Source organism: Oryzias latipes, chromosome 17, assembly GCF_053564925.1.
Source record: "Oryzias latipes strain Hd-rR chromosome 17, Olatipes_Hd-rR_3.1".
Lineage (NCBI taxonomy): Eukaryota > Metazoa > Chordata > Actinopteri > Beloniformes > Adrianichthyidae > Oryzias > Oryzias latipes.
This window is the reverse complement of record NC_136253.1, coordinates 22616268-22717972: the sequence shown is the minus strand read 5'-3', so window position 1 is coordinate 22717972 and position 101705 is coordinate 22616268. Positions and strand designations below refer to the sequence as shown.

Here is a 101705-nt window from a genome sequence, read left to right as displayed (position 1 = left end):
CAGGCACGGACCTCGAGTGCAGCAGCCAAAGGAAAGCGATCTATGCTGATCGTCATGATAGGTTAAATAAAGCATCAGTTCCCCTCTTACCGCTTGTTTTTGTCAAGATGATGAAGCTAAAGTTTGTTTTAAAGATGTCAGCGCAGTGATATAGAACATTTCAGCTAGAAATGTGCGCTGGGGTTGCTGGGAGATGTAGTGTGTTCGAACTCTGGAGATGGTTTTCCGCCGATGACCGATGATTAACACTGAATTTAAACTACAATTAAAAAAAGAAAACAACACAAAAGGTCATTTTAAGGAATTTAATGATTAAAAGATTTTCAACATTAAAAAATCCAAGCATTTAAGTTCATTTATTAACTTTGACAACTTCCCTCAAAAAGTACTACATAACGTTTAATTTATGCTGCAACATACTTCATCGTCCTATTCTTTTCTAACGATTTGCCAATAAAATGTTCCTTATAAATTCTCATTGCATTATTCACCTTAGTCTTTGATCAGGCACAATGTGTCTGCATGGCACAGCTAAAACACAGTTTTATTGTTAAAAAACTATAATTTCTTAACATAAGTGGATAACTTGAAATTTACAGAAAAAATATCAAATAATAAAATTAGTATAAAAATAACATTGCTTTTTAATAATAATAATAATAATGGATTGGATTCATCTGCGGCTTTTCAGACGCTCACTCCTCATTCATTCTTGCTGATGGTAACTGCTGATGTAACCACAGCCGCTCTGGGGCAGACTGACAGAGGCGTGGCTGCCAGCTCGCACCTACTCGCACATCCGGGACATTCATACACATCCACACACCAGTGGAGCCACACTGGAAGCAGGGAGGGTGAAGTGTCTTGCCCAAGGACACAACGACAGTTGGGGGGGGGGGGGGGGGGGGGGGGGGGGCGGAGATCAAACCGCCGACCCTTCAATCATTGGACAACCTGCTCAACCGCCTTAGCCACTGATCCCCCATGCTTTGTTTAACAAAGTCTTGAAAAAAACAAATATCTAAAACACAGTTGCAGCAAGAAATGTGTTATTTTTTGCGTTTGTTTATGTAAGAAAATGGAATCATATGTACATGCATCCAATGTCCCTTTTTTATGTAAAATAGTTAACCCTGTAAAGCCCACTACATCATAAAATTGAAAGGAAATTTTATGATGTTTTTTAAACCTTTTCATAAAACCTGCAATCAATTTTGCTAAATCATTATGATACATTTAAGTGATTTGTTTTTACCCATAACGATGTTAAGTTTAAGATGTAAAAATATTGACATAAGTGTTCAGAAACACAGTACCGTATTTACCCACTGACTCAAATTTGATCCACACATTTTTAACATTTATAAAGAATTAATAACAAATTAATTTTGAACTCTTTTAACATAGCAAATATTGAATAACTACAGATGAGTTGTTCTCACCATAAAGTTTTTAAAACGAGCTGAACTTTTCCCGCCAAAAGATTTACGGAAGCAGCCATTTTGAAATGAGCAGGAAATGCTTCTACTACCCCAGTGGAATGATGATGAACTACAGGACAGGAACAGAAACAATCTGTTTTCAACTGCAGTTTTGATCATGAGATAGGGGTCTCAGAAATGGATGAATCAAATATGATACAAATATAAAGTTAATTTGTAAAAATGTCACACAGCCGCTACCCACATTTTGCGCATATTGCTCGGATGAAAATTGGTCATTCGTGAAATTTTGTGGAAAAAGTAAGAAAATTTGTGTTCTTTACTTGAAATGACGATTTATCGTATTTCGGGCAGATACTCGCTGCAGTGTTTTTCAGGTAAATACCCTAGGGCGGTTCAGTTAATTAACTCACCTGCTCAGCGTCCTATTTAAGCCAGGCGCGCAGTTGTTCATTCTTTCTTACCTTCAGCGCTCATTCTTCGCCCCACCCTCCTCCCCGGCTTCCACCTGTGGGCTCCGTAAAGGGGGGTTTTGTTACCCGAAAGTTTTATGGAAATTTTATGGAAGTTTTATGGAATTGAACGGAGCCTTATGCCAAACGAAAATATGTGAATGCCAATTTAAAGAATGTGGAAAAATGTCAAATAAATATTTCTTACTGCAAGAGTTGTCTGACTGAAATTTTCATAGATTTATCTTGAATGGACCACATTAAAACCACAGAAGAAGTACGAATAAACCATGCAACGAACACGCAGATCAACGAAGAACATGAATCGTGCAAGATTCCATCGCTTTATATGCAAATCAATAGGGATGCGTGTGCTGTATGCGCTATATTAACATCAGTGGCATATGCATAAAAAGTTTGTTCTCTATATCTATCTCTCTATCTCTATCTATGGTTACTGGGTGAGAATCTGCGGCTAATGGGTGTGGACGAGGCCTTGGTCTCCTGGATCATTGAATACCGGTACTTGTTGAACAGGCCACAGTTTGTCCGGTTGGGTAGTGTCCTGTCTGACGTGGTGACGAGTAGTGTGGGGGGCCTCACAGGGCACTGTGCTCTCTCCCTTCCTGTTCACTTTGTACACCAGTGACTTCCAGTATAACTCAGTGACATGCCATTTTCAGAAATTCTCTGACGACTCTGCGGTTGTCGACTGCATTAATGGTGGGCAGGAGGCGGAGTACAAGCAACTTGTGGATAAATTCGTGAGGTGGGCTGGAGTAAATCACCTGCTGCTCCATGTGGAAAAGACCAGAGAGATGATTATGGACTTCAGGAAGAAACCACCAGCTTCCCAGCCTCTTAGCATTTTGGGCAGGGATGTGGCAGAGGTTAGAGGAGTACAAGTACTTGGGAGTGATCACCAACAACAGCCTGAGATGGAAGAGCAACAACAGTGCTGCAGCAAATGACGAACGCAAGAAACACTTAAGAATTACGTATGTCACGCACATATCATGAAACACCAACACTTTACGCAGGGAAAATGCACAAAATGTACTTAGTGGCTGTTTGACATTTGCAGTGCTCGAACAAAACATGTACAAAAGAAAAGATGTGTCAACAGATTGAAACCTGAAAGTGATCAGAAGGAAGTGAAGTCAGTGTAAAAGCACTTCCTCTGAATTCTTGTTGAGGAAAACAACAGCAACGCTTTCCAAGTCATCCACATCCCCCGAGTATCCCTTTAAAAAGAAAGAGAAGAAAACTGTAATGGGATGGTTGTTTTTTAACAGCTTCAAACAAATCAGACAAACGTTCCAAAGTTCACTCACGTTATATTTAGCTTTCATCTTTGCAACCTCTTTTAATACAGAATCTTTTCCTAGAAATGAGTATTTAGGATATTTAGTACAAAATCACAATTATTCATGAATTACGTTGGAATCATCTTACTGTGAAAGTTCCATAACTTCCTGGCCACCACGACCACAACCCCAAGTACGATGATACATAAACACACCACCATTATCGCCAACAAGTGACTGAAAGTATGGAGGGGGAAAATGGATCGTTAGGGTGAATTATTCTCTTCCCTTCTCTACCTCTGCCGGTTCCAAGCCCGGTTTGAGAGGGTTGCGTCAGGAAGGGCATCCGGCGTAAAACATTGCCAAATTTACCATGCGACTCGTTCGCTGTGGCGACCCCTGATGGGAGAAGCCGAAAGTGGAAGAAGAAGGGTGAATTATTCTCACTGGAGAATGACTGTAAAGTCAGACTTACGTGTGACCGTGCCAGGTCTCCTTAGACTCAAGTTGAGGTGGAGCCAAGTGTGTAGGGGGCTTGTTTGTCATGGGTGGGGTTGATTTAGAAGTGGATGCTGCAGGTGAAGAACACAGAGTGGCAGGTAAAAAAAAAGTTTTTTTTTGTGAAAATCAAACATGACTTTCCAACAACCATGTGCACAGTTCCTAAAATCATTATCTGGCAGGCCCGGATTTAGTCAGCCACACTATGAGGGGCAAAGTTGACTATCAGGGGGGCAGATCTGGGTGTGCTGAGAGTTTATCCCCCAAAGCCCTCAAATGTTTCAAACAAAAAACTCCATATTACATCATATATCCATGACTTTTAAGTTTTGTGTCCCGGCTTGGGACAGGCACAGCCCGGACAATGGTTTTTGCCCTTTTGAGGCAGAATTTATTTTTTTCTAGGTGTGTCTGTTCATCCACCCTTGTGTTTTTCTGTCTTTTATTTTATTTATTTTTCTATGTGTTTTTCTGTAGATCTTTTGTTGGTCAGGGTGGCTTTCATCACAAACCCAGTAAAAGGGGGAAATTGGGACATTAAATGCTGCTAGATCTTCATCCTCCATGACAAATAGGATGCACAGACACTACCATGTGTTGCCGATCAAATCACAATTCGCGTTGCATTTACATTCATGGAAAATAAAAATGTTGACACAGAATCATAACATCATATCTTGTGGCTGCAAAATCTGATGTCCACAATTGCTGAATAGAGAAGAAGACAAAAAACCAAGGAGAACAGGAGGAGAGAAGTGAAACTAACCACTTCTAAAGTACACTAAATGAAACTAAAGTTTATTTTTGGAAATGTGTGGAGCCACCAAAGTGACAAAGTGCAAGTTATTTTTTTTCTTTCGATGTCCTTTCAGGGGCTCCATAAAAAGAAACCACTGGAACTTTTGTTTCTTTTACTTTTTTTTATTTCAACATAAGATTCAAAGCTTTGATGCTTTTGTTTTCTCTGGCAACCATTCTAGATCTGGTCATAATATTTTGGCTTCTTATAAACACAAATGTCCCTAGGTGTGAGTGTGAGAGTTAATGTGTGTGTGATTGTGGCCCTGTGTCAGACTGGCGAACAGTCCAGGGTGTACCCTGCCGTCGTCCACAATTGGCTGGGATAGGCTCCAGCAGCCCCGTCATCCCGAAAGGGATAAAACGGTAGAAAATGAACGAATGAATGAAAACACAAAAAAGTAATTTGATATTTTATACCATAAAATCAGGATTTAAAAAGGAGAAAAATGATAACTACTCAAGAACACTAATAATTAGTCATTGATAACAATAATAAGTCAAGAAATATATTGCACGTTTAGAATTTTTTAAATTTGCAAATTACATATTTTAGAGTCACAACACAGTTTCCCATATTTATTTTTTCTATTAAACAAATACAAAACTTTATTCTTAGCAGCTATTGAAACATTTTTCTTTGACTCTTTTGTTCAAAACCTTAAGAAGAACGAATTTATTATTAAAGTTTTGTTTGGAAGTGGAACAACGACAAGGTCACAGCGCCCTTTAAATGAGCTTGTCTAAAATGAAACCACATACTTGTAGTGTCTGCTTTTAAATAAACAATAACAGTCTACAAAATAGGATGAAATTGGAAGGACAGATGAGAAAAATGCTTATTAACCGACTTATTGATCACTAACAAAGCATAGAAACTACTAGTAACAGTTGCCTAACAGTGCAAACTCAATTCATTTTGTATCCTAAAGCAGAGATATTGAACAAAATTGGTAGAAAATATAAAAATTAGTGTTTAGCAACTTGCAGCTCCAGAATGACATGCGGCTCATTAACCCCTTCTTTGGTTAAGAAAGAAGTTTTAATTTTAAAAAGTAAGTAAAGTTATTAATAAGAAAGCTTTCAAGCAAAAAAAAAAAAAAAAAAAAAAAAGGATCAAACTTTGTTCAGCTAATTCACATACAGCTCCAGGGCAGTACCAATCACAAGTCGAAATCAAACACTTCGACAGATTTTGTTCGCCGAATACCACAGATAATCAGTTGGGGACTAAAAAGTACAACCAGAATCAAGGGGTACCAAATTTTGAAGGATTTTAAATCCAATTTATGCAGCATTTATTCAAACTGTGAATCAATCGTCAAATTCGCTTCTCCAAATATGTGTTCATAATTGGTTAATATTCAACTTGGTGCTCCAGACATGTGTGGGAGGAGCTACCACTATGCCTCATCGCAACATGAAAGCATTGAATGTATTTTTCATTTACAATGCATGGAAGGCACAGATGATGACGGGAGATTCATTTATTTTTAAGAGCTCTGCTAAAACACCGCTAATCACGTCTCCATGTCAATGGACGGGCAACTCCAGGTCTCGAGGGCCGCATGCCTGCATGGTTTCTAATTCACCCTGCTCTGGCATGTTCTAATTGGCTGGACACACCTGAACCAGGTAATCAGTCATAAGCAGGGCATGGATATGTGGAAATCATTCAGACACAGCGGCCCTCGAGGCCTGGAGTTGCCCATCCTTGATTCAGAGACTCTCCAAATCGTGCTACAACGCCCAAATCGCACCAACATGCCTCCCCTGACGCTCAAATCACGCCACAGGACCTCCGGTAGCATCTGTACTGGACACTCCTGTCACCAATGTTAAGCTTGTGGTTGGTTAAATTAACAAATCTCTTGCTCAGATGCACCACAAACAGTAAAATAAATCATGTATATTTTTTCTTTTAACCTTTATATTGTGTTCGGGTCGAAACGGACCCATTTTCAAGTGTGAACATCTTGACCCGGACACAATGTATGGCTTAAATCACTGTTAATATCACATTACTTCTATTACATTTGCTACACTGAGATGATCCTGTGCTACACAGGGTGTCTTTTGTTTACAAAAGAAGTTGTATGAGCATTTGTCAAAAGTCATAAACTATTTCATGTTTTTAATTATTTTTTTCTCCATGCTTAAGTTTTAATTATGCCAAAAAACAACATAATTATAAATCATTATAGAATCAATGTCTTGTTTTTCTAAAGTAAGACTTTTTAGTGACTTATTAGTGAGAAATCGACCCGAATGGCTATGTGTGTGCTGTATTAATGGTCAACAAGTCAGCTAGCAGCACCATAAATTTGATGTTTGAAAAAATAAATCTTACTGGTTGTGGGTAGTGGAGTGACCAGGATGTAAACTGGCGTCTTTTGCTGCCCTGCAGAACACCAGTACCAAGCAGTATCTCCTTTCTCCAGCTTTTTGTAGGTGATGGTGAACGACCCAATTCTGTCATCTCTGATGACCACGGAGGAGTCTTCGTAGATCCCCTCAGACCCCGTTGATCGGCAGGATCTCGGGTCTCCACTCCGACACCACATCTTCACGCTGTCTCTGTTGGCAGGCAGTCCCGGGGGGGGGGCGAGTCGGTTAGTGCTCACCATCCTCTGGTGGTGCTCGAAACTTTTGAAAAGATGCGCCTGTTTGTAAATCTGCCTGTGTCGGAACAGAAAACTTGGGATGTGTTAGGGATGACAGGAATAAAAGAAAGGAAGTTCAGATGCCTTAATCTCTCACTGTAGACGCATTCAGCTGCGACACTGCTCCCCTCCTCCCCACTCACTTGGCTGTGTACAGCTGACAAACCTGGAGAAAACATGATGGGAAAGCAGAGTGAGAATGGTATGTGACGTTCGCACGCGCGTTCAATGGAAAGGCTAAGTAAAAGCACAAATTTCTACAATCGCACACATTGATGCCTATTTAGCTTCATGACACATTGCAGGAATCTAGTACATTACTGTAGCTTAACATATGGATAATAATGATGACTAAAGCATCAAGAACACACTAACAAGCCATCCATCCATCCATCCATCTTCCACCGCTTATCCGGGACCGGGTCGCGGGGGCAGCAGACTGAGCAGAGATGCCCAGACTTCCCTCACCCCAGCCACTTCCTCCAGCTCCTCTGGGGGGACCCCGAGGCGTTCCCAGGCCAGCCGAGAGACGTAGTCTCTCCAGCGTATCCTGGGTCTTCCCCGGGGCCTCCGTCCAGTGGGACATGCCCGGAACACCTCTCCAGGGAGGCGTCTAGGGGGCATCCGGACTAGATGCCCGAGCCACCTCAACTGGCTCCTTTCGATGTGGAGGAGAAGCGGTTCTACTCCGAGCTCCCCGCGGGTGACCGAGCTTCTCACCCTATCTCTAAGGGAGCGCCCAGCCACCCTACGGAGGAAGTTCATTTCAGCCGCTTGTATTCGGGACCTCGTTCTTTCGGTCATGACCCATAGCTCATGACCATAGGTGAGTACTGGAACGTAGATCGACCGGTAAATTGAGAGCTTTGCTTTTCGGCTCAGCTCTCTCTTCACCACGACGGACCGATAGAGCGACCGCATAACTACGGACGCCGCTCCGATCCGCCTGTCAATCTCACGCTCCGATCTTCCCTCACTCGTGAACAAGACCCCGAGGTATTTAAACTCCTCCACCTGGGGCAAGGACACTCCACCCACCGAGAGATGGCAAGCTACCTTTCGCCGGTGAAGGACCATGGCCTCAGATTTATTTAATCTGAGGCTAACAAGCCAACTAAACTTTAATGTCGCTAAATTCCCTCATCCTCTGTGTTGCTTGTGAACAACTCTGCCAATCCTGGCATAAAGCAAGCGGCCACTTTTGATGAAATGTCTAAGTAAACGTGTGTAAACATGCGTTTCTGCCTTCCACATTTAAAACTCTGGCGTTCACCCATGGCTGCCCACATTTTTAGAAGTGTTTTCACGCTGTACGTACAAAAACGCGCTACGACTGAACACACGTTGAAAGTTGAACCGAACCGAACTTGATTTAGTTGTGACCTATGACTTGCATCCCATTCAATTCATGGCAGTGCCAACTGTTTGTAAATGGATTGTGGAGGAGAAAAGGATAATTGCAGTTTGAGCCTGGCCCAGAATTAAAAGACACAAGTTTTCATTTATCAGAGTAGAGATGTGAAAGAAAAAGCCTGGAGCCGGATATGTTCCGCTTTGACATTTCGCTGCAAGACTCTTTCAACGGTGGCGGACATGCAATAGTATTGGGTAGCAAAAATTCAGTGAGAACACCATTAGCAGTGCCGCTTAGGTTGATATTCCCGACCTTACAATCCCCTCTTTCAGAAAAGCCCATCAGCCTGGAGAAAAATCCTAAATGGCAGCCATTAGTTACATAAATATTTATTGTCTGTTTGTCCCCCAGTGTAATTGTAAGTGTGGATCCGTCTAATTTCTGAAATACACACTTAAGCTGTAGAGTCAGAACTTATAGTTGACGCGTCTGTCGTTAATTAACTTACACAGTCCAAGTTCTTCGTTTGAATGTTTAATTCCCAAAAAAGGCTGTTACAAAAATGTAAATACAAAAAACATATAAACGAAGGAACTTTAAGTACGGTCAAAAACTAGTGTACTCTCTAGCTCTCCAGCTTCGCTCCTGGCCCAAAACGAACCTACTCACCTACGTCATACCTCTTCAGCCAATAGAACAGCTGGGCTCCTAAGTTGACCTACATATCAGTACCAACACCTTAGAATGTTTAAAATGGCTCTAACAGTAATATTATGGTCACTTATCCCATAATGTCCCCGCGTGGCCACCTAAATGCAAGTTTTTCAGCAAAGTCGGCAGGTGATCACACCTTAACAGGCCACGCAGTGGCCAGAGGAGGTTTTAAAAAATAAACAAAAATTTTTATGGCAATCAGACGATTTTCTTTCAAATTTGACATCTGTCAGTGGCCACCCCGGCCCATTTCGAGGTTACGTGGTGGCAGTCCAGTGACAGACTGAATGATGTACCTCAAGGCTACTGGCGGCTGGTGGCACTTGATATGGACGACCCGCTGTCTGGAGACATTTACACATGGGAGCTGCTGCCACGAATAGCTGTGCCCACCCAGCTATTGCCTGATTTCATAACCATTGTGCTATCCTAGGCACATTAACATTGGGAGTTGGGTCATCTAGACCCACTAGACAGTGCACTGAACTTTTTTCATCAATGATTTGTGATCTTCACTGGTGTCCATGGATTACATGAAATCCTCTCCACCTTTATCCACCTTTGTCATGGTAGGGAGAACACGTCAATGGTCATCTTGACCCCATAGGATAGCACAAAGGATAATGGCGTCATCTCCACCTGACTAATTGACGGCCACCATCTCCATTTATGGCCACGGCAACAATTTTCCAAAAATCAGGCGGCATTGGAAATCTTGAAGCCTCTGCTGATGCCTCCCCATTGCGTGGTGGTTTTTGTGACCATAGCATGCAGAAACTGCAGTCGTCATACAGTATGTATAATATATACATTATGTATGTTTCAAAATCTTGGATTTTGGCTAACACGCTTTTCTGAAAGAGAGGATCCTAAGGTATATCTATGCCAAATTTGCTGTTGGTATCATGAAATTCACCATTATTTGAAGAACATGTGCATCCTTTAACACGCGTCACATGACCCGTGTGAACGTAACCTTTCAAGTTGGGATAATTAGCTGAACGTGTGTCCCCATTTCTCACCATGAATAACTTTAATGTTCGTGTAGCCAACATCGTCAGCCTTCCACAAGTTGCCGATCTCCACGCCGCACATGTACCACCCGGAGTCTCCTTCCTTTAGGTTGTTCATGGTCACGGTGGACACCAGCTGGACCGGGTCGTCAAAGATGCTTACTTTCTCCACAGCTGGACCGATTCTGCGAGCGTCATCAGTCCGAGCTAAGGAGGTGCAGAACTCCCTGGTTTTCCCCTGACACCAGTATTTCACGTTGCTAACGTATTGAGGCCCGTAGTGACATGGGATGGTGAGGGATCCCCCCTCCAGCACCGAATACTCGCCGTCCATGGTGACCTTACAGTGGAACACTGACAAAAAGCAGAAAAGATGGGACTGTTGACACTTGGTTGAACTCTTTTCCCAGAGAACACATATTGGTCTTGAACAACTAGGTTAAAACCCGCAGAAAACAAATGGCTTTATTGACTTTATTTACTGAAAAATATAGCGAAAGTGGATTTTTGTGCTCCGACTCATCACACTTCCTACTTCCATTTCCCTTTCTGATTATTTTTTTCTCAAGAGTCTTTCATAACACTAAAAAGTAATAAGGCAAAATGTTGAAGAGAATTTGACCGTTGCCTTTAGGCAAAAAGTAGCAGAACTTGGAAGAAAACAAAAGAAAAATTCCTTCTAAGCTAAAAAAAAACAACCAAGAAGCAAGACTAACGTCATCATTTAAATTACATTTACCAAAACATCCTAATCAAGGGAGGAGGCCAAAGTAATCATCCTGTTTTTACTCAATTATCTGCAGCTTCAAAGGTTTCATAGCAGATGACCTTAGCAGTCATACCTGGCATCCATGGCAACAGGCTGAGGGTCAATAGGAAGAGCTGCAGCATGTTTCCACTTCAGTTTGGAGGTTTTTTGCCTTGTAACTCTCTGCCCAGCTCAAGCGCAGACGCTGGGTTCCGCAGTGTTGAATTTCCCCACAGTCACATGACCTCAAGTTCCATCCAGATGCTCCTTGATGTTAACCATGTCAGTGCTGGGAGACTTCTAGAAGGTGGAATCCTTTCAGTTAAAATGAATCCAGTTGAATTTGATGAAGTGAAAGACTATTTTGTGTGTTTTTTCTTTTAGTTTACGTGCAAACAGCTGAAAAACTTATTGTTTATTGTTTTTGGCACATTTTAGGTAAATAAAATAAGTTACTAACAGAAAATATCGGAAAATAAGTGGAGAAAAACAGTCTAAATGTCAATTTCTCAATTTTTATAGCTTGAAAACTTTTATTTTGAAAGGTCAGACAGATTTGGGAATCGAAACCTAACTCAGCTTTTATTTCCTCTGCCAGTTTACTGTTACACAACCGCTGAAATGTTTGTTTGGTTAAAATTCCTGTCTCATCCTGATTACACGCTGTGGGAAAAAAATATCTGCTTTTTCCTGTTCTTTCTAAGCACTTATAGGCAAGTTGTTCGCCGATTTTTCTTGCATTTCTAATTTATGGTGTTTTAACTTTTTTATTTAAAGACCCACTCTGACAAAAAAATTTGTTTTTATCATGTCTTTTTGCATCTTTTGGTTAATGGAGGACAAAAATAAAGAAAAATGAAGCTAAATTTATATTTATGAGTATTTTTTCTTTCAAACTGACGTCAATTTGCAGACAAATAGATCGGTGTATATCTTTGTTTTCCTTGCCTGAGCTAAAATCTGGCTCCAAAATGAACTCAAACTTTATTTAATTGTTAAGCGCCTTTCATTTCGATCGAAAACACAAATTGCTCTACATAAAAGAGAAATAAAATAGCCATAAAATATGAAAATTAGCTACAACAAAAAACACAGGACTGTGATACAAAATTGGCACCCCCCTCACCAGATTCCTCCCTCCACTCACCCAGTTCCCCCAATATAACCCTGAACAAAAATGAGGAACTGCAGATTAAAGAAACAGTCTGGCTTGGTTCTGCTGTGAGGAAACGGTATAACGGGGATCCATTCATTCCAAGGCCCAGCCCGACCACGAGGGTCATTACCACGGCGCCCGCCCAACACCGCAGCTCAGGGCCCACTCTACGGCTATTAGACCACAGAGCGGGACCCCAGCCGGCCCAATGAGAACGAGCACCGCAGCAACAGCACCCTCTACAGGCAAAGGCGGTAGTGCCCCAGAACAATGGATCAAGAATCACTGGCGTAACAGCATCAGAATATAAATGAAAGTTAAAAAATAAAATAAAACAAAATAAGAAGAAAAAATAACATATAACAGTAATAGTAATTATAAAAGTACAATCAATAAATACATTATTAAAAAGATATTAAAATTATTAAAACATTACCTTAAACATCATGAGTGCAATAATAAAAATAACAATAATAGTCCTTATGTACGTAAAGACTTTATGAAGTAAGGAAAATAGATAAATTAAAAAAAAATAGAAAAAAATAGATGATGTGTAAAATAATAAAGCAATTACAAAAGTCATGCAAAAGCCAGATTAAAAAGGAGGGTCTTTAGCCTCTTCTTAAAAACCTCTAGACTCTGTGGAGGTGGCGGGCTGTTCCACAGGCGAGGACCGTATTGGTGGAAGGAGGCATCACTGTGGGTTTTGGTCCTCACCTTAGGGACAACGAAGAGGCCGGTGCCAGACGACCGTGGGGTCGCACATGAAGCTAATGCAGCTATATTAAAATGGGTGAAAGGTTTTTCTGCCACCTGGTTCTTGTCAGAACTCGTGCCGCTGACAGCATAGTTGTAGATTTTTAGCTGATCCTTTAAAAAGTCATAGTCGACTGTTGAATTTGTTTTTTTGTTGTTTTTTTTCTAGCGCAGCGACAGTCTGGCGACCTGTCCCGAGTGTCCACTGCCTTTTCCAACAAGTGGCCGGGATAGGCTCCGGCAGCCCCATGACCCCGAAAGAGATAAAACGGTAGAAAATTAATGAATTAAATTTTCTCTTCGCTCTCCTTCAAATTAGCTTCAGATTTGAAATAGGTCCGTTCCTCCGAGGCATCTTTGGATTCAGTTTTTGCATTTTAGCGGAGCTGCTGAATTGATGGCAGACTTCAGTCTTTCATTAAAATTATCAATCAGAGAATGGCAGGACAAAAGTAAAATCTGAGCGGGGGTTTGTTTTAAAATGTCAATAAAGTTTTCTGCCACTTCTGGAGTTATATATCGTTTAAGTCAACAACAGAAGACACCCCAGCAGACAGGTGATGACCATCTAACAGAAGGAATGTGTGACTTTGAATGTGGACGTTTGAGATCTCTGCTAGTGATGTGTACTGGAATAAAGGGTATAGATAGAAGGAACGTGTGTGCTTTGGTTGAACCGTCAGCTGGAAGGAGAGGTGCAGCAGTTCTATGTTCTTCCCAAAAAGATGGGAGCCTGTATGGTTTGGATGTAAGCCGTCTGGTTTGAGAAGATTTGGTCTATGATCAAAGGATGCTAGGAAGCGGATGACCTCAGCTTTCGGTTCCAAAAACAGAGGTATGTTTCAGGGTATGCTTAGGTCCCATAGCAATTCATGCTCTGAACATAACCTGGTCTGGAGCAGGTTTAGTTGAGGGTCAGTTTGTTTTCAGAGAGGTGAAGCAGCATCTCCGTTTGAAGATGATTTAGTGGATGAAGAAGCTCAGTGATGCATTTTCCCCCGTGAGAGGGTGATAAGACCACATATGGATGTTGTAGAGAAACTTTTTTTTACATTAATCTAACTTAATTGTCTGCTTCAGTTAAGATAAATCTTTTTTTTTTTTTCCGTCAACTCATGTGCTCCACGCAAACACCCCTGACTAACGTTGGACTCCTGCCAGAGTCGGCTGCATTGTTTAACCCGCGTGTGCTGAACTCTCTCCTATTCACAATCATCTCCTGCTTGACTGATCTCTTCCTTCAATGTCCTCACGCTCAGGTTAAGTTCCGACTTCAGTTGGTGGCCTTCCTGGTGTCCAACCTCCATGTCCCTTTTGAAGACTGCAGAGTCCAAAATACTTGCCCGTAAGCTTGTCACTGTCTTCAGTTAGTTGGGGTAATCAAATGGGTACGACTTTACGAGCTTCATCTCCTACTTTTACCAGGTATTCAGAAAAATTTATGGGCCCGGTTTGTGAAGCTCCCGAATCATGACCGAATATGGACTTTGACTCTCACCAACAAGACCATGGGTCTGAAACCTGGACGGCCTGAGCCGGTCGAGGCCCGTCCATGCCTTCAACCTCCTGGGTTTCAGCAGGAGCTCCCGACTTCACTTCCCCTCGGACACCGCGAAGGCAGAGGAGCAGTTTGTGGACCTCCTATGCTATCCAGTATCCTTCAAGGTAACAAAGTAAATGAAAAAAAGAAAAAAAAAACAGCAAGCAAAACATACAAGAATAAATCTAAAAACAGTTACATATCAAGCAAATGTATTTAATGAGAATAGAAGAAACAAACATTATCAACAAAATGTCACAAAATTATCAAATGTATTTATTTTATGTGCATTCTTCCTTTAATAATAAAAAACAAACCCATAACAAACAAAATACACCAAAAAAGGTCCAAACCATAATACTTCTACCGCACCGTTGCATTCATTTGTAAGAAGAAAACTATTCTCTATATCTCCCAAGGCAAAAACTGCATTATATTTGAGTTGGTATTGGTAATAATAAACACATTTTTTTAAGTCAACTTTTTCAATAGTTTAGTAGCTCTTTTACGATCAGCTTTTCCTTGGCTCATACCATTATTTTCTTTTTTGAACAAAGGCTAAAAAAGTCCATGAATACAGTACTGCAGTTATCACTTGATGATCACATGATCCCTAAACTTTGTTATATACAATGTTATATGAGTTCTCCTCCTGGGGAGTGGGAGTGCTTCCAGATTCTAGTTGGCTCATCCGTGCTCCTGTACCTGACCATGTACCTCGTCTCTGGCTCGCCTCTACCACTGCTTCTACACCTGGCTGTGGATCCTGTCTCCGGCTCGACTCGCGCCCCTGACTGTCCCCCCAAATCCGTCTGGATGAAGCTCGTCTGCTGGACTTTAAACATGTAGTTGTAGATTAAGATAAGTTAATTCTTTTCTAGGAGTTCTGGTAAATCGCCTGTCCATCCTGGGGGAGGATCCCTGTTTCATGTGAGCCCCCCTGAGGTTTCTTTGTTTTTTCCGGAAACGTTTTTTCAGGAGTTTTTCCTTACCGTCAAGGAGGGTCTAAGGGCAGGGATGTCCAGTTTGGCTTAGTCAGTTTGTTAGTTCAATTTAGTACTTTCCTATTGAATATTATGTATTTATGATACTTTTGATTTTATGTTTTACTTTTTCAATTACCGATGTGAAGCCCATCGAGACGACTGTTGTTGTGAATTTGGGCTTTATAAATAAAATTGAATCGAATTGAATTGAATAGTTGGGCGGGGGATCGACTTATTTGTAACGTTTTTTTCTTTTTTATCGAGAAATAAACTTATGCGTTTGTTATTTTCCCACTAACAACCTCTAGAGGGCGCTGTGGGTGCATTTGTCAGTAATTTCTACTGAGAGCAACGCAGAAGAAGATGCATTGTCCCTTTAGCTGTTGTTCCAAATCGACACAAATGAGGAAGAATTCAACAGATTTAGGGATTTAAAGTCATTTAGAGAGTTTAGATTACCTGTTAGCGATGTTATCTGAATATATGTTCGTATGTTGCGTTTACATACTAGATTCGTCTGATGTTTCACGAAGCTAAATACGGTTGTGCACCCATAACAGTCTCCCATTAAATACGAAATGTTTTGCAACTTCTGATGCAAATTCAAAATTTGGAGTTTTCAGGTTTGTTAAAGGCCTCAAAAAGGCGACTCTTTTGTCGGAAGAATGAAAATAATAATAAAAATTAAACACTAAAAGTTCAGTGGGATCCTTGCACTACGTGCTAGAGCCCTTATAATAGATTGGATTCATCTGCGGCTTTCCAGACGCTCATTCCTCATTTATTCTTGGTGATGGTAACCACTTATGTAGTCACAGCTGCCCTGGGGCAGATTTACAGAGGCGTGGCTGCCAGCCCCTCCTGACCATCACCGGGACATTCACACATATTCTCACACCAGTGGAGCCACACTGGAGGCAGAGAGGGTGACGTGTCTTGCCCAAGGACAGAACGACAGTTGACTGGGGGCAAGTGGGGATCAAACTGCCGACCCTTGGATCATTGGACGACCTGCTCAACCACCTGAGCCAGTGCCCCCCTTGCTTTGTTTAACAAAGTCTTGAAAAAATGAGTATCTAAAACATAGTTGCAGCAAGAAATGTTTTTTTATTGATATATTTTTTTATGTTATTTAAAAATTGGAATATGTGCATGCATCCAATGTCCCTTTTTTGGGTAAATAGTTAAAATAGTTAACCCTCTAAAGCCCACTACATCATAAAATTGAAAGGAAATTTTATGATTTTTTTTCAAACCTTTTCATAAAACCTGCAAACAATTTTGCTAAATCATTATGTTACATTTAAATGATTTGATTTTACCCAAAACGATGTTAAGTTTAAGATGTAAAAATATTGACATAAGTGTTCAGAAACACAGCACCGTATTTACCCACTGACTCAAATTTGATCCACACATTTTTAACATTTATAAAGAATTAATTACCAATTAATTTTGAACTCAACATAGTAAATATTGAATAACTACAGATGGGTTATTCTCACCATAGTTTTTTAAATGAGCTGAACTTTTCCCGCCAAAAGCTTTATGGAAGCAGCCATTTTGAAATGAGCAGGAAACGTTTCTACTGCCCCCAATGGAATGATGATGAACTACAGGACAGGAACAGAAAAAATGGGTTTCCAACTGCAGTTTTGATCATGAGATAGGGGTCTCAGAAATGAGTGAATCAAATATGACACAAATATAGGTAATTTTAATATATTGTTACACAGCCGCTACATATCTTTTGCATATATTGCTTGGATAAAAATTGGTCATACGTGAACATATATGGAAAAAGTGAGAAAAGTTTTGTTCTTTACATGAAATTTTCATAGATTTACCTTGAACGAACCACATTAAAACCACAGAAGAAATACGAATAAACCATGCAACGAACATGGAGATGAACGAAGAACATGAAGCATGCAAGATTCTATTGCTTTATATGCAATTCAATAGGGATCTGTGTGCTGTATGCGCTATATAAACATCTGTGGTATATGCGTTGGACATATGTCCATACGTGGAATAGTCGTAGAAAATGTTGAATCTCCTGCAGCGGTCTGCTCCCGAGCTGGGTGGCGGATGTGATCTCCCGGGGGGCAGTTGTTCTCTGCCTGCTGCCATGTGGCGTTGGGGGGTTCTGGCTGCCACTGCTGCTGCGGCGGGGGTCTTGGTGTGGGGATGGGTGGGCACTCTCCCTCCTTCTTTTCACATTCCACCATCCATTTTAGAAGAACATAAACACTCAATTGAGCACAGGTGTTAGCTCACCTTTGCACTAACAGTTTGCGTGATTGAATGAAGTATTTCACACTAGTTGGTTTGAAGGCATAAGTATGCATGTGTGAACACTACCTGTTTTGTGTACATGTTGACATGTGGAAATTTTTGCAGCTAGCAGGTATGTTTGTAAAATTTGAATGTGTGTGTGTGGACAGGCCCCGCCCTTTGAGATTTTTATTACATCTGTATCTTACCGTAATGATAAACATTCAGCAACTTGTTGATTTATGCTACTTCATGGTTTTATCCCCCCCCCTCCTATCCCCCCTCTCTAACATTTCTCTCTCTTCTTCCCTCCTTTCCTTTTCCGTCCGGTCCAACACAAAAGATTTTCAAATATGATTAGAATGAATAAAGTTTGGCCTCAATTACAAAAGGGGTTTATTCAGGCAACCTCTGGTCTGTCTGAAGATTCATAACCCCTGTTGTTAAAGTAAAATATGTCCAATACAAGAGGCGTTCAGCTCTCATCTGTCTGCCCAGCTGTTGGACAGGACAAGTTTAAAAAAAGAAAAAAGAAAACTTGCCTTGAAGGAATGGCATCATTGGCTGGAGGGGGCGGTTCAACCTTTCATCGTCTGGACGGATCATAAGAACCTGGCATACCTACGTTCAGCTAAAAGACTAAACTCACGACAAGCCCGTTGGTGCCTCTTTTTTGACAGATTCAACTTCACTATCAACTACAGACCTGGCTGTCGTATCGTTCAACCGAATGCTCTTTCTCACCAATTTACCTCTACTGATGGACCTACCGATTCCACCATCCTACCTTTCACTTGGGAGATTGAGACCAGGGTACTTCAAGCCCAAGGTGAGGAACCAAATCACGCACCTTGCCCCAATGGAACTTTGTTCCCTCTTCTCTAAGGTCTGATGTCCAAATCTGGGGACATACTGTGCGTCTCAAGTTTCCTGCCATGCCGGTGTCCACAGGACACTTCACTTGCTCCCGAAGTATTTTTTATGGCTATCTATGGAGAAGGACGTCCGTGAATACGTCGCAGCTTGCTCCTCTTGTGCTTCATTCAAGTCCTCCAACTCTCCTCCCTCTGGCTTGTCGATGGTCTGCCTCCATCCCATGGCAGCACGGTCATTCTTACTGTTATTGATTGGTTCTCCAGATCTGCTCACTTTATTCCTCTGCCCCAGCTACCCACTGCTTTGGAAATGGCCAACGTTCTTGTACGTCATGTATTTCACTACTGTTGTATGCTTGTAAAAGTTCCTCAGGTTTAACAGAAATCAGGACGTGACTCAGAATGCTTTCCCGCTCTCTTCTTCACAACATAACATACAGAAATCCCAGTCAGTCATGCAATGCGCCCTCTAGTGTCGTGGTGCAGCAATTGAATATACAACATATTTCCCCCCTTGTTTAAGAGCTTAAAAGACCTGTAATAGAAACACTGAAACTTTGAAATGAAATAAGATTTTTTTGTGTCCCCACATTACTTCTCTAACTCAGATATTCTCAAACAAACATTTTAATAACAATAACTCAAGAAATCTGCATGTAACAGATTTAAGTTACAGGTGTAACTTCAAGTAACACTTCTCCTCCTCTTCTGTCTCCAATATAGGGGAAAGCATAGATCTTTCCAAAGTACCTCCTTGTTACCATGATCTTAAGACTGTGTTTTGTAAGGCTAAAGCCAGTGCTTTACCTCCCCATAGGCCCTATGACTGTTCTATTGAACTCCTTAGTGGCGCTACTCTTCCTAAGGGTAAATTATTTTATCTGTCCGGTCCCGAAAAAACTGCCATGGAGAACTACATACAGGAAGCTCTCTCCTCAGGTCACATCCGTCCCTCATCCTCCCCAGTCGGTGCAGGATTTTTCTTCGTTGAAAAGAAAGACATGTCCTTAAGACCCTGCATTGATTATCGTGAATTGAACCAAATTACCGTTAAGGACAAGTATTCTCTTCCACTCATGAATTCTGTTTTTGGTTCTGTCCAAGAGGCTCAAATTTTTCTAAGCTTTATCTCCGCAACGCCTATCACCTGGTTCGTATCCGAGAAGGCAATGAGTGGAAAACGGTTTTCAACACACCTTTGGTTCCCTATGAGTACCTCGTTATGCCCTTCCGACTCACTAACACTCCTGCGGTATTCCAAAGACTTGTTAATTAGCTCCTCCGTGATTTACTCAACCGCTTCGTCTTTGTTTATCTAGACCAGGGGTCGGGAACCTTTTTGGCCGAGAGAGCCATAAACGCCACATATTTTTAAATGTAATTTCGAAAGAGCCATACAATAATGTAGTGTCTCTTTCCCACACTGATGCACGGAGACTTAACCTCTTTTAAAGTCCTTTATTCTGGTTACTGTAGACCGCAACAAACGCCATACAACTAATTCATCAACTCCTGAATCTCTCCTGCCGAGCCGAGAGAGAGCGTTTCTCCCAACTTTATATTCCCCTGCTCCCGCTCCAGCCCTCCCATTTTCCTTTTTCGGCCCATAACTGAACCCCATTGGTCCAAATTACCTAACAACAGGCTGAGCGACAGAACTGAGAGCCAATCAGATCTCTGCTTGATGCGTTCAATGAACCCCAGAACTTTTAACGCGGCCCAACAGCCAAGTTAAACTCAGTCTGCGACAATATTTTTAAAACTAAATATACAAGTGAATGTGTGCATTTGATGTAATTTCAACATTTTTAAAGTACAATAAGTCTGTGGATTCTTTTTAATAACATTGTTATTCTGTTGCTAATAAATGATGAGTATTTCTCGTGGTAGTTTTGCTGATTGTCTAGTCTGGTTGATACGTGGTGAGTTTCTGCTTCATGCAGGCGTTGAGACTTTAAACGTGATCTTAGGTTGGTCTGAATGTTCTGTAGATGTGACAAAGACTGCTCACATGCAGACGCGGAGCCAAACACACACTCACACACTGCAGTGAGTGACGGGCATTGGGTTTTACGTTTTTACAATCCCTGCGCGATTCACCTGCTGCCTGTCCCCACATGCAGACGCGGAGCCAAACACACACTCACACACTGCAGTGAGTGACGGGCATTGGGTTTTACGTTTTTACAATCCCTGCGCGATTCACCTGCTGCCTGTCCCCACAACCCCTCACCCCCACCCTATGCCTTCTTCCTCACACATCCCGTCCCCGCAACTGCGCGCTCTTTCTCAGAGACGAGAGCGTGCCGTTTTAGGCACGACAATTCACAGGTTTCTGGGTGGTACAAACTCTGTGAAATAATAGATAATAGTAAACTGATAGTTTTTTCTCCAAGCACCGCTACTACTGCGCGCCTCTGGCATCGCATCGCGCCCGAAAAGGACTGGTCTAATGAAAAAAAAAGTAAATTAAAGATTTGTCTGCGAGCCACATGTGACCATCAAAAGAGCCATATATGGCTCGCGAGCCATAGGTTCCCGACCCCTGATTTAGACGATATCCTCGTCTACTCTAATATCCTTGCTCAACACGAACACTCAACTCGAAAATTAGTTATTTGTCATGTCCGAAAAATGTGAATTCCATGTGTCTACCGTCCCCTTTCTGGGGTATATCATTGAGGCAGGTAGCATCCGACCTGACCCGTCAAAGATAGAAGCTGTCACTACTTGGGAGATCCCGGAGACGTGCAAAAAACAACAACAATTCCTGGGTTTCGCCAATTTTTATAGACGCTCCTTCCGCAATTACAGAAGTATAGCCGCACCCCTCACTCAACTCATCTCGATCAACAGAACCTATGCTTGGAATCCTGCAGCTAATAACGCTTTTGCTAAGCTCAAAGAACTTTTTGTCTCTGCCTCAATACTCATCCAACCTGATGTTCAAAAACAATTCATTGTTGAAGTTGACGCCTCCGACCCTGGAGTAGGGGCCGTTCTCTCCCAACCTGAAGAAACCTGTGGAAAACTCAAGCCATGTGTCTTTTTCTCCCGCAAACTCTCCTTCGCAGAGAAAAATTATGATGTCGGGAATCAGAACTTCTTGCTATAAAACTCGCATTAGAAGAATGGCTTCACTGTTTTAATCCAATTTAATGAGTTTTTAAATAGAAATAACATTTGAAAAATATCAATCTGGTTTTAGGACAAACCACAGCAATGAGACGGTCCTTGTTAAAATAGTAAATGAAATTAGATGTAATCTGGATTGTCAGAAACTCTTAGTTCTGGTACTACTGGTTCTCAGTGCTGCATTTGACACTGTAGATCACAGTATTTTACTCAACAGGCTGAGAGGTTTGGGCATCTCTGGTACCGTACTAAAGTGGTTTTATTCCTATCTCACAGATCGAAGTTTTTACATAATTATGGATACTTGCTCCTCCAAGGTCTTTGACATCAACTGTGGGGTCCCCCAAGGTTCAATTTTAGGCCCACTACTTTTTAATCTATATATGCTGCCACTGGGGTACGTCATCAGGAGGCATGGCGTTTGTTTTCATAGCTACGCTGATGACACTCAACTCTACATCGCTATGTCTCTTGATGATGAAGAGTCGGTCAACACACTCTTAAAATGCATTTTAGACATTAAGTGTTAGTGTTAGTGATCGGTTCTGAAGACAAGAGAGAGATAGTTTTATCTAAACTAAAGAATTACAAAACTTCTCAGTGTGTGAGTAACCTAGGTGTCATTTTTGACTCCGAGATGAATTTTATCCCACAAATTGAAAATCACAAAAACAGGATTTTATCATCTAAAAAATATAGCCAGAGTCCGCTCATTTCTCTCTCTTGCCAGTACAGAGGTACTGCTGCATGATTTTATTACCAGCAGATTAGATTACTGTAATGCCCTGGTCTCTGGTCTTCCCAGAACAACAATAGCAAATCTTCAACTGCTGCAAAATTCAGCGGCACGCGTGTTGACGAGGACCAGGGAGCGGGAACACATTACACCGGTTTTAAGATTGCTGCATTGCCTCCCTGTGCATTTTAGAATTGATTTTAAAGTTCTTTTATTGGTTTACAAATGTTTTTATGGTCTCGGGCCTTCATATTTATCTGACATGATTTTAAAGTATGAGCCCTCGCGGACCCTCAGGTCCTCTGATACAGGCCTTTTGGTTATTCCAAAAGTTAGAAGTAAAAAATAAGGCGAGGCCTCATTCAGTTTTTACGGACTTCGCCTGTGGAACAGCCTCCCAGAGAGCCTCAGGGCCGCAGTGACTGTTCATGTTTTTAAAGGAAGGCTTAAGACCTACCTTTTTAATTTAGCTTTTAGTTGAATTTTACGGAGCCCATGTCCTGACATTAAGATATAAAAAGATATCTTGTTCCCACAGATTAATATCTTGTTCCCACAGGTTATTATGTCGTTCGCACGGAATACTATTCCGTTCCCACAAGATACTATTGCGTTCCCTCAAAATACTATTCCGTTCCCTCGAAATGATTAACTTGTGCGAACGCAATAATTATGTCGTTCGAACGCAATAATTAATCCGTTCGAACGCAATAATTATTCACGTCATAAGTCATTCACGCGGATATGCCCTCTGTACGCCGGCAAAACTAAGCCGCTTTCAGCGGTAACTTCCGTGTCTCTGTGACCCATATTCGTTCAAAAAAGGAACATGAAAAACAAAAAAGATCACTTTATTACTGTCTCAATGAATACCACCGTGTCCCTGTGACCAAGGTCTAACAACAAGACCAATGATTGGCCAATGATTTGCAGCAAAGCATGCTGGGAAACGTGACGTACTGCTGTTGTTGTTATGCTACGAGCTAAAGGTAAGTGCTTTAGGCGAAGCAGCCAGCTTAATATAATATTTTTCAGATTTTCATCGAAACAATAACAGATCGACCATTCTTGCTTTTATTTTTACCCCTATCGAATGCTCACAGAGACACGGAAGTAGCGGCAGGAAGCGGCTTTTGCAGCAAGATGACTGAGGGCGTACCAGATCATCATCATGTGAATGAACGTGAATACGATGGATGCTTTTGTGCTTTTTGAAATAAATAAATCTGTTCTCTAAACATCCTCCGTGTCTTCAATGCAATGTAATGAGACACACACAGGCAGAAATGTGAAGGTATCTGCTGTAAATCTATGACGTAAATTAATAACAGGATAAATGATCGGCTAGTCAGTTAGCATGTATCCTTATAGCCTTCGAATGTAAAGCAACTGACTGCTAAAGTTAATAAAAGACAAGTCCTGAATATTATTATTCCTATTCGACCCTAAACTACAATATCAGCTGTCTGTCAACAGACCAGCCAGTTGCCCAAATGCCGGCATACATCAAAGAGCTCTGCGGCGGAAGCCGTAACATCAAGCCCGATGTACTCTCCAGAAAATACAACACCTCTGAAACCACCACCAAATCCACCATTATTCCAGACTCCTGTTTTGTGGGTAACCTCACCTGGGACATTGAAACCAGGGTCCAACAGGCCCAATGTGAGGAACCTGATCAATTACAATGTCCCCCAGGAACTCTTTTTGTACCCACCTCTCTTAGGTTTGACGTCCACACTTGGGGGCATACGTCCCGAATTGCCTGCCATGGAGGGGTATGTAGAACTGTCGATCTCCTCAAGAGACTCTTTTTTTTTTTTTTTTTTTTTTTTTTTGGCCCACCATGGAAAAATATATTCGCGAATATTTTGCGACCTGTACCACCTGTGCTCGCTCCAAAGCATCCAATTCTCCACCCACTGGTCATCTGCTTCCTCTGCCCACTCCTGGTTGCCCTTGGTCTCACATAGCTGTGGACTTTGTGACGGGATTATCACCTTCTCCAGGCAATACCGTTATTTTTACCATCATAGATCGTTTCTCTAAATATGTCCAATTCATTCCCCTTCCCCAGCTACCCACCGCTAGTGAGACCGCCAATATTCTGGTCAATCAAGTATTCCGCCATCATGGCATTCCCTCGGACATTGTTTTGGACCGCGGTCCTCAATTCATCTCACAGATGTGGAAGACATTCTGCTCCGCCCTCGGAACCACGGTTAGTCTCTCATGAGGATACCACCCTCAGTCCAATGGCTAGTCGGAGAGGGACAACCAGGAGCTGGAAGCTACTCTCAGGTATCTGGCTGCCCAAAATAGTGCGGACTGGTCCAAGTTCCTGGTGTGGGTGGAGTATGCTCACAATACTCACCCCTCTACCGCCAGGTGGATGTCTCCCTTCGAAGATTCCCATGGGTACTCACCACCTCTGTTTCCGTCACAGGAACTCGATCTGGCAGTGCCCTTGGTCCAATTCCATTTCCAACGGTGCCAACAGATTAAACTACTACCTCTTACACTGATAGTTCATCTCTAACAGCAAAGTAAGGTTGGAGCATTGCAGGCTGTTTTAGCCCATCCTTGCTTCATCTGCTCTCTTAGGGCAGTCAGTTCTGGACATACCTGACACGCTGCAGTAAAGTCTTTCACTGTGAGGGCTGTTTGTTCTTTATCCATGAGAGCCAACTGCTCAGGCGCCACCACTGGTTCTGCTTTCTCCACTGAAGGAAGAGGCAATCTGGAGAGACAGTCAGCGGCATTATTTTTGTGCACTGGCTCGATATTCTACATCAGGGGTGTTCACACTTTTATATATATAAAAGTGTGAACACCCCTGATGTAGAATAGAGAGAGATTTTATTACAAAAACAGAAAGCAGCGACTATGTCATGCTCTCCTGCAAACTGTGCAATGGGGGGGGGGGGGGGGGGGGCATGGCTTTTAAGCCTGCTGACTCCATGAGGAGCATGTGCCAAGGAGGGGGGGGGGGACTACGGAGCAGGAGGAGACTCACGGGGTGAAACACTCCAGTCGTCCATAGTGATCTTCTGCCGGAGACTTAACGTGCTGCACGGCAAGCAGTGACTTTCTTATGACAGAATTTTCACTGTGTATTTAAGAAGGGAGGTATGTATCAGGCTCTGTACCTGGCTCCACCAGGGATGCATAATTTTTCACAAAATTTGAATACCATGCAGTAAGTCCCATGAATGAGTGTAGGGTAGTGGCGTTGCTTGGTGCTGGAGCTTCTGCAATAGCTTTCAGGTGATCCTCATTGGGGAGCAAATCTTGGGCTGAAAGTTAGATCGTCACAGATTCGGACTTCCGGCCTCAATAACTAATAAACGTTCCAATGTGTCACCAAGTATCTCTATCCTTTTGTATTAACACAAAGTTAACTACAAATGCGTTTCTAAAGAAAAAAGATAATTTTTTTGCCTTTTAATCAGAAGTGTTGGCTTCAAGCAATGAATGCAGAAAGAACAGCGAGCCGGCTGCCAAGGGACCGTCAAAGCACAAACTCTGTAAAACACCATTCTGTAAAAATCAATAAACTTTCAAAAAGTGAATAAATGTCTATATGTACGGAAGCTCTGAGCTGCCACTGCGAAAAATATTTTTTGGAACAGCTTCTCGTAATAACGAGAAAGTATCTCGTTATAACGTGATACGTTTCTCGTAATAACGAGAAACTTATCTCGTTATTACGAGAAACCTATCACGTTATAACGACATACTTTCTCGTAATAACGACATAGTTGTTTACAGTAAAACGTCATCTTCTCGCGGGACATTTCATTCTCGTCTTGATGACCTGTGGGAAAAGATGGAGAATCAGCGGGAGCCTCTTTATTCCTTTTTAAGGGATAGAAATGTGTCAGAAGACAGAATTTCCACCATGAGGAATGACAAAGTAAGTTATACTTATGAAAAACATAGTTTACGTGAGTTTCATATCGATTTAATTTATTTTTTTGTTACTGAATGAGCCTGCCGTGTACTGCGTAGACCTGAGACCAAGACCTCGTTAACTTAAGTATTGTAGTAGCTGCAAGGAAGCTCCTTAGGCGGGCGGTTGTCAAACAGCTCTTTATTAATGTTTCTGTATCTCAGAACGGTTACAGCACGAACCAACAGGCACAGCGAGCTTCTTCTAACTCCAGCGACAACGTTCAACGAACGCACACGCACACACACCCACACCCACAGGTAGACCCCGCCCCCTCTCTCCCACCAGTCAGCAGCCCACCGCTGATTGACACACACTGTGGTCTAGCATCTTGCAGAAAGAGGGGGGCGCCGGCCACCTGCAGCTCTGTCCAAACTCTGGGTCGTTACAGTATGTAATGTTTTAGAGTTGCAGGGTATAACTCTCTTCAGTATGGACGTGCTGTGTTAACGTCTTTTATTAACATAACTGGTAGCAATCGCTTTTAACAGAAGGCTTCGTGCTTCGTTCATATCCCATAATGCATTATTCTTATTGTCAATACATCTTTACCGTAACGGAGATGCATTCGAGTGCAGTAGGATAAACGTATATCAAGATATTACAAAGTACACCTCGATTAATGCTGTTATCCTAAGCTAATCATAGCGTATACTTTTATCCTGCAGAAATGACGAGTTGAGCATGATTATTTACAATTTATTAGGTGTCAACATCAAGCAGTTAATGTAGAACTTTATGTTGATAGCATTCATGAGCAAGTGAGTGAAAACTATTTTATTATTGGCTTCATCATGACATAAGAAGCCATGCCAACTAGTTATGTTTGATATTATGTGTAAAAACCACAACTGGAGCAAAAGCGCGTCCTGGTGGTGTGATGCACGTATACGTGCGCTTTTTTGACGCGCTGGAGAGGAACAGGATGATGGCTGTATCAATAATCCGTCAAAAGATGCAGAGAAAACAAGGTTCTATTTTACGTTTTGGAATGCATACTTATTTGAATTAATATTTAAACTCTTAAAATTCACAGTGCCTATTTTCAAGCAACTTTAAATTTTGAAGACTTGAACTTCTGACATTTCTTTCAAAAACAAAGGCAAACTTTGTGTGAAGCTTAACGTGTAGAAAAGTTCAGTAAAATCACTTATTTAAACTGTTATTTAAAAAAGAAAAAAACATAGCACCAATAATTTTGTTGTTTTTACAGATCGACATCTCTGAGGCTGGACGAAGAAACACTACCTGAAGATTTTGAGAGGATTAAGAAAACCTACTGACTGACTTCCTTCATGGATGCAGATAGAGGACATTTGCATTCTCTAATTAAAGTGTACTTTTCAATGGGGTTAAACCATAGAGAAATACTGCTTTCACTCAGCGCTGTTGATAGAATAATAATCAGCCTTCGGACTCTTCGAAGAATCTTGTCAACACTGAGACTTCACAGAAGAAAAAACCAAAGTGACGTTCTTGACATTGCATTATTTCTTATTGGACAACTGCAGACTTATGGTCAACTTAATGGATACAAACTGCAACATCTTAGATGTATACAGGAGGGATTTTTTGTCACCCAGAACACAGTGAGACAGTTAATCAAAATTCTGGATCCCAGAGGTGTTGAGTTGAGACAACGTAATCGTCTCCGTCGTCGACTGTATTGTAATCCTGGACCAAACTTTATTTGGCATGTGGACTCTTATGATAAACTGAAACCATATGGAATTTGTCTGAATGGGGCTGTGGATGGGTTTTCCAGAATGGTTATCTGGCTTCATGCATACTCTACAAACAGTAATCCTAAAATTATTGCTGGATATTTCATTTCAGAAGTTGAGAAAAGAGGTGGTACTGCAGCCAGAGTCCGTACAGACATGGGGACAGAGAACGGTACAATGGAAGACATTCAAAGATTTTTACGCCTTGATAATGATGACAGCTTTACCAGAAATTGCTTCATTTTAGGATCCAGTACCCACAATCAGCGAATAGAGAGCTGGTGGGCTTTCTTAAGGAAACACCATGCACAGTACTGGATTAACGTTTTTCAAAAACTGAAGGATTCAGATGATTTCACTGGGGACTTCTTGGACAAGCAGCTGATTCTTTTCAGCTGTTTGAAGATCATTGAGGTGTGTACATGTATTTGAGAGAGAAAATAATATATGATAAGGAAATGCTTTTAAATAAGGGATATGTAATGTATAAACATGTTTGTTTTTGCTTCCCTTTCAGGAAGAGCTTCAAAATGTTGTTCATTTATGGAACACTCACATCATTCGTCAGAGCAGAAATGCGATTGCTCCAAGTGGCCGACCATGCATGATGTATACCCTCCCGCAGCTTTTTGGTGGACAAGATTATTTGAAGCAAGTTTCCGAGCAAGCAGTGGCAACTTGCAAAGCATATTGTCTTCAGAGGGGACCAGACACATGTGATGAAACCGTCTTCTCACTATCCTGCCTCCTGATGGCAGAAAACTGTCTTCATGCACCGACCACACCAAATGAAGCAATTGAACTGTATCTATTTTTAAGAGCTTCCATACGTTCAAACCTGTCAGACGTGTAACACTGGTTCAAATCAACAGTTTCCTGCTTTCTTTACAATCAACTTCTGCGTACTCATAATTGGTGTCATATTGTCCTTTCATGCACCTTCATATATTTTGTTTACAGAACTTGAAACTTTTTGCTGTTGTGTATGACTGAAAAAATGCTATGACATAAGAGTAGTGGAATGTTAGTAAGATATGGATCTAGGTTTACTCAGTTTTCTCATAAATGTGTAAGATATTTAGATATGTAAATTCTACATAATATACATTTAAGTGTACATGTTGGAGAACAATTTAGAAAATGTCATTAAAAATGTTGAATCTATAATACAGTACACAACCTATTCAAATTTAATTTATAAACCACACCCCACCTCAGTAAATACATAAAATATACTTTTCATTATGTCTAACACAACAACTACCCTTAAAGTTCTCTGTACTTGGTGACTGAGGTCAGTTTTAAACTGATAACTAATCTGGAAATGCAGCTATGATAAAAAGTTGAAAAATCAAGGACTCATTATGTTGAATGTGTAATGTTTTAATCATCACAAAATAAACAATTTGGGTGATCAAACCAACAATTTTGTTCTTTTCCTCATAACTTTCAGAAATCTTGCTACATGTGCTTTGACATGGTAAACAAAATGTTCATTTAACAAGTGCTCTAAAATGTCCTATTGGGAGGAGGTTCTCTCCATCAAAGTGCAAAACTGTAGAGCAGATATGTTTTAAATCTGAAAAACCAAATCTCAAAAGTGAACATGAGAAACTTCACATACATTAAAAACGAGTACAAAAATAAATACTTTTGTTGTGAACCAGGACATCATTGTGCTTAATGCACATCAAACCAGAAAGGAATATAACATATAATACTGCCCTGTAAAAAGAAAAAAAGATATGTAGATGCATTCTTCAAGCTTAACCTGCTTAACTTGGAAATCTTTTTATGAACAGTGTTAATGTTACCTCAAATGCTCGTCTTTCACAGTATTCTTTTAACCAGTCTTCCTTCTCAATAAGTGATTCTTTTCCATTGGCATCAATAACAAAAACTGTTGAATATGAATTTTACAGTGGTACATCGCATTTGTACATTCTCCTGATATTGTCTCTATTCTTACTTCAAATAAAAAAAACTTCTTTTGGAATATGTTACATAGTAATAACCAAAACGTTACCAAAACACTTTAGATTTATTTGTGCACATTTCTGTTATTTCTGTGAAACATTTCAACATAAAAAAAAGATTTCAACAGGCACCTTATTTTTAATATTACGCAATGTTCATAACATAGCAGCTGTTGCTGCTCAGTATATAGTCGAGCTCCACACGCAGCTCTGGGAAGGACAAGTATGTCCAAGGTAGCTCCAGAACTGGACCACATGTATGTGCTACTAGCCGCCGTGCTACTCCATCTAAGGGTGTGAAGAGAACTTCGATTTTGGTAACACAAAGCACATCTGAGCCAGTTGTAAATCGCAGAAACCTTCTGAGACCTGCCTGATCAAGTCCTCTGATGTACTGCTGTAAGTACCTCAGACTCTGGCTCTCAGCTTGTGTAGTAGGATTAGCATCTAATAATTTCAGAACCTTTCTTGCTGTAGGTTTCATGTTTTCATACATTTCTTGAATTTTTAGTTGGCTCTTGAAGACATGTGCAAATGTTGTTCTTGCAACTTCTGACATTTTATCAAGAGCATATTTTGGCTGTTGAATGATCAGCTTATGTGCAACATTTAAAAGCACAGCTTTCAAGTTTTCTCTTGTTGGGATAAATTTAGCACCCACACGATCTAATAAATCAAGCAGTTCCTCATGCTCTTCACCAAGAAGATCCTCCAGCAAAGCCTTGTTCACAAGATCTCTCTCTTCTGGACTGATGTAAAAGAGGAGTGACTCAAATAGCAAGTCAGGTGACACCAAGTGCTCACCAAAAACCAGCGCCACTGTGAAAGCTGGTGCAAGGCGGCTTGGGAAATAGCCATGGTCTAGGAACCCCTTTACAAGGATCCGTCCAACAGATTTCCATTCTTCCTCCTGCCACTTTGGGGAAAGTAATGGAACTCTCATGTCTTGCCCTTCAGCAGCACTGTCTAAAAACTCTGTCCAGAAAGCAGAATAGACATCTCTAGAAACTCCATCTGCATCTGCTCCTATTTCATCGATAAAACTAAATTTTAAAGGACAGGTGAGCAAGCTGGGATCTTTGAACTGTGTTATCAGTTCATCCATAAGCATTGTCCTATGAAGTTTAATGTTAACATTAATCGTGTCATATCCGGACAGCTCAGTATTACTGTGTGCTTCATTATCTGATGAAGTCATACTAGGTATGTGGGACACAGAGGTAGATGCAGGCTGCTCAGTAACACTGGATGTAGATGGCACATCACTGGTTGTGATATTGCTTTGACTTGCCAGCTCAAGGGCAGAAGAAGGAATCAGAAGAACTGCCGAGTCTCCTTCATAACTTGACAAAATAGACACAGCAGATGGTGGGAGCATAAGAGCAGGTTCAGGCTCTTCAGTGGAGGTAGCTATCGTTGGTGCAGAGTTGTTTGAGACAAACTGGTTCACAGAACTTAAGTTCAGGGTGGCTGAAGTAAGATTAAGACTCACAGATTCCCCTTCATCACTTGATGAAATGGGCAGAGTGTCTTCCAGTTGCCATGCCAGAGGTTCACCAGTGTGAGGACCTATCAGGACCTCTGAGAAGTTAGATGAATATGAGGAGCTGTTTTCATCCTCTGGCTCATCGTGGTCCATGCGGTCATCTGGAATACTGATTTCTGGGATTCTTGATTCCTTCCGTTCTCTTGTGCAAAGATAAAATCTTAACGTTCCCATTTTTAGCAGGGAATAAAGTTCTCCTACTGTGGTGTTTTCATCTAATACTGCATCCTCTTGATAATCTAAAATATCAAAAGTAAAATCCTCCAGTTGTCCCTTTTTAGATCTTCCATTTGGAAAAAATAGTTCCTTTGCAATGCTTAAAATGTCAGCCTTTTTTGCTTCCTTTGGCAAATCTATTCTCCTTGTTCCACCTCCATTTTTCTTGCGTAGCTGCTTTCCTTCGTGTATCCATCCTAACTCAACCTTTCTGGTCTTTCTCACAGCCAGCTTGTTGTTCTTCAAATATGCCCTTGGATGTGTTTGAGTTGTATCATGTTCTCCATGGTCAGGGCCTTCTGGTTGTGTGTCAAATCCCATCTTTCTTTTTAGTTTTTGAAGCAATGACTGGCGTTGTGCATCTCTCTCACCTTTCTTTTTATATTCAGAGCAAAACCTTCGTGTGGCAATCCTGTCACCGTAGATTGGAACGTAGGTGGCCAAGCTGTCATCATCCATGCTTCCAATAACTGATATGTCAATCTACAGAAACAATTTATTATTAGTTATTCATGGTAAAAGTAATTGTTTTAAACTGGACTAAACAGTGGTTTACTGTACCTTAAAAAAAAGTAGGATTGTATACGCAACATATTCATCAAGAAGCATCAAGACAGTTTGTGACTATCTGGAGCTACACTACGTGCATCACACCACCAGGACGCGCTTTTGCTCCAGTTGTGGTTTTTACACATAATATCAAACATAACTAGTTGGCATGGCTTCTTATGTCATGATGAAGCCAATAATAAAATAGTTTTCACTCACTTGCTCATGAATGCTATCAACATAAAGTTCTACATTAACTGCTTGATGTTGACACCTAATAAATTGTAAATAATCATGCTCAACTCGTCATTTCTGCAGGATAAAAGTATACGCTATGATTAGCTTAGGATAACAGCATTAATCGAGGTGTACTTTGTAATATCTTGATATACGTTTATCCTACTGCACTCGAATGCATCTCCGTTACGGTAAAGATGTATTGACAATAAGAATAATGCATTATGGGATATGAACGAAGCACGAAGCCTTCTGTTAAAAGCGATTGCTACCAGTTATGTTAATAAAAGACGTTAACACAGCACGTCCATACTGAAGAGAGTTATACCCTGCAACTCTAAAACATTACATACTGTAACGACCCAGAGTTTGGACAGAGCTGCAGGTGGCCGGCGCCCCCCTCTTTCTGCAAGATGCTAGACCACAGTGTGTGTCAATCAGCGGTGGGCTGATGACTGGTGAGAGAGGGGGGGGCGGGGTCTACCTGTGGGTGTGTGTGCGTTCGGTGAACGTTGTCGCTGGAGTTAGAAGAAGCTCGCTGTGCCTCATTCAGTAACAAAAAAATAAATTAAATCGATATGAAACTCACGTAAACTATGTTTTTCATAAGTATAACTTACTTTGTCATTCCTCATGGTGGAAATTCTGTCCTCTGACACATTTCTATCCCTTAAAAAGGAATAAAGAGGCTCCCGCTGATTCTCCATCTTTTCCCACAGGTCATCAAGACGAGAATGAAATGTCCCGCGAGAAGATGACGTTTTACTGTAAACAACTATGTCGTTATTACGAGAAAGTATGTCGTTATAACGTGATAGGTTTCTCGTAATAACGAGATAAGTTTCTCGTTATTACGAGAAACGTATCACGTTATAACGAGATACTTTCTCGTTATTACGAGAAGCTGTTCCAAAAAATATTTTTCGCAGTGGCAGCTCAGAGCTTCCATATATATGTGACCGAATGCCCTCTTACATTTGCACACCAAATGGAGACTGGATTTCTTAGTGGTTAAAAATATACAATTTATTAAAAACTTGACACAAGTTCCATAAAAAAAGGTTAAAATAAACTCAGACAGTTGGACTGCACTCCAACACTGAATGAGGGCGGTTGCCTCCAGATCACCTCAGCCCCACTGCACCGGTGGGTAGCCCCAAACACCACCAAGGGAGATCTCTGATCCAAACCCTCACCAGGAGTACCTGCTCAGGGCCCAAATGCACACAAAAACACACCACAACCCAAACAGTGATTAAAAGAAAATACAAAACAGAAGAGGTGCACCTGAGCACGACACCACCAATTTATGGGCCGAACACAGGGGGGGGGGGGGGGGTCCCCCTTACACAACACCACGTATGGCACCCACCAGCTACCATAAGGATAAAAGGAGGAGGCAGCCACCTTCAGCCAGGTCCAGCCACCAAGTTACTAAAATGAGCACAAAACAGTTTAAAAATGGATAAAAGCAAGGGTGTCAAGGTTGGTTAAAAAAAACATTAAAAACAATGACTAAAAACATTGACTAAAAACACTACAAGCAAAACAGCAGTGGCAACTCTGCTGGAAAAAGAATAATAAGTTAGTTCTCCCCTGGGACACACATGTTTTACAAACCCTTATATTACCTCTCATGCCCCAGGGTCAGAACTCATGCCACCACCTGTTAATATAAATAGAATTTAAAATGTTGCAAACTCAAATGCTCAAAAACTTTAGTAAAAGGACTCAATGATTAAAAGCTTTAGTAAAAAAAAGGTCCACATGTCAAGATCACCCACCAAGGCCAAACCAGGAAACCAGCATCTAGATGGAACTCCCACTGCTGCTATTTATCGGCCTTGTGAGCCAATCGCAGCTCAACAGACAGGTGCTGGCCATGAATGTTAAACTATGGAATACCATGAGGGACAAACCACCACCCACAGCCCTGTCTGTCACATATATTTATATGAACTGGTAATGAAGACTCGTCAGCATAATCATGCTACATTATTATTATTATGCTGAATTTTGTGAGAAAGTCTATCTCTACTTTATTTTATTGCATATACTTTTTAAAATGTAATAGATAAATGAATCATAATGTGCACAATAGCTCTAAAGATACTAAAGCTTCTTTCACCAAACTTCCTGTTCTAACTAATGATGACCTTATTGTCCTACTGCAACAAAGATTATGTCGTTAATTCACTTTGTTTATCTTTAAGAATTTTTCATATTAAGAAATTGATCAGATATGTCAAAAATCCTCAATAGCTTTGAAGATGCTGTAGTTACTGACACAAACTTCCTGTTCTGACTAATTATGACCTTATTTTCCTACTACAATAAAAATTATGTTGAAAATTCTAGCATCTTCAGAGCTATTGAGGATTTTTGACCAAATCTGATCCATTTGTAAATATGAAAAATTCCTAAAAATAAACAAAGTGAACTATTGACATAATCTTTATTTATAGTATGATAATAAGGTCATGATTAGTCAGTACAGAAGGTTTGGTGACTGTTAGGTCAAACTGAAAGAAAATCTATATTTCAAGTATTTATTTTTGCAGTAAATAAAAAACAGAGAAAAGAAAATATAAAAAAACATAAAACAAAAAAGTAAAAATGGAGGCAGCCGGTAAGAATTAATGCTGTGATTTCACTGCGCGTTTCGGTGATGGCGTCGGTTACGTATTAGAGTGCCACATCAGCGCTAACATTTGATTCATTCATAGTACGGTCACTGCTGTTTGTAGAATATATTTGTGTATTTATTCCTTCTCCCGAACAAACACACCTGCACCGCGGGCTTCAAAAGAAGAAATCACTGCAGAGCGGAGTCAGGATGCAGCGGCTCAGTCTGAAGAGCAGTGAAATACACCTGAGTTACTATTTGTCTGACTGTACTTTGTATTTTTCTCATAATCATTTTAAATTTTCTCCCGTTTAATCCAAAACTAGGGTCGCGGTGGGCGGGGCTAATCTCTGCGATTTGAAGCCTTCTGTTCACATTGATGATTAAAATTATTATTTGACAGTACAGTACAGAAGTTATTTGTTTCTAAAGTACTTTTATTTGTGAAACAAATGCTTGAGCCTGTAAACTGGTTTGTTCTTTCTTTTCAATGTATAATAGAGTATTTAATTGTATAATAATTGTAAAAAAAACAGAGGTTTCTACTTCACGGATTTTGCCTATCCCGTGTTCTTTTTGGAATGTAACCCCCGCGAAAAACAAGGGTTTACTGTATGCAAAAAGATAAAATAAAGATTGACTTTCCTACAAAATATTTATTGTAACAAGAATATTCTGACAAGTCTTCATTAGACATTTATTCTTTTTTGTGAGATTATTGATTTTTACAGAATGGTGTTTCACAGAGTTTGCACTTCACAGCTTGAAGCAAACAATTCTAATGAAAAGGCAAAAAAATATCTTTTTTCTTCAGAAATGCATTTGTAGTTCACTCTTTTTGTTAAGAGGCGAGTTACTTTTGGTCTGTAGAACTTAACACGAGCATGCACGTTTTACTGATACGTTAAATACAGAAAAAAAAACACTCATAACTGAAGCTGCGCCGTTTAATCCAGTACTGTAGTATTGTAAATGAAGGAGTGTGTTGTTGGAAATAAAATGGCTTAAATTGCGTGTCTGTGTGTGTATGTCTGGCAGGTCAGTGCGTGGTGTTGCTCTTTGACTATCATAGTTAGAAATTTCGTCTCTTTGTGTCAAACTTGTTCGCCACCCCTGTTTGCGTTAGAGGCTTTAAAAGAAATATACGACAGATGTAACCTGGATTAAAATGTTAACCAACGACCCAAGACCAAGGAAATAAATGCAAACTTTATGTTGCCCGAGTTCTACTGTTCCAGTGATTACAGGACTCTTATCTAAAGTCTTGTACCAAGGAGTTAAACGAATAATCATCCATGTAGGTGCTGTTGATATCAAAAAAGAACAATCTGAACGTTTGAAAAAAGACTTCATGAAGTTATTTGGAGAGATTGACAAAGTAGAGGTTGAAGCATTCATCAGTGGACCTCTTCCTAACATTGATAGGGTGTCACTCAAGTTCAGCCATCTGTTTCAGCTGAACAATTGGCTCTCCAGAGTGTGCTTCCAGAGGATTCCATTACATTGAGAACTTCAATATATTCTGGCAGCGAAAGGACCTATTCATGGGAAGAGGCGCCCACACCTGAACAGAGGTGGAGCAAGAGAGTTAATGAAGAACCTCCTCCACGCTCTGGGGCATAGAGGCCAAGGCCCTGAAAAGGCAGTAAGGAAGGACCGAGCCAATGTCCCAGGAATCACAGCACAACGGCAACAAAAACTACCTCCACCACCACCGATCAAAGACTTGGATCCGGCAGCACCACCACCACAACCACCTCCATCTAAGGACTCAGCTGCACCAGCACCACAACAACTACCACAACAACTACCGCCAGCTAAGGACCCAGCTGCAGAACCACAAGAACAACCACCAGATTTGGCCCCAAAAATACCACCATCTGACCAGCTGTGGGCGCCCACCGCTACATCTACTCCCAGTGAAGACTCACTTTCCTTTTCGCCCCCCCACTTTCACCGATGACCCTACCTAGCCATTTTGATGGCCTCATTAAGTCAGGAATTAAGATGGCTCCCCTAACACCTGTGAGCCTCACACCACACAGGAGCTCTCCTACCCCTCCAGCGCCCCCTCCTTATCCTTAACCCAAAGTCCCTCCAACACGTCCCTCATCCAAACCTCCTCCAACACGCCCCCTCCATCGTTCACCCAAATCCCATCCAGCTCCCGCTCCTCCTGGTCCATCACCCAAACTACCCTCAACTCGACCTCCCCTGCGCGCCTCTAGAGGCTTGACAACATGGCTTGACAGAAACACAGGAAACATAGCTCTAGTCGAATCAACTCCCCCCAACTACAAACATGAATCGGAAATACGAGAAAATAAAAACGGTGGAGGCATTTCTGCACTGTTCAGAGATAATAGTGCAACCCACAGACTATCATTTGGTGTGTTTTCATCATTTGAGTATGTGTCCTTTAAGATTGAGTTAAAACAAACTCCTCCCTTACTCTGCATAGTAATGTACAAACCTCCTCAGCACAGCCAAAGTTTCTTTGATGATTTCACTAAAATGCTCTCAGTTGTGTGCACAGACTTTGATGGTCTAGTCATTACAGGTGATTTTAATGTGCATGTTGATAATGTCAATGACAGAAATGCAAAAGGGCTCAATGCTGTCCTTGAAACCTTTGATCTAATTCAGTGTGTCATGTGAGTTGCCCCACCCACAGCAGAGGGCACACTCTGGACCTGCTCATCACAAAGGGGGTTATTATTTACAATGTCAGTGTGGTTGATGTCGCCCTCTCTGATCATTTTTGTGCATTCTTTGACCTGTCTGTTGCTCCCAAACCACCGCCTGGCCCTGCAGTTGTCCAAATGAGACAAATAAATGAGAGCACTAGGGCACAGTTTGTAGAAATGATAAACCCTGAAAACGCATCTGGTGCCAATGTTGATGAAATGCTGAATTCTGTTACTTCTAGCATCTTGAATGTTCTGGATGCCATTGCCCCTATGAAGGTTAAATTGAGAAAACATAGACAGAAAGCTCCCTGGAGGAACAATGATCTAGTCAGGGCACAGAAACAACAGTGCCGCAGAGCTGAGCGAAAGTGGAGCAGGTCAAAACTCCAGGTTCATTATGGAATGTATAAGGGGGAGTTGTACGCTTACAACCAGATCTTATGCAGAACAAGGGAAAGGTACTTCTCTGAAATCATTGGAAGTTGCAGCAGGAACTCTCGTAACCTGTTCACAACAGTAAACAGATCAACTAACCCTCCAACCCAGCTACCAATAGAACTGGTTTGCACACCTAAATGTGATGAGTTTGCTGTATTTTAATGTAATGACAAGGTTCAGGGCATTAAAAAAGCCATCAACTCCAAAACACATAACTATCCAACGGCCACCTACTCACTCTAAGCTGACTCACTTTGTACCTGTCACTGACTAAACTGTCCAAGAGACCATCACCCGTCTGAGCTCGTCTACATGCTGCCTTGATGTGTTACCCACTAGATTTCCAAAGTCTGTCCTGAACAGTGTGTTGCCACCAATTACTCAAATAGTTAACATGTCTCTTCAATCTGGAATATTCCCAGAGGCCTTAAAAACTGCAGTCATTAAACCCCTCCTGAAGAAGAGCGGTCTTGATCCCACTGTACTGAATAATTACAGACCTATCTCTAATCTGCCATTTTTAGGAAAAGTCCTTGAAAAAGTTGTCTACCAACAGCTCACTGACTTTCTCCTATTAAACAATTCATTTGATGTTTTCCAGTCAGGTTTTAGACCCCATCATAGCACAGAAACTGCTCTTATCAAGGTAACCAACGACATCCGCCTGAACACTGATGATGGCAAACTCTCTGTCTTAATCCTGCTAGACCTGAGTGCTGCCTTTGATATTGTTGATCATGGGATCATTTTGCACAGACTCCAAGACTGGGTTGGCATCTCTGGATCTGCCCTAATTTGGCTCAAGTCTTATCTAGAAGACAGGAAATACTTTGTTGAAATTGGGAGTTGTGTCTCAGACTACATGGCCTTGACTTGTGGTCTGCCCCAGGGATCGATGCTGGGACCCCTTCTGTTCAACCTCTACATGCTGCCACTAGGGCGGTTAATACGCAGAAATAACATATCTTATCACAACTATGCAGATGATACTCAGATCTATGTGTCACTGACAACAGGTGAATATGGGCCAGTGGATTCACTCAGCCACTGCCTCCAACAGATCAGTGCGTGGATGCAGAACAACTTTCTCCAGCTACACTTAAACAAGACTGAAGTTATTATTTTTGGCCCACAGAAACAAAGAGAAAGTGTCTGCAGCTACCTTCATTATCTGTCTCTTAAACCCTCAAATCAAGTCAGAAATCTAGGGGTAATCATGGACTCTGACCTGAACTTTAACAGCCACATCAAGTCAGTAAAACCAACGGCATTTTACCATCTGAAAAACATTGCCAAAATCAAAAACATAGTGTCAAAGCCAGACCTGGAGATACTTATTCATGCATTTGTCTCCAGTAGGTTAGACTACTGTAACGGCCTGCTCACCGGCCTCTCCAAACGAGATGTAAAACAGCTTCAGTACATCCAGAATGCTGCTGCTCGAGTCCTGACCAGAACCAGGAAGTATGATCACATTAGTCCTGTGCTCAGGTCTCTGCACTGGCTCCCTGTACTTCAAAGAATAGACTTCAAAGCAGCTCTGCTTGTGTACAAGTCTCTCCATGGCCGAGCACCAAAGTACATCTCTGACATGTTAGTGCCGTATGAACCATCTCGTACTCTGAGGACCTCAGGGGCCGGCCTCCTGTTGATTCCCAGAGTCAGAACTAAACAAGGGGAATCAGCGTTTCAATATTCTGCAGCTAAAATCTGGAACAGCCTCCCTGAAGTCGTAAGACAGGCCTCTTCTGTGTTCATGTTCAAATCTAGACTTAAAACATTTCTGTTTAGCCGTGTATATGACTGAAAGGTCCTATCTGCACTTTTCTTTCCTTTCCTTTCTTTTTAAATCAATTTTCAATTTTTTTCTTTTCTTTTAAAGTAAATTTTACGTTGATTATTTGTATGATGTATTGTGATTTTAATGCATTTTTTCTGTTTTGTGAAGCACCTTGAATTACTTTGTCTATGAATTGTGCTATACAAATAAAGTTGCCTTGCCTTGCCTTGCCTTTGCAGGACTTGACATGCAAATTTCGGCCAATCAGATCAACCAGCAAGTTTACTGCCCCCAAGTGACAAATACACCCCTGAATACTGCCCCCATCTGACAAAAACGCCCCCTTAACACTTTATATCCAGGTGAGGGTGCAAAGAGGAATTGCCCGTGCAGGATCCCCGCTCATTTAGGATTGCAAGCCTGCAGTTATAAAATGCGGGGTCGCTCGGGTAGAATTGCGCCTGCGCGGTTGTGAGGTTCACTCACTCAGTTCCTGAATACACCCGCTCAGTTGTCTTTACGCTCTTTCACTTTATGGCAGCGATGAAACGACATATACGCATGGGGTCTTTTATTTTGAAAGGAAATTATATGAGCTTTTGACAACTATTTTTTGTCAACTATTTTATATTTTGAATTATTTTTTTCTTCATGTTTATGTTTAAATTATAGCAACAACAACAAAACAGTATAATTATAAATAATTATAATATATATGTCTTCTTTTTCTAAAGTCTGACTTTTTAGTGACATATTACTGAGAAATCACCCCATATGGCTCTGTGCTTTTGTGAGTGCTGGTTAGCAAGTCAGGTAGTAGCACCATAAATGTGATGTTTGAAAAGATAAATCTTACTGGTGGTGGGTGGTGGTTTGACCATGATGCGCACTGGCGTCCTTTGCTGCCCTGCAGAACACCAGTACCAAGCAGTATCTTCTTTCTCCAGCTTTTTGTAGGTGACGGTGAAAGCCCCAATTCTGTCATCTCTGATGACCAAGGAGGAGTCTTCGTAGATCCCCTCAGACCCCGTTGATCGGCAGGATCTCGGGTCTCCACTTCGACACCACATCTTCTCGCTGTCTCTGTTGGCAGGAAGACCCGTGGGTGTTAGTGCTCACAATCCTCTGGTGGTGCTAGAAACTTTAGAAAAGCTGCGCCTGTTTGTAAATCTGCATGTGTCGGAACAGAAAACTTAGGGATGACATGAATAAAAGAAAGGAAGTTCAGATGCCTTAATCTCTCACTGTAGACGCATTTAACTGTGACACTGCTCCCCTCCGCCCCACTCATTTGGCTGTGTACAGCTGACCAACCTGGAGAAAACATGATGGGAAAGCAGAGTGAGATCGGTATGCAACATTTGCACGCGCGTTCAATGGAAAGGCTACATAAAAGCGCAAATCTGCGAATTTAAGCTTCAGCATCAACCTATTTAGCTTCATGAAAATTGTAGGAATCTGGTAAATTAGCTCATCCAGCATCTACATTTTTGGCTACGGCAACAATTTTCCAAAAATCAGATGGCAGCGTGAAATTTTGAAGATTTTGCTGATGCCTCCTCATGGCGTGATGTCAGTTGTTTTTGTGACTGTAGCATACACATACTGAAACTGCAGCCTTTAAAGCCTTTTAAGGAGGTACTTATAGGTACCAAAATCATGCTACATATGTCAACTGGCAACTCTATATTGTCCACAGGTGTGAGCGTGAGAGTGAAATGGATGTGTAATATGTGGCCATGCGACAGACTGGCGACCAGACCAGGCAGTCCCCTGCCTTCGCCTGTAAGTGGCCAGGATAGGCTTCGTCAGCCCCGTGACCCCGTAGGGACGAAACAGAAAAAAATATATAAATGAGGTACTTACAGATTACTGTTATACAGTATTTACAATATATGCATTATTTATATTTCAAACACGTGGATTTTTCTATTGGCTAACACACTTTCCTGAAAGAGAGGATCCTAAGGTAAATCTATGCCGAATTTGGTGTTGTACTATAAAATGCACCAATATTTCAAAAACATGTGCATCCTTTAAAACGCGTCACATGACCTGTGTGAACGTAGCGTTTCGAGCTGTTTTAATGAGCTGAACGTGTGTCCCTATTTCTCACCATGAATGACTCTAATGTAGGTGTAGCCGATATCGTCAGCTTTCCATGTGTTGCCGATCTCCACGCCGCACATGTACCACCCGGAGTCTCCTTCCTTTAGGTTGTTCATGGTCACGGTGGACACCAGCTGGACCGGGTCGTCAAAGATGCTCACTTTCTCCATAGCTGGACCGATGCTGCGAGCGTCATCAGTCCGAGCTAAGATGGTGCAGGAATCCCTGGTTTTCCCCTGACACCAGTATTTCACGTTGCCGATGTATTGAGGCTCGTAGTGACATGGGATGGTGAGGGATCCCCCCTCAAGCACCGAATACTCGCCGTCCACGGTGACCTTACAGTGGAATGCTGACAAAACGCAGAAACAATTGGACTGTTGACACTTGGTTAAACTCTTTTCCCAGAGAACACGTATTGGTCTTGGATTAGACCAGCTTGGTGTCTGCCCTAAAACTGGTAGGTTGTGAGTTCAAATCCCCAGCTGAGCCATACCACTCTAAAAAAGGGTAACACTCAATATTAAGGGGGGGTAAACCAGGATTTAACTGTTCCCCTGGAATGGCTCTGTGCTTCTGAGAGTGCTTTGTTAATGGTCAACAAGTCAGCTAGCACCATAAATGTAATATTTGAAAAGATAAATCTTACTGGTGGTGGGTGGTGGTTTGACCATGATGCGCACTGGCGTCCTTTGCTCCCCTGCAGAACACCAGTACCAAGCAGTATCTCTTTTCTCCAGCTTTTTGTAGGTGACGGTGAAAGCCCCAATTCTGTCATCTCTGATGACCACGGAGGAGTCTTCGTAGATCCCCTCAGACCCCGTTGATCGGCAGGATCTCGGGTCTCCACTTCGACACCACATCTTCTCGCTGTCTCTGTTGGCAGGAAGTCCCGGGGGGAGTCGGTTAGTGCTCACAATCCTCTGGTGGTGCTAGAAATTTTAGAAAAGCTACGCCTGTTTGTAAATCTGCATGTGTCGGAACAGAAAACTTAGGGATGACATGAATAAAAGAAAGGAAGTTCAGTTGCCTTAATTTCTCACTGTAGACGCATTCAACTGTGACACTGCTCCCCTTCTCCCCACTCACTTGGCTGTGTACAGCTGACAAACCTGGAGAAAACATGATGGGAAAGCAGAGTGATAATGGTATGCGACATTCGCACGTGCGTTCAATGGAAAGGCTACATAAAAGCGCAAATCTGCGAATTTCATCTTCAACACACAGCTACGCAAGTTTCTACAATCGCACATATCAATGCCTATTTAGCATCAGACACTAACAAATCAACTAAACTCTTTATGTCGCTGAATTCTCTCATCTTCTGTGTCGCTTGAAAACAACTCTGCAAATCCTGGCGTAAAGCAAGCGGCCACTTTTGATGAAAAGTCTAAGTAAATGTGTGTAAAAATGCGTTTCTGCCTTCCACATTTAAAACTCTTGCATTTACCAATAGCTGTGCACATTTTTAAGAGTGTTTTCACGCTGTAAGTACAAATGGCAATACGATTGAACACATGTTGACAGCTAAACCAAATCAAACTTGATTTGGTTGTGATGTATGACTGGTATCCCATTCAATTCACGGAAGTCCTTACATTTGTAAACTGGTGTGAAGGAGAAATTAATAATTGTAGTTTGTGTCTGGCCAGAATTAAAAGACATGTTTTCGTTTATCAGAGTAGAGCTGGGAAAGAAAAAGTCTGGAGCCGGAAATGTTCCGATTTGACATTTCGCTGCAAGACTCTTCCGACTGTAGATGGCGGACATGCGCTAGTATTGGGTAGCAAAAATCCAGCATGAACACCATTAGCAGAGCCCGTTAGTTTGATATTTCAGACCTTAGAATCCCCTCTTTCAGAAAAGCCTGTTAGCCATGAGTAAATCCAAAATGGCAGCTATTTTTAAAGATGGTGTCCGAACACTCAATTTGTTACAAAAATATTTTTGTAACAATTGTTTTTCATCAAATTCGGGAAATGATCACACCTTAACAGGCCACGCAGTGGCCAGATGAGGTTCTGAGAAAAAATAAAACATTTTATGGAAATCGAACGATTTTCTTTCAAAGTTGACATCTGTCAGTGGCCTCCCCAACCCATTTCGAGGTCACATAGTGGCAGTCCAGTGACAGACTGAATGGCCAGCTTTTTTAATGTACCCCAAGGCTACTTACTGGCGGCTGATGGCACTTGATATGGACGGCTACCGAACACATGGGAGCTGCTGCCGGCAGGCGATTCAGTTGCCACAGCCCACCCAGCTATTGCCTGATTTCATAATCGCGTCAACCCCGCCTGACTGATTGACAGCCGCCATCTACATTTATGGCCACTGCAACAATTTTCCAAAAATCAGGCGGCAGCGTGAAATCTTGAAGATCCTGAGGATCCCTCCCCATGGCGTGGTGGCAGTTGTTTTTGTGAATATAGCATACACACGCAGAAACTGCAATCTTTAAACTTGAGGAGGTACTTATAGAATGCTGTTATACAGTATTTATAATATACACATTATATATATTTCAAACACGTGGATTTTTCTATTGGCTAACCCACTTTTCTGAAAGAGAGGATCCTAAGGTACATCTACTGTATGCCAAATTTGGTGTTGTACCACAAAATGCACCAATATTTCAATAACGTGCATTTTTAACACGCGTCACATGACGGGCGTTACATGACTTTTCAAGCTGGGATAATGAGCTGAATGTGTGTCCCCATTTCTCACCATGAATGACATTAATGTAGGTGTAGCCGATATCGTCACGATTCATCAAGTTGCCAATCTCCACGCCGCATATGTACCACCCGGAGTCTCCTTCCTTTAGGTTGTTCATGGTCACGGTGAAGACCAGCTGGACCGGGTCGTCAAAGATGCTCACTTTCTCCACAGCTGGACCGATGCTGCGAGCGTCATCAGTCCGAGCTAAGATGGTGCAAGACTCCCTGGTTCTCCCCTGACACCAGTATTTCACGTGGCTGACGTATTCAGGCTCGTAGTGACATGGGATGGTGAGGGATCGCCCCTCCAGCACCGAATACTCGCCGTCCATGGTGACCTTACAGTGGAATGCTGACAAAACGCAGAAACAATTGGACTGTTGAAACTTGGTTTAACTCTTTTCCCAGAGAACACGTATTGGTCTGTCACGAGACCAGCTTGGTGTTTGCCTTGAAACTGGAAGGCTGTAAGTTCAAATCCCCAGCTGAGCGATACCACTCTAAAAAAGGGTGACACTTAGTATTGGGGGGTTTAAACCAGAATTTAACCGTTCCCCTGGAATGGCTCTGTGCCTCTGTGAGTGCTGTATTAAAATAGAAACAGAAATAGAATGGCTTTATTGTCATTGTGCATAGTACGATGAGATTTAAGCATCTCCATCAGTGCAAGAACAGTAACGAAGGGAAAAGTAGTAAAGAAAACATCGTAATATAATAAAATCAAACATGCAAACAAACAGTATATACAAGTGTGCAATATAAGCTGTAAACTGTGCTGAAGAGTGCCGAGATAATTGTGCAAAATTGCGTATGAAAAACTGTGCGTAGACATGTCAAAGTGCAAGAGGTGGCAAAGAGGTAGATAGTTGACACTGTGGACAGAGTAAACAGGAATATTATTATTATTATTATTTTTTTATTATCTGTGCATTTGGTAATTGAGGATTGTTATTGCCTTTGGAAAGAAGCTGTTTTTTAGTCTGTTCGTTTTGCTTCTGATGCCTCTGTAGCGCCTCCCGGAGGGCATCAGGTTGAACAGGTCTGAGCCGGAAACAATTGGAATGTTGAAACTTGGTTTAACTCTTTTCCCAGAGAACACGTATTGGTCTGTCAAGTCAGCTAGCCATGTCAGCTTGTTGACCATTTAATGGTCAACAAGTCAGCTAGCACCATAAATGTAATATTTGAAAAGATAAATCTTACTGGTGGTGGGTGGTGGCTTGACCATGATGCGAACTGGCGTCTTTTGCTGCCCTGCAGAACACCAGTACCAAGCAGTATCTCCTTTCTCCAGCTTTTTGTAGGTGACGGTGAAAGCCCCAATTCTGTCATCTCTGATGACCACGGAGGAGTCTTCGTAGATCCCCTCAGACCCCGTTGATCGGCAGGATCTCAGGTCTCCACTTCGAAACCACATCTTCTCGCTGTCTCTGTTGGCAAGCAGTCCCGGGGGGAGTCTGTTAGTGCTCACCATCCTCTGGTGGTGCTAGAAATTTTAGAAAAGCTGCGCCTGTTTGTAAATCTGCCTGTGTCGGAACAGAAAACTTAGGGATGACAAGAATAAAAGAAAGGAAGTTCAGATGCCTTAATCTCTCACTGTAGACGCATTCAACTGTGACACTGCTCCCCTTCTCCCCACTCACTTGGCTGTGTACAGCTGACAAACCTGGAGAAAACATGATGGGAAAGCAGAGTGAGAACGGTATTGCTACGTTCGCACGTGCGTTCAATGGAAAGGCTACATAAAAGTGCAAATCTGCGAATTTCAGCTTCAGCATCAACCTATTTAGCTTCATGACACATTGGAGGAATCTAGTACATTAGCCCAACATACAGACAATAATAATGATAACTAAAGCATCAAGAAGACGCTAACAAATCAACTAAACTCTTTATGTCGCTGAATTCTCTCATCCTCTGTGTCGCTTGAAAACAACTCTGCAAATCCTGGCGTAAAGCAAGCGGCCACTTTTGATGAAAGGTCTAAGTAAACGTGTGTAAATATGCATTACTGGTTTCCGCATTTAAAACTCTGGCATTCACCCATAGCTGTGCACATTTTTAAGAGTGTTTTCACGCTCTACGTACAAAGGGCAATACGATTGAATACATGTTGACAGCTAAACTAAATCAAACTTGATTTGGTTGTGAATTATGACTTGCATCCCATTCAATTCACGGAACTGCCAACATTTGTAAACTGATGTGAAGGAGAAATTGATAATTGTAGTTTGTGCCCGGCCAGAATTAAAAGACACAAGTTTTCGTTTTTCAGAGTAGAGCTGTGAAAGAAAGTGCCTGGAGCCGGAAATGTTCCGATTTGACATTTCCCTGCAAGACTCCAACTGTACCTGGCGGACATGCACTAGTAATCCAGCATGAACACCATTACCAGAGCCGGTTAGGTTGATATTTCAGACCTTACAATCCCCTTTCAGAAAAGCCTGTTAGCCATGAGAAAAATCCAAAATGGCAGCAATTATTAAAGATGGCGTCCACACACACAATTGTTACAAAAATATTTTTGTAACAAATTCGGCAAGTGATCACACCTAAACAGCCCACGCAGTGGCCAGAGGAGGTTCTGAGAAAAAATAAAACATTTTATGGTAATCGAACGATTTTCTTTCAAAGTTGCGACATCTGTCAGTGGCCTCCCCAGCCCATTTCAAGGTCACATGGTGGCAGTCCAGTGACAGACTGAATGGCCAGCTTTTTTGATGTACCCCAAGGGTACTTACTGGCGGCTGATGGCACTTGATATGGACGGTAGCCGCCCACTGCAACAATTTTCCAAAAATCAGGTGGCAGGGTGAAATCTAGAAGATTCTGCCGATGCCTCCCCATGGCGTGGTGGCAGTTGTTTTTGTGACTGTAGCATACACATGCAGAAACTGCATTTTTTAAACTTGAGGAGGTACTTATAGAATGCTGTTCTACAGTATTTATAATATAGACATTATATATGTTTCAAACACGTGGATTTTTTTATTGGCTAACGCACTTTCCTGAAAGAGAGGATCCTAAGGTACATCTTTGCCAAATTTGGTGTTGTACCACAAAATGCACCAATATTTCAATAACATGTGCATCTTTAACACGCGTCACATGACCGGCGTGGACGAAGCGTTTCGAGGTGTTATAATGAGCTGAATGTGTGTCGCCATTTCTCACCATGAATGACAGCAATGTAGGTGTAGCCGATATCGTCACGATACCACCAGGTTTTGATCCCCACGCCACACATATACCACCCGGAGTCCTCTTCATTCAGGCCGTTCATGGTCACGGTAAACACCAGCTGGACCGGGTCGTCAAAGATGCTCACTTTCTCCACAGCTAAATTCATGCAGCGAGTGTTGTCAGTCCGAGCTAAGATGGTGCAGAACTCCCTGGTTTTCCCCTGACACCAGTATTTCTCGTTGCCAACGTATTTAGGCTCGTAGTGACATGGGATGGTGAGGGATCCCCCCTCCAGCACCGAATACTCGCCGTCCACGGTGACCTCACAGTGGAACGCTGACAAAAAGCAGAATAGATGGGACTGTTGACACTTGGTTGAACTCTTTTCCCAGAGAACACATATTGGTCTTGAACCACTAGGTTAAAACCTGCAGAGAACAAATAGCTTTATTGACTTTATTTACTGAAAAATATAGCGAAAGTGGATTTTTGTGCTCCGACTCATCACACTTCCTACTTCCATTTCCCTTTCTGATTCCTTTTTCTCAAAATTGTTTCATAACACTAAAAAGTAATAAGGCAAAATGTTGAAGAGAATTTTATCGTTGCAAAAAGTAGCAGAACTTGGAAGAAAACAAAAGAAAAATTCCTTCTAAGCTAAAAAAAACAACCAAGAAGCAAGACTAACGTCATCATTTAAATTACATTTACCAAAACATCCTAATCAAGGGAGGAGGCCAAAGTAATCATCCTGTTTTTACTCAATTATCTGCAGCTTCAAAGGTTTCATAGCAGATGACCTTAGCAGTCATACCTGGCATCCATGGCAACAGGCTGAGGGTCAATAGGAAGAGCTGCAGCATGTTTCCACTTCAGTTTGGAGGTTTTTTGCCTTGTAACTCTTTGCCCAGCTCAAGCGCAGACACTGGGTTGCGCAGTGTTGAATTTCCCCACAGTCACCTCAAGTTCCATCCAGATGCTCCTTGATGTTAACCACGTCAGTGCCGGGAGACTTCTAGACGCTGGAATCCTTTCAGTTAAAATGAATCCAGTTGAATTTGCTGAAGTGAAAGACTATTTTGTGTGTTTTTGAATACACAAGTTCTTTTAGTTTATGTGCAAACAGCTGAAAAACTGATGGTTTATTGTTTTTGGCACATTCTGGATAAACAAAATAAGTTACTAACAGCAAAAAATCTGAAAATAAGTGCAGAAAAACAGTCTAAATGTGCATTTCTCGATTGTTATAGCTGAAAAACTTTTATTCTGAAAGTTCAGACAGATTTGGGAATCGAAACCTAACTCAGCTTTTATTTCCTCTGCCAGTTTACTGTTACACAACCGCTGAAATGTCTTGTTTGGTTAAAATTCCTGTTTCCTCCTGATTACACACTATGGGAAAAAAATATCTGCTTTTTTCTGTTCTTTCTAAGCACTTATAGGCAAGTTGTTCACCGCTTTTCCTTGCATTTCTCATTTATGGTGTTTTAACTTTCTATTTAAAGACCCACTATGACAAAAAAAGTGTTTTTTATCACGTTTTTTTGTTACATTTTTTGGTTAATGGAGGACATAAATTAAGAAAAATGAAGCTCAAAATTACATTTTTTGAGTATTTCTTCTTTCAAACCGACATCCATTTGCAGACAAATAGATCCGTATATATCTTTGTTTTCCTTGCCTGAGCTGGAATCTACGGTGGCCCTGAAGTGCAAAGCATTCAACAAATCACTCTATACAAAAACATTTTTAAGATCACAACAATTAAAAAAAAAAAAATGTTAAAAAGCAGCATTACATTTTAGAAAACAAAACAAATATCAGAAACCAAAACTTAAAAAACAAAAAAGAAAAAAAAAACATTTCAGAAAACAAAATGAAATATTAAAAAATGAAAACATTTCAGAAAACAAAATTAATTTCCAGAAAACAAAATGAAATATTAAAAAATGAAAAACATTTTCAAACCGGAAGAGACAGGTACTATGGGAAAATGCTGATTGGATGATGATGTTTGTCAATCATTTGAATTGAAAAGTATTTTAAATGAAGCGATACCGGATTTTATCGTCCAAACAACAATGTACCATAATAATCCACGTATTTCCCATTTATATATCAAATAAAAAGTGCAGCAAACTGTTAATGAACTTTTAAATTCTTTCTTTTAAACATTTCGCCTGACACACGATCACCCGGAAGTAGTTTGTGAGCACTTTTACTATGAACGCTGTGCGCTAATGTCTACGGCTGCAAGGTTCATGCTGTCAATCATCTTCATTTTCCAGGTAAGAATCAATTCTGTGATCTTTTCTTTTGTCAGTCACATGTCTCTAAGGATGTTAATTTTAGGATGTTAAAGTGCTGCTTTGAAAAGATAATTTCTTTTTATCTTGCGCATGCGCAAAAGGAACCCGATGGAGACGAACCGTCTTCACATGATAGCCGTTCCCGTTTTCGTTGACATGAGAGAAAAAGCTCCGAGCCAGCCTGATTCTGTGATTTATACAGTAATTATATGGCATCAGTGTTGCTAAAAATCTACTTTAAGATTGAAATCAGTAAACAAGTTATTATGGGAAATAATATTAAAGTGCATTGTATATTTTTGAACCATGCATATACATATACTGACACTTAAAAATGAACTTTAAAAGTTTATAAAATACTTAATTGAATTAACATGTGATATTTCTGCAGGTGAAGTTTCTGCAGGTGAGCTCAGGGCCCACTCTACGGCTATTAGACCACAGAGCGGGACCCCAGCCGGCCCAATGAGAACGAGCACCGCAGCAACAGCACCCCCTACAGGTGAAGCCGGTAGTGCCCCAGAACAATGGATCCTGAAGAGGAAACACTGGAGTAAGAAACAGCATCAGAATATAAATGTTGTTTCCCTTTTGGCTTTTCCCATCAGGGGTTGCCACAGGGCTGAGTCGCATGGTAAACTTGGCAATGTTTTATGCCGGATGCCCTTCCTGACGCAACCCTCTCAAAGCAACCGGGCCTGGGATCGGCACAGAGGTAGAGAAGGGAACAGGGAGCAGCCCGAAGTCGAACCCTGGTTTCACGGACGGAAGGTGCCACAAACCAGCACGAGCTAAACCGGATCCCCCAGCATCAGAATATAAATGAAAGTTAAAAAATAAAATAAAACAAAATAAGAAGAAAAAATAACATATAACAGTAATAGTAATTATAAAAGTACAATCAATAAATACATTATTAAAAAGATATTAAAAATTATTAAAACATTATCTTAAACGTCATGAGTGCAATAATAATAATAACAATTAAAGCCGCAAGCGGCGTTGTATGGCCCGCAGACGCAACCCGCCTTCCACGCCCAACTCTACGCACCACCGCCGCCCTCACCGCCCTCACTGCCCTCACTGCCCTCACTGCCCACTTTGGATAAAGGTTAGTCAAAACGGCATTTGCTAATTATGCTAACTATGCTAGCCATTCTAATGTAGCTAAAAGTGCTAGCATTGTGATCAGCATCATCAACTGACTCTGGAAAACACATTATTAAAAATGCTAATTATGCTAACTATGCTAGCTACGCTAATGTGGCTAAAAGTGCTAACATTGCGATCAGCATCATCAACTGACTCAGAAAAACACATTACCTAAAATGCTAATTATTCTAACTATGCTAGCTAGGCTAATGTGGCTAAAAGTGCTAGCATTGCGATCATCATCATCAACTGACTCAGAAAAACACATTACCCAAAATGCTAATTATGCTTACTATGCTAGCTATGCTAATGTGGCTACAAGTGCTAGCATAGCGATCAGCTTCATCAACTCTCTCAGAAAGACACTTTGTTTAAGATGTTAATTATGCTAACTATGCTAGTTATGCTAACATAGCTAAAAGTGCTAGCATAACGATCAGCATCATCAACTGACACAGAAAAACACATTGCTCCATTGGTGAGAGCTATGTGTCATAAGTTGATAAAAAACCCACTTTTTTCAAAATGGCGGCTTTTCTGTTGATTTTATCTCCATAGCAACCATTTTATTTTTTAATCGCCTTGGGATTACGAACAGATTGACATCAGTTTCAGATGAATCAGTCTAAGCAAACTTTTTGTTGCCCTTAGCAACATTGGTTTCATGCTAACCACGCACACATTCCTTATATGTCCATGTCCAGTGTTTTTCATTATGTTCAGTTCCTGACATGGATGCATGCATTCAATTTTCACTGTATTGTATTGAAAGGCATGGGAGTTATAACAGTGCGCCAATTTGCTAGCTCGCCACGCGGACGCCGTTTAAAATCTACAACTTGTGATTGCAACATTTTTTCCAGAGTAGCTTGCCATTGATGCCCAAAAAGTTTTGAGACGATCGCTGAAAATTCCAATGACAAGTTTACGATTGAATCCAGTGGTAAAAGTGTTTTTTATAGAAAATTCAAGATGGCGGCCTTTCCCCGAGTTCCAGGGTCGACGAAACTCCAGAGTTTATTGTAGACTTAGGCTAGGGACACGCAAATTTCATGAAAATCGCTTGAAAAAAAGTTCCTTTTTCCATATTGTGTAAAAACGCGAAAATCTCAAAATGGCAGATTTTGGCACAAAATGGCCGCCAAACCATAGGTCGTGTCACCTACACGTAATGATTTCAAAACTTTGTTTGGATATAGCGGACAAAGTTATCTGGGTTTCGTTAGCCGATTCTTAAAAAAAAAATCTGGATTTTTTTTTTTTTTTTGCCGAGTCGGCACATGTTTTTGCGACGGTTTTTTGCTTACCACACCCACATTCTTTTAGCGATCTTGTAGTGTTTGACATCGTTTTGTTCAGCGTGTGCCAGGGAATCGCATATTTCCTCTATACGACATTCCGATAAAATATGTGGCTTTTTGTAGCTAAGATGGCAACGGTTGTTAATCCGCCACGCGCACGCCGTTCAAAATCTACAACTTCTAATTCCAACATTTTGTCCGCATCACCTTGCTATGGATGCCTAAGAAGTTATGAGACAATGGCAAAAAATCCCTAGGACGAGTTTTCGTTTGTATGTGGTGCTAAAGGGGCTTTTTTTTAAAAATGCAGGATGGCGGCCTTTTCCCAAGGTCAAAGGTCAACGACACTTCTGTGCTGTTTGTAGACTGGAGCTGGCAGCAAGTGTGTGCAATTGCGTGAAAATCGCTCAAACAAAAATCACCAATTCTCAAAGTTCACCACAAAATGGCCGCCAGGCCGTAGGTCGTGTGGCCGTCCCGTAATGATTTCAAAACTTCTTTGGGATATCCCCAACACGTGTGTTTGGATTTCGCAACTGTATTCTGAAGTACATTTTGTTCGGCCCCATACGCGATTTTCGGCCCATTCATTTTTTTGACGGGATCGCTGGCCGTGATGTCATCGTCTTCGGGGGGGTGACGTTGACTTTGTGGAAAATTCATTCGCAATTTATCCCAGGTGTGTGCACGTTTTGGTGACTTTTCGAGCATGCGGCGGGGGTCACATTCTCGCTGAAAGGCGGCGAAGTCGTCGATCCAACTGCGAAAACAATATGGTCCTTGCAGTCAGTGACTGCTGCTGCGGGCCATAATAATAGTCCTTATGTAGGTAAAGACTTTATGAAGTAAGGAAAATAGATACATTTAAAAAAATAGATGATGTGTAAAATAATAAAGCAATTACAAAAGTCATGCAAAAGCCAGATTAAAAAGGAGGGTCTTTAGCCTCTTCTTAAAAACCTCTAAACTCTGTGGAGGTGACGGGCTGTTCCACAGGCGAGGACCGTATTGGTGGAAGGAGGCATCACTGTGGGTTTTGGTCCTCACCTTGGGGACAACGGAGAGGCCGGTGCCAGACGACCGTGGGGTCGCACAGGAAGCCAATGCAGCAATATTAAAATGGGTGAAAGGTTTTTCTGCCACCTGGTTCTTGTCAGAACTCGTGCCGCTGATTTCTGTAAAGGGAAGTTTGAAAGAGACTTTTTGGATAAACCAGAGAGAGGGCATTACAATAATCTTTTTTTTTTTTTTTTTTTTTTTTTTTAACTTGTTCTCTCCAAAAGCTGAGCAAACAGATTAGAGCTGGAGGCTTTTTGTGTTGGACAGGTTTTACTATCACAAAAAGAGGTTATATAGCTTCGAGAAACCAGAGTGTAGATTTGCATAAACCCCTTTTTGTCGTATTTTTTTAATTTTATTTATTTGTTACATTTAGTGTTTGTAGGGAGGGAGAGGGGAACAATGTGAAGGGGGGGAGAGAGTAAAAGGAAGAAAGGTGAAAAGGTGGGGGTACAAGCACTGATTTGAATAAGTTATTATTTTAAGCTGTAACAATTATACCAGATCTGCTGGAAAGACAAATATTACATCAAAGGTGAAAATCTGACACTAAGATGAGCGAAAAATATCTGTCCATCAATACACTGTGGGTAAGGAGGAGGGATGAAGCAGACAGGGAGCAGTGTGGTAGTGTGCACGTGCACGTGGGGGTGGAGATACATGCGTGCTGCCGACGTGAACCATGTGTTCATAAGGGGAACCAGATCCTACCCAGCCAGACCAGCCAGACCAGGAGAGGGGAGGAGAGCCCCCCAGGCCAGGAGCCCCCCAGCATCCGGACCCAGGCAGCCCGGGAGGGGGGGAGGAGGGGATCGCCCACCCCACCAGCCAGACACAGAGAAGGCCCCCCTACCGGGGCCCCCCCAATGCCCAGAGGCATAAGCGAACCCAGTGTCTGGCCCCCAGGCCACAGGACAGGAGCGCGTACCAGGTGGCAGCCATGGGGGGCCACCGGGCGCCGGGCACCGAGACAAGGGCCAAGGACGAAGCCAGGGCCCCCAGAACCCATGAGCCCGCCAACCACCCGACTGGCGCCCCGTCTCCGCCAACCCTCCCGACCGGCGCCCCGTCTCCGCAAGCCAGCCCAGGCACGCGACCCGAGCAACCCAGGGATCGCCACGCACCCACAGCCACCCCCCATAACCCTACACACTACACCCCCCCCCCCCCCCGCCATTATATCTGAGCCCCCCTCCCCAACCCTCTCAGTGGCCTCCCCTCTGTGATGGGGAGGGAAAGCCCCAGAGGGTCCCAGCGAGCCAGCCCCCAGGTCCGTCCCACCCATGCACTCACGCACACATACTCACAATCATCTGGTTATCCTCCCCACCCCCCGCCGCCACGCAGTAACCCCCCCAGCGCCGTATGCCCGACCATTCCCGCAGCCGACAGGATACCCATAGGCCCGGCCGCACTGAGAGGACCAGGCGGGTGAAGACCGGCCGACCCCACCCATGTATGGAGGTGTGGGAGTGCTGTGTGTGTGCTGCAGGTAAAATAGGAGGTCTCCAGTGTGGGGGGCCCCACCGCTGCCAAGCCGCAGAGCCCCCCACTCCGGGGTCCCTCTGTGAGTGGTGTGTATTTGCTGTGTGTGTGCTGCTAGCATGCAGTGTGTGTGTCCACAAAAGAAGTTAAAATTGTGGGGGGGGGGCAGTGAAAGGTGAGCACGGATGTTTCACCGTCCCCCCCTCCCCCAGACCCTCTCCACAAGGCCCTAGATGAATCAGAGTGTCTAATATGCAAGTAAAAAGCGGGGTGGAGGGCGGGTGCCAACGCGAACCCAGAGAGGGGCATCCCCAGTGAGCCCCGCCAGCATACCCCTCCCATCCAGTTCCCAAAGCCCAATGTGCCTGTGTGCAATATTTGTTTGGGTGAGAGCGGGGAGGAACAGGCGGATGGGCACAACCGGGGGAGACGGCTCCCCCGAGCCACCGGCCCCCTCCCAGGGCGGCCAGGCAGCCAGGAAGCGGCAAGCCAGCCGCAGTTGGAGGCCAGAGCCTCGTAGCGCCGAGAGACAGCCAGCAAGGAAGGGCCCTGGTGCCAGAACGGAGGGGCAGGGGGTCCAGCCCCACCATTCATACCCTGGCTTCCCCAAGACTAGCACACCGCCCCCCCCCAGCCCCCCCCCCCCCCCCAAAAAAAAAATAAAAAAAATAACAAAATAAATAATAATAATAATAATAATAAAATTAATAATAATAATAATAATAATAATAATAATAATAAAATAAACCCACCCAAGTGAACCCCTTAACCCCTGCTGTGAATGCGGCGTCGACCCCCGGGGGGCCAGGCCCCGCGCCAACTACCGGCCACGGGCGAAACACCGGCCATGGGCAGACGACCCCAGGCCCCAGAACCCCAAGGTTCGAGGAGATATTTATACCCAAGTACTTTATGTTGCCTGTTTGTATTTTAATAGATGACGGATTTAGATAATTGCAATTACTTGGTAGAATTGTCCTTTTAGACCAGTTTATGGAATATTCTGAAACTGAGGAAAATCTATTAATTAGGGAGATGATTTGGCAGATGGAAGATTGTGAATTTGGAGTAAATAGTAAAACATCATCTGCATAAAGAGTTATTTTGTGTTCTAAATTTTTGGTTTGAATGCCTTCAATGTCTCGACTTTGCCCAATTGCAGCAGCTAGAGGTTCAATGAATAGTGCAAATAAAGACGGTGATAGTGGACAGCCTTGTCTGGTGCCTCTTTGTAAATTAAAGCTTGGAGATGTTTGGTCATTGGTTCTGACACGAGCATTAGGAGAGGCATATAATATTTTAATCCAGTTAATAAATGATTTTCCAAAGCCAAATTTGTTCAGGGTGGCTATTAAAAATTTCCAGTTGACCCGATCAAATGCCTTTTCTGCGTCCAGTGACAAAATGGTTGCTTCTCGGTTGTTGATGGTTGTATGATCTATGAGGTTGATTAATATGCGCATGTTGGTAGATAAATGTCTACCCTTTATAAAGCCGGTTTGGTCAGGATGTATTAGAGAGGGAACTACCTTCTCCAGCTCTCCTGCCAAGGCTTTGCAGATTATTTTAAGATCTGCATTAATCAGCGATATGGGTCGATAGCTGGATCGTGATGTGGGATCTTTCCAGGTTTCAGAAGTAAGATAATATTAGCAGAATTCATATTTGGAGGTAGATAATTGTTATCCTTAATTTCAATTGTCATTCTGAGAAAAATGGGAGCTAAGATTTGCAAAAACTCTTTATAAAATTCTGCTGGGAAGCCGTCTGGTCCTGGGGCTTTTTTACAAGGCATGTTGGTCAATGCTTTATGTAGCTCTTCTTTAGTAAAAGGGGACTCCAGGGCTGTGATTTGTTCCTCTGTTGGTCTAGGCAAATCTATGCTATTGAGAAAACTATTGATGTCATTGTCAGAAGGATCAATTTGGGATGAGTAGAGGGATTGGTAAAAGTTTTTAAAAACAGAATTTATTCCGGCTGGATCATGTGTTGCGTTTCCTGTTAGGTCTAGGACTGATGAAATAGTTGTCTTCTCTTTGTTTATTTTGAGTTGATTTGCCAAAGATTTCCCAGATTTATTACTGTGATCTAACCTCTCCAAGCGTAGTCTCTGTAATAGAAATTGTGTTCTTTGATTAGTTATTTCATTTAGTTCAATTCTTACTTTCCTTATTTGTTGTAGAGTTTGTTCATCCGGAGAGTTGCTGTAGGCTTCCTCTAACAGTCTGATTGTTTGCTCTAAATCCACTAGTTTAGAGTTTTCTTTTCTTTTTTTGTGAGATGAGAAGGCGATTATTTTTCCTCTCATGACTGCTTTCCCGGCCTCCCATAAAAGGCACGAGGAAATACCTGGGTGGTCATTATTTTGAAGATATGAGGACCATTATTTAGCGAAGAAACTCGTCCTAGGCATGTAAAAGCATTACAATAGTCTAAATGACTGAAATTAAAAGCATGCATTAGCACCTCTGTGCTGGCAAGATAGAGGAATGAGCGGACTCTGGCAATGTTTTTAAGATGGTAAAACATGTTTTCACAATGTTTCTGATATGAGAAATAAAACTCAGCTCAGAGTCAAACAGTATGCCCAAGTATCTCACACAATGAGAAGGCTTTAAATTCCTGAAAATGTGTAAAATCATCTCTCTCTCTTGTCTCCAGGACCAATGATTTAAACTTCTGTTTTGTTCTGATTGAGCTCTAGGAGGGCCGGAAGTTTTCCTCCACCCACGACTTTATATCTAAAATGCAGTTTAAAAGAGTGTTTATACTTTTACAAAGTATTGGACCCAAAATTGTCCTGTGATTTGTCCTAAAACCAGAGTTTGTTCATTTAGGAAATCATGTAATTGTATAAAAGCAATTTTTTTCTATAACTTTACCTAAAAATGGTCAGTTGGATACAGGTCTGTAATTGTCAATAATATTTGGATCCAAGTTACTCTTCTACAGAAGGGGCCTCACCACTGCCGTCTTACAGGCAGAGGGGAAGACACCATCCATCAAAAGGCTAATGTTGTTAGCCCGTGTTGTTAGCCTATCCTAACACTGGGTTCTTCTTCCAGCTCCGTACTTCTTCCACAAAAAAAGCACTAACCACAAGGAATAAATATAAAATGATGAGCGAACAGGCACTTAGTAATATTCATAACATTAATAAAAGCACGTTTGGAAGATCGCCTCGTTTATTACTGAGCTGCTGCATAAATATGTGACAGCAAAGGTTTGTTTACAATGGGACACATTTCCCTTCCGGTATTTTCGACACTATATTTTTTCGACACGATATTTTGCCCATGCAACCACGCACTGGTCGACAATCCTGTAGATGTCGTTCACGTCGATTTTCGGGAGACCTTGTAGACAACGGGTGAAATATGCCATCTTTCGCAATCAAAATCTGCCGTGTCGCTGCTATAGAAGTCGCAAGCCGGAAATGGTCGGCCTCACACTCAAGGCGGCGGAAGTAGGACTCCTTAGTTACGTGCACGGAGCCTATGGAGACGTGATTACCGATGTTTTAGCCCAGTGGAAATTTCAGAATAAAAGCACTTCCGTTGCAGATATACCGGTACTTCTGTTTTGAGTTATCGTGTTGTGAGTTATTGTTTGGTGTCGTGAGTTATTTTAATGTGTTGTGAATTATTGTGTTGTGAGTTATTGTTTCATGTTGTGAGTTATTTTATTGTGTTGTGAGTTATTGTGTTGTGAGTTATTGTTTTGTAATGTGAATTATTCTGTTTTGAGTTATTGTGTTGTTAGTTATTGTTTTGTGTCGTGAGTTATTTTATTGTGTTGTGAGTTGTTGTGTTGTGAGTTATTGTTTTGTAATGTAAATTATTCTGTTTTGAGTTATTGTGTTGTTAGTTATTGTTTTGTGTCGTGAGTTATTTTATTGTGTTGTGAGTTGTTGTGTTGTGAGTTATTGTTTTGTGTTGTGAGTTATTTTATTGTGTTGTGAGTTATTATGTTGTGAGTTATTGTGTTGTGAGTTACTGTGTTGTTAGTTATTGTTATTGTTTTGTAATGTGAGTTATTGTTTTGTGTTGAGTTATTCTTTTGTAATGTGAGTTATTGTGTTGTGAGTTATTGTTTCGTGTTGTGAGTTATGGTTTTGTGTTGTGAGTTATTGTGTTGTGAGTTACTGTCTTAGTTATTGTTTCGTGTTGTGAGTTATTGTTTTGTGTTGTGAGTTATTGTTTTGTAATGTGAGTTATTATGTTGTGAGGTATTGTGTTGTGAGTTATTGTTTCGTGTTGTTAGTTATTGTTTTGTAATGTGAGTTATTGTGGTGTGAGTTATTGTGTTGTGAGTTATTGTGTTGTAAGTTATTTTATTGTGAGTTACTGTGCTGTTAGTTATTGTTTTGTAATGTGAGTTATTGTGTTGTGAGTTATTGTGTTGTGAATTATTGTGTTGTGAGTTATTTTATTGTGAGTTACTGTGTTGTTAGTTATTGTTTTGTAATGTGAGTTATTGTGTTGTGAGTTATTGTGTTGTGAGTTATTGTGTTGTGATTTATTGTGTTGTGAGTGATTTTATTGTGAGTTACTGTGTTGTTAGTTATTGTTTTCTAATGTGAGTTATTGTGTTGTAAGTTATTGTTTAGAGTTGGGAGTTAATTTTTTTAGTGTTGAGACAAATTGTAGCATGTTATTTTGTGTTGTGTTGCGAAATCTAAAGTGTTGTGATATGACCCTTCTGGGCCACCGTACGTAAACGCACAGCAGAGAGCTTTACTTCTTCTTCTGCACATTTAGTGACGAAACTGTTCTAATTCTGCAGAGCTGGCAGAAATGGAAGAAGAGGGATTGGACCCCACACCTGGAACTTAAGTAGGACACTGAACAGCTGAGTTGATTAGAGTGAACCGCCCGCGGGGAGGAGTAACAAGGTAAACACACTGCTCCAGTTGCCTGCCTGAAATACTCCCAGGGCCATTCAATTTTACTTTGGGTTCTGTTTGCAGTTTCAGGCCGGGACTGATTTGACAGATTTGCCCATTTTTACCTGCAGACAGAATGTTTCCACCTATGAGGACAGCTGTGACTGAGGCTCAATGGGGCTTTGTTTTAGAGCAGGGGTGGGCAATTCCGGCCCTCAAGGGCCAGTGTCCCTGCAGGTTTTTGGTGTTTCCTTGCTTTAACACAACCATGACAAACATGACTGTGTCATCAACAGAGATGTGCAGACATTGGTGATGTGGGGATGATGATTATTAATTAGAATCAGGTGTGTTGAAACAGGGATGGGAATAGCCCACAGAGTTAGAGTAAGGCTTTGGTAACTCTTTAGACAGAGTAAATTTCAACCATGATAATATCTCACTTCATTGTTCTTTCTTTATGTGAATTGCTCTTAGTCTGGCCCAAATGGGGATTTTCTTTGGGCACGCAAACCCCTCCACCGCGATAAGGATGTGTTTATCAAGGAGGGGGGATTTTTTTGTTTTTTTTAATTGCTTTCTAATTTTACTTTAAAGATACATAATACTTTTGATATTTTAATTTTTATTTTATTTATTTATTTATGCTAAGTATTAGAGGACTAGAGTTTGTGGGTTTTTTTGGACAGAGGGAGAAACCAAAGCACCTGGAGAAAACCCTGTTTAGAATATTGGGGGGAGGGCAATTGCCTAACCCACGAGAAAAATATAACTGTGTTGTCACGAAAATAATCTTTTTTTTTAAACTTTTTTATTATCAAACAAAATAAAAAATAAAATAAATAATAAAACAAAACTGAAGTATTTAAAAAAACCTAGCTAAGACGTAAAAGGTGTGTTGTGGAAAGTTACCTTTAAAATAAAATAAAATATAGACTTGAAGATACATATTTACAAGGTACACATTTACAAGAAACACATTTAGAATAGAAAAAGAGAAAAAGCCACTCTAGTTTTTACCCACACAATAATAATTAAATGTTTAACTGTTTAACACTGGAGCTTTTACTACAGTTTGGCCGTTTTTGGACGGTCACAACTCCATCTAAGGTGGTAAAGGGTAAAAGTCTAAATATTTGGGGGTGTGGGTGTTTCTTTGTAGTCTTTTCTTTCAGCTCTTCCACCTGCTGCTGTAGTTGGTGGATTTGGACCTGGTAATCCTCCTGAGCATTTCTGATGATGGTCTTTTTCTGCTTGACAGCTTTCTTGAGGTGAGCGATTTGTTGTGAAAGGGTGGACATTTCTTCTTCCAGCTGTTGTGTTTCTTCTTCCAGCTGTTGTGTTTCTTCTTCCAGCTGCTGCTGGCCTTCCAGTTCTTTCTCGACCAAGGCAGCTCTTAATTGGGTGGACTCCTCTACCTCTAGGTCAAACATGAGTTGGGTATGTTTTGTTTTGATCCTCTCTTGTTTAAGCTCTTCTTCCATTTGGCGTAATTTCAAGCCCAGTTCAAAATTCTTCTTGCCAGTGGCCGTTTTGGCACCTCAAGCCGTTGGTTTTCTTGCTTCAGGAGGTCTTCAGAATTGCTTATGGTTGCAACATTGGTGGATTTTAATAACTTTTCTATGGCCTTATCACTATTGGAGAGCAATTCTGAAAAGGTCTTTTTTATTGCAGCCTTTTCCTCCTCATAAGCTTTTCTAAATGCAGCCATTTGTTGCTTGAGGGAGGTGTTTTCTTCTCTTTCTTTAGCCAGCTGATTTTGTGCTTCTGTTAATGCCAGCTGCTGGTCATTTAGAAGACACTCTTTCTCCATTTCCAATTTGCTGGTGAGGTCCAAATTGTCCTCCTGAGCTCTCTTTAGCTGAGCGATTTCTTGTAAGAAAGAGGACTTTTCTTCCTGCCATTGCTGTCCTTCTTGGCTCATCTGTTTTTCAAGGTGATCAACTTTCAGAGCAGCACCCGCCAGCTTCTGATCTTTTTGCTGCAGAAGCTCCTTCAGACGCTCTACTTCCCCGTTCAGAGCAATGTTCTGTTCCGCGTTCTCCACTGAGGTTGAAGTCGGCTCACCCAAAGCAGCTTCACTTTGTTTGCCCTTTCCCAAGGGTTTGATTCCCTCAGGCTGAGTTGATTTGGGAACAGACACCGGCTTTACAGGAAAGAATGCAGCTGGACGAAAGGAGACAGGTGGAGCAAAACTTAAGGGTTTTAACCCTAACGTTTGGTTTTGTGGGCAGGTTTTGGGTTTTCCCAATCCCAATGTCTATTTGTTTCAGGAGTTTCTGTCGTCTCAGGAAATTCTTCCTCCTCATCAGAAGGGGGAGGGAAATCACTGTCTTCGTCAATGTCATCCCAGTCCATGACAGTGTCTCGTTTTTTAGGACTGGTAGACTGAAACACAAGGTCAGAGGTGGACTCGTTCTCGGTTTTTCGGACATGACGGCGTCTTGATGGTTCCATGGTATGATTTCTTAAGGTTTCTAATCACAGTTTGACAACAAAGGTTCTTTGTAACCGAAGGCACTTCTTAAACCTGGTCTTTTTTTCTCTGCGATAGACAAAACCTGCGTGCAAAAATGGATCAGAGTCTTAAATTTTCAGTCCTGTAAATGAACATTTAACAATACTTCATTACAGATCATATGACATCAGATGGAAAATATTCAGTCTGTATAAAATTGAACAAACGAAATTTTTCATGAATGTGAAATGCATTTTATTTGAGATCCATTGGCCTCTGTGTATGAATATGTAATAATAAGTGATAAGGCTGCCATGATGGTTGAGACATTTTTTCCAACTGAGTAAAAAAATAAAAATAAAAAACCTGTTTTATTTTGCTTTTATTACTGGTCCGGCCCACTTGAGATCAGACGGGTTGAACGTGGCCCCCTAACTAAAATGAGTTTGACACCCCTAGTTTAACTGTTGGATGTGATAATGAGGTGGATGAAGTCCGTTTTCAAAGTCTCAGACTGCTGGAACTTCATGTCTTTGGTACCTGTGTGGATTATGGTGGTTGAGGCAAAGGGGGGTTTCCTGGTGAGATGGTTGTAGATGTCCTGAACTGATGCGTGTGGCACCTCTTGATGCTGACGTTCCGGACTATTGGAATCTCCTAAGATGAGAACTGGGAGGCGCGCCGATCCAGGCGTCCAATGCGGGGCTCCCATCACAGACAGCCGGGCTTTGTGAGGCACCAGAATGCCCGACGGACAGTGATCCCGGGTGAAGCTTAGGAGGAGGATCCTCCAGATCATACAGCTGGATAGCTCTAATGTCAGTCACCGTTTTCGTTGTACTGATAATGTTAGGTTGGGGGTGTGAGGGGCTGTAAGCCAGCGGGTGGGTTTGAACAGAATTATGACGGGAAAGTAGGAGAGGTCACTCGACGCAGGTTTTTTGATTTTGGCTAAAATCTGGATAATTCTCATTTAAAGAACACCGGGAGCGCTTTTAAAATAGATCAAAAGGTGATTCAACACTCCCAGTGTGTCATTTATTAGGACATAGTTTCTGCTGAGCGGTAGGAGTTCATTAGAAACTTTGTGCGTTGTGCGTAGGACTGTTGCCATGGAGCATGCCCCCTACCCCCTTTCCCATCACCCATAACAGAGAGCCATCTGTTTACATGCTCTCCTGCCAGCTCACACCCCCACTCTTAAGCTACATTGACACCACGCTCGCCACCAATGTGCATTCAAGTGACCACTTTTAATAAGAAGTCTACGTGAACGAGCCTGTCCGGCGTCTAAAACTCTGACGTTTACGCGTAGTTACGCATGTTTCACCGTCTGTTTTCGGGCTGTACTCACAGAAACACATTGGTGGAACTTCCACAAATCAGGAGACTCCAATCTGGTAGTGACGTAGGGATGGCGTCCTTTTAGTTCCAATCGTTTGAAAATTGATCACGGGGGAGAAATTAATAACTGCAGTTTGTGCCCGGATGGAATTCTATGGCACCAAGTCTTTCATTTATCAGAATGGACCGCTGAATGAATAATGCCTGGACCATGATTTGCACCGCTTTGACAATTTGGACCTTCCACCTGTAGGTGGCGCACGTTCGCTAGTCACTAGCAGCTTGCCCAGTGTACTTCCTATGTGCTAGAGGCGAGTCACATACTTGCTGCACAGGTCCTGTGACTCAAATGTCTGCCCAAATCATCACACATCCTCTGCCGTGCTTTACAGTTAGAATAAGGTGATTGCACTCTACAATGAACCAGTGGTGCAGGTGAGTTTTTGCTTGTTTTTTTATTGTTAAGAACACTCCAGTGATGAAAGTCAGGCAAGGAAAAAATCCCTGAACTTTTCTTTGAGCGATATGGCGGGCACAGAGCGAAATTTTAGAAAAATACGTGGTCTTAGATGCATTCTGGTGCATTCTGGCAGCTAGTTATTCACTTCTTTATCAAGAAACTAAGACTAATTGGAGCATCATGATTTGTCATTCAAACCCCTAGTTTGACTCTCCATTAAGGACTTGCTGGTCCTAAAAAAGAATTTGGAAAATTGCTCAAAGTAACACAATCCTACAATCTACGCTTTTCCTTAAAGCTGCAAAACATACAATTGCTAAAATATAGTAACATCAAAGCCCCAAATGGCAAAAAGAACACCAGTAACTATGATATTCTATGAAAATACCTCAGTTATTTATACATTATTTCTGCTTTAGAAATGACTGATGTACAACATCCACTTGCACTGTTTTCTCAAACTATAATTACATCAAAATATGGGATCTGCTTTAAACTATAATTCTATAACATAATACATCAATTCTTTAACACCAATACTAAGTAATCTGGGAAATATCAAAACAAACATACAAACTAAACTAAACATTGTAAACATTATTTTTTAAGGGAGTGCGGGTCCAAACCATCAAATACTTATAATTAATGTTAACTATACTGAACTAAATCATGGTAATTAGGAAATACAAATAAATTAGATAGAGAAATGTATTCAAAATAAAAACTGAAACTCAAAACTAAAATTGAAATTATTTCAAAATGTGGTTTTGAGATTATTTTACACAAAAAAGTATTTGACCTACACTACCTTAAAAATCTTTTTTTTTTTTTCCAGCCAAGACCACTTCAATTTGTTTTTTATCGTCTTCTCACAACTGAGGTCGTGACCACGCTCAATAATGACGATGCCTGCCATTATTTTAACACAAATTTGATCGCAAACTCTTCAGATGTGTTTGTGAAAGTTTAGGGTGGGTCCGCCAGTTTTGGTCTCTAGGGAAGCAAGTCACGCTGACCACGTGGTGCAGACAGAGCCAATCAGACCCGTCGACGCATCCGAAAGCAACTAAAACGTCCCGTCATTGGTCAATTAGGCCGGGAAGACGAAAGATGGCCACGACCATAGAGGAAGCGATCTGCGGAGAAATATAGAAAATAAAGCTAAAATTAGCTGATTTCAGACCATTTTCTAATCCGGAAAGCGATTTGTCCGTAGAGATCAGGTCTTTATTTCCCGGAAAGTACGTTCGGTTTGCTCAAAAACCCGGATTTCCGGGAATTCCCGGAAGACTTTCATCACTGAACACTCAGAATTGATTTTTTTTATGTGGCATGGGACAGTGACATGATTTCCCACAGATGTTCCACAAAACAAACTCACTTGCTGGAACAAACAGTCCATTGAGGGTAAGCGTCTATTATAAACTTGCATCACGCTCACCTCGACCGCGTCCATCTTACTCAGATTGTCAGGATGCATCAGCTCAAACATCGCACAGTGAGTATTAACACTGGACTATTTGGGAACATTTAATTTAAAAAAAGAGACAAGGAAACATTTCCAATACAAAAAAATCTCATTGGTCCTTTTTATTTCTGGATTCATACAAAGACAGACCGGTTTGGATATCTGAACAAAAAGGAAAAAGGTTTAATCTCTCTCGTTGTCGGTGAGTTGTCGAAACGTCGAGTCTTTTGAAAGAAGAAGAAACAAAACAACCTTCCTTTTGTTGTCATCTGTGTGATAAAAGAGAAGAAAGCTGAAGGTTAGTGTGACAAATATAGACGCAACAAAACTGAGTCAAAGTCAATTCGATATTTTAATTTAAGTGTATTTTGATCAGAGAGAAGCATTTTTACATAATTAGGGTAGCATTAGTCCTTAGTTTTATCTTTTTTCCCCAAACAAATTAAGACTAATCGTCTTAGGTTTGACATTTCTATGCACAGATCGATGTTTCTCCCATTTGTCTTTCGCTTTTTTTGTTTTGATTGCTTGAAATAAATCAATTTCAGTTGTGAACTCAAGAAAAAGAAGAAGCCAAAATGCAAATAGAAACACAACAATCTTAAAACCAAAAAAATAGGAAAATTGTGATTAAATAAAAATATGATGTAAACAAAAATAAGTGTACAATCAAAGACCTTAGGGGGGAAACTGAAGAGGCAAATATTCATCATTTCTCGGTTTTAGCCGATGAAGTTCATCACAACGAGGTGCAGGACGGTGTGAGCGAACAGGAAGTCAGCGAAGGCTCGTTCTGGGGAGATGGACAGGAAGTCGCCTTTGTTCTGAGGGTTGATCTGGATTCGAAGACATACTAAAGAAAAAAAAAAAAAACAAAGGGTGGTCAGTGACACTTTGGTCTGGACAATCACTAAATCATTTTAACTGAAAACATAAATTCTCCTTTTCTGAGCTCAGTCTTTCACTGCAATTTAAAACACCAAAATATGGCGTTACTTTAAAAAAAACACATTTTTAACGTAAATCTCATAACCATTTTAGAAAATGAAGAGACTGATCATCTGCTGTGTACTTTAAAAAAAAAAGTAGGTAGTAAAGAAATCAAATGGAAACCTTAGCTGCAAACAAACTATGACCTTTGTATCAAGATGCAATATGGATCCTCTAGATCAGTGTTTTTCAACCTTATCTGAGCCACGGCACACTTTAACCTTGACAGAAATCCCGCGGCACACCAGCATCCAAAATTTTAAAAAAAAAGGAGAAAAATTTTAGTCTGTATTGATCTACAGCCCCTCCGCAATCTCACATGCATTTTTGTGATAATTGTGGCAGAAAAAGCTGGAAATTGCAGCTGTTTTTTTCTAAAAGATGTAATAAAAGTTAGGTTAGAAGATTTCAAAACTGTTTGTGTGTTCGTTGTGGTTTAAAGATGTTCAACAACGAAGACTCATTGTACGCTGAAACGCTGTCACTTTAACCCAATGCATCATGGGAGATGTAGTGCAAACAGCTGCCAAACGCAGAAAGACTCTCGTCTCTGAGCTTGGAAAGCTGCACCGCTAAAGGTGATAATTTGATAATTTAGCTGGTATTTTTGTTGGAACTGAGAGACTTTATGAGCAGAATCAGAACAAGGAAGTGAAGACTTCAACTACTTCTGATTGGTCAGACTGATGACATGTGATTGAGCCTCCAAGAATAATTGGTGGAGACAGTGAAAGGGGCGGGACTTTTCCGCAAACATCTGAAGCTACGGCTAAATCACCGTCATTCTTATCAAAATGTCTTAGAATCGAATCAAATAAACACAAAGAAAAAAAGTTTTTTGCTATCTTTCATCTTCCAAACTAGTCAGTGTTTTATCAGGGCCTGTTTGGATGAACACAGAGCTGATATTCTGGAGATGGGAAATGTTTTTAGATCAGTGCATGAGAGTAATTTCCCACGGCACACATGACCATCTCCCACTGGTTGAAAAACACTGCTCTAGAGGGCCTTAACAGAGAACATTAATCGTATAAATAAGCGTATGTTTTATATTTATCTTAAATGCTTTTTATTGGCAGCTGTGAACAAGCAAAATCTCAGGGAACTTGAACAACAGATGTGAGTAAACAAAAATATGAACAAAAGTCTTATTACAGTGTGACACAAAGGCAGTTTCAAAATAAAATAAAAATGTAAGTGTTAAACTAAAGGTCTTCCATTATCCAATGTCTTAGACAACGGAATATATATATATGATTTTTTTTAAATATAGTTTTTATCGGGATAAACTACTTGTTTTTAATGATTAAAGGATATTCTAACATTTTCGAAAACTACAGGACTGACTAAGCTAAGCTAAAGCTAGCTTGTTGTAGCTCACCGCGAGTTCAGAAACAGACAAATTGGAGATTAATTTCCTTGACCTGAAGACATTTTAACTAGAATAACAAAGTTTTCATGTACCTCCTAAAATGAAAGAGCCCACGCACGAGATGAAGCCCGACAGAAAGCTGTTGAATGGGAAGGTGCCGACGAGCAGACAGTATAGGAACTGCAGCGCTCCGGTTAACAGGATATACAGAAGGTACGCGTCCACCACCTTCAGCTTGTTGGGCGTCGTGGTCGTGTACTCCTCCAGAAACCGAGAAATGACCGATATGACGGAGTTGGACATGATTTTTAGGTTGAATTTGACAACACAGAGCGCGCGGAAAGACCTGCAAAGCTGAATAAGTGACGTGTCCCGGGAGACCGGAAATGGCTTTGGAGTTACGTTAAATGCGTTCCGAGTAACCCGGAAGTATAAAATTGTTTACTTTTTGTTTTGTTTTTTGAAGTAAGTATTTAACAAACATTTGGTATTTCTGATGTCCTTCTGTTAATGGAAAATCTAAATGATTCTTTCTCAAATATCATTAATATGATTTTACTTTTAGGAAAATACCATATCCACTGTTGCAAGTGGAGAGGTTCCAAGCCCTCCTTCCCAGGTTTTATTAAAGAATTTAAATTATATTCTTTCTCACTGAAAAGATTACAAGGTGTTAAAATAATATCTAAATATCTAAACAAATTTCCTTGTGGCTGTTATTCTAGTTTCTGTGCAATCATTTGGCTCCTGATATTTTTATTTTATTTTCTTAGAAAAAAAATAAGTGATCTAATATTGTGTGTTGATGACATCTGAGAGTATTGCATACCCCCTTAGTGAGTGTGTATTTCGTAGTGTGTTCATCCTCTGCTGGAATTTGTATTTTGTCTTTGAAAAGTTCAATTAAAAAAAAAGTTTTAACAAACAATCACGGCATGTCTGTCAATGACATCAATATCAATGTTGAGATAAACGTAGACAAAAACAAATATGAAAACATTTATATATATGTGTGTGTGTGTATAAATTGTTGACTTAAATTAAATGTTTGTGGCCATGGTTTAGTTTTGGGGATACATATTAGAATTTTGCGTGGACACATTTGCATTGTGTGTACCCAAATTAGTATTTTGCAAAATGCTTATTTGCGCTCACAACTTAGTTAAAGGTGTGCACAAAACACAAATTTGTGAACAGAAAATGATAATTTACGGTCACAACACAGTAATTGGTGTGCACAAAACACAAATCTGTGAACACATAATGCTTATTTGCGTGCACAAATTCAATTTTTTGTGCACAAAACACAAATTTGTGAACACAAAATGCTTATTTGCGTGCACAAAACACAAATTTGTGGTCACAAATGATTAATTTCAGGGAATATTTTTCTTAATGTCATGTCATGGGCTCTGCACAAACAAAAAAGCGCTGTTACAACATAGCAACAGATTTGACACTGTTAAGTAAAGATGTTGAAAGAAAAAAAGTATTTTAAACCAAACTGTTACTCATATTTTCTTTAAATTACTCCAGTGTACTCCAGAAATGTAATAGTTTGGGAGACAAAATAGTAATTCTCATTTACTGCAGTTTAATCTTAATCTCTGCTTCATTTTATTTGCATTAAAAATTCCAGGTGACGTGTTCTCCCTACCATGACAAAGGTGGATAGAGGTGAAGAGGATTTCATGTAATCCATGGAAACCAGTGAAGATCACAAATCATTGAAGAAAAAATGATCAGAGCACTGTCTAGTGCAGGGGTCGGGAACCTAAGGCTCGCGAGCCATATATGGCTCTTTTGATGGTCACATGTGGCTCGCAGACAAATCTTTAATTCAAATTTTTTTTCTTCATTAGACCAGTCCTTCTCGTGCGCGATGCGATGGCAGAGGCGCGCAGTAGTAGCGGTGCTTAGAGAGACAAATCTGCGCCAGCACTAGTATAAGTTTAAAATTGTCTATTAATTCACAGAGTTTGTACCACCCGGAAACCTGTGAATTGCCGTGCCTAAAACTGCGCGCTCCCGTCTCTGAGAAAGAGCGCGCAGTTGCGGGGACGGGATGTGTGAGGGAGAAAGCAGAGGGTGGGGCTGAGGTGTTGTGGGGACAGGCAGCAGGTGAATCGCGCAGGGATTGTAAATAGGTAAAACCCACTGCCTGTCACTCACTGCAGCGTGTGAGTGTGTGTTTGGCTCCAGGTCCGCGTGTGATCAGTCTGTCTCACATCTACAAAACATTCATACCAACCTAAGATCACGTTTAAAGTCTCAACGCCTGCATGAAGCAGAAACTCACCACGTAAACCAGACTAGACCATCAGCAAAACTACCACGAGAAATACTCATCATTTATTAGAAACAGCATAACAATGTTATTAAAAAGAATCCTCAGACTTATTGTACTTTAAAAAGGTTGAAATTACATCAAATGCACACATTCACTTGTATTTTAGTTTTAAACATATTGTCGCGGACTGAGTTGGGTGGCTGTTGGGCCGCGTTAAAAGTTCTGGAGTTCATTGACCGCATCAAGCAGAGAGCTGATTGGCTCTCAGTTCTGTCGCTCAGCCTGTTGTTAGGTAGTTTGGACCAATGGGGTTCAGCTATGGGCCGAATAAGGGAAAGGGGAGGGCTGCAGCGGGAGCAGGGGAATATAAAGTTGGGAGACGCGCTCTCGTCTCGTCTCGGCGGGAGAGATTCAGGAGTTGCTGAATTAATTGTTCGGCGTTTGTCGCGGTCTGCAGTAACCCGAATAAAGAACCTTAAAAGAGGTTAAGTCTCCGTGCCTCAGTGTGGGAAAGGGACACTACATTATTGTATGGCTCTTTCGAAATTACATTTCAAAATATGTGGCGTTTATGGCTCTCTTGGCCAAAAAGGTTCCCGACCCCTGGTCTAGTGGGTCTAGATGACCCAACTCCCAACGTTAAAGTGTCTAGGATAGCACAAGGGTTAAGTTAGTATTGCCTTGGTATTTCTTGTAATACAAACCATTAGGATTAGCAAAAATTAAAGTAAAACACATTTTTTCAGACTTTATTGAAAAACAACATAATACAACAACAGAGTGACTAACTCAGGGGGAATTGAAATGTGTACAAATTGCATATAAGGAACACAAACAAAACAATATGTATTTATATACATAAATACAGAAACAATACAGGAGAAAAGGACACATCCATCCAATGACCTTTTGGGTTTGATACATTTAAAAAAAAAAAAAAATCAAATTAGTTCGAATTGTGTTTTGGTTTTGAAGTTGTTTACGGGGAAAAAGTAGAGAATTATTTAAAAAAAGGTCTCTTCTGGAATTAAATGAACTACAACACCCAGTTAATTGGTCGAAGTGAAGCATCTTTAGCAGAGACAATCTTTGTCTTCCGGTCAGGTGACGTAGCGGTGTACAGATTATAAAACAGTGGAGCTTGTTATTACATGACTTAGAGGTAATTGTTGAACGGCGTTAGGACTTAAACTGAATGTAGCGACTCGTGAATCTCGACCAATGGATTCTTCCACCACTGCAGCTCCCATGACAAGCGACTGCGAGACGGAGTGAGTAACTTTGCTAGCTCTGCACTTACGTAATACAGTTCATCAACAATGTGGCCTTGAAGCACGGAAGCCCGTTCTTTGTTTTTATTTTTTATTTTTTGGAAGCCCGTTCTAAACAGTCCGATTGTATTCAGTCTAGTAACTGTAAATATTTTCCGACAGTATCGTAAAATTTTGATGTACTGTATTTACACGAACAAACGAACCTATCCATAAATCCTATCAGAAAATTCTGAATTTCACAGCCTTTCTACAATCGCAAATCATTGTTATATTTAAAGAAAAGGCTGTTATAAAAGTCAGTGGCTTTCTTTGTTAAATTAGCTTTACATAATCGTTTTGACAAACCGGTTTCATAACCTTTGGCCATAGAGTAAGATACTCTAACGTGACTCAGCAAAAACCAGCTGAGTCACGTTAGACTCTGCCTGAACTCAGTTTCCTTCCTCTTGCAGGTAGGAAAATAAAACAGTTTGGTAAAAATCTTCAAGTCTTGGGATGAGGTATTTGGGGGGTGCATCTTTCTGCTGAAAATGTTGTTTTTGGTGTGTTTTATGACATCTTTCTGATACGGCTCGCCATTTTTGAGACACCGGTAATGTTATGGTGGGGGTGTGAGGGGCTGTAAGTTAGTGGGAGAGCGTCCAAACCAGGAGTCTGCGTTTTTTTGCCCCAAAAGGGGCTTTCCAAAAAACCCAGTGAGAGCCACAAAGTCCCAAAAAGACACTTTATTTGTGTGTTTGTGGTCATTAAACCATTCATTTTTGCAACATAGCTTATAAAATAGTTACAGTAATTGAATTCTAATAGTGTTTCTATTGATAGTTGCACATACAAGTTCCTTTCAAAATAAAAGGACATCCTGTGTCAAGTAAAATCCTGATACAGTAGATGAACTTGCATTTAAACGTTGTTTCTAAACAGACGTAAGATAAAAAAATATGACTTTAAATGTATTATAATAATAAACCACTGAGTTATCTGATGTTTTGGAAGAAAGGTAAAGCTTTTATTACCTCTTGATTTTTTTTTTTTTTTGTAATGTCAGCAGTTTCAGTTTGTTTGTACTCATTTTTGATCACCTCAAGACTAAACGTAACTAACAAACTTCTTATCTATTCATTTTCTTCCACCACAATGGAGAGATAAAAGAGCTGCCTGTGGCTCCCGAGCCTCAGGTTTGCAGACCCCTAGTGTAAACCGATGGGTGACGGGAAGGGGGGGTGGGGAACTCCTGGCGTTCTGCAGAAGTCATGTCCTAGGCTGTGTCCAAATTCCCACCCTAACCTCTAAATAATAAAAAACTATAGTGCCCTGGATTTTGAAAGCAATTCGAACGCCATGCCCAAATGTGACGTCATCGATTTCAGGAAGTAAAAAAAAGCCATTACTATGAGCGTTTTGTGCAGATAATTTATGAATCCACTGAGTTCTAAAGATAAAAACTTTGATGGTTTTGTAGAAAAATACATTTGTATACATTTTTTTTTTGCAAAAATTGTTCAGACACAATGCATTGTGGTCTATATTTGTTAATTTAGTGAGCATTAATGTACACTGGTTTTTTGCAGAGACTTCTGGGAAATTTCTAGGGCACTGGATTTTGGAACTGTAGATTCGGACAGCAGTATAAAATGGCGAACCCACTATATAGTGAGTAGTGAAGGAATTCAGTCATAGCCCAAGAGAACGGCACAGGTTTTTTTTTTTCTTTTGGCTAAAACCGACAAAATCATAACTAATAGGACCAGTGGAAACGTTTTGACACTAGGTTATAAGATGATCGGAGCGGGTCTGTAACTGCTGTGTCACTGTGAACCTTCCCTTTTATTTACAGCATGGTGGCTTTGTCCAGTGACTCATGTCTCCATGCTCCGTCCTCATGTGTGCTCTATGCAAACACCCCTGACTAACGTTGGACTCCTGCCAGAGTCGGCTGCATTGTGTAACCCGCGTGTGCTGAACTCTCTCCTATTCACAATCATCTCCTGCTTGACTGACCTCTTCCTTCAATGTCCTCACGCTCAGGTCAAGTTCCGACTTCAGTTGGTGGCCTTCCTGGCGTCCAACCTCCATGTCCCTTTTGAAGGCTGCAGAGTCCAAAATACTTGCCCGTAAGCTTGTCACTGCCTTCAGTTAGTCGGGGTGATCACATGGGTACGACTTTACGAGCTTCTTCTCCTACTTTTTACAGGTATTCAGAACAATTTATGGGCCCGGTTTGTGAAGCTCCCGAATCAGGACCGAATATGGACTTTGACCCTCACCAACAAGACGGTTCACAAACCCGCAGAAGAACGTACGGACTTGTGTAAATTCCCCGGCTGTGTTCTTTAGTGATGTACACTGGTGCAAAACCTCTTTCTGAGCTCCTCAGACATTCGTTTCCTTTACGCTCTAGCACCTAAGACCCCCCTGGTGATGGTCCATGGCTTCGGAGGGGGCGTCGGCTTATGGGTCCGAAACCTGGACGGCCTGAGCCGGTCGAGGCCCGTCCATGCCTTCGACCTCCTGGGTTTTGGGAGGAGCTCCCGACCTCACTTCCCGTCGGACGCCGCGAAGGCAGAGGAGCAGTTTGTGGACTCCATCGAACGATGGCGGCAGTCTGTGGGGCTGGAGAGCATGATTCTGCTGGGACACAGTCTAGGAGGGTACCTGGCGACCTCCTATGCCATCCAGTATCCTTCAAGGTAACAAAGTGAATGGAAGAAAAACAAAACAGCAACTAAAACATACAAAAATAAATTTAAAAACAGCTACATGTCAAGCAAATGGATTTAATGAGAATAGAAGAAACAAATATCATTAACAAAATGTCACAAAATTATCACATTTATTTCTTTTATTTGCATTCTTCCTTTAATAATAAAACAAAAAAAGCAAACAAAATGCAACAAAAAAGGTCCAAATTATGATACTTCCACCACACCGTTGCATTGATTTGTAAGAAGAAAACTATTCTCTATGTCTCCCAAAGCAAAAACTGCATTATATTTGAGTTGGTATTGGTAATAATAAACACACTTTTTTTTAAAAGTCAACTTTTTCAATAGTTTAGTAGCTCTTTTACGATCAATATTTTGTATCTGTGGCTTTTCCTGGTCTCATAGCATAATATTCTTCTTTGAACAAATGTTAATACAGTACTATAAGGCTATGAGTACAGTACTGCAGTCATCGTATAAATTTTTAAATCAAAATAATCAAAAATGAGTCCTAAACTATTTTGTATGCGATGTTACAGAAGTTTTTCGAGCTTATTCCTTCTTGTCACAGTCAACATTTCTATGGCAACCACTCTCACCAATGAGGAGTGAGCCCCACTTCCCTACAAGGAGCTCAGGAGAATCTGTCAATCAGACATTTCGACTGTTCGTTTTGAGACCACAAACTTATCGAAGCGTCTGATTGGTCAGTTTATAACTTGAATAACTTGCAACAGAAAAAATAAGAGTAAGAGTAAATAAGAGTAAAAAAATAGGATTAACAAGAAGATGTTAAAAATAAACAGGTAGGAGAGCAAGACCGGTTATTCTGACCAAAAGCCGTTGATTTCTCTATAGAAGTCTTTGGGATTTTGACTTCCTGGAGCCCTCGGGTACTTCCTGTTTGAAACATGGGGGGGGGTCACTCAGTCCGGTTCTCATATACAGTCAACGATATTGCTTCGTGTGAATAGTTTCAAAGATTTGATTACGAACTTTTAGAGGATTGCTGCTTTTATAAGGTAGTATACTTTCTAAGATTTTTTGTGTGCTCACTTTTTAAGGTGGTATTTTTTAACATTTACATTATTGCGGTGGATTTGATTTCTGAAGGGGATTTGGGAAGTAGTTAGAAGTTGTGATCAATGAGAATTTGTCACCAAACACAGGTCACCTTCTACTTTAATGTAGCGATAAAAGCAGCTTTTCATCTAAAACTATTTATTCTAAACTAGAAGACGCTTTGGAGCTTAATGCATGGTTAGCGCGTTGTGTTTTTAGGGGAGACACATTATTCAGCCATGTAAAAACTATATAAAAAAGTGTCATGTTTTCTTGGATTTCTTTTTTAAGAGTGTCTCATCTCATCCTGGTGGACCCTTGGGGCTTCCCAGAGCGACCCAAAGCAGAGAACCAGGAGAGTCAGGGCACAGAGGCAGTGAAGACCTTTCGCCCGCCACGCTGGGTGAAAGTCATCGCCGGGATCGTTTCCTTCTTCAACCCACTGGCCGTCATCAGAGCAGCGGGCCCATGGGGTAAGAGCAGGAAATCCCATCTCTCACTGCGACTCGCCGGACGTAACGCCGTCTCATCATTTCAATGGTTCTGACTCAGGCCCGGGTTTGGTGAACAGATTCCGCCCCGATTTCAGGAGGAAGTTTGAAGATTTGTTCGATGACGACACCATGACACAGTACATCTACCACTGTAATGCACAGACTCCAAGGTACGTCTCTTCTCAGTGTACAAAAGTCTTTGCTCTTTGGAATAGACAGCAATTACCCACAATTCAGCAGGAAAAGATAAGTCATTGTAACTACCAGCCTTGTTGAGTGGTGGCTAATGACCCATGTTCCCCAATGCTGCTTAAAAAATACGATGATTAAAACTAAATTGATCTTAATTTAAAAAAACAACAACAATTTTTTGTGTTACTACATTTAATTAGTTTGTTTAAATGATTCATAATCGATTTTTTTTTTTTTTTTTTTAGTTTTTTTTTTTTTTTACTATTTACCGTAAAAATGTTTTTAAACCCAACCAAATTTCAAATATATCTAAAATAAAAACAAATTAAATATTGAATAAAATTGTGAATGGAATGATTGAGTTTTTTTGCGCCGATAGTCGGCTGTTAAAGTTATAGCGTGATCCGATTCAGTTCAGCTGAAAGGATATCGATGTTTTCATCAACGGCCGCAGAAATCCTGCAAGGCACCCATCAATAAATAAAACATTAATAAATCGTAAGTCAAACACAGGAACTTCCAAACATTTGTAAAGTCATCAGTGAACATTCAGTTGACAGCTGCTCTGTGAGTCTTTCTTTTAACCTCTGCTATCAGGTATTGCCTCATATAAGGCCACTGGTTGCTATCTTGGTGGCTTTAACCACGCATCCTCCAAACTCTTCTCTGATTGGCTAAAACCTAAACATCTCCATGTGATTCACCCCTCCGTTTTTCCTCCCGCCCCCCAGCGGTGAGGTGGGTTTCCGGGCCATGTCAGAGTCCCTGGGTTGGGCTAAAAGACCCATGCTACAGCGGGTCCACCTGCTGCCCCCCTCCATGCCTGTCACCATGCTGTACGGAGCCGTCTCCTGGGTGGACAGCTCGTCCGGGGACAAAGCGGCTGAGATACGGGGCAAGGCCCACACCAGAGTGATGGTAAGTGGAACCTTTTTAAACAAAAAAAAGACATAACCAGGTTTTTTTGGATTAATAAATCATTCTGGAGTATAAGTCGCAGACGCAAAAAAAGATAGATAGATAGATAGATAGATATGTTGTCTGTTTACTTTTCATTAGTATGGTCGCCTGGTGTGAGCGTAGCATTAGTCGGACCCCCAGCCAAAGTATGCTAAAACCGCGACTTATTCTCTGAAAAATGCAGTACCAACACACGTAACTTAATAACCGACTCGATCTGTTTTACTCCGCAGCTAATCGATGACGCCTCACATCACGTGTACGCCGACCAGCCAGAGACGTTTAACAAAGTGGTGGAGAATATATGTAATTCTGTGGACTGACATGTTTGGGTTGAAAACGATTGATTGTACTGTAAATAAACTGTATGTGCCAGGCCGGAAAGAATCCATACTAAGTAAAACGTTATTTATAATGTATTTATCAGTCAGCCAGATGGCCATACATTTAGATTTTTAACATGTGCCTCATTATTTCTTTCTTTTTTCTTTTCTCCTCCATCTGTCGCACGGCGTGTTTTATAACTTTTGCACAAATAAAAATTGGATGCAGAAAATCAGCAGATTAGTAACCCTTTTTCCTGTAAATGAGTGCTTTAGTTTCAAAACCGAGTAGCAACAAAAATAAGTCTTTATCCGAGGTAAAATGTATGACTTTAAACTTTTTAAGGATCATTTAAACATTCCGAAGCTTCTTGATGAAAGATTGCATCCAACTTAAGCTTTTCCCCCCGAGAGGATCCCCAAACTTCATCATCCGTCGCTTTGATGAAATGGCGTATACTTATATAGCGCCTTTCTTCCTACAAGGACAAAGCGCTTTACAGTCACAGACCCATTCACCCAGTCACACACACTTTCACACACTGGTGGCCGCTCCGCTGCCAAACACAGGCACCCGCCTACCACCAGAGGCAAGGTGGGGTTCAGTGTCTTGCCCAAGGACACTTCGACTCATGGGCGTTCAAGGCGGGAATCGAACCTGCAACCTTACGATCATGGGACGACTGCCCTACCGCTGCACCACGGCCGCCCCCAAATGCGGGCAAGGTGCTGGAATTAGTCACAAACATTTTTCTGCAATAAAATTGTTGGATTGCAGAACTTGCCCGTTTCCTGCGTCGGGCTGTTTGCATCACTTTAAAAAACCTCGTGCTATATTATAGGGTCAAGATGACCCCACCCTTACATTGACGTGTTCTCCCTACCATGACAAAGGTGGAAAGATTTCATGTAATCCATGGACACCAGTGAGGTTCACAAATCATTGAAGAAAAAAGGTTCAGCGCACTGTCTAGTGGGTCTAGATGACCCAACTCCCAATGTTAAAGTGCCTAGGATAGCACAAGGGTTACCCACCCCTAACCTTTATCCAGTCTGATCCGGTGTATCAAGAGAGTTGCGGGTCAGGCGTCAGTGACTTTTATGACTTTTATTATGATACATATACATTCCTGGAAGATAAAATACATTAATGTTAGGGTTATATATAGTTTTCTTCACATTATACAGAGTGTATTGAGTGCTGATGTTAGAACCAGGATCAGCTCTAGTATACAAACAATGATGGAGAATTACACACAAAAAATGCAAAGCGAGGACCTGGGGATTATTTTTCCATTTAAAAACTAAAAATGGGATAACGTGATACAGAAAATGCCTCAATATATTCGGTATAACGCGATTTGTGTGAAGCAAACATTTCACAGTACAATCCCTTCATAAAAGCCTTCATTTCATCAAAATTTTTCACATTCAAGGCCCACTCTGATCAGCTTTTGATCTATTTTCAAAGCATTGGTAGTATTTTATTATGATTGTCCCAAAAACTGTTGTTTTCTGGGAAATAGTTTCTGCGGTAGTTCATTAGAAATTTGCCTCTGAGTTGTAGGTTGGCAACCCCGCCCCACTTCCCGCTAGCTTATAGTCCCTCAAAACCCCAACCTCTTAGTATTTTCTATGTCATATATTGTTTTTTTTTCAAACTGCATTTTTTGAATAAAAAAATGCTTTATAATGGAATTTTAATCTTCATTTTCTCCGTATATCATGAGAAAAATGCCACAAAAACCTCTTAAAATCACCATTATTCTCATGGTAGTGGGTCTTTCAGAGCTGTACTACATATAGTATATACAATGTCTTCAAATGAGCAAGAATTGCACCTTCACGTGCTTTGCTCAGTGTCCTGAAGTGCATTAGTATTCGATTTTTAACTTTAATATACATTGTTAATAAAGTGTAGGCAATTTAAAAAAATAAAGGCCAATATTTCTGTTAAGACATGAAGTATCAAAAATCTTCCAGCAGTGAAAAAAAAGAGCTTTGGATGTTAGCTAACTATATAATTTGATTTAAAAAGTGGATCTATGGGAGGACAGGTTTCTCATTTTTCAAGGACAACAATGTCCGCCACTCCGTGCACTTGTGAGAGCTGTTTACAGTCAAGAGACGCCACCAGCTTCCTGGTTCCGGGTTGGGTGGGGATGAAGTGTTCGGTCAGGGTCACGGTCGAGTGACCGCCAACATCCCTGAGAGGGGAGGAGAGAAATGTACGTTTAGGTTTGTTTTCAAAAAAAGAGGAAGAGCAGACAAAGACAGGGAGGACCCAGAAATGGAAAGGGAAAAAAAAAAAGAAAAGCCCCCTTCCTCACCCGACAACCACTTCGTGACCCTTCTGAAGTCCCAGGCCCTCCACTCTGAACAGCACTCCCTTCAGCGTGCGCGGCAGCGGGTTGGTGAAGGTGATCTTGGCTGACATCTCTTTACCAACCACGGCTTCTCCTAGAGGCTGCCAGATCCCAAAAAAATCCTGTTATTTTAACGTTTTCCAAATCGATTAAAAATTACACTTATTCAAAAAAAAACAAAAATCCTACGGTTATTTTGAGGTCAGGTGTACGCAGCCTGAAAGTCATCTGGTTGGCCAGCACTTGCTTCGTTTCGGTGACCCTTCCTGAAAGGGTCATCATCAGAGCCGCCTGATCCACCAGCTGGTCCTGGTACTGCTGGTACGGCAGAACCCACTCAATGCTCTTTTCTGTTTAAAGAGATTTGACACGAGATGGTTTTTGTCTGCACGTTTAAACAATGTTATTCAACTTTTACAAACTTCACTTCTTTATAAGAAACTCAAGTCGTTGCATTTTATTCACAATACATAATAAATATATAAATATATATATATATATATATATATATATATATATATATATATATATACACACACACACACATATATATTATAGGCTTTCACATTTTCATACATGACTGTTGTGACTTGGGAAAAATATATCACATCCCCTGGTAGCACATGACTGGATACATCGAAAAGAAGGTTTGACTTCCAGATCGAAGCACATTTAAAAAAGGAAGGGATTAGTGCCACATAGGGGACCTGGCTGCAGACAAGATGGCGCCCGGACATCATTAGCCGGAAAAGGAAATTCTACAAGTTTTTAGAATTGTAGCACCTTTTACTAAAACCTTTTAACCCTTATGCTATCTTGTGGGGTCCAGGTTACATTTACGTGTTCTCCCTACCATGACAAAGGTGGATAGAGGTGAAGAGGATTTCATGTAATCCATGGACACCAGTGAAGATCACAAATCATTGAAGAAAAAAGGTTCAGCGCACTGTCTAGTGGGTCTAGATGACCCCACTCCCAACACGTTAACGGTTACGGGTTAATGTGATTAAACGGTGTAGTGTGCAAAATGATCTTAAATTATTTTATTTCTTTCAGAAAGGATATGAACAAAAGTGTTCAGATTTGTAAAACTGTGACTCCAGACCTTTAGCTTCAGTGTTTAAATTTTTTCTAAAACCGTAACTTTTCAACCCTTGACGCGATAAACGTCAATCGGCTAATTTCGTCGTGGAGAAAAGCAACTTTGCGGCGGCATCTGATACTTTACATGCATATCAAGCCACTTTAAAGTGTTGGATAATGGCACAAAGCTGCTTTTCTCTCCCGATCAGCGGATTCACAGTGATCAAGTAGTGTTTTGGGTCAGAGCATAGGAGGCTTTGACAGAGAGCGGAGATGTCTCTGGTGTTAACGTTTTTATGGCTTAAAACTGAAAAAAAGCTAACTGTTAGATTCGGTTGACTGTTGTATTTGTGTTTTTTGGACCAGATAAAAAGATTAAAAAAAAAACTCCTTCTAGGGATTTTGATTTATTCCCTCCTAATTCCTCGAGCTTCATTAGGAAGCTACTTTTGAAAGAATATTAGTTTTGAATTTCATAGATTTTGAGTTACAAAAGTGGCTTTCTAGTGTTGTTCCTACTTTTTTACCAGAATATTGTGGTAAAAAAAAATCCCTGGCTCAAGCTAAACGAAATGATATAACACACAATATGTACATATTAGGGATGTGGGCGTGGCAAAAAAAAAAAAACTCTGTTACCAAGGAAATACAAAAATGTACTTTTGCAGATTCTTCTAAAATTGCATAGACCTGTTCGTCACCCTTAGGCGACCAAAAAATGAAATGGTTGCTATGGAGATAAAACCAACAAAAAGCTGCCATTTTGAAAAAAAGTGTACGAATTTGCAGCTCTGACCAACAGAGGGCGGCGAAGGCGAGAGCAGTTTGCCCCTGCCATCCATACAACACAGTTTGAAGCTTTGATTTTGTTTAATATTTATAATAAAATAATGTAAAAAAAAAGGCAAACCTTCATTGGGCAAAAGCTCCACTAGTATCTGATCCTTCTTTATAGCGTTCTTCAGCACACCGGTGTAGTACATGATGGCAGCCTGGCTGTGCAGAGTCGCCCGGCGGGGCTGCGAGCTCATGTTCTTCACCACGATGCTCAGCTGGGCATCGGATCCAATGCGGGGCCCCTCGCCATCCATCTTCACTTCCACACATACATCTTCTGCTATGGGCGCAGAGTACACCTCTGGCTTGCTGCCATAGCGACTGGCCGTCTCCACGGCGATGCGCTCCTCCTCTGAACCTGGCGGAGAAGAGGGAGGAGAAGGGAATGGAAGATTTATTGGTGTGGATTCTTTCCAAACAAAGAGAGCAGTAAGGCTTATTTCTGCGCCTGGTGAGCAAACGGTATCTACAAGATGGTGGGATTTTATCTCCATGTCTGGGAAGTTGATCTGTGGTGGAATTATTCAAGTCACATTTGCCTTCCAGTACCTTCTGGGTGCTTGTACAGGTATGTGATGTCTTCCCGATCATCTGAGCCCACTGCTTTGGTGCTGATGCAGTGGCCCACAGCTTTTTTCTCAATGTGGACCTGACTGAAAGTACCGTCCAGGTTCCTCTGCCAGTGGATTTTATCACTGTTGACCTGAAAAACAAAAAAACAAAAAGCAAAACAAGGTCAGTTTTTGATTTTTAGGATTCACCACATCTTTTTGGAAAGAAAATTCCTGCTGCCATCAAGGATGACATCTCACCTCAGCGAAGACAAAAGGCACGTCGTGTTTTAGATAAACGTGACCGGAGCGGATGGCAATTAGGGAGGCGGGGCCACAGCGGAAGGTGCCCTGGCTCGTCTCCTGGGGGGTGGAGTCAACAGCCTGCCAGCCTCCATAACCAGGAGGCAGGTCTGGTCTGGCCATCCAGCAGTCATTCCACACATGGAAGTTCCTTAAAATAGAGAAATAAAAACAACATTCATATTTTAATATTTATTAATGATTCAATAAAGTTTGCATTCATTTGAATTTTTTATATTTTAGGTTTAATAGCAAAATCAATTTTTAAGTTTTATTTTTAATCTGCAATTCACAATTTATGGTTTATTTGTCTATAAAAATCATGAAATCATCTATTTCCAATGTGTTCTTTCCATTAGGATGAAGCTTTTTTTAGCCTAAACCAATAAATCGGTGGTGTTTTCTAGGACGTATGGTTTCTGCAGCGGGGCAGGAGTTTATTAAAAATTTGCCTCTGCGTTGTGGGTGGGACTGTTGACGCGGAGCAAGACCACCCCCACTTCCCTTCTCCCATCTGTTTACATGGTCTCCTGTTAGCCCCCTCACACCCCCAAAGCTAATATTGGTATTTGATTCACAAGCTTCTATGAGCCCTACATCGGCAGAAAAATGCCACAAAAGCATCTTAAAACACAATTTTCAAGGGCGAGGGCTTTAAAACGTGTACGTTCAACCAACAGCAACAACCAAAATGAACCTTTTTTTAGTGTAATCTATTCCAATAGAGCTAGTTGGCAGGATGCCTGAAAATATTTCTGTACATCACAGTTATTTTTCTGCTTTTTTGTTTAAAAATGCCAGTGGAAAACTAAGCATGATTTGAAAGGGCTGACAACACATGGCAGACGGTGTTTCTGCAGTATAAGAAGAGCTGCCATTTAATTCAAGCTGCATGATTTCTCTGAGGTTTCAACTTAAGTAGAGATGAGACTGTTTCCTTAAGGTAAAAGGCGTTTTGAGTTGTCTTTTCTCAGAGTCCATCATCTTACCAGACAGAGTCACTATTGAGCTCGTCAATCGGCTCCATGTTTTCATCGTAATACACGTCTGTGGTGAGAGACACGTCCGTGTCGTGTGCAGACTGGAAGTTGGTCACACTGCGGGTGGGGATTCCCAAACAGCGGAGGACTGAAAGCAGAAATCAAAAATGGGATTTTGTGAAAAAAACGAATTTTATGTTTTTTATGCTTTTTGTCACTGATCTTGAACATTTGTTAGCATTTATATGACCCTGGCTGAAGGAAAACAACACATGCAGCTCCATCCGTGATACAAGTAGCAAAAGTATGGAAGGAATGTCCCCTGCGTGATATTTTCGGAGGGCCACAGCTTTGGTCTGCTCCTGAGAGGTTCGGTCAGCTGCGTATTATGAGAGGTTCCTAACATACAAAGGATTAAGTGTTCTCCGCCAGACGCAGAGAACCACAACAAAATATTGAAATAGTTTTATTTAAAAATATGTCTAATTATTATAATACACGGTGAAAATGTATTGTAATGTAAAACAATTCTAATGACTATTTTAACTTAATTATATTTAAACAATATAATTTGTATTTAAAAATATGTACCGGTAATTGTATTACATTTTACTATCAAAAATATATTGGTTTTTTTACTCTTTAATATTTAAATTAATTAAAAATAATTAAATTTACCCTGCGACAGACTGGCGACCAGTCCAGGGCATCCCTTGCCTACGCCCAAGTGGCCGGGATAGGCTCCGGCAACCTCGTGACCCCGAAAGGGAATAAACGGTTAAGAAGATGAATGAATGAATATTTAAATTATAATTTGTAATTAAAAAATAGGTAATAATATTATAACACTATGATTTAAAATTTTTATGGGCCCAACGTTTTTATTTTAAAAAATTGCATTGTTATTTTTATTTCTAAATTTTATATATATATATATATATATAAAATAGATAGATAGCTACCTTATATTATTATATTTTCATTTAAAAATATTACTTTTATTTGTCAAATTGTTATAATACAATTATCGAAAATAAAATTATATTATTATTTTTAAATATTTAAATTCTTATTTAAAAAAATCATAATGGTATCTAAAATATACTATTTTATTCATATTATTCTGTTTAAAAATATATCATATTATTATAATATTATTATCATTCAATCATTTTCTACCGTTTTATCCCTTTCGGGGTCACTGGGCTGCCGGAGCCTATCCCGGCCACTTGTGGGCGACGGCAGGGGACACCCTGGACTGTTCGCCAGTCTGTCGCAGGGCTATTGAAAATATTTAACTTTTTTTATTATTTAAATAGGTCTTCTTTCTCTTTCGGCTTTTCCCATCAGGGGTCGCCACAGCGAATCATCCTTTTCCACCTCACTCTATCATTATTATTTAAATAGGTAATTTATTCTAATAATATTATCTAAAATACATTATTATTTTCAAATATTAACCAATTTTTTTTTAGGTCATATTATTTTCTAAAATATACTGTATTATCTGAAAATATTAAAAATAGTATTTCATTTCTAATCTTAATAGTATCTGAAACAAATGATATTATTTAAAACATTTTTCAATTTGTGGTAAAAAAATAAAAAACCTACAAGCCTGACTTTGATGATAAATCTTTTGTGTGACAATCAGCTCGTCTCTAAAAATACCCGTCTTGTTCTCACACACACCACATGTCCCAACGTCTCACCTGTTGTGGTGACCGCAGAGAAGACCCAGCACTGTCCATATTTCACCGGCTCCCCACCGGTCGAGTGGTATTTCCTTAGGATCTCTATACTGCTGGTCCACGCGTTAGGAGAGACGCCGTCAGAGTAATTCCCTGACCAATTCCCCACCAGAACGCCGAAGTCGTCCTGGATGTTTATCTGAAACGGAGCACAGTCAGACCTTCCCGCTTTAACATTTTAACGCGTTCTGTGTTTCTTTATTCTGTGGTTTCTGCATGCTCACCATGGCCGATATGACTCGGACCACGTTGATGGGATCTCGGCGACCAGACGGGGGCATGTCACTCTTTTCCAGGATGAAGAAGCACGCTTCCAGAATGCCTTCATGAAACTACAGCAATAACAAAAACAGAACTTTTACAGAAAAACTCTTTTCAAAAAATGCCTTGTGCTATCCAAGTCACATAAAAGTTGGGAGTGGGGTCATCTTGACCCTACAAGACAGTGCGCTGAACTTTTTTCCCCCAGTGATTTTTGATCTTCACTGGTGTCCATGACACCAGTGAGACAGTAAGACAGTAAAAGACAGTAAAACCTATCCACCTTTGTCCACCTAGACATGGATAGAACAATCTTCTTGTGTATAAATTATTCATATGTACTGTAAACAAATTAAAGTATACAGATGTGTTCAGCACACATTTGACCCTCAGTAACTATTTCTGGTAGTTTTCCAACTTCAAATTCTGGTGCTTTAAGTAGTTATCAAATTTTTTCTGTGAAAATGATCATAAATATAAAATAAATGATTTTACTCACATTTTTTTCCACTTACTCCCATGTTATTTTTAAAAAACAAGTAAGGCCAAATATGTTTGTGTCAAATATGTTTGTGCGCTGATCCCTCTCCACAAGAAGCTCTATGATCTGTTAGAAAAGTCTTCCTTTTTTCCCTTTATTTTATGAGTTTCTCCCTCTAATGGAGAAAGACGTCCTTACTCTGTTAACACAGATTAGTGGAAAATAATTTTTACTTAATTTACCTTTTTCTATTTTATCCCGATGATGACAGGTGAGGCTGTGCCTCACTTGCCTCACCTGACCGCACATCACTGGTTACTATTGAGCAGTTAGTTGTTTATTTTAACTTCAATTGTTTTTATTTTTCTTCAATGGCCCTTTAGGGGCTCCGTATGTCTCAATGTGTTTTCAAAATGTTAAATCAAAAGTATATACATAACACAGTTTTTAAAGATTTTTTCGCCTCCAGCTGAGGAAAATTGCAAGACGAAAAAATAATTGCTGCCGCCTGTCTGTACCTGTCCGAAGTTCCATGTGCGAGCGCCGATTTGTTTCTCTGTGCCGTAGTAAATTCTGCCGGTGTCGTTCAGCACATACTCCTTCCTCTGCTCCTCATCGTCCAGGAACACCGTGTCCTCTAAAAATGCACCAAAAAAACACATTTGTTTGTCTTTTATTTTGAAATATAAATTCAGCTTGGACAAACATTTTAGGAGGTTTTATTCAAATTCTCTTTTAAGGAGGTTTTTTTCTTTGTAAGTCTCTGTTCTTTTATGAACCCATGAGCAAATCACCAAAGAATGTTTGTTTTTTTACACTTTCTGTGTGAAAAGGTCAGGAAATACTTAAGAAACACAATGAATCCATTTTGGGGGGGGCGCTACCTCCTTTCTGGGAAACAGTTGTTTTTAGTGAAATCTGCACACAGACTCGGGTGTGGACGTCACACGAGCTCTGCAAACATCTTTTTCCATCCCTTTAATCAGACGCTATCGGAGGGGCGGGTAGACAAAAGGAGATCCGCACAGAGAGGCGGAAAGAAGGAAAAAATGAAGTAGAAAAGTTCCAAGAGTCACCGGGGGACAGAGAGGTAAAGTTGTGCTTCATGGGGATGGAGGGAGGAGGAGGAAGAGTAAAAGAAAACATGGTGTCTTGAGACTCAAACGAGCAAAGAAGGAGTGGAAGATGAAACCAACATCTGTTAGATACAGCAAATCTGTGGAATGTAGAAAAGAAAAACTTACACAGGAGGATATGAGGGAGGAGGCCGATGGGGTGATGCATTAGGGGTTAGGTCAAAAGGTGCAGCAAAGCAGGCTGGGAAAGGGAGGGACAAAAAAAAAAGAAAAAAGGGAGGAAACACACAGGAAGGCGATAAAAGCGAAGGAGAGGACAGGTTTCCACCATCTGGAAGGATTACTCTGAACTTGCCCTGTGGCGTTTTATACAGTAATTGTGGGATTTTCGACTTTTATGAGCATAAGGGAGAGATTGGGTTTTGGGAAGAAGAGATTGAAGAAGGGGGAAAAAGCGATTGGGCACGGTGCCCAAAGCAGCAGAGCCATAATAAAAGACACACAGCATTTTGGTTATCAAACGCAGGTCAGCCTAGGGCTGGAAAAATACTCCTCTTTAAAGGCAAATATCCGTCATATTTGCAGAAAGTGGACAAACAATAAATCCTGATTATCTCATGCTTCCTGAATAAAATATCATGCATGATGAAACTCATTAGAATGCAACCAAAATGCACTAAGAACAGCTGTTTAAAGCTGAAATGTTTTGTTTTTTTCTTCTACTAGATACATGGTCACAGAAGGGAAGGATTTATGAAGAGCTTCAGCCTGCTGCTTTAAAAAAACACAATCCAGTTGTGAAAATGAATGCAGGAGCTCAGGAACGCTTTTGTGATCCACAGCCAGTAAACGCAACATCTACAAGTAGAAACCCTGCATGCATTTTGTTTAACCCTTTAAACAAAAATGGGCCCATTTTCACACATCAGAGCGGGTCGATTTAGACCCGCTCTGATGACAGGAACACAATCTAAATGCCGTGCCACACAGCCACTAATGACATTTTACGCACTTTCCACATATAAAATTACCGCCTTTCGTGATACGTGCATGATAATTCATAAGTGTTTCTCGCGTTCGTCATTGGTCGAGGGTTTCGGCCGACGGGTATTCACGTGAATTCAGTTTTGAGCTGTTCAAAAGTTTTGGCCAGTCGAGAATGATGCAGTTTATGCGGGATTATTACGTAAATCCAGTGGCGGACCGCGCATTACACACCCGGACCTTCAGTAGTGCTGCGTCTGAATCCCTCAACCCCTCATGAACCATTTCACGATGCAGAAACTAGCTTTGCATTGCATATTGAAAATTCCTGTAGCCACAATAAATGCCTCTAAATAAACAGAATCAACAAAACAGCAAATAAAAAAAACTTGTTATGTAACTACAGCCAGCACAAAACATTGAAAATAACCACATAAAATAAAATTTTCAATGTCTGGTCCACCTTTATTAATGAGTCCACAAAAAAAGTTACATTTTTATTTTATTTTACTTATTTATTGTTGTTTTTTTTCTCTCTCTCCCTATTTCTTTCCACAAACTGTTCTTGTAGTCTGTTATTGTTGCCTTTTTTGAAAATATGTTAAAAAGTCAATCAAAAAGAAATTAAAAATAAAAAACATTATAATAACCACATACTTTTGAATATTATTTATTATAATATTTATCATTTCACTCATCGAAAAAGACATAATCCATTGTTCTCTGTTTCCTCAAAAACCGTCCATCACCCTGCCATGTTGATTATCGCCAACATGGCAGAAAACTAACCAACAAAGACTTTTGTGTCTTTGTTGGAATCAGAAGCACATTCTGTCATTTTTTTGTCATATTGTCGCACAGAAATATGCGTTCAAAAACAAGCTGCCGCCCATTTAAGATGAACAGATGTGAGGAGGAAAAGGTATATCCGTCATCCTTCCAGCTAAAGAGCCGAGATACCATCTGGCTGAGTGTTCAGCACACCGACAAAATAGTTCCAGTGATGGTTGATTTTGGACGTACATAAGATAATTATAAAGCTGAATGATGTTTAAGGGGTTTTGAAAGAAAGATGACACAAGAGCCAGTCAACACATGTTTGCTTTTTTTAAAGCCAAAATAAATGTTGAGGCAGAAAAGTGAGGCTGTAAAGTGAGACTTTAAGTGCTATGGTGGTCTCACTTCTGCTAGGACCTCTGATCTCCGGAAGAATGTCTGGGTCCACGGAGATATAAAATCTACAGAAAAAGAACATTTTTGCCCTCAAAAGGTACCAGCAATTTATCCATTTTGGTCCTAGAATGTAATTCAGAAAAACAGACTCACTGCTTCAAGTCCTCTTAACACAGAAGAAGCCAACATTTGGGTGAACGTGCGCAGAATCTTGAACGGACACCGAGGTTAGAACTGATCTACCCTGCAACACGGACAGATGAAACACTGGCCAAAGCCTGGAGTCTTAAAACTGCCTGATTATTTTAAGTTATATCATTTTTAAGGTTTATTTCCTGATTTTTTTTATTTTTTTTATTTGTTTTAGTTTAAGTTCTAGTAAACAAAATTGAAAATTATTGTGATCCGCCCCTGCCACCCCCTCCTGACCTGCCCTCATTGGCTGAGCCACTTGCCCTCCCTCTGCCCCCAACACCCTGGTCAGAACTGCACGTGACAAATTGGTGGAAAAAATACACTTTTTTTTCTAAAGGGTGGAATTCCTGATGGCTTCATCTCCATAGCGACCATTTAATTTTTTGGTAGCCTGGGGGTGACGAACAGGTCTATGTCATTTTTAAAAGAATAGGCAAAAGTAAATTTTGGGGGATTTCCTTGGCAACAGAGGTTTTTTGTTAACCACGCCCGCATTCCTAATACGGTCATATCGTATGTCATATTGTTTTGTTTACTTAGAGCCAACGACTCATGTATCACATTTTTCACACTATTAAGGTGCGCCTTTGGTGGAATTCCACAGTGGAATGTCACTTTTGCGCGCTCTCCACGCTAACGCCGTTTAAGGTATACAATTTCTAACTCAAACTTTCTGTCCCTTGTTCACTTCCCTTGCCCAAATATGGGCATGGGTAATGCTTTTATACCCCTCTTCAAGAATATTGGTTATGCAAATCTTGTCTGTGTGCATAAGTTCATTTCAGACTATGCACCCTGTGATGTCAATCTTCTATCATTAATGTATGAATATACCTAAAACCTGTAAACCGTTGAATGCCGACTATTTGTTGGTGTGCGTTGGTGTGTCTATGTGAGAACTAAGTCATGCAATGTACTACCTCCCACTCTCTCCCTCTCTTTTCCATTTTCAGAGTGGTCCAACAAGGAATGCATGTAAAATAATTATAAAAAAAATATAAAGCTTGGCCTCAAATACAAAAGGGGTTTATACAAATATACCCCTCGTTTGTTTGAAGATCCATAAACCCCCATTGTAACAGCAAAATATGTCCAACACAAGAGGCCTTCAGCTTTGATCTGCACTCTCAGGTGTTGGACAGGACAAGTTAGTAAAAAAAACAATTTTTTTCCCAAGTAGCTTCCCAATGAGACTGAAATCCCCAGGAGGAGTTTAAATTTGTAGAAGGTACTAAGGTCAAATGAAACTTCGGTTGAGTTTGTAGACTTTAATTAGCGGTGTGTGAGACCTTTTGTGAAAAATAACTTGAAAATAACTTGGACAAAAGCTTCTTTTACCTTATTCTGCAAAAACCAGATAATTGCCAGATTTCCCACTTTGCCAGGAATTTGGTGCCAAGCTGTAGATCCTGTGGTTCTGTTAGCTTTCCTGTACTCAAGGACAGATCTCTCATTTAATTTCATTAAAGTCTTCTGTGCTTTGTTTTTTCTTTTAATCTTATTTTTATTTTTTTTGGTAAACTTTTCCAATCAAAACCAAAAGTTGTTCCTCCCAAACTAAAAAGCTAACTTAATGGTCACAAAAACCATTTGACTTCTTTATATGACATAAATATGACACCTAATGAGGGAATCACTGTAGCTTTTTTCAGCCGGAGGTCCATGCATTAATCCAATAAGGCAAACTACATTTGTAACGTTGGACACAGTGAAGATGTCTTTTGGAATAGAAGCGTATAGTTCATGGCTTACTATTAAGAACTTTTTTTTCCACAAAGTAAATTTGTTGCCTAAACCAGTGAGACAAGGTTTGCCTAATGGGTGTCATGTGCTCCCATGATGCAGACTTTGGATGTTACAAAGTTAAAAAAGGTCTGACGGTTAGTTTCACACTTGATTACTTGTGTTTACTCTGTTTATTTGAAATATTTATCTCATAAATACATTTAGGTTAAACCACAATTAGCCACTGTGTAAAACATTGGGATGTAAAAATTCATTTGAACAACGGTTCACTTCATATCATAACTTGTAGTTGATGGTATGACTTATAGTTAGTATTGGTTCATGTTTGTCTGATCAGATTCATATCATAGTTCATCCTTGACAATAAGATTCATAGTCGATATTGGTTCATTTTGAACGACCCGATTCATTGACATAACCCTTAGTAAACGATGTAACAAATGTATAATGTATCACAGGGGTTTGCCCTTGAAAACCAATTGAAGGTTTGGATTTTAGAGCAGGTTTTTTTTGTTACCTCTGGCAGTACTCCAGTAAAGTGCTGTTAATTTGCCCGTTTGCACATGTTTCCCTCATGTTTCGGTGTCTTCAAGTCTAACGGCAACAGCCGATTAAAAATGGGGGCCATATGTTTCATAAATGAGGCTGGTTGTGGTCTGTTTCATCTTAAAGGAACACTGTTTTGATCTCAAATGTTGCTGAGAGCGGTGCTCTTTTTGGTCGGCCAAGTGTTGCAGAAGTCTTGATCCTCAGCCAATGGAGTTATATAACCAAAAAAAACTCTAACCAGTTGATAGACAGCAACACTCTTTCAGCTGGCCTTTCTCACCCAGATTTTAATCAGGAATCTTTTTAGAGATCAGAGAAGCCCTCATCAAACTATTTGCTGTCAAATTGATAAAAAAAAGAGGTTTGCGAGATCGCTGCTTAGTACATTACATCCCAGATGAGCTGCAACAGACAACGTTCTTGCCAAACAAAATTAACATTCTAAGAGAAAACGCAAAAAAACCTTCTTCCAGATCAAGGCACATTATGTAACACACATTTCTTATCAAATGTTTTCTCTTTTTTTCCCCCACATTCCAAACCTTCTGGCCTGTTCCCACCCACCACTGACTTACCTTCACACCAAGGGTTGAAGAGTATGACGATGTTCTTGTCCGGATTGTGAGTGTTGGCCGTTTCATTTTTCACATGGCGACTGGTGACGGTGAAGCCGTACAGGCCCACGACGGCGTTGGCTGGAGAGTTCACGGACAGCTTGATCTTGTTGTCGCTTTGATCGGTAATCTTGGCCTCCCACCGTCCGTCCTCCAGGTGGTCCACCAAGGGGATGATGATGTGGGTTCCTTTGGACACCAAAGGCAGCGGCCCTGCACCAGACAGATACAACTTCTTATTCGTTTGCACCATGACTTTGTAGTTCTTTAAAAAATATATATATATTCATTTTTGTTTTGCGGAAAAGAGCTACTTTTCAGTCTCCTGGTTCCATTAAAAATTATTAAAGTCATGAATGTCCATTGATCCTGTTACGGGTGATTAATTATTTAAAGACAAATTAGCATGTTATTTATTTTTTTATTGCGTTAATCTCATTTTGAATTTTGTAAAGGCAGTTTTACACAGCCACTAGTTACTATTTTGTGCATTTTCCACGTATGAAATGTCAGTCTTTCGTAATACATGTATGATATACGTAATACTTAAGTGCGTTTTTCATTCTTCGACGTGCGCAAATGTCCTTTGAGGGTTTCGGCCAACGGATCTTTACCTGAATTCAGTTTTGAGCTGTTCAAACTTTTTGATCGGACTAGAAATACACAGTTTATGCGTATTGTAGGTAGTTTATATAGAATTATTGTTCATGATTTTTTGCAAGAGGCATACGCAATTTGTGCCGTTCCACAGATGTCTAACAGACTTCTTACGCATGAACCACCGTTTTTTTTTTCCGTGATTGACTTGTACTTCTGTTGTTTTCATGCGGTTCGTTTGTAAATGGCGTAAATGTCATATACTTATATAGCGCTTTTCTACCTACAAGGCCCAAAGCGCTTTACAGTCACAGACCCACTCAGTCACACACTGGTGGCGGTTCCGCTGCCGAACACTGGCGCCAACCTACCACCAGAGGCAAGGCGGGGTTCAGTGTATTGCCCAAGGACACATCGACTCATGGGCGTGCAAGGCGGGAATCGAACCTGCAATATTAAGATCATGGCTTGACCGCCCTACCGCTGCACGACGGCCGCATTTGTGATACATCTGTGATACATCTGTGACATTTCACGTAAAGAATAACAACTTTTCTCATTTTTTCTCACGTTCAGAACAGACCAAAAGTTTGGACACCCCTTCCCATTCATTTGAATGAGAAGGTGTGTCCAAACTTTTGGTCATATATTTTCATGTATGACCAATTTTCATCCGTGCAATATTCACATAATGTACATAGTGGCTGTGTGACACGGCCTTGAGGGATAATGCTCAACGATGTATCCGCTATCATAATTCAATGGTGGACGGAGGCAACGTTTGCTTCTGTGCAGTCCATTCATTTCTATAGTGGACACTTTGGAGGGCGCTTTTCCGGCATATACCATGGTTCCTTACCAAAGGAAGAAATATTTAAATAAAGATTTTAAAAAAAACTTTCATAAAGCCAGATTTTTAGCTGTATATTGAACTTTTACTGCTCCACGATGTCACATATTAAAATGAAAATACCTAAAATAACAATTTTTACAGCAGTTATTGGGTTAGATTAAAAATAGATTATAATTACAGGTCAAAAATAATGAATCGCTCAAAAAGATTAAAAAATAAAATAAAATAAACAAAACCTCCAACATGCATGCACACAATGCATGAACCCTATGGGAAAACAAAATAAGTGTGCATGCATTGTCTTTACAGCTGGCCCAAAATTTTACCCCACTACGTGACCTAATATTTAATTCTCTAAGCTGACGATCCCATTGGTTCATTTAAAAAAAAACAATGAAAACTTTCCTGTGAGCTGCTCGTTCTGCAGCAACCACCGATTTCTGAAGCAAGAATAGTATTTATCAAGAAGCATTGTTCTCTGGCTGACTGCAGTGAAGCCTCCCTGCCCTTCCTTTCTTCCCCCTCAGGTGTTTATTTAAAGGGAGTCTGTTGAAAACGATCTTTTTTTCTTTTATTATTAAAAAAAAGGGGGGAAATTCTTTGGTTAGCTCTACGGATCTGAAATCATTTGGGGTATAAACATTCTCATGCAAGTGCAACTGAGAGCGAAGGTATTTCTCTCTGCACTGGCTGACTGCAAATCACTACTGTGAGGGTGATGTAATGCCCTGCTTCTCCCAAGTGGGCGGAGTTGAGGCAAGTAAATGCCAGAGGTGGTGTCCAGTGTCCCGTGGTTTGGAATCAGTTCACTGAAGAGTGCTGGCTTGAATCCAGAGTGTGTTTTGCTGCTATGGTTGGCATGCTGCATGGTTTTAAATGCACTAGCTAGCCGTTTATTTTCTTTTACACTTTGCTCACACATGGATGTAATATTGGTTTAGAGGCCCTCCATCAGTTTTACAAATGGTAAACAGTGGCACTCACTCCTTGAAGCCAGGAATCTGTGGCTCTGCAGCGTTCTCAAAATTGCCACCACTGACCCCTTTGCGTGCAACATGGAACATACCTCACATGCCTCAACTTTTACCCCAGAATAGTGTACAGTTTATTTTTACAGACTCACATGCAGTGAGTAGTTTCAACTTGTGATATGTTTTGGCAAAAATGCTTTCAATTCTCTGTGTCTGGCTCGCTTGAGCCATTGCTGTGGTTAAAGCTAACCTATAGTTGTTTTATCAAACTAGCCTACAGTAAATATAGGCTACAAAACCTTTTAACAGACAATCCAACATTCCTCGTGTCATTCACTTTGCAGAAAATTTTGACAAATCAAATCGACATCACACTGAAAAATCTTGCTGAATCAGTTTTAATATTTTGTAAAAGTACAACTTTATTTCCATGAAGTTTTTTATTTTAAAAAACCATCACTTTCTCCTTTTAAATATATGACCCTTTAAATCATAAATTTACAATTTTATTCATAAATAATTGTTTTCTAGTAATTGTAGAACTATTTTGATTTATATTTTCATAAAACTTTTTCTCAGAATTTTACTACTTTTTTCTCATATATTTAAATACGTTTTTTTATGGTAGGCCTAATACTCCGTCATACATCCCAAACTATCAGAATATTTGGGCATTTTTGCATGTTATATATTTTTAGTACATTTTTTAAATCATTATAAACATCGGTTGCATTTTATCGGGCTTATGTTGCTCTTTTAATTAATTTTAATTCACTTTCAGCATTCGACCTGATTTGTGTGTCCACTGCCTCAAAATCAAAAAGTTTTAGACCCACAAGGCCCGGTTCTTGTATTTCACGATACCTGTTTTTAGCTCCAGGAGTATCTTATCGGTGTCTGGGTCATACGGACGGTTAAGCTCCATCTCCATCTGGAAGGTCTGTCCTCTGCGGATGATCAACTCATCGCCGTGGTACAAGTCGGTATGATGCTCCTTTCTGTTCTGACCAGTTCTGGAGCTGAGAAGGTCCACTGAGCACACCTTCAGCTTTATTTCTGACAAAAGATTGTTAGATCTTAAAGATAGAAATGTGATTTGGTGCTCTGTAATATATTTATTGTTTAGAATATTAAAAAACAAGAACTAAACTCAAAATGTAGGGATACCTTCCATTTCCTTTGCTTCTCCATTCTCAGGTTTGGGTTTGGTGGGCTCGGGGCTGATAACGGGAGGTGGGGTGGGGCTTGGGACTTTCAGCTCCACTTTGTCTGTGACGTCATAGGAAGAACTGTTCTGACGCTTGCAGCAGCACGGGCAGATCTTCCTGAACCAGCGGCGGCAACCTCCATCTTCCCGCTTCTTTTCCTGCCTCTGAATGGAAACCTCCACCCTGGTGGGCGGGGCAGCACCTGGAAAACGCCCGACTTCAGAGGCCCCTCTGACTGTTAACCGCTCGCCTGGCATTCTGAAAGAGAATAAAAGTTTACGGTACAATGTTACAGGTACATGTTACACAGTTTCTGTTCATGATTTTCCTCTTCTAACCCGTACATTGTGTTCGGGACCCGAACTTCAACATTTGGCGAAGCAAATGCCAAATATTATTACTTTAATATATTAGAAATTGATAATAAAAAAAACAAATGTATTAATTTTGCACTTTGTGAATCCAAATATGCATCAAACCCATTCAGCTCCAAAATTCCCTTAATTTAAGATCTACCTGTAAGCAAAGAGATTAGTCTATTTTTTTATGGCTGTAAATAAATGTAGGCATCAAGGGGTTAAATAATAATGCAAAAAATATTTCATTTCACAAAAATCGATTTTTGCTGATTCAGAACTCACAAGAGAACATTTTATAATGTAACCTGTAACAAATAATCATATTTTAGAGTCAATAGGCTTTTATTCCATTAAACTCTGCTCAAACGTTTCATATATCCTACAAATTTCCTGATGTTAATAAAGCGTCAGACTAGCCCACACTGAAATCTGAAGCCATTATTTATTGTGTTATCTACCAGAACTCCTACAAACAGCTGGATTTCATCTCCGGCTCCCAACCTTCCTTTGAGAATCAGCAGCCAGCTGCAGAGCAGAGTAGGTGGACGGTGTTTTCAGTCACATAATCATTCATTACAGACCACCCTGAAACAACACGGTTAAGACCTCAAAGAAACCTGATCACCACAGCTGGCTAACCCTTCCTCTCCATCCCTGCATGCTTTCTGTCCCCAGAAGCTCTAATGTCCGAATGACTCTGTTGTAGAAAGTACGAATGCTGGCAGAGTGGAGTTTTCTCCTCTCCGTCTGCATCTTCTCTGCCTGTCAGCAGAAACCATTTCACCGTAACCCTTGTGCTATCCTAGGCACTTTAACGTTGGGAGTTGGGTCATGTAGACCCACTACACAGTGCTCTGAACCTTTTTTCTTCATTGATTTATGATCTTCACTGGTGTCCATGGATTACATGAAATCTTTCCACCTTTATCCACCTTTGTCATGGTAGGAAGAACACGTCAATGTAAGGGTGGGGTCATCTAAGATAGCACAAGGGTTTTAACACCAGGGCCTCCTTATAGCTGTGTTCTCGTAAAATGCTAACAAGAGCTTTTTAAAAGTGCATTGCTGGAAAAAAAAAACATGTAACGCTCATAAAGGGGATTTTTGAAACCCCCTTTTCTCTCCTGTGACTCCTAAAAGCATTTAAAGTTCCACTCCGATCATCTTTTGATCTATTTTCAAAGTCTTCGCCGTGGTCTTTTAATTATGATTGTATATATTTAGGTACAACAAACTGTCTTGTTGTCTGGGACATCGTTTCTCCAAAGTTGTGGGCGGGACTGTCGGTGAGGAGTAAGTCCACCTCTACTTCCCGACATCCATCTGCTTACACGCTCTACCGCTAGCTTACAGTCTCTCAGAAATCCAACTTAATGCAATACGCACACATCGGGCATGTGTGGTGTTCAAGAAAACTTTTAGCGCTTTTAGCACGTTAGTGCATGTACGCTTGTTTGACTTTTCATCAGAAGTGACCTCATGAACACACGTTTCCGATTTTCCCGGTGTGAACACAACAAAAATGTCGAGCAATATTGGCGCTGTCCAGCCGTCCAGTTTTGAGCCCGATGTCGGCTCAGACGAGGAAAAACAAAGAGATTACTGGATCTAGAGAGCCGTAGTAGCTTCTTCGTCACACCCACATCTTTTTTTTTCTTCTGTTCCTGATTTACAACAGTTTGAATAAAGAAATACAAAGAAATTCAATATTGAGCTTAATTTTCTCGCTATATGTCCTTCATGATCACAAGAACAGGTTAAAAACGCCAAAACACAATTTTTATCGGAGTGGGTCTTTAATTGTGAAAACTTGTAACAAAATGCTCATGAACGGGTCTGAAACCTCTGCTCCCCATCATTCCCATAGCACTTTTTGGCAAGAGCAAAACAACTGCAGCTCTTTCCATGACAACACAGGTCAGTATCTGCAAAGGGCGTTTACTTCAGCATTTCTGCACATCATCACGCTCCCTGTGTGTTTACAGTGCATGTTAGGCTTTAAAAAACTAGTTTCCACTTGTCAAGAGAAGAGCGCTCCACGGTCTGAGGCATTACATCCAACCAATGCAAGCCTAACCTCATCTGCTGAAACTGACTGTGGGAGAAAGTGCTGTGATCACAAATCACCACAAAGGTACGTTAACATTGGGAGTTGGGTCATCTAGACCCAATAGACCACCTAGGATCGTCTTAAATCAGCAAATGTAACAGCAGGTGGTTTGATGTCAGCAGCAGGGATTCTAGTTGGGGTTCTGGTTCTGTTTTATGACCGCAAATTGATTTTCAAAAACCTGTTAAAGTTTTCAACTTTGGTAAACTAAGAAGCTGGACGGATTGCTGGGGCATTGTGGGTAATGTAGTCAGGATCCTGGTGGAGTGATATACATTCCAAAAATACTTCATCTTATGAACCAAAGTGCTACAACCTGCAGCCCCGGAGCTACAGATTACAGACCCCTGATTTAGGCCAAACTTACAAGTTCACTTTTCAGGGTTCATACTTTCCCTTTTTTTATTTTATTTGTTTATTTTGAAGAGGCTAATATTTAGTGAATTTACTTTAATGGACTAACAAAGCGACCTAAAACTGCAGAGCAGCAAGATTTGCTTTTGAGTTGTGGGCGGGACTGTTGGGAGTAAGCCCGCCCCCACTTCCCATGTCCCCAAATTGCTTACACCCTCTCCTGCTAGCTAACAGCCACGAGGAAATGTTCAAAAACCCAATTTTCATTGAAGTGGGTCTTTAAATATCCAAAAAAATGCAAAGAAGCTGCTTCTAGATCGATATATCGAGGGTTGAGTATTCAGGGACACAGAAGTTATGTGACAGGGGTCAAAGGGCAGAAAGCAGCTGTTAGGGTTGTAGGGACGGACCCTCAAAAGCCATTTGAGAAGAATGCACAAGTGTGTTTGTGTGTGACAAACTTGTGATTTTTCAACTCTGGGATTTCCTGAGTTCTACTGCCGGTCAGAAAACCCCCTCCTTCCTTTTATTTTATGTCATTCGCAGCTCTTCCTAATATTTGTCAGAGAGACTCGTGGTGATCATTGTGACAGATAACTTGAACTCACTGAATGGATTTTGCAACATCACCTCCACCCAAAACCACTTCCACTTTTAGGTGGGGTTATTTCAGAGTGAAATGTTTTTTTTAAGGGGGAAACAGAAAGTTGACAGACTAAAGTGCTGAAAAAATAAAAACGGAAAATGTTGAATTACTATAACAACTCCTGACTTTTCTGCCAAATTCCTGCAAATAAGAAGCAGTTTCCTTAAGGCCATGTCACACAGTCGCTACAGTACGTACATTTTGCTCATATTGCACAAATGAAAATTGGTCATACTTGAATATACGTGGAAAAAGTGAGAAAAGTCGTGGTCTTTACGTGAACATTTCACAGATGTATCACGAATGAACCACGTTCAAACCACAGAGGTAAAAATAAACCATGCAAAGAACACGTAAGTTAACGTAGAACACGAACCGTATGTGATTATTGTGCTGTTTCTATGCAGTTCATTAGTGATTCTTGCGTCAATTACATCGATTGAACGTGATATTTGCGCCGTAAAGACGACATAAAAGTTATACATCGGTGGTACACGTGTGAAGAGGCGTGGAAAGCCACTCATATGCAAATGTTCCTCGCAAAAGTCACCCACAGTTGCATAAGATTTACGTAAAAAATACGCATAAACTTACGTATATCACACACGTATCCCGAAAGACTGAAAAATCAGACGTGGAAAATGCGCAAAATGTAACTAGTGGGTGTGTGACACGGACTTTATTCGAATCTGCTTGGTTTTGGAATTTACGAATTCAAAAAACGTATCAAAAATTGAAAGAGGAATTCTTACCACATTGTCCCCCTTTCCTTATCTTTTCTTAAATGCTTTTCTCCCTTTTTTTTCCTCCATTTTTATTGGCACGACAACGTTACTGCTCCGCTCAGATAAGACTTGGAAATTGTTAAACATGTTTTAATTAAAAAACAAATGACCAAGCCCAGCCTGTGTGGTGATTTTGGATTCAAATCCTGTAAATTTTTTTCTCATTTTTGATCAAAACATATGAAGCTACAGTTGTTTGGCAGCAAATCCCTAAGTTGAAAACAAAAACAAAAGCACCAATATGTAAAGATGCATGTAAATAAATAAAAAAAAGGATGATGTAGCACGAAAGATGTCAGAAAACAATGGAGGATGCTTTCTCTAAATGATGGAAAAATAAAACCTTTGAGGTGCTTAATCTGATAAAAACAGATTTTTTTTAAATCAAGAGATAGAAGCTTTGTGGATTGTTGAACCAAAAATACTTTGTAAAAAAAAAAGGGGTATTTTTAGGTCCAAAAAGGGCAAAACTGTGACAATAACTAGAATTTTAACAGTTGTTGAGTACCTGAATAAAAAACAACAAACTAAACACAATAAACTGAGTTTTGTCTTACTTTTCTGCTTGGATTCCTCTTCAAACTTTCGGTGGAACTTCTAGTTTTTCCCTAAGTTGGATAAAGTTTAGTCCGGCTCCGTTTTTGGATCTGAACGCTTGTGCGCCTGTCCAGGAATGCGCGGTACTTATGGTTGTCACCCACCCCTCTGTCTGACTGCTCAGCCCAACACACCCCACCCCTTGCGGGCTTCAATTTCCCACTCCCACCAGGAGGTCGCTCGTGTTGGTGCGTAATGGCGCACGCATTTGCGCTCAGGCGAGGACGCGCGCGCGCTCCCACAGACAGAGGAGGGAAGGTTTAGGAGCTTTCCTCAAACGTGTAGAAAGAACAGATCATCTGTGCTCCTTTTTCATGGCTATCTAAGTTACACAACCACTCAATGACACACAAAAACACACTTTTCCCTCACTTTATTGAGATGTTTGCTTTTAACTTCCTTTCCCTGCATCCTCTGGTTAAAAGCAAAAATCTCAGCCTGCAGACCCACATAACCTCTTACTAACTCAAGTCCCAGTCCTGTAAACTATCTC

General features: G+C 40.8%; 5 protein-coding genes and 1 long non-coding RNA gene across 9 annotated transcripts; 1 reads left to right on the top strand and 5 right to left on the bottom strand.

The window, feature by feature from the left end:
- Positions 1-1338: 1338 nt before the first annotated feature.
- Positions 1339-11278, bottom strand: LOC101165919 (polymeric immunoglobulin receptor). The gene is made up of 8 exons (XM_004079122.5): positions 11087-11278; positions 10254-10598; positions 7248-7329; positions 6851-7077; positions 3677-3773; positions 3350-3438; positions 3229-3278; positions 1339-3138 (listed from the first exon to the last, which is right to left on the bottom strand). The coding sequence occupies exons 1-8, from the start codon at positions 11133-11135 to the stop codon at positions 3055-3057; spliced, it is 1023 nt and encodes a 340-aa protein (XP_004079170.1). The 5' UTR covers positions 11136-11278; the 3' UTR covers positions 1339-3054.
- An 18218-nt stretch (positions 11279-29496) lies between these two features.
- On the bottom strand, positions 29497-33534 carry LOC111949100 (uncharacterized). Its single transcript, XR_013650762.1, has 2 exons — positions 33274-33534; positions 29497-32350 (listed from the first exon to the last, which is right to left on the bottom strand). It is a non-coding gene; the product is annotated as an uncharacterized LOC111949100 (long non-coding RNA).
- Positions 33535-41070: 7536 nt separating this feature from the next.
- Positions 41071-49138, bottom strand: LOC101165672 (polymeric immunoglobulin receptor-like). Its single transcript, XM_078935529.1, has 8 exons — positions 49017-49138; positions 48194-48538; positions 46223-46685; positions 45027-45371; positions 43327-43408; positions 42946-43172; positions 42304-42648; positions 41071-41501 (listed from the first exon to the last, which is right to left on the bottom strand). Exons 3-8 carry the CDS (start codon positions 46491-46493, stop codon positions 41296-41298), a joined length of 1476 nt encoding a protein of 491 aa, XP_078791655.1. The 5' UTR covers positions 46494-46685; positions 48194-48538; positions 49017-49138; the 3' UTR covers positions 41071-41295.
- Positions 49139-66230: 17092 nt separating this feature from the next.
- On the bottom strand, positions 66231-68886 carry dad1 (defender against cell death 1). Its single transcript, XM_004079046.5, has 3 exons — positions 68578-68886; positions 66801-66976; positions 66231-66392 (listed from the first exon to the last, which is right to left on the bottom strand). The coding sequence occupies exons 1-2, from the start codon at positions 68786-68788 to the stop codon at positions 66846-66848; spliced, it is 342 nt and encodes a 113-aa protein (XP_004079094.1). The 5' UTR covers positions 68789-68886; the 3' UTR covers positions 66231-66392; positions 66801-66845.
- A 2907-nt stretch (positions 68887-71793) lies between these two features.
- abhd4 (abhydrolase domain containing 4, N-acyl phospholipase B) lies at positions 71794-78018 on the top strand. Of its 4 annotated transcripts, none has more exons than XM_078935526.1 (9): positions 71879-72046; positions 72502-72549; positions 74075-74160; positions 74241-74345; positions 74448-74736; positions 76105-76286; positions 76366-76477; positions 77231-77417; positions 77693-78018. In XM_078935526.1, exons 2-9 carry the CDS (start codon positions 72545-72547, stop codon positions 77780-77782), a joined length of 1056 nt encoding a protein of 351 aa, XP_078791652.1. In that variant the 5' UTR covers positions 71879-72046; positions 72502-72544; the 3' UTR covers positions 77783-78018. The 4 variants fall into 4 exon arrangements, with proteins under 4 accessions (XP_011484867.1, XP_011484866.1, XP_078791652.1 ...); XM_020710944.3 differs by having other exon boundaries at positions 74241-74357; XM_011486565.4 differs by lacking the exon at positions 72502-72549 and having other exon boundaries at positions 71794-72046.
- An 857-nt stretch (positions 78019-78875) lies between these two features.
- tgm1l1 (transglutaminase 1 like 1) lies at positions 78876-101409 on the bottom strand. Its single transcript, XM_023965464.2, has 14 exons — positions 101173-101409; positions 96321-96619; positions 96018-96209; positions 92694-92945; positions 86914-87032; positions 85878-85985; positions 85615-85792; positions 83912-84050; positions 82881-83073; positions 82618-82771; positions 82142-82426; positions 80338-80498; positions 80113-80249; positions 78876-79989 (listed from the first exon to the last, which is right to left on the bottom strand). Exons 2-14 carry the CDS (start codon positions 96616-96618, stop codon positions 79845-79847), a joined length of 2361 nt encoding a protein of 786 aa, XP_023821232.1. The 5' UTR covers position 96619; positions 101173-101409; the 3' UTR covers positions 78876-79844.
- Between the last annotated feature and the right edge of the window lie 296 nt (positions 101410-101705).

Excerpts from the sequence above, each read along its gene's own strand:
- LOC101165919 (XM_004079122.5), bottom strand. The coding sequence starts at position 11,135 with ATGCTGCAGCTCTTCCTATTGACCCTCAGCCTGTTGCCATGGATGCCA. Across the intron at positions 7,330-10,253 it reads GAACATTAAAGTTATTCATG|GTTTGTCAGCTGTACACAGC; the intron begins GTGAGAAATGGG and ends TGTTTTCTCCAG. Across the intron at positions 7,078-7,247 it reads GTCTACAGTGAGAGATTAAG|AGACAGCGTGAAGATGTGGT; the intron begins GCATCTGAACTT and ends GCCTGCCAACAG.
- LOC101165672 (XM_078935529.1), bottom strand. The coding sequence starts at position 46,493 with ATGGTGAGCACTAACAGACTCCCCCCGGGACTGCTTGCCAACAGAGAC. Across the intron at positions 43,409-45,026 it reads CTACATTAATGTCATTCATG|GTTTGTCAGCTGTACACAGC; the intron begins GTGAGAAATGGG and ends TGTTTTCTCCAG. Across the intron at positions 43,173-43,326 it reads GTCTACAGTGAGAAATTAAG|AGACAGCGAGAAGATGTGGT; the intron begins GCAACTGAACTT and ends TCCTGCCAACAG.
- dad1 (XM_004079046.5), bottom strand. The coding sequence starts at position 68,788 with ATGTCCAACTCCGTCATATCGGTCATTTCTCGGTTTCTGGAGGAGTAC. Across the intron at positions 66,977-68,577 it reads GGGCTCTTTCATTTTAGGAG|TATGTCTTCGAATCCAGATC; the intron begins GTACATGAAAAC and ends TTTTTTCTTTAG.
- abhd4 (XM_011486564.1), top strand. The coding sequence starts at position 71,997 with ATGGATTCTTCCACCACTGCAGCTCCCATGACAAGCGACTGCGAGACG. Across the intron at positions 74,358-74,447 it reads AGAAGAACGTACGGACTTGT|CACCTAAGACCCCCCTGGTG; the intron begins GTAAATTCCCCG and ends TTTACGCTCTAG. Across the intron at positions 76,287-76,365 it reads CAGAGCAGCGGGCCCATGGG|GCCCGGGTTTGGTGAACAGA; the intron begins GTAAGAGCAGGA and ends GTTCTGACTCAG.
- tgm1l1 (XM_023965464.2), bottom strand. The coding sequence starts at position 96,618 with ATGCCAGGCGAGCGGTTAACAGTCAGAGGGGCCTCTGAAGTCGGGCGT. Across the intron at positions 92,946-96,017 it reads ACTCCTGGAGCTAAAAACAG|GGCCGCTGCCTTTGGTGTCC; the intron begins GTATCGTGAAAT and ends TGTCTGGTGCAG. Across the intron at positions 84,051-85,614 it reads CTCTGCGGTCACCACAACAG|TCCTCCGCTGTTTGGGAATC; the intron begins GTGAGACGTTGG and ends TTCTGCTTTCAG.